We start from the raw sequence: 144,179 nt of genomic DNA, 5'->3' as shown, positions 1-144,179 counted from the left end.
TAATACCTGGGTTAAAAAGGAATAACAAAATATTTACAAGTGACTGTATTGAAGATACGATATATAAAAAAAATATGATATACTCAGAGGTAAATATGTAGTAGAATAGTTAAAGAATAGTGTTTCAAGAAAAGATAACTTAACATATAAAAATCTATCCATGTAATTCACTCTAGTAGCAATAAAGGAAGACAACAATATGATCATCTCAATACATCCTAAATTTTTTAAAAATAAAATTCAATAACACTTGCTTTTTGTTAAAATTCTTAACAATCTAGAAAAAGAAATAAACTTCCATACTTTAATAATGAATATTTGGGATGGCTGGTTAGCTCAGTTGGTTAGAGCATGTTGCTACTAACACGAAGGTTGCCAGTTCGATCCCTGCATGGGCCACTTTGAGCTGTGCCCTTCTTTAAAAAAAAAAAAAAGGAAGGAAATAATGAATATTTGTGTCTGCACCTCACAGTACACCAAAAGCAGTAATAAAACATTAGAAGTATTCTCATTAAAGTCAAGAATAAGTCTCAGTATACAAGATTGTACAAGGTGTCCTAGGCAACACAGTAAGAAATAATAATAATAAATAAGAACTATAAATGTTAGAAAACAAGAAACTAAAAATCTTGATATATAAATAATATGATAATGTTCTTTGAAAATCCAAAATAAATAAGTAAACTTACTAGAGCTGGCCAAAAATTTAATACAGTAAGATTGAAAAAATAATCCTAGTTTTCCTATACACTAATAATAACCAATTAGAAAATATCTTGAATATTGTGCACAATTTCAAAAAGGAAAAAACCCACAAAACATGTAAGATATTTATTTAATAAGAAATACACAAGATTTCTGTGAAGAAAGGAGTAATGAGTGGAATTGCTCAGTAATAAGTGAAATTACTCAGTGTAGTAAAGTTGGCAATCCACCTCAAATTAATCTGTAATTCAATGCAAAGCCAAACAAACACTTAAAAGCTAATTCTAAAATGTATTTGGAAGTGAGACTAGACAGTAAAGACAAATGAAGGTAAAATGTCTTCTAAAACCTCCTAATATATCACAGCATGTTTTGAAATTAAAAGAGCTTGAAACTAAGGGAAGACAAAAAGATAAACAGTGGAATAGAATAGAGTCTAGAAAGTGAATTTAAAATATCATAAAGATTGTATTTTAAACTATTAGATACAGGAACATATTTTTATAATATTAGAGTAATTTAAACCCTGTTACGACTAAACCTAGAAGCTAAAAATCAAATGATTGATAGATTTGAGTAAATAACATTTTAAACCTTTGTATGACCCAATAAAACCATAAATAAAGTAGTGACAAGCAATAGATTGGGAGAAAATATTTGCAATCTATATAACAAAGATTATATATTGTATACAGGATATAAAAGAATTCCTAATAATTAACAAGAAAAAAATAAACCCAATGGGGTAAAAATGGGTGAAGAATACAACCAGGCAATTTTAAAAAGAGGAAACATAGATGGTTAGCTAACAAATAAAAATGTGTTTCACCTCAATAGTACTCAGAGAAATGAAAGTTAAAACAAAAATGAGATGTAATTTTTCAATCATCGGAATGGTAAATTTTTAAAAAACTGTTAAGTTCCACTTTTGAGGAGAATGTGAAGACAGGAGTAATCTAATATCCTTACCAGCCAGCACTTCCACTTTGAGATACCTATAGTGGACACTGTTGGCAACCTGGCCAGCATTTCCTCCCCCTAGAATCCTGATTTCTTCAGTATTGCCCCTCCCCTTCACCATCCTTATGCCTCAAGGGAAGTTCACCCACAGGGATAGGTCTGATTGAACCAGAGATTCAGCGATTGGTCAGCGATTGTTCAAAATTCTGGACAGTAAGAGGCAAGGAGAATTTTGCTAGTTTTCAGAAAAGTTCTTCCTCATTCTTAAGGAGAATATCAAGAAACCAATCTTCCTTTCTCCCACAGTTCATGAGCAAGGAAGAAAATAGCCCTGAAGCTTCTCCCACCACTAAAATTCCTCTTATATGGACTAATAATTTTCCTACCATGTGCCAGATAATAATGTTCTGGGTGCTAGGAACACACAGTGTATAAAACAGACAAAACTCACTGCTCATGAAACATTCTACTTGGGGAAATAGAAATAATATAAAATAAATACATAAAATACATACTCTGAGAAATTCCAGAGCAGAGAAAGGGGATTGGAAACGTTGCAGTACAATTTCGACAGGATAGTCAGGGGAGACCTCCATGAAAAGGGGATGTTTGCACAAATTCTTGAAGGAGGGAGGAAGAAAGCCATGTTCACATATGAGAGGAAAAGATTCCAGGGAGAGGAAAAAGTCCGTGCAAAAGTGCAGAGGCCCAAGAATGCCTGGAAAGTTCAAGGAAAAGCAAGAAGCCCTGTGGGTCTCAACCAAAGTGAGCAAGGATAGAAGAGTAGGCGATAAGGTCAGAAAGATGAGAGGGGGCCAGATGTGTGAGGCCTTGTATAACATTATAATGGCTTTGGTTTTTTGCTGTGAATGAAACGAGCAGCCATTGGAGGGTTTAGAGGGGCTGTCTTTAGTTCCATTTTATCAAGATAACCCTGGTTGCTGAGTTGGCTAGGCTACAAAGGGACAAGGGAGGAATAAGGAGAGTAAGAGTTCACTGCAATAATCCAGGGAGAATTGACTATGGCTTGAATCAAGATGGTGCAGTGGAGTTGTGGAAAATAGTTGAATACTGGATATATTTTGAAGGTAGAGCCAACAAGTTTTGCTAATGGACAAGATATGAGGTGTGAGGAAAAGAGGAAAGTCAAGAAATACTCCAAAGTTTTGAGACTAAGCAACTTCTGAGAATGGAGTTGCCCTTAACTGAGAAGAAGGAAAGCTGGTTTGGGATGGAGGTGGGTTTGGTTCAATTTTGTTATGTTTGAGATATTCATGTCTCAATGTGGAAACATCAAGTAGGTATTTGGATATTCGAGTCTGGATTTCAGGGGAAAGATTGATTAGGAGGTAAAAATTTGAGAGTTGTCAGAATTCACAGATCACTCAAAGCCATGAGATTTGTGATGAGATCACCAAGGAAGTGGAGAGAGAGAGAAGAAATTAAAGGATTTAGCTCTGGGGCACACCAATGTTAAGACTTAGGAAAGCCAGCAGGGAGGAACCGGCAAGGAGACTGAGAAAGAGCAACCAAAAAGACATGAAAAAAAATCCAGGGAAGCATATTTGTCCTGAAAGCCAAGTGAAGAAAGTATTTTAAGGAGGAGAGAGCAATCAACAGTCGAATGCTGCCAATCAGTCAGCATAACATAATAGCTAAGATAAAGGCTTTGAAGCTATTCTGCGAGATTCAAATCCAGCTCTGCCATTTATTTGCTATGTGACCTTGAAAAAGTCTCTACACCTCTGTGTCTCCTTCATCTGCAAAAGGGCATTATAATGGCTCCTATTTCAGAGCGTTATTGTGAGGCTTCAGTGTCTAAATTTGTTTAACACACTTAGAGTAGTGCCTAACGCATAGTGCCTAGTATTAATGGCAGCTATGATTATTATTTTTGTTGGACATTTTTATTATTTTTTCTTCCAGTTTTATTAAGATATCATTGACATATAGAACTGTATAAGTTTAAGGTATACAGCATAATAACTTGACTTACATATAATGTGAAATGATTATGACAGTAAGTTTAGTTAACATCCATCATGTCATTTAGATACAAAAAGCAAAAAACAAACATGTTTTTATTTTCTTGTGATGAGAATTCTTAGGATCTGTTCTCCTAACAAGTTTCAAATATACCATACCAAATATGATTATTATTACATTTAATAGTAGCAAGAAGTAGGAGGAGGAGGGAGTACAAGGAAAGAACTGAAACTTGACCGTTGGCTTTAGCAATATGAAAGTCATTTGGGACATTGACAAAAAGCAACTTGGGTAGAATGGTGAGGGCAAAAGCTTGTTTAAAGTGATGTCATGTCCAAAGGAAAATGGGAGAAGATGAACTGGAGACAGTAAGTATAGGAAATTTTTTCTTGAAAAAATAAAGGGGGCAGAGAAATAATTTTGTAGGTATAGACAGAAATTTGATATGAGAGGACTTTTTTATTATAGGAGAAATAACAGGTTTCAAATCGTGAGTATATTTATTTTAAATATACCTGAATCAGAGCTTGGCCTCCCAGAAATCAATTTGAATGCTTGCCGGTGATGGACAGAGAAGATGGAGGGAGGGCTGTGGAGCACTGTAAATGGGCTGACCTCCAGTCACCTCACATTATATGTATTCATTTATTATATATCTCTCACATACTACTAGAATGTAAGTCCATAGAACGGGCCCTGGTTTTATTCCCTGCTATCTCTCCATCACCTGGAATAGTAGCTAGTTCACTGTAGGCATTTAATAAATATTTGCTAAATGGAAGCCTATTTCCAGTGAAAATTTGAGACCCAGAAAATAATTGCTTGCCTGGCTCATTATGTCAGAGTTTGATCTAATACCTGAGTCTTTTGGTTCCCAATACAAGGAACATTCCAGAAGAAGGAAAACCTGGGTTTCAGCATTCACATCCTGTTCTTCAGAGCAGTATTAAGGAAAGTTACATCTATTTAAAAGACTAAAATGAAGCAGAAAGAAAATGGAACAACTTCCCACTTCTTCTCAAGATTATCCTAAGTCACTGCAAACATTATTTTTATTCTGTTGAAAGTTCAATTTTATTGATGATATGACTGTTAAATAATCGAAACATAGAAGTCTTGAAAAATCGATAAATGATCTAACAAAACTAGTCATTTGCTGAACAATGAAAATGAAATTTTTTAAAATTGCCACAAATCTTGACCTTCTTCCTTTTACACACACTGTTTATGTATTTTTCAAGGACTGTAAACAATTGAAAATTTGTAAATATGGTCCTTTGGGGCAAACAGTTAAATTATGTATAAATGTAGCAGGCACACTTCCACAAAGCTCACCAGTAATAGAACTTTTTATGCAATTAGAAGAGTGACCTGATTGTCTTATTCCTCAGTTTAATAAACTATATACAGCATAAGATTGGAAGATTAAGAGAAGAATTGTATTTCTCTGTAGTATCTACTCCTGGATGTTTAGTGGTATTATTAAGTAGCAATGAATCAATCTATCCATATACAAAACTCTCACTATATTTATCTACCTGTAGCTACATCTAGCTATTGATAGATATAGATATAGACGTAGACGTAGATGCAGATATAAGTGTAGGTGTAGGTACAGACAGAGCTCAAGTCATGTACAAATAGCACAGTTTTTTTACACATATATAAACAAATTGGAATTTTGCCCAATAGGTTAATTTTACTTTTATTAAATCAAATTTTAGAGCTGTTTTATAGTTCTGTAAAGCCTCATAACTAGTTAAAATTGGAGAAACATTTTTAGAATGGACAGGGACTATAAAATGAAGCTAATTCATAGAGGTCTCCAGGTAATTATAGAGAGATTACTAGACTATTTCTACAAAAATATACAAAGTATGCCTAAATCAACATAGATGGAGACATGTAATGTGCCGGTACATAGAAGTTAAAAATTGGGTATCCAGGGGCAGCTGGTCAGCTCAGTTGGTTAGAGCGCGATGCTCTTAACAACAAGGTTGCTGGTTTGATCCCCACATGGGCCACTGTGAGCTGTGCCCCCTGCAACTAGATTGAAACAACTACTTGACTTGGAACTGATGGGTCCTCAAAAAAACACACGTAAAATAAAAAGATTTTAAATTTTGAAAAATTGGTCTCCAATCATGAAACCACATGAGTTTCCCTCTTGCTACATTTCTGAAAAGCATAACATTGTGAAATAAGACAAATAGTTCACCGGAGATTTTATCATCTCATCCTTTGACCTAGTAATCTCATTTCTGGAAGATTACTCCAGGCAGATAATCAAAAAGAAGAAAAATGCTACGGTGTATGTTTGAAGATGTTCATTGCAGTATTATTTATATAATTGTAAAATTTGTGGGGGGAATTCTAAATAACCAACCACAGGGAGATGTTTAATTAAACTGGAGTCTATCTACTTAATATAATATGTAATCATTAAATACATAATATAAAATGTTCATTGTATAGAAATATGCATCAATCTGTGTGTGTTTCATTAAACAGTTCAGTCTCAATCAATTCAGCTATTGTCATGTCCACATATATATGTAACTGTGTGAATGCTACCTGAGCTTAAGGGTAGGAAAAAACAGATAAGTGGCACCTTTGATAAAATTTTGTTTTAAGAATGCATAATTCTGTCTGGTTGAGACACGTGACACATTGATAAGCAATCTCTATTCAGGCTCTCTCATTCATTGCAACTAGCCTCATGAAGCAGAGAAATTTAGTTTGTTGATTCTAGGTATTTTGCTACCCTCTTCAAGTCGCTTTATAATCCTTTTTTCAGGCAATATGAAATAACTCTATATTTCAGTGCACGTCCCTGCTATAGAAATGTGATTTTTGGCTTTGTAGCCCAAGTATGCGATCCATGTGTGAATAGGAGTCTTTGTGCAACAAGAGTAAAGTCATCAGCTTCTATGCTATGAAGAAGAAATGTTCATCTTCTAATGTGCATATATGTAAGCGACCTCTTTAAAATCAGCCCCCTTAAATGGCACCGAGCACACTTCTGTGTCTGATACATCAATGTCCACTAATTGCATGAAGAAAACTGAGATTCCAAAATCTGTAAAAGTAGATATACAAAGAAAAGTGGAAGCATCTGTTTAATATATACGACATTAGAATTTAATTTTACCTCTGTGATGCTTTTGTGTGGCTGCAGTGTTACAGCAGAGTACATAAGCATAGACGTACAGTGTCAGCAGGTGCATGCCACCAAATTACTGCTTTTAATTTGCATATTCATCTGCTAAGAAGCATGTCATTATCATATCAAAGGGATACTGAGCAACATCTAGCTTGGAGAGATGTGGCATAGTTTCAATAGGAGCAATTAATGCAAGATGAGGACTCTCTTTCTGTCATGTCTCCAGGGCTAGCTGTAATCGGGCTGATTATTGGATACCAATAAGACCAGGCCCAGTTGGCACAGAATAAGAGAAGAACTGGAAAGGGAGCCTGCTAGTCCTCTCCACTGTACACTTGATGGCAACATGATGCCCTGGTCACTTGGAAGAATACTGTTCTTATTATAGACACTGTCTATATGCATTCATCTATTTCAGTGGTGGTCATAAAATGACCAAAGTAATCCAAAGTAATCATGTATTTTCTTTTTTAAAGAATGATCTGTACTCTGGACTTTAGAGGGCATGTAAAGAAAACATAAAAGAGACATTAAAATTGTATTCATAAATATAGGTTTTAGTACTTAGTTAAATTTCATTCAAACAAACATCATCTTCCTTCAACCATTTGTTGTTCACCTACATATGTGTCAGACAGTGTCAGGTCATGAAGATGCTGGCATGGTCCCTAATCTCAATGAATTTGCAGTCGAACAGGAGAAACAGACATTTCAACCAAACAAAACGTGAATAACATTTGCTTTTTAATTGTTCATGAACTTAGGAAAGGTCACCGATGTGCAAAGCCATCTTTTGATATGACAGTTATTTGTGGTATCATCTCTTTTCAGGAAAGTCTTTAAGAACAGAATTTTTCATTTTAGTTTAGTTTTAGAAATGATTTCTTTTCTTTTCCTAATGGTGGTAGTTGGAAACAATGTTTATAACATAAAATAATATTGAATGTCAACTCTAATTGAAAAATGTTAAAGGTGGGGGATCAATAATATTGTGATAGCGTGGTTCAGTGTCAGATGGTTGCTGGTTTTATCATAGTGATCACTTCTTTCACGTAGGAAATGAATTCAGTAATGTGGTAAAAACACTGTATAGTGCTAGGTAGATACTGTTGAACAACATTATGTACCTGAAACATGTTCGCTGCATTTTACATGTTAGCTGTATTTTAATTTAAAAACTTTTTTAAAACATACAAATTTGAATGTTTGAACACTGGAGATATAGACAATTTTTTAAATCGTCCTGTTTATTTCTTCTCAGTGTTTCATTGGATGCATTGGTGTGAGTAGTGCTTATAAAAAGCAGGGCCATTAACAGATTGCTTCCTACGGTGTCTAGAATGGGATGGTACACACATAGACTTTTATTAATTTATTCAACAAATATTTTTTGAATACTCACTGTGCCAAGCACTGCTGTAAGCTGGGGGTACAGCTGTGAACAGAATGGGCCAAATGCCTGCCCTTGACTTTACATTCATGTATGTTCCTGTGTGTGACTATATGCACCAAGCACATACCTAATGGAGCTCACTGACATTCGTTCAACAAGCATTTAATAAGCACCTTATGTGTACCAGACTAGGGAAATGAAAGGGGTACTCTGTAAAGTTTACTTTGAAAACTACAAACGAGCAGTGAGTACAAAAAGGCTTCCAAATCACCAATAAACCTAGAACTAAATGGTTTATGTGAAACCAAACTTAAAAATAACAAAGTTTTTTTTTAATGGGTGTTTAATCTTCCAAGTAGTTTCAGACATCAACCAGTTAACTCAGTATATTCACCAGCCTCCTTCTTATCAATTGTTGTTAACATTTTAGGGATGAGGCACGGACCATAGTGAGCATGAGAGCCAGGCACTTTGGGTACATAGTCTTATTTAATGCTCAGAGCTATCTTCTAAGATATGTACTAATATACCCAGTTTGCTGATAAGGAATCCAATGCTCAGAGAGTTTCTGATTCCCCAGGTCACCCAGTTGGTAAGTAGCTGGGTAGGACTGGAAATCAGAGTTTTCTGCTTCCCAGTATGTGTTCTATTCACAGTTCTTTATAACTCAGCTTTCAATATCCTAGTCTGTCTATTTTGTGACAATTAACTTGAATATTAGAACTGACTTACATGATTATATAGGTACAGATAACCGCAGTATAACATGGCACTTCTATAACACGGTTTCGCTCTAACACGGTTTGAGAATTGGGGAAAACACTCATACAACATGGCATCCTAGAATATGTTTAAACTCTAACACAATTTGAAAATTAGAGAAATCCCCGAACAACATGGAGCATAATAAGAGCTTTTAACAGCAAAAACTATCTCATTTGGAATTAGGGAAATCCCTGAACAACATGGAACGTAACAACAGAGCTTTTAAGAGCAAAAGATATCTCATTTAAAATTTTTCATTCGAGCATGGATGTCGTATCAGATTTGACTGCAGAATTTTAAAATTTATTAGAATTTTAAATCCATTTTGTTCATGGAGTATTAAGTTCAGAGGATGAAGATATCTTGTCAAAAAAAAAACGCCCTCAGTTAATGGTGCTTAGTAGTGATGATGAAGAAAACATTTAATACGTATTAATATGTTATACTTTTGGTAAAATTGCTTCAATAAAAATATTTCTCTTCATTATAAAAATATAATAGTATGTTTTTTTTTTAATTTTTATACTAGTTCTTTGTTTTGTATAACATGGATTCACATAACATGGCACTTTTTTAGGAACCTAAGAACCGTTATGCAGGGGTTACCTGTAATCATTTTGAGCAAGAACAGTATTTGCCAGTACCACTCATTTACTTTATTATGGTGGGAGATATGTGTCAAATGATGTGCAAGGTGTGATAAAAAAAATATGGTGAATGTTTAAAAGGAAAAAATCTTATTACAGTAAAAGACACATTGCCATTAATCCCCCTCAAAATATACTCCCCCTTGCTTGGAACACACTTATCCCATCGTTCTTGCCACTTTCTGAAGCAGTTCTGGAAGTCCTCTTTTGTGAGTGTCTTTAGTTGCGCCGCCGTGGCTGCCTCGATGTCCTGAATCATTTAACTTTGGGAAAGAGCCAGAAGTCGCATGGTGCCAGATCAGGTGAATAAGGTGAATGAGGACACACTGTAATGTTTTTATTTGACAGAAATTGCCATGTACCAGAAGCAATATGTGACACAAAGTGTTGTAATGATGGAGGATGATTTACAGTACACTTTAAAGCACACCTTCTCTCAACCCTCGTTCACACCCAATTGACTGCACTGAACAAGTTGAAACTTGTCACACACTGTTACTAAGGTTTGAGGCACCACTTCCTGTATTGTAGATCCCTGCCTTTCTGTTGGATGGCACTTGGCAGCAGCATTCACCGTATTTTGTGATCACAATGGAAAGGCTCTGTGTCACACATCCTTTCTGGTCCGGCAATTTCTGTCAAACAAAGACATCACAGTGTGTCTTCAACCACCTTAATCACTGGATCTGGCACCATGCGACTTCTGGCTCTCCTCCAAAGTCAAAATGATCATGAAAGGTAAACATTTTGAATCAGTGCAGGACATCAAGGCCACCAGACAGCACAACCAAAGCCACTCATGAAAGAGGACTTGCAGAACTGCTTCAGAAAGTGGCAAGAACTATGGGATAAGTGTGTTCAAAGCGAGGGAGATTAATAACAACATGTCTTTTACTGTAGTAATTTTTAATTTATTCCCCTTTTTATCACACCTCGTATATTATATAAAAACTAATGGTTGAAAACATAAACAAACAAAAATATAGTCTCTTTACCTGTATGTTACTGCTCTGGTTGACTTGTTCACCAAATGGAGAGGATCTTTTATCTTTTTAATTAATCTTATGCTGAGAATTGTGGACTCACAGTTTTTGTTTTGTTTTGTTTAAATTGACTGTTTGGTAGAGTTGAAAGAGCTGTTGACCTGGAGTCAGAAGACCTGGATTTAAATCCTGGTTGTCCTTGGAAGCTATTTAGCTACTCAGAGCTTCAGTTTTCTCATCTGTAAAATGAGGAATTTAATCTATTTGCTATCTTAGGTTGCTTCCAGGTGTAGCTTTCTATGATTCCATGAGAAACAGCTAGCATCAGTCATACTTCAAACACAGCACATGAAATATTTGAATAGCCCAAACTTCCTACATACTTCTTTCCTGCCAAAAAATAAAATTGTTTATATTTTTAAATAATATATTAGGCAAAACTTCACTAAATGGTAATTATTGATTGTGTTATCTTTTTTTGAAATGATTCATTTTTTTCTTATTGATTTATTGGGGTGACATTGGTTAATAAGATATGTTTCAAGTGTACAATTCTATAATACATAATCTGTATATTGCAGTGTGTGATCATCACCCAAGGTTTAGTCTCCTTCTGTCACCATATATTTGACCCTCTTTATCCTCTTCAACTTACCCCGCACTCCTATTTCCCCTCTTGTAACCACCATACTGTTGTCTGTATCTATTTTTTGTTTGTTTGTTTTTGAGTTTTTGGTTTTTTGTTTGTTTTGCTTGTTAATTTATTGCATTCTGTTATACATCCCACGTATGAGTGAAAACATACAATTCTTGTCTTTTTCCATCTGACTTATTTTGCTTAGTGTGATATTCCCAAGATCCATCCATGTTGTCAAAAATGGTGGTATTTCACCTTTTCATATGGCTAAGTAGTATTCCACTGTATATATGTACCACATCTTCTTTATCCAATCATCCATGGAAGGATACTTGGGTTGTTTCCTTTTTTGGCTGCAATGAGCATATCTTTATGAATAAACATTTTCAAGATTTTCAAGTAGACACCTAGAAGAGAGGTTGCTGGGTCATATGGTACCTCTAGTCTTAATTTTTTTGAGGAGTCTCCTTCACACTGTTTTCCATAGTGGTTGTACCAATTTATATTTCCACCAGTAGTTTGTGAGCATTCCTTTTTCTCCACATTCTTCCCAACACTTGTTATTTTGTCTTGATAATAGTCATTCTAACAGGTGTGAGGTTGTACCTCATTATGGGTTTGACTTGAATTTCCTTTATTGCTGAAGTTGAACATCTTTTCATATATCTGTTGGCTATTAATATGTCTTCTTGGAAAAAGTGTCAGTTCAGGTCTTATGCCCATTTTTTAATTGGATTTGTTGTTGTTGAGTAGAGTAAGTCCTTTACATACTTTGGCTATAAACCCCTTATTGGAGGTGTTGTTTGCAAATATCTTCTCCCCCATTTGATTGGTTGCCTATTTGTTCTGTTGATTTCTTTTGCTATGCAGAAACTTTTCATTTTGATATAGTCCCTTTCATTATTTTTTCTTTTATTTTCCTTGCCTTGGGGGTCAAATTCATAAAATCATTCTCTAAGACCATACATTTAGTACCTATGTTTTCTTCTATGTATGTGTTTCAGGTGTTATAGTTAGTCCTTTGATCCATTTTGAGTTAATTTTGGATTATGGTGACAGCAGTCTAGTTTCATTCTTTTGCAGGTGGCTTTCCAATTTTACTAGCACCATTTATTGAAGAGGCATTCTTTTCTCCATTGTATGTTTTTGGCTCCTTTGTTAAAAATTAGTTGCCCATATACATGTGGGTTTATTTCTGGGCTTTCAATTCTGTTCCATTGGTCTGTGTGTCAGTTTTTCTGCCAATATCATACTGTTTTGATTATTGTAGTCTTGTAGTATAATTTGAAGTCAAGGAGTGTGATACCTCCAGTTTTGTCCTTTTTCCTCAGGATTGCTTTGGCTATTCTGAGTCTTTTGTGGTTCCATACAGGTGATGGTTTTTGTCCTATTTCTTTGAGAAATGCCATTGGGATTTTGATGCAGATTGCATTACATCTGCATATTGCTTTGGGCGATATGACCATTAAAACTATGTTGATTCCTCTAATCCATAAACAAGGAATGTCTTTCCATTTCTTTATGTCTTCTTCAATTTCTTTCAATAATGTCTTATAGTATTCAATGTATTTGTCTTTCACATCCTTTGTTAACTTTATTCCTAGGAATTTTATTCTTCTTGTGGCAATTGCAAATGGATTTCTTTTTCATTTCTTTTTCTGAAATTTTGTTGTTAATATATAGAAAAGCAGTGGATTTTTATGCACTGATTTTTGTATACTGTAACGTCATTGTTTTTGTTTATTGTTTCTAATAGCTTTTTGGTGGAGTCTTTAGGGGTTTCTATATAAAGCGTTTGTCATCTGCAAAAAGTGACAATTTAACTTCTTCATTCTCAATTTGGATGCCTTTTATTTCTTTCTCTTGCCTGATTGCTCTGGCTAGGATTTCCAGTACTATGTTGAATAACAGTGGTTAGAGTGGGCATAGTTGTCTTATTCCTGAGTTTAGAGGAAAAGCTTTCAGGTTGTATGTTTGTTTGTTTTGTTTTGTTTTAATTAAACTTTATTGGGGTGACAATTGTTAGCAAAGTTACATAGATTTCAGGTGTACAATTCTGTAATACATTATCTATATCTCACATTATGTGTTCACCACCCAGAATCAGTTCTCTTTCCATCACCATATATTAGACACTGTTTACCCTCTTCTAGAGCCCCGCTCCCCCTTACCCTCTGGTAACCCCTAAACTATTGTCTGTGTCTATGAGTTTTTGTTTCTTCATTTGTTTGTCTTGTTCTTTTGTTGTTTTCAGTTTTATATACCACATATCAGTGAAATCATATGGTTCTCTACTTTTACTGTCTGACTTATTTTGGTTAGCATTGTAATCTCAAGATCCATCCATGTTGTCACAAATGGTACTCTTTCGTCTTTTCTTACCACCAAATAGTATTCCATTGTGTATATATACCACAACTTCTTTATCCATTCATCTATCGAAGGACATGTTTCCATGTCTTGGCCACCGTAAATAAAACTGCAACGAACATTGGAGCACACATGTCTTTATGGATAAATGTTTTCAGATTTTTTGGGTAGATACCCAGGAGAGGGATTGCTGGGTCATATGGTAATTTTATTCTTAATTTTTTGAGGAACCTCCACACTGCCTTCCTTTTGTCCTTTTTCCTCAGGATTGCTTTGGCTATTCTGAATCTTTTGTGGTTCCATACAGGTTTGATGGTTTTTGTCCTATTTCTTTGAGAAATGCCATTGGGATTTTGATGGGGATTGCATTAAATCTGTGTATTGCTTTGGGTAATACAGCCATTTTAACTATGTTGATTCTTCCAATCCACGAGTACAGAATGTCTTTCCATTTCTTTGTGTCTTCTTCAATTTCTTTTAAAAATGTCTTATAGTTTTCAGCATATAGGTCTTTCATATCCTTGGTTAAGTTTAAAGCTTTCAGTTTTTCACCATTGAGTATGATATTTGTTGAGGGTTTGTCATATATGGCCTTTATTATGTTGAGGTATGTTTTTTCTATACCTATTTTACTGATCACAAATTGATGTTGTATCTTGTCAAATGCTTTTTCTGCATCTACTGATATTATCATATGGTATTGCATAACAAACCCCACTTGATTTTGATGTATTATCTTTTTACGGTATCATTGTATTCAATTTGCTAGTATGTTGTTTAGGAGTTTTGCATCTATATTTATCAGAGATATTGGTCTGTAATTTTTGGGGTGTGTGTTGTGCTTCCCAGGTTTTGTTATCAGGGTAATGTTAACCACATAAAATGAAATAGGAAGTATTGCCTTTTCAAATTTTTGAAGAGTTTGAGAAGGATGGGTATTAAATCTTACTTGAATGTTTGGTAGAATTCACTCGTGAAGCCATCTAACCCTGGACTTTGCTTTTGGGGAGGTTTTTGATGACTGTTTCAATTTCCTTACTGTTGATTGGTCTATTTAGCTTTTCCAGTTCTTCATGAGTCGGTCTAGGAAGGTTATATACATCTAAGAACTTGTTCTTAATCAGGCTATCAGATTTGGTGGTGTATAGCCTTTCATAGCATTCTTGTATATTCCTTTGTATTTGGTGGGGTCCATTGCAACTTCTCCTCTTTCATTTCTGATTTTGTATATTTGAGTCTTTTTTTTTTTTCCTTAGTGAGTCTAGCCAGAGGGTTGTCAATTTTATTAGTCTTTTTCAAGAACCAACTCTTTTTTGCATTAATTATTTTCTACTGTTTTCTTGTTCTCTATTTTGTTTAATTCTGCTCTAATTTTTATTATTTTCTTCCTTCTATTGACTTTGGGCATTGTTCATTCTTTTTCTAGTTCTTTAAGGTGAAATGTTAAGTTATTTATTTGATTTTTTTCTTGTATCTTGTGATAGGCCTGTATTGATATAAACTTCCTTTTTATTACAGCTTTTGCTGTATCCAAAATTTTGATATGTTGTATCATCATCATTTATCTCCGTGTATTTTTGATCTCTTCTTTTATTTCTTCTTTAACCTAGTCATTGTTTAGTAACATGTTGTTTAATCTCTGCATATTTGTGGTTTTTCCCACTTTTCTTTTGGCAGTCGGTCTCCAATTTCAAAGAATTGTGGTTGGAGAATATGCTTCGTATGATTTCAATCTTCTTAAATTTGTTGAGGCTTGTTTTGTGTCCCAACATATGGTCTATCCTTGAGAATGTTTCATGTGCACTACAGAAGAATATTCTGGTAGTCTGTGAGGAAAAACTGTGTAAATATCTATTATGTCCATTTGGTCTAATGTGTCATTTAAGGCCGATATTTCCTTATTGATTTTCTGTTTGGGTGATATAGCCAGAGCTGTCAATGGAGTATTTAGATCTCCTAATATAAGTGTGTTTTTGTCGGTTTCTCCCTTTAGTTCTGTTAGTCAGTTGCTTTATATATTTTGGTGCTCCCAGGTTGGGTGAATATATATTGGTAAGTGTTATGTCTTCTTGATGTACTGTCCCCTTATCATTATAAAATGTCCCTCTTTGTCTCTTGTTACCGTTTCTATTTTGAAATCTATTCTCTCACATATATTTATGGCAACACATGCTTTTCTCTGGATGCCATTTACTTGGCATATCATTTTCCACCCATTCAGTTTGAGTCTATGTTTGTCTTGCAGTTGAGATGTGTCTCTTGAAGGCAGCATGTAGTTGGGTTTGGTTTTCTGATTCAAACTGCTTACTATGTGCCTTTTAATTGGAGAGTTCAGTTCATTTACATTTAGGGTGATTACTGATATGTGAGGATTTCCTATAGCCATTTTATGTTTTGGTTTCTGGTAGCTCTGTGTCTCCATTGTTTCTTTTCCCTTGTGTTTCTGTCTGTTGTTTTACTTTGGTGGTATTCTATTATTTTTTTCCTTCATTTCTTCCATTTTTATGGTATACGTTTCAGGTCTAGGTGTGTGTGTGTGTGTGTGTGTGTGTGTGTGTGTGTGTGTGTTTACCATTAGGTTTATTCAAAAGAAATTTTCACATATACAGTATTCCTTTTTTTTCTCTGATTGCATCTTATCTCTTCACCTGCGCAAGTACAGTCCTTTACACCCTGCCCTTTTATGTTTTGTTGTCACAAATTGTCTCTTTTTATGCTGTGAGATCATTTCCAAATTGCAGTAGCTATTGTTTTCTTTTTTAATGTTTTTACCTTCTTTAATCTTTTTATTATATTTAAGTGTTTGATACCCTATTCTGAACAAAGGTTGCAATTTCCTGCTTCTGTCTGTTTGTCATCTTGCTCATAGTTTTGTACCTTTTTTATCTTTTTGTTTCAGGTAGAAGAGCACCCATCAATATTTTCTATAATGCAGCCCTCTAATGAGGGCTTCTACAGAAGCCCTCAGCTTCTGTATGTCTGGGAAAATTTTTATTTCTCCTTCATACCTAAAGGATAACTTCGCTAAATACATTATTCTTGGCTGGTGATTTCTCTGTTTCAATAATTTGAATATTTGATTCCATTCTGTCCTAGCTTATAGGGTTTCTGCTGAGAAAAACCAATGATAGTCTAATGGTTTTTTTTTTTCCTTTATAGGTTTACCATCTTCTTTTCCCTGGCTGCCTTGAGAATTCTTTCTTTGTTGTTAATTATTGAGAGTTTTACAATAATGTGCTTTGGAGAAGGCCTTTTGGATTGAGATAATTAGGTGGTCTGTTAGTTTCTTGTATTTGAGGATCCAGGTCTTTCCATAGTTTGGAAAGTTTTCATTTATTATTTGTTTGAATGGTACTCTATTCCCTTCTCCCGTTCTTCGCCTTTTGGTATATCCATTATTCTTTTATTGCTCTTTCTAATGGAGTCAGATGGTTCTCATAGAGTTCTTTCATTTTTTTTTTTACTCGATTTTCTTTCTCCTTCTACCTGAGTCATTTCTAGATTTCTATCTTTATGTCACTAATTCTTTCCTTTATCTGGTCTGCTTTATTTCCTAAGCTTACTTTTTCATTCTTCATCTCTTTTATTGAGTTCTTCAGCTCCAGAATTTCTGTTTGGTTCTTTTTTTAAAAGTTTCAGTCTTTTTAGTAAAGCACCCCTTTTGTTCATTGATTTTGTTTCTCAGTTTATTGAATTGCTTTTCTGATTTTCTCATATCTCGTTGAGGTTTTTTCAGAATTGCAATTTGAATTCTGTCATTTAAATAGCATATTTCCATGTGATTTAACTCTTTAAGTTTATTTTCTGGAGATTTTTTTTCATTTTCTTTCTGAATCCCCTTGTTATCTTGGTTCTTCGTTTTGCTTGATAGATTCTTTCTCTGCCTGAGCATTTGTGGGAATGAAACCTGCTTTTTCAAGAATCCTACAGTTCACGATTTATCAGGTTAAGTAGAGGTCTTTCTTTTGTTTCCCAGTAGGGGGCGCTGAAGCGCAAGTTTTTATTTTCTCTTATCTTCACGGCTGGGGCTTGTGGGATCTCTGTGGGGCAGTGTCACCTGGACTGTGGAAAACGCTCCCTATTCCACAGAAGGTGGATCTCCCTTTTACAGCCTGGTCGTTTCAGTCTTGGGGCACCATTCCTATGGATTGGAAGGGACGGGTTAAGGGTCTCTTGTGCGTTCTTGATGCCACCTTCCGGTACTCAGAAGCTGCTGCAGTGCTGCTCTGAGTTGACCCAGCTACTCCTGCTGGGCTGCACCTTGATGGGTGAGGGGTAAGTAGAGTGGAGAGTAGTGAGTTAGTGGGTTGCCATTCTGCTCTTCCTCTTCGGTTTAGCCGCAGTGAGTAAAGACCACTTAGGCTATAAAGCTTTTCTGCCCTTTCACAATGTGCAAAGTGAGGATTTTACTGCCCTGCAGGCCACGGGCATGAGGTGGGTGGATTCTCCATCTGTAGAATCCTTGTTTGATTCTGGTCAACTTTGGAGTGGTTGATTTATTTTTGCACTGTTTCTCTGTCCCTGACCCTGGGCCCCAGCCTCAATGTGCTAGCCATGCAGGCCCAATTGTTGTTCTGCCCCTCCAGTCTGGTCTGCTCAGGGGGACTGCACCACAGCCCTTCACTGCTGTCACATCCACTGGGGCTTCCATGAGCACAGGACTCTGTGGTTTCTGTCTTTGCCCTTCACCTTATGTAAACAAGGGGTATTGATACAACATAAGAATGTTTATGTTTCTAATGGAAGATAAAGAAGCTGCTTTTATTCATGTATATATGTATGTATTAGCAACAGTGAATCTAAGTAGTATTTATTGGATACAGTAAGGTAAGAAAATGTGGTGTTCTGTAAAAGAAACTAGGTTGTGTTGGTACAACTCGCATGGCCAGAAATCACTGGTTTGCCCCAAAAAGAAAAACCAAAAATGAAAAATATTAAGTAATGACTCTAACAAATTATTGAGATTAAAATTAAAGAAAGAATTATAATATCACACATTGGATTTACTATTGGTAAGGGGAGAGGAAATATGAATAGAAGAAGATAAAATCGTACCGTCAATAACATGAGAAATAGTGCACTGTGAATAAATTTTAATCACCCAAGATCTGAAGAGGAATAAATTTATTATATGCTCATATTATTCAAAGCCATGTGATGCAAAGCTAGAAATCCTTTATCCATTTAGGAAGAAATAGCTGCCAGAAAGATAAATACAATTTAAGTTTAAATTAAAACTAATCAAAAACAAGAAGAAATCTTAAAACCATCCACAACCATATGCAAAAGTATGTTTGTGTGGTAAAAGAGAATTAAGACTTTCCAGAATAAAAAATTGGTGACATATCATTTTTTTTCTGCTTTAAAAGTATGGAAATTTCTGACTTAAAATCTCCAGAGTTTTTCCTTTTCTTAAAAAAGGAAAAACAAACAATAATAGAAGGTCTGGAAGTACTGACCTGTGTTCCTGCATGACAGTTGGCAGGAACCAAGCAGTGGATATCCGCTTTAGATTGAATCTTTCCTATTTTGCCATAGTCCCCACCAGCCCTTCTCACCTCACAATCAGCCTGGTTACCTACATGATCTCCTGGGAACTTTTGCGTGTTCAATCCCTGATATGCTAAGAATTACTTGGGGCCACACCCTTTATCTTGGTAACCCTCAAAGATATCACAAGAGACAGGTAGCATAATTCACATTTTAAAGACAAGGAAACTGAAGCTCTGGGAGTTTAGATAATTTGCAGAATTGTTTTTGAAAGAATAGACTGTCATACTCTTTCTTACCTTCCTCTGTAAATAATACTTTAAGGATTAGAAAAGTTTAGACCATTCACTCTGAAACTTTGCTGCATATTAGAATCACCTAAGAAGCTTGAAAAAATGTGTTGTCCCCATCCCGGGCCATATAAAAAAAAAACCTCTTGAGGTGGCTTGGGTAATTTTTACTTATTTTCTCAGTTGAGTTTCCAGCCACAGAGGCAAACCCCTAGTTTAGGTATCAAAAGATAAGCTGATTCCCAGTTTGTTCTTACGTCTGATTTTTATTAGTTGTTTCTATGAAAACATAAACAGTCAAACAGACATTTGGCATTACAAAGAAAATAATACACTTATTTAGTGTTTTACTTTTGAATGTGCATACCATGTTGCATCACATAGGCAAAACATTAACAAGGCTTCCAAAGTGAGTTTGGTTGGACCCCATTCTACGTGGAGTTTGCATAGCCCTGTTTGTAAAGGGACTGAACCAAAGGAAATATTTGAATTCTCGTGCCTGCTTGCTATCAGTATCAAGTATCCTCACACGGCGAAGTTTCAGCTTTGCACATAGGGGGCCCAGCCAGTCCTCTATTGCACTGAGCGATTAAGTTTTGGTATAGGTCATATGGGCAAAGCTTGTATCTTTTCTGATGTCTTAGGCCTGTTATCGGTACTACATACAAAGCCCAGTTTGACCAATGAGTCAAAAAGTAGTAAAACTGGTTGTTTGAATAGTTTTTTTAAGAAATTGGACTAATTTAACCGGTCAAATTATTTCAGGTGGATTGGTTTGCATGTGTAGACTATCTACAATATTATGCTATTTTTGTAGTTTATTAAATTGTTGGAAAAATTCAATGTAATTTTTCTGTAGATCAATTCAAATATTACTAGGCCTGGAAAGAAGGAGGAAAAAAGTGGAAAATATAAGTATTTACTCATGACAAATGTGACACAATTTTTGCTTTTAAATAAACTCCATGCATTATAGATGAGTACTTGTTTTTAGAGGCTTCATTCAGTCACGAAAAATCTTGCAAATTACTTCCTTCTTTTGGAATATGTCTTTACCAGTTGGTGGACTGGAAATGATTCTACATTAAGTGGTTTCTGATTTTTTTAAAAAAGCAGCAGCATCTAAAATTAGAACATTTACTTCAGATATGACTTACTTTGATACATCATAAAATTCTCTGGAGAACAATTTTGAAGAAAAGTTTAAGATTGCGGTGTTCTCTATTTTAGTGAATAGAGCACTGGATAGTAAATTTCAGAATTTGAATATTCATCCAAAATTAGAAGCTAAAGAAGCACTGGAACTTGCCACTATTAAGGGGGCCTCATAAGGCTGCTTTCAGCTGGTCACTGGTATGTGTTACATAATCACTCAGCATCAACAGACTCAGTTAAAATCCCCTAGCTCAACTAATTTTAGCTCATAATTTTCAATGCATCTTCCTAAGTAAGAATACTGATAAGAATGTATTTTACATATAGATTACAGAGGTAGAGAATATGCCTTGCTGAAGGTGAGGTTGAAATTACATAAAGTTCGGAACTCATACAACTCAACAACAAAAGGACAAACAATCCAATTAAACAGTGCACAGAGGGCATGCACAGAAATTTCTCTGAGAAGACATACAAATGGCCAACAGATATATGAAAAAAATGCTCAACTTCACTAGCTATTAAGGAAATGCAAATCAAAACCACAATGAGATATCACCTCACCCCAGTTAGAATGGCTATCATCAACAAGACAAATAATAACAAGTGTAGGAGAGGCTGTGGAGGAAAAGGAACCCTCATACACTGTTGGTGGGAGTGCAGACTGAGGCAGCCGCTATGGAAGGCAGTGTGGAGGTTCCTCAAAAAATTAAGAATGGAATTACCATATGACCCAGCAATCCTTCTCTTGGGTATCTACCAAAAAAAAATCTGAAAACATTTATCCATAAAGATATATGTACACCAATGTTCGATGCAGCTTTATCTATGGTGGCCAAGACATGGAAACAACCTAAGTGTTCTTCGATAGATGATTGGATAAAGAAGTTGTGGTATATATACACAATGGAATACTACTTGGCAGTAAGAAAAGATAAAATAGTACTATTTGTGACGACATGGATGGATCTTGAGATTATTATACTAAGCAAAATAAATCAGACAGAAAAAGTCAGGAACCATATGACTTCACTGATATGTGGGATAGAAAACTGAAAACAAAGGAACAAGACAAACAAATAAAGAAACAAAAACTCATGGACACAGACAACAGTTTAGTGGTTATCAGAGGGTAAAGGGGGAAGAGAGATGGTAGAAGAGGGTAAAATGAGGTCAAATATATGGTGATGGAAGGAGAACTGACTCTGGGTGGTGAGCACACAATGTGACACATACATGATGTATTATAGAATTGTACACCTGAGGCCTATGTAATTTTACTAACCATTGTCACCCCAATAAATTTAATTGTTTTTAAAAAGAAATTACAAAAAGTTTAGAATGGCATACTGAGCACAGTATTGTAGCATTTATGACATAGATAGATAGATATACATATATATCAAATAGACATATACCAAATATACACATATACATACATACGTATACCAAATACCAAAGGTGCCCAAAAAAATGTACACATATGACTTGTATTCATCTTTTGTTATCGGTACATGTTGAGTATTACAATTTTAATACAGTTTTTTTTCCTTTCTTAAAATGTGTGTACATTATTTTGGCTCCCTCTGTATATATGTATAATATTTATAAATATAATGTAGATTTTTACATAAATGTCATGAGATCAAATTCTTTATGATACCATAAGTTTTAGTTAGAATCTAGTTGATTGTAAACAAGAAAAACCAATTTAATGAAAACAACAAATGGGATTTATTAGCTAACATACTATAAAATCCAGGAGGCAGACTGGATTCATTCAGTGGCAGTTGATATCATCAGTGCTCTATCTATCTTGGTTACTTTCTCAGACTGTCTTCACTGACAGCAAGATGGTGCTAAAAAGCCTCTCTCCCCCTGCACCACCACTTTCATTGTGACAGCCTAGCAACCCCTCTGGAAAGAATAGTTCTTCAACAGCTGTAACAGGAAACTCAGAGCAACACCCCAATTAGGCTGGCTTGGGTCACCTGCCTGGCCTGAACCAATCACTATGGTCTGAGGGATAGGGTCCTCTGATTGCCAAGCCTAGGTCATATACCGACTCTGTATCTGGGTGGGTGGGGTGAAGGGACCAGGGTTATTCCACCTCCCTCAGCCATGTGAAGAGGGTCCGCTCTTAGAAAAGGAAGTTCTGTTACCAAGAGAATGTGGAGAAGGGTAGTTGCTGGACAAAAAGAACATATGCTCTACTTTTATCTGGCCCTTGCCTACCAGCATAGCCTTATTTGCCCTCATTCCACATAAATGCATTAACTCTACCAGACCCAGTTACTAGAGTTTCCTGTATTTGGTGTGTTTGTTGAATGAATTGATGAGCAACGGTAACAGGAGAGGTGTCTCTATGTTATTACTGGGTAAGTGGAAAACTTGAAACCTCCTTAGTTAACTGAAAATTCCAGATAACTAGATATTTGATGTTGTTTTTAAGTGATCTTTATTATTCCACAGAGTGTTGAGTAAATCTGAAAGTGGGCTTATTAATGATGGTTTTCTGTGCTGAGTGTGCTTCTATTTATGAATTTAAATATCTGTCTCCTCTCTAAGACTGAAGGCACGAATGTCATTGTCATTGCATCCTTCCAAGTACCTACTATAATGCTGTGCACATACTATGTGCTTGGTAAAAGTTTCTGAACTGAAGTAAATAGTTGAGTCCAGTTCTTAGGGCACTTTGTGCTTTCTGAAAATAGGATGGCTATTTTCCCTCAGGCAGCTATCAAATGCTATAATTTACATGTGTGTATTTGATAAAGAAACTCTGCTCTAAGTGTAATATAAACATTCTGACCTTATAGTAGTTGTCCAGAGCAGTCTGCATAACAAAAATGGCTGCCTGGTTTCCAGATTGAAGTTGAGCACTAGAGTGTTTTAGAAAAATTAGAATCCATAGGTGATAATGCTCCTACTTATAGAGATTTGCTTGTATTATTTCCAGGCAGATTGGCTTAACTTGTTTTTTGTTTTGTTTTTTTAAATGATATTAAGATTTTTAGAAGGAAGTAAGAATACCCACAAATTAAAAGTTAATCTGTGAACTTTTTTGCTTTAATTTTAGGCAAATCTGCTATTTATGATATTATTAATAAATCACATTAGTATAAGAGTTTGTAGTCTATATATTGCTTTCACATTCATAAATTGCATAATTCATGTGAATAAAAACACTTAAGGTTTTAGCTGAAAGCAAGCATAAAGTGAACTAACAAGTACTTAATTGCCAAGAAATGTAATGCAATTTCAGATGATATTAATAGAAGTAAAGTGTCTGAACAAAGGAGGTGATAGTTTCACTGCAGTCTATACCAGTTAGAAAACATTTGGGGCATTGTGTTGAGCTCAGGGCTTCATCGAGTTTTAAGAGGGACATTGACACAACTGGAGCTTGTCCAAAGGAGAGCAACCTGAGTATGAGATCTGAGGCCAAGTCACATGAGGAACAGCTGAAAGAGCTGAAGGTAGTTGGTCTAAAAAAGCAACACTTAATTGAAAAAATAGCAACATCCTTTAAATATTAATAGGGCTATGATAAGAAGAATTAGATCTTTCTATATATCTACTTAGAGTACAGTTTTAGGTCCAAGAGCTGAAAGTTACACATTTCAGTTCAATATAAAAAAAATCCTAACCCCCAAAATGTTGTTTTCAAATGACATAATGTTTTATCTGTCACTGTAAGTGATAACTCAAAGTCTACATAATCATTTATCAGGAATATCAGCTCCATCATCTATTAGCTATGCAACTTTGGACACAGTACATTACCTCTTTGAGCCTGTTTTCTAATCATGAAAACAGATTTTCTAATCATGAAAACAGGATTGCTGTAAGGGTTACCTGAGATGATGTGAGTCAGGCTGTTAGCAGGATCTGCTCATTGGATGTGCTCAAGAAAGGGAGGCATTATTATCAGAGTAGCTGGAGAAGGACATCTCTAGACCATGCGAAAATAGTAGGGAAGGATAATAACTTCAGGGTGTAACTCCCTAAGCTCTTACAATCAAAGGTTGACAAATGTTGGTATGGAAACCTGTGTCCTCATCATGTTATACAGTGATTGATTTTTTTTAATTAAAGTTTATTGGGGTGACAATTGTTAGTAAAGTTACATAAATTTCAGGTGTGTGATTTATAGATGATGTAATACAGAATTGATTTTAGTGATTGATTTTAGTGATTCTTTTGTCTTGAGTTTTATTAGAAGCCTTAGCCATGGGAATTACAGTTTTTCTTAATAACCAAAAAGTATTTGTGGAATAACTCCCCGACTTTATGGAAGCCATGGAGTATTACTTTTAAGCCCCTGGGAAGGAGAGGTACTCCAGAAGAGGTAGAAGAGATGGAAGAGGGAGGGTAGTTGTTGCCCCAAGTGAAGAACAGTGTAGTTTGTGGCATACATTATACATAAGAAATAACTTAGGACACTCAGAATGGAATGCAGAGAACATAAATGTAATATGTAGCCCAAAGGCAACATAAATTTTTGGGAACTGATTCCATTCAAATTGCAAACATTCATTAAGCACCGTGTCAGCCTTTGAAAAATAAAAATTGAATATAGGCAATACAGAAATAACTGTGGGAAATGATCCTTGCCCTAAGGATTTTACATAGTGTAGTCTGAGATACAGAAACGTATAGAACTCATCATAAATCCAAACAAAACCATTTAAACCAAATGCTGTGGGAAAATAGAGTAGAAGCATTGATTCTGAAAGTATAGTGCAGGTTCTGGGAGTCGGGAACGTTTTGCACACATGATATTGGTACTCGTCCTACCTTTCTTTTCATGGTGAGAGAAGGACAAGCACTCAAGACCTTAGGAATAGCATTAATCAAGGTGAAGAAATGTGGAAGTGCATCCGTCTTCCAGGGATGGCAAGCTGCCTAGAGTGGCTTGAATATAGGAAGTTGTGGGGAAGGAAAAAGTGGCAGAACATGAGCCTGGAAAAGCAAGTGTGGTCAGATGTTAAGGAGTGGAAAACTAGGCTAAGGAATTGAATGAAGAAAAAAGTTATTAGGGGAGAAATTTCATGAGAACGTATTTACTATTAGGTATCTTATGCAGGGCCCCTGATGACTTCTTTGGACCAGAGGATAATGAAGCATCTCAGAAAGGTTGTTGAACTTGTGTTGAGACAATTGGTAGAGGTCTCAGACTGAGGTAAGAGAAGATATAACTTGGAGATCCTTACAGGTTCTTAAATGAGATGTGAAATAATGGAAATTGTGTTTGAAGAAGGTCAGACAAAGAGTTTTAAAGATGACACAAGGGAGAGATGAGAGGCAGAGAACTGTGCTGTGAAACAATGGGAAGGAACCTGTTGTTACACTCTGGTAGGGATATGGGTAGGAGGTGGGGGCTAGGAGGCAATATTGAGGAGTAAGGAAGGGCTGGTAAAGAAACATGTAAGGAAGGAGAAGAATAAAAGTTGCAGATAAATACACATTTCCAAAGCTCATGCTGTTTAAATATATGTTCAGAAAATGCTATGGACCAGGTTGGCTTTTTGGCTTCTGTAGTCAACCACGGTCCTGTTTTAAAAAACAAACACCCTATCTTGTTGAAAGTCTGCTTGCTTATTTCCTAGGTTGAGCTCTATCCTAGTCACAAGAACTTCTTAACCAAGAATATAGTCTCTGTACTACAGAAGGGAATTTCTGCATCATGGAACAGAAAAAGGATATCTACTGATTATGAATTTTCCCCACTTCATTTGTAAGAAGTAAAGCAACAAATAGGATTTTAATTTTTGGAGCTTTGTGAGCAAATCTACAATTTTTGCTACTTAAAAATTGGGATATTCCAGTGATGACTGTGGAACATTCTTTGTTATGTGTGTGCATGGTAAGTTCAGGTCATTTCTAAACTCAACTTTGAGAAACTCAAGGTTGAACAATCTCTCCTCAGTTCATTGTCTTAAACTGAAAACATCAAAAGTCATGAATATTTTCAATACCCTTTCTAAGAATTTATCACTCAAATTTTTCATGGATATATTCACAGATTTTGCATGAACATTTTGTCTTCAGTAGCAAGAATGGGACAATCTAAATGTCCCATAAAACAAAATTAATTAAATAAATTATGATACAGCTATATGATATACAATGCAATACTCTACAGCCTAATAAAAATGTTATATTGATAGAGTATTTAATGCCAGAATGCTCACAGTACAGTGTTAAGTGAAAAAGCACATCACAAAATAGTCTATAGTTATAATCCTATTTTTGTAAACATTAATGCACATGTGTACATATATATAATATATTCATAGAAAAGCAATAGAAGAATATTCATAAAAATGTAACAATAGTTATCTTTAGGTGGTGATTTCTATATTCTTCTTTAGCATTTCTGTATTTTCTAGAATAAACATATAGAAAATAATACTTTTTAAATAAAGGGAAAATACTTAAAAGTTATTGTTTTAATGGCAGGTCAGTAGACTTTTTTTTTTGAAGCTTAAATCATTACTGCATTAATCCCATTCCATTGGTGGCTAAGGCATTTTTAAAACAATTTAATTCATCAATTATGTAAAATTCATTATAATAGTGAGAATAGTATTGTGTGGGTCTCGAAAAGTAAAGAAAGATGATTAGTTTAATGGTAGTTGAGAAATATTTTCCCCCCCTGTAACGATGTTAGAATGATTCTTTTGGCCTTCTGGTTCAATCTGACAGTCTCAGCTATCCATTTGTTGGTTGTATAGTGTGACCCACACAAAGCGAGTTTGGAAGAAGCCAGGGGTGTCAAAGTGGTGAAAGAGGACTTTCTGCATGGCTAGTGTTCTTTCAGTACTGGTACAACTGTGACGAGAAGGGAAATGCCTTTTTACGAATCAGGAAGCTACTTGGGAGAGAAAAGAGAAAGACAGAAGGATCTCTGTTGTTAGAAGGAAAGCTTTATAACAGTATATTTTCCTGCTCGATTTGGAACAACAACATAAAAGGCTTCCCAAAGAGCTGAGCTGACATTATGCGAAGACTGAGGTATAACTTTCAAGCATCATGGGCAATGTGACAACTAGGTGAGACATGGTCAGTGTGTGGCACAGGCTCAGCAGAACCGGAACTGGTCACCCTCCCCTTACCATATGACTCAGATAAGAAGTCTGAAACCTATCCTGTGGAAGTGATGAGGGAAATGTAGGGGAAAAAAGAGAAAGACAAATCTTGAGAAACATGTGCAAGATAATGGCATAAGAAAGAAAGCACAGAAACATGTAGTTTGATGTGGTGTGAAAAGCAAACTAGAGCCGTTAATGAAAACAATTATAGTTTCTCCCACAGTCAACCTAATAAAAGATAAAATAATACAGATGAGAGGTAAGAGAGCAATGGCAATAATAATAACCATAGGAGCTACTTTTAGAGAGAGATGCTGCAGCCGGAGAAAGTGAAGTCCTTTTGCATACTATACGAGATTTAACATCCTAATGCACAACTCTGACAGTTTCCAACACTCCCTCCTCAGCATTCCTCCAGGTCTCTTCTCCCCTTCCCCCCGCCCCCATCCCCAATGCCTGTGAGAGGAAGCTCAGACTTCCTGGCCCAGCATTCAAAGTGTTCCCTGATATGACATCAACTTCCTCTACAACTACTTCCCGGGGCTTCCTCACACCTTTGCACACACTGTTTTCTCTCTCTGGAAGGTTCTTCCTCATTGTTGGATATCTACACTCAACTATGCTTCAGGATCCCGTCTCAAGTGTCATTGGTCTAAAAAGCTTTATTTGATTCTTTCCTCTGTTGCAAATAATTTTTTCAACTCTGAACTTCCTCCTTTGTACTCCTCTTAGGGCTCTTTCAATTCAATCTAACCAGAATTTATTGATCACATACTATGCATGAGGTACTCTACTGGATGCTAGAAACACAGCTACACACACACACACACACACACACACACACACACACACACACACACATTTATTCCATGCCCTCAAGAAAGTAATATGAATCGGAAATACTGAGACCATAAAATAATAATTCATTGTGAATCAGTGTGAAAAATTCAAGAAGAGAAACATGCTAAACGTACCAGTGTCCCAAAAGAACCATCAGTCCCCATCTCAGTAAATGGCCCCGGCATTCCACCAGTCGCTGGAGCTAAAAACCCTGGTGGTCGTCTTGGAGTCTTCTCATTCCCTTTGCCTCCACACCCAGTCTGTCAGCAAGCTTGTCAACTGAACTGCCAAAGCCTATCCTAAATCCATCTGCTTGTCTCCATTTCTACCACTACCACCATCTCTTGCCCTGTCAGTCTCCCTATGACTCTCTCTGCTTCTGGTCTTAGCTTCCTGTGATCCATGCTTTACAGAGGAATCATTGTTATCTTTCTAAAACATTAATTAAATCATATCCTTCTACTGCTTATAACTTACTCCAATTGTTTCTGCTACATTTAAATCGAAACTTCTCTCCACAGCCTACAAAGTCCTGTATGATCCAACCTCTGTTCCTCTCATCAGGTTCATCTTCTCCTTCTCTCAACCTCTCCATTATTTTCTACCCACACTGGTCCTATTTGTGTTCTCAGACACACCAGATTTGCTCTAATCTTCGCATCTTTGCACAACCTGTTCCTCCTGCCTGGAACAATCTTCCTCCAGATCCCCTCGTTGCTCTTCTCGTTATTTATTATTAACAAAGAAGATTGGTATCCTCCTCTGATCACTTACACATCACTGTCCCGACCATTCTACTTAAAGTAAATAACACCCAGCCCCACCCCTACTACTCTCTATGGCATCCCTGTGTTTGTGAAATTAGCTTGTTTGTTTGTTTGTTTTTTTGTTTACTGTCTCCCTCATCACAAAGCAGGAAAATATCTATTTCACTTCTGCCTATCAACAAATCTTAGCACAGTCCCTTGCATCTTGTAGGTGTACAATAAATATTTTTGAATAATATTAATCCCAGTTATCACCTGTATATTATCTACTGTGGACCAGGCACTGCTCTATACATATGTTAACTTATTTAACGTTTGCAACAATCCTGTAAGATGTTATCATACTTATTTAATCTTTGCAATAGTCCTATAAGATAGATACCGTTATCATCCCTATTTTATAGATAGAAAATAGAAGCACCAAGAGGCCAAGTAACCTGTGCAAAGTTACACAACTATTAGGTGTCAGAACTAGGATGTAAACCCAGAGTCTAACTCTGGAGCCCTGGTTCTTAATCTCTACACAATATTTCTTCTGCTGGTGAACTCAGTGTTGAATTCTGTTTATGTCGCAAAGATAATTGCTCAGAGGAGAAAATGCTACCGTGGAGTTTTCATGGACAACTAAGAATTTGTCAGGGAATAAAGGAGTGAGAGGCATAGAAACTTAGAAAGTTGGAAGAGTATATTCCAAAGCATGCATTTTGTAATAGTAATTTGTGTATATCTTCCTTTCATATTTGTGTATACCTTAAATTTCAAATAACATTTGTTATGCCCTGAGTGGTGCACATATGTTAGTTTTTAACATCTTTTTCTGGAAAGGTATTTGGACAAGAATCCAGAAAAAAACTATATTCTAAAAGCCCATTCTAGAATTTTGAATCTCTGAAACACTCTCTGAGCCTTAGTTTCCCCACCAATGAATGGGGATGGTAATCCTCCATCTTGAGGTGCTGGGAACTCTCAAGGAGATCATGGATGTGAAAGAGTGCAGCACAAAAGAAACACCATGCCCTTTCCCTCACATAGCTTAGTTTAGCTTAATAATTCTAATAGTTTTCTCACATCTTAAAGTCTCAGATTCTTCACTATTGGATTTCCTTTCTTGACTTAGCTAACTTAGTGAGGCAGTTGAATCTTTTGGGTTGTTCAGCTCAGCTTTCTTTTGATGAGTCCCAATTCTTTACTAATCCTAATACCTGTTTTGGTATACTGCTGAGATTTTGATTGGGATTGTATTAATCTGTGGATCAATTTGGAGACATCTTATCAGTAAGTCTTTCAATCCACAAACATGATATATTCTTCCACTAATTAAGGTATTTTAAAAATTCTCCCAATTATGTATGATTTATTTTGTAGAGATCCTGTACATCATTCCTACACATTTAATGATTTTTGGATGCTATTGTATATGGCATTAATTTTTAAATTTCATTTTCTGGTTGCTTTTTGCTGGTTCATAGAAATACAGTTGATTTTTATTTATTGACCTTGTATCCATTATTCTTTTGAAAATTATTTATTAGTTCCAAAGTTTATCTGTAGATTATTTTTATTTTCTACATATACAATTAGGTCACCTATAAATAATGATACTTTTATTTCTTCCTTTCTAAACATTATACCTCTTATTTTCCTTGTCTTATTGCATTTCCTAAGACCTCCAATACAATGTTGAATAGTAGTAACAAAGGACATCCATGTCTCCTTTCAAATTTCAGAAAGAATGCTTTCAGGATTTCATTATTAATTATCATACTTCTGGTAGGGTTTATATAAATGCCCCTTATTAGCTTTAGAAAGTCTCTTCCTATTTTTGGTTTGCTAAGAATTTTTAACATGGATGATTGTTGAATATCATCAAATGTTATTTCTGAACTTATTGAATTGATATGATTTTTCTTCTTATTACTTCATTAATGTGATGATTTAAAATAAATGATTTTCAAATGTTAAACCAACTTTGCATTACTGGAATAAACCCAACTTGGTCGTGGTACAGTATTACCCTTTTTAGACATTATTGGATTTGGTCTGCTAATATTTTGTTTAGCATTTTTGCATCTATGCTCCTGAGAAGAAAAAGAGGGAGAGAGAAATAGAGACAGAGACAGGGAGAGAGAGAAGAAAGGTATAAATTGCCCTATAATTTTACTTTTTGTAATATTCTTATTAAATTTTGGTATCAAGGTTATGCTGTCTTCAGGCAATGAGTTAGGTTTTCCCTCTTTTTATTTTCTCTGCAGAAGTTTGTGTAATTTGGGGTTTATTTCTTCCTTAAAAGTTTGATAGAAATGTGATATATAGATTCTGTATTACAGAATTGTGCACCTGAAACCTATGTGACTTTACGAACTATTGTTACCCTAATAAATTTTAATTAAAAAAAAACTAAGTTTGGTAGAAGCCACATGGGTCCAAAGTCTTAAACTATATATTCAGTTTCTTCAATAAATATGAGATTGTTCAGATTTTTTATTTCCTTCTTGTCAGTTGTATTTTTCTAGGACTCTGTACTTGTCCCTAAATTTGTATATTTGTTGGCATAAAATAGTTTATAATATGGTTTAATTACCACATTTACATCTGTGAGATCTGTAGTGTTCTACTGATATTATTTTTACCTTCTCTCTTTTTTTCTTACATTATGCAGATTTAATTTGCTTTTCCTTTTCTAGTTTCTTGAGATGCTTAAATATTTCATTTATAATCTTTATCCTTCTCTAATATATGTATTGTTGCTCTAAATTTCCTTTGAAGCATAACTTTAGCTGCATTCCACAAATTTTGATATGTAGTATTTTCATTATCATTCAAGTCAATATTTTATGATTTCCAGAGTAATGTTTTTTCTCTGATCCCCTTGATATATAGAAGTGTATTGTTTACTTCCTAACTTTGTGTATTTTTTAGCATTGTTTTCGTTCATCTCTAATATATTTTAACTGCAGCTATATAAAATGCTCTTAATTATTTTAATCTTTTGAAATTTCTCTTGACTTGTTTTACATCTTAGTTTATGTCAATCTGGATAAATGTCCCATGTGCACATATGAAGAAAGAGGTTTGGTAAGAAAGTGTGCAGTTTATTAAATGTGTTGTTCAAGTCTTCTACATTCACACCATTTTTTGTCTTCTTGTTCCATCTTGTTCCATTGAGAGAGATGTGTTCAAATATTCCACTATGATTGTGGATTTGTCTATATCTTCTTTTACTCCTGTCCATTTTTGCTTTATATATTTGGAGGCTATGTTACTAGGTACCCATTTGGTGGGTTGGAACTTTTATTATTATGAAATCCGTAAGTGTGGTGTCTTCTTTCTGTGTAGGATTTACCATGCTTTTAAAAAATGTTCCTTGATATCTTTTAGCAGTTTGGCAAGTTCTGAACCATCATTTCTTCAAATTTTGTCTTCCTTCTCTACTCTCTTGTCCACAAGTATATTTAATATGCCTTTTATATTCTTTCATGCTCTTTTCTGTACTTTCCATTCTTTTGTCTCTCTATGCTTGTCTGATGTTTTTTTTTCTTGAACTCTATTCTACTTCATTTCTAGAATTTTAATTTAATTTTTTATAGCTTTCCATTTTCTTTTGTAATTCTCCATTTTGCTTTTTAATTCCTCAGATATATGAAACAGTTATTTCTTAAGCTTATGTCTTATAACTCCTGTGTATTTGTTTCTAGTATTTGCTTCTGTTTTTCTTTTTCCTCTGTCATATCACATCTTCCTCTTTCCATTGTTATTATTATAGACATATTTTGAGGCTTTGGATCATAGTGTCTTCCTCTGAGAGGATTTCCTTTGGTTTCTGGTGAAAAGCTATGCTGAGGTCATTACCAATCTCAGATCTTCTTAATCCAATTAGGAAGTAAATTTATTCAAAGTTGGTTTTTAATCCTGGTAAGAGATACTCTGTTTCCAGTTTATGTTAACTCCTAGATCAAAAACCTTCTGGTTCACACACCAAAGTCTGGGTTATTACCACAGCATTGCCTCTTTGTGGGCTCTGAGAATCCCAAAAGCTTTGCACAACTTCTCAGCCTTTTTGCCACTGCCATTAGAATTGGCAAGCACCCTGAGGGGAAAGTCAAACAAATGCTAGGCTCAGCTCTCTAGCTTTCTTATTTCCCTAGACATTGGACCTACAGATTTCTACTTTCTTGAGAGCTTTTTAAAATTTTCAGCTATATTTAAAAAATATATTTTGTCTTAATAAGTTTTTTTCAACAAGAAGGTTGGTCCTAACAACCTGGATTGCCATTGCAAGAAGTGTAAATCCCCATCATCTCTTGACAACTTTTTTGTGAAAACCCCTTAACTCTTCTTCCTGTTCTACCCCTGATCCCTTCCTGTCTATTCACAATGTAGCAGTCAGAGTGACCTTTTACACATGTGTCACATCATGTCATTCTTCTGCTCAAAATCCACTAATGATTTCTTATCTCACTGAAAGAAAAAGTAAAACAAACAAACAAACAAAAAAACCTCTTGATGACATACAAGGTCCTACATCATCTGGCCCCTTTTGAGGAAACAGATTCATCAGAAGAAAACTGACAAGACAAAATAGAATTTCAACTAAAAGGCATCAATGGGGATAAAGAATGACATTACACACAATAATAAAGAAGTAATCCTTAAAAAAGATGTAACAATCATGAACTTGTATGCCTCTAGCATCAAAGCTTCAAAACATTTCAAGCAAAAAAGGTACACATTACAAGTAAAAATTGACAAATCCACCTTCTTAGAGTGATATTTTAACACATTTCTTTCAGAAATTTACAGATCAAGCAGACAAAACATTAACAATAATATAAAGATTTGATGCCAAAAATAATAAATATTTTCTAACAGATACATAGAAGAGAGGGCATACATAAAATAATGTTCAAGGGCATTGAACATTAATAAAAATTTTCCACATACAAAGTCACAAAGCAAATCTCCAAAAAAAACATAAAATAGATGTCTTACATATTTCTAACCATAATGCAATTAAGTTTGAAAGCAACAAATATATATATGTATATATATGTATATATGTATATATATATTTAAATATATATAATATATATGTGTGTGTGTGTATATATATATATATAAATATGATATACTTTTTTAAAAAATATATTGGAGAACTTTAAAATATGCTCTTAAATATTTTTACCTAAGTCATAAATCACCTGTGAGTTTTAAAATATATTGTAACCAGAATTTATGAAAATACATGGATTAGGGCCGGATCAAAAAAAAATGGCGGCGTGAGGTGAGCCTCTGTAACGCTCCCCTGGAATTTACAACGAATCGGAAAACAATAACTCCACAAAGGACTCCTTGCACAGCAGAGAGGCAAGACGAAGAGGCCGACTACTGAATTCACCTCCAGGTGGGTGAATCGCGCGAGCGGGGGAGGGGGGAGAGGAGAAGTGCGGAGACCGAGCCGCGCGGGCGCAGGACACAGACCTAGCTCAGTGATCGGAGCCCACTGCTCCCGGATCTTCCACAGCTGCAGGAGAGGGAAGGACTCGGACTGCTAGGGCTCCGCTTACGGCCCACAGGACTGAGGGGGCAGCATACAAAACCGCTGAACACAACGCTCACTCACAGCAGACCTCGGAGCAAAGACTGAGGGAAGAGGGCTGAAATCGGTGGTTTAAGCCCTCACTGCCCAGCGGAGAACGGAAGCCTTAGGCACGCAGACTAGCCGGCCCCTCCCTACCCTCCCAGAGCTCTCCCCGCCCCCACCTGCCCGGTGCTAGAAGCAATAAAGTAGCAGTGTCGGATCAAAGGACAGAATATTTGCTGCTCTGAGAACTGTGGACCGCAGACACAGATTCGCAGCTCAACTAGTTCCGGCAAAGGGGAGGGAGCTGTGGAAGCAGGACTGGCTGTGGTGGTGGTCGCCGCCATTGCTCTGGGCCACCTCTCACAACTCACCCCGCTCCTGGCCCCACCTATCTGGGCGGATCCCTGCAGGAGTAAACAGAACTGCTGAAACAAACGGGCTCTGAATCTGGTGCAGAAAGAGCTTTGGAACTCCAAAAGCTCTTTGCATACCTATCAACCTGTTGCAGAAGCCACTCCTGTAGATGTCTAGGAAGAGAAATAGTAAATCAGTGATTGCCATGAATAACCAAGGCAACAAGATAGCTCAGAATGAAAGTGAAAAGTCTCCAGAAAAGGAACTTAGAGATATGGACCTTTGTGATTTAAATGACAGAGAATTCAAGATCGCAATTCTGAAAAAACTGAACGAGATGCAAGAAAACACAGAAAGGCAGTTTAATGAACTCAGAAACACAATCAAAGAACACCATGAGCATTTTACAAAAGAGATTGAAATCTTGAAAAAGAACCAAATAGAATTTCTGGAGATTAAGAACTCAATAGAAGAAATTAACAATAAAATATCCAGCTTAGGTAGTAGAGTTGACCAGATGGAGGAAAGAATCAGTGACATCGAAGATAGAAACCTGGAATTTACACAGATGGAAGAAGAAAGAGACCTGAGACTTAAAAGAAATGAAAGAACTCTACAAGAACTTTCTGACTCCATCAGAAAGAGCAATATAAGAATAACGGGCATACCAGAAGGAGAAGAAAGAGGGAAGGGAACAGAGAATATATTCAAACAAATTGTCGATGAGAACTTCCCAAACTTGTGGACAGAACTGGATCCTCGAATCCAAGAAGCAAATAGAACACCTAATTACCTCAATCCCAACAGGCCTTCACCAAGGCACATTGTATTGAAGCTGTCTAAAATCAATGACAAAGAAAGAATCCTCAAGGCAGCCAGGGAAAAGAAGACGGTAACTTACAAAGGAAAGCCCATTAGATTATCATCAGATTTTTCAGCAGAAACTCTACAAGCTAGGAGGGAATGGAACCAAATATTCAAACTATTGAAAGAGAGAAATCATGAGCCAAGAATAATATATCCAGCAAAGATCTCTTTTAGATATGAAGGAGGAATAAAGACCTTTCCAGACATCCAGAAGCTGAGGGAATTTTCTAATACACGACCTGCACTACAAGAAATACTAAAGGAGGCTATTAGACCACCATCAACAGGGACAACTTGTGGCAACCGAAACATAAAAAGGGGGAGCGTAAAGGCCTGAACTGGAATATGGGAATAGAGAAAGTAAGCGTACTGAAGAAACTGGAATACTCTAAATATCAAACTTTCTTTTACATAAACTCAAGGGTAACCACTCAAAAAACATCCAAATCTGAAATATATACTGTAATAAAAGAAGAAACAGAGGGAAACATCATAGAATACCACCACACAGAAATAACAGACAACAACAAAAAGGCAAAGAAACAATGGAGACACAGCCTTACCAGAAAACTAAAGACAGAATGACAGGAAATCCTCACATATCAATAATCACCCTAAATGTAAATGGACTGAACTCACCAATAAAGAGACACAGAGTAGCAGATTGGATCAAAAAACTAAACCCAACCATATGCTGCCTACAAGAGACACATCTCAGCTACAAGGACAAGCATAGACTCAAAGTGAAAGGGTGGAAATTGACACTCCAAGCAAATGGTACCCAGAGAAAATCAGGTGTAGCCATAATGATTTCCGATGAAACAGACTTCAGGGTGAAAAAGATAACAAGAGACAAAGATGGACATTTCATAATGGTAAAGGGGACTATACAACAAGAAGACGTAACAGTCATCAATATTTATGCCCCCAATCAGGGAGCACCGAAATATACCAAGCAACTACTAACAGAACTAAACGGAGATATTGACCAAAACACAATTATACTAGGGGACTTAAATACATCATTGACAGCTATGGATAGATCATCCAAACAGAAGATAAATAACGAAATCGCAGCCCTAAATGACACATTAGATGAATTGGACATAATTGACATATATAGAGCACTTCATCCTAAAACACCAAACTATACATTCTTTTCTAGTGTACATGGAACATTCTCAAGGATAGACCATATATTGGGACACAAAATCAGCCTCAGCAAATTTAAGAAGATTGAAATCATACCAAGCATATTCTCTGATCACAAAGCTTTGAAATTGGATATCAACTGCAAAAAGAAAGCAGGAAAAAACACAAATACATGGAGATTAAACAACATACTTTTAAAGAACGACTGGGTCAAAGAAGAAATTAGAGGAGAGCTCAAAAGATACATAGAAACAAATGACAATGAAAATACATCCTACCAAAATTTTTGGGATGCCGCGAAAGCAGTTTTAAGAGGGAAATTTATATCATTACAGGCCTATCTCAAGAAACAAGAAAAATCCCAAATAAATAACCTCATGTTACACCTTAAAGAACTAGAAAAAGAAGAACAAGCGAAACCCAAGGTCAGCAGAAGAAAGGAAATAACAAAAATCAGAGCAGAACTAAATGAAATAGAGAACAAAAAGACAATAGAAAAAATTAATGTGACAAAAAGCTGGTTCTTTGAAAAGATTAACAAAATCGACAAACCCTTGGCTAGACTCACTAAGATAAAAAGAGAGAAGACACTAATTAACAAAATCAGAAATGAAAAAGGGGAAGTTATCATGGACACCACAGAAATACAAAGGATTATCCAAGAATACTATGAAGACTATATGCCACCAAATTTAATAACTTAGAAGAAATGGACAAGTTCTTAGAAACATATAGCCTTCCAAGGCTGAATCATGAAGAACTGGAAAATCTTAACAGGCCGATCACCAGTAACGAAATTGAATCAGTCATCAAAAACCTTCCCAAAATCAAAAGTCCTGGACCAGATGGCTTCACCAGTGAATTCTACCAAACCTTCAAAGAGGATCTAATACCAATCCTGCTCAAACTCTTCCAAAAAATTGAAGAAGAGTCAGTACTCCCTAACTCATTTTATGAGGCCAACATTACCCTGATACCAAAACCTGGTAAGGACAACACATAAAAAGAAAACTACAGACCTATATCTCTGATGAATACAGATGCTAAAATCCTAAACAAAATTCTAGCAAATTGAATACAACAATGCATTAAAAAGATTATTCATCACGACCAAGTGGGGTTCATCCCCGGGGCACAAGGATGGTTCAACATTCGCAAATCCATCAATGTGATACATCACATAAACAAAATAAAGGACAAAAATCATATGATTCTATCAATTGATGCAGAAAAAGCATTTGATAAGATACAACATCCATTTATGATTAAAACACTTACTAAAATTGGTATAGAAGGAAAATACCTCAACATAATAAAGGCCATATACGACAAGCCCTCAGCTAATCTCACAATTAATGGTGAAAAACTGAAGCCCTTTGATCTACGTTCAGGAACACGACAAGGTTGTCCCCTATCACCTCTGCTTTTCAACATAGTTGGAAGTCCTCGCCAGAGCTATCAGGCAAGAGAAAGAAATAAAAGGCATCCAAATTGGGAATGAAGAAGTTAAATTGTCACTCTTTGCAGATGACATGATGCTATATATAGAAAACCCTAAAGACTCCACCAAAAAGCTATTAGAAACAATCAATGAATACAGTAAAGTTGCTGGCTACAAAATCAACGTACAAAAGTCCATTGCTTTCCTATATACCAACAATGAAATCTCAGAAAAAGAGATAGAAAAAACAATTCCTTTTGCAATTGCAGCAAAAAGAATAAAATACCTAGGAATAAATTTAACCAAGGATGTGAAGGATTTATATGCTGAAAACTATAAGACATTTTTGAAAGAAATTGAAGAAGACACAAAGAAATGGAAAGACATTCTGTGCTCATGGATTGGAAGAATCAACATAGTTAAAATGGCCATATTACCCAAAGCCATATACAGATTTAATGCAATCCCCATTAAAATCCCAATGGCATTTTTTAAAGAAATAGAACAAAAAATCATCAGATTTGTTTGGAACCACAAAAGACCCCGAATAGCCAAAGCAATATTAAAAAAAAAGAACAATACTGGAGGTATCACACTCCCTGATTTTTCCTTGTACTACAGGGCTACAATAATCAAAACAGCTTGGTATTGGCGGAAAAACAGACACATAGACCAATGGAATAGAATTGAGAACCCAGAAATAAAACCACATAAATATGGACAGATAATTTTTGACAAAGAAGCTAAAAACATACAATGGAGGAAAGACAGCCTCTTCAATAAATGGTGCTGGCAGAATTGGATAGCTACGTGCAAAAGAATGAAACTGGACTGCTATCTATCACCATGTACCAAAATTAATTCAAAATGGATCAAAGACTTAAGCATAAGACCTGACACAATAAACTACATTGAAGAAAACATAGGTACTAAACTTATGGACCTTGGGTTCAAAGAGCATTTTATGAATTTGACTCCAAAAACAATGGAAGTAAAAACTAAAATAAACAAATGGGATTATATGAAACTGAAAAGCTTCTGCACAGCAAAAGAAACCATTGACAAAATAATGAGGCAACCAACTGAATGGGAGAAGATTTTTGCAAACAGTTCCTCTGATAAGGGGCTAATATCCAAAATATACAAGAAACTCATGAAACTCAACAACAAAAAAACAAACAACCCAATTGAAAAATGGACAGAGGACCTGAAGAGACATTTCTCCAAAGAGGATATACAAATGGCAAATAGACATATGAAAAAATGCTCAACATCGCTAATCATCAGAGAAATGCAAATGAAAACCACAATGAGATATCACCTCACCCCAGTCAGAATGGCTTTCATCAAAAAAACAAATAGTAACAAGTGTTGGAGAGGCTGTGGAGAAAAAGGAACTCTCATACACTGTTGGTGGGAATGCAGACTGGTGCAGCCGCTATGGAAGGCAGTGTGGAGGTTCCTCAAGAAATTACGAATAGAATTACCATATGACCCAGCAATCGCTCTCCTGGGTATCTACCCCAAAAATATAAAAGCATTTCTCTATAGAGACACGTGTACGCCAATGTTCATTGCAGCTTTGTTTACGGTGGCCAAGACATGGAAACAACCAAAATGTCCTTCGATAGATGAATGGATAAAGAAGTTGTGGTACATATACACAATGGAATACTATTCGGCGTTAAGGAAAGATGATATAGGAGCATTTGTGACAACATGGATGGATCTCGAGAGAATAATGCTAAGTGAAATAAGTCAGACAGAAAAAGCAGAGAACCCTATGATTTCACTGATATGTGGTATATAAACCAAAAAGAACAAGACAAACAAATGAGAAACAAAAACTCATAGACACAGACAATAATTTAGTGGTTACCAGAGGGTAAGGGGTTGGGGGGTGGGTGATGAGGGTAAAGGGGATCAAATATATGGTGATGGAAGGAGAACTGACTCTGGGTGGTGAACACACAATGGGATTTATAGACGATGTAATACAGAATTGTACACCTGAAATCTATGTAAATTTACTAACAATTGTCACCCCAATAAAATTAATTAAAAAAAAAAAAAGAAAATACATGGATTAGGAGTTTAGGAAACTAGAAAAATAATAGAGTAAATCCAATGAAAGTACAGTGAAAGACATACCAGTAATAAGAACAGTCATTAATGAAATAAAAAACAAAAACATTAATGAAAATTGACAAAACCTAAACCTGGTTCTTAGCAAAACAGATGGGGGATGGTGGGAGAGAGAAAGAGAAAGGGAGAGAGAGTATGGAGCGAGAGCGAGCAGTTGTATCGACAAATCTTTAATGAATAAATAATCCCTGTTCAATACAAAGTGTTTCAAAGAATAAAATAAGAGAAAAAGCTACCTGTCACAGTTGGGGTCCAGGCAGAACACAGAAACCATGCAATAGGAAGGTTAATATAAAGAATTAACTATTTACAGGAGATTAACTGCTAGAGAAAATTTGTTAAACTACTGGAAAGAACCAACATAGAAGGGTATGTAGGTGTGTGGGGTGGAGGAACAGGAGCCTTCCCCAAGACTAGGATTCAGATCTCATGAAAAAAGTCGTAGTCCACTGGATGGAGGACACATCTGCTGTGTTGAGTAGAGCCAGACCTGACGCTCAAATGGCAGGACTGGCTACTTCTGAGCTTGTGCGGGTGGAGTGCTCAGGGACCTTTCTGGGAAGCTTCCCCTGAGGAGTGCTACTGAACTCTGGGAAGCTAGCCAGGTTGCCTGGGAACTCAGCAGGAACCTGCCCACCGGAGCAGCTGCTGCATTTGCTGGAAGCCACCTCATATCAGGAGAAAGGGACGTCTGAAATTCACAAAAGGACCCAGTGAGCAGCACCGTAGCAAGAAGGAAGAGCACACTAGAACCCAGAAGGAAAGAGTTTGAAAACTGCTCACTGCTACATTGTATCATGAAATAACTGAAAAACTTTCAACAGCACTGGAATAGATAAATGAAATATATGTATAAAACAGTTCAATATAGAGTTAAAATAAACTGGTCCTGCATGCATCAACATAGACATATCTCAAAATATAATTTTCAGTCAAAAATTGCAGAAGTATTATACAATACTCTATAATTTATAATAACTTTAAAAATATACAAAACCGAACAAGTGCATATAATGATAGTATACGTGGGAATGTATCAAATTCAGGATATTGGTTATGTTTGGAAAAAGTGAAAAAGAATAGGGTTTGAAAAAGGCATACAGGGGAATTTCATTATTTCAGTAATATTTTAAAACTTCTTACAAGACCTTATGGGGAATGACTGAATAGAGCTGAGTAGTGTGTACCCATGTTTCTATATTACTCTTTATAATTGCCTATGTCATATTTTATAATAAAATCTTTTTTACAAGAAAGAATGGGTAGAATGTCCATTATCTACCTGCTATAGAAGACATGTTGTAAGTAGTTATGAGCATTACTGTTTCAAGGAAGTCATTCCTGTAGACGTAGTTGTGCTCTAAGTTTCCCAACCTGTGTTCTGGAGGATTCTATACATATTCAGTGAGAAGACAACATCTCCATGTTTAATTAAGTTGACTCTTGACTAGTTAACATATATATTGGCATATTCCAAAGGATAAGGGGATCATTTCTTTTAAATCTGTTTAACCCAAACTTTTCTGATCCCAGGTGTTTTTTTTTTAAGATAGTACTCATTGGTATCTTATTAAACCATATTCCATGTAACACAGATTAGGTAAGTGCTGATTTGCTCAAATAAACTGTAGGTATGACATATATAATTCAGTCAGTAAATTTATGAGAAAGAAAGAATTATGCTATTAAAGAAATCATCCCTTTGTTTAAGCTGAGTCTGATTTCTCAAATGATACACAGTTCTCCATGTTTGATCTTTCAGTCATACCTTATCAACTCATTTGTAATACATTAGTTCAAGGTTTGATTTTCAGCTGAAGAATCATTTGTAGCAGAAAACATTACAAAAGAAAAGTGGTGTGACCTATGTGTCCATTCCAGTCCCACTAATTTTCCTGATTCTACACAAGCTCAATCAGTTGTAACACCCTTTAATTATCCACTAAAATAGTGGTTTTCCAGTTCAAAGCATTCAAAACCTACCAAAGCTTATGTTTGGGGCAGTGATTGACAGTACTCTTTTGGTGGGTGGGGACTAGGGAAATGCAGCTAATTCTTCATTATTTCTTCTTATGAGTGTCTTCATAATTGAAAAGCACAAACTTAGATTTTGTAGATATCACTTGTCTAGTCAGAATGTGATTGTTAGGTGAATCAAGAAACTCACAAAAGCAATCTAAATGAAAATATACCATCAGGTCACTGGCTGGTAACATTTGGTGTAATTTACTGACCACAATGTTTGTCAGTTTTTCTATAAACACATAAATGCCAGTGTAATCTTAATTTGTAAAATTGTAAGAAAGGCTTGTCAGGGGTGACTTCAAGAGTTGAAAATTGGCACTACCTTTAAGCTTTTGAAAAGGATTATCTATTCTCCTTTAAAGTTCTGTCTTTCACATATGAAATTGACTCTTTCTGGTGTCAGAAAAATGTTCATTCTTTCCTATATTCAACAAAGGTTTTGTTTTTGTTTTTGTTTTTTTTAATGTGCCAGGTACTGAATAGCCAATGTACTTTAAGCCAATGTTGGCCAATTCAACTCTTCTATAAAAATGACCAGTGAGATTATAGAAAAAGTAGTATGTCCTTGGAATGGTGTTGTCCCTTCATTTATTGATATATATTGGGCAACTACTATGTGCCAAACATTGGGCTAGGCACTGATGATTATAACAGGTGAACAAGAAAGACAACATTTTTTAACAGTCTAGTGATGAAGACGGACATTAGTCAAGTACTTATGATAAAGTATGATTAGTGTGGCTATAGGGAAAACACAGGTTGATCATTGAGAATGGCCCTTGTTCATTTATTTAACAAATACTTTTTTTATTATCTAATATGTGCTAGGCATTGTTCTAGGAACTGGAAGTACAGCAAGAAACAAATCAAAATATTTGTTCTCACAGAGCTTCCATTCTTATGGAGTTCCAACCTAACAACATGAGTCTTTATCAGTACCATGCACCGAACCAGTATTTTCCAAAGGGTAGAACTCATACCGCTAATGAAATATGAAATTATGTAGATTGTGTGCAGACTAATACAAAAATAGTTAGCATTTATATTTATGATTGTATTTTATTCATGGCCCATGATTTTAGGCTTTCCATTTGTGGTAGTATAGATGATCTCTTCCTAATTGGATTTATTTAATTTTAAACAGCCGAGTTCAGTCAAAGAAAAGTATTTAGTAAATAAGTATAGGTCATATGTAGACTTAGAAAAAATGCATGTTACCAAAAAACAAGAAAACAAACAAAAGAAAAACACACAGTTTCACAGCTTTTACCTAAAGTAAGTTGTTGTCTAGGTGTCACCAGTGTCATTCCATTGCCCCAAATTCTCAAAATAAACTTTTCATATTTTAAAGTTTGATAGCTATATGACATAAACTTAATTCAAGAGAGAGGGAAGAAAACAGATTTAAAACAGTGTTTATGCCACTGGTCTGTGAAATGATTGAAAGTAGGGAAAGCCTTATCTTATTCATAGTTCTCAACACAGTGTCCTGCACTTGGTAGGGGCTAAACTCATGTTGGAGGAAGGAGTGGAAGAATTAATGAATGAACTGGGAAATGCTCTGCTGCACCGTTCAAGAGGCAGTGAATGCTCTGGTCTGACAGAATGTAATTAGCCACAGGGCATGAGAAGGAACCGTCTCCCCAAACCAGTCTGCAAGAACAATTTAGGGCTTTGCCCTGAAGATTCGAGATCTGTGTTTCTAACAGAAGGGACATAAAAGAAATTAACCTTTCTGTTATGTAACTACAGATCAGTTGGTACAGCTTGTCTTATATCACTGCCATAGAAGAACAGATATAATGAAAAACCCTCACCAAGTTATATACTTTTTTAAAGGACTGATTAAATTAAGACCCCATTAACTAATCTTTTACTACTACCAGGGTCTTTGTATTATGCTAACAATCCAAAGATAACTCATAGAAACTGGAAATTGTACACAGAGTTCTCTTTGAACCTACAGAAACTGAAAATTAAGGGGGGTGGAAGCAAACTTTGAAAAGTGGCATCCTGACAATTTTTGTGCAGAAGGAAAAATATAAAAATGCTAGAGTATAGTTACCTTTCATATTTTTGGTGGCTTAAGAATAAAATTTTATCTCCCTTATTTCAAAATATTAATCTCTGCTATCTTTAGCTACTGAGGAAACAATTTTCTATTTTGATACTTTGAAGAATTAAAAGGTCATTAAAGCTTTTGTCAATAAAAAAAATCTTAAGAAATAGTTTAATTTCAAAGAACTAAGGGTTCATTATGATGAACAGCCATAGTTTTATTTTTTACTGTGACAATTTAAAGAATATTTCTACAACAGGTAATCTCTCATAGTCACATCAGTCCAACCAGGATTTATTCTCTTTTCTTTTCCAAACTGTGATTGTCTCACAGTTACCAACACACAAATGAAGTTAATATCCTGATCCTGTTGATGTCATTCTTGGGTTTTCTCCTCAACTGTCATGAGAAATTTTCTCATCAGACAGGTTTGTAGATGCCCACTGCCAAGTCCTTTTGCCTCATTAGACCAATTTCATAAGCCTTTCTAAATCTATTCTGTAGAAATGGGATCCAGACATCCATGTCTGAAATTAAATTTTCCCAGCAGTTATACCTCAAACAGCGGTCATCGTTTTGCTTTCTTTTTTCTTGGCTATGGTATGAGTAGAGTAGGATAAGATGAAGATGGACTGCTCGGCTTTTAAACTCTCCATTTTCCAAAGATCATACATATATATATATAGTTTCCTCAATTTGAACAATTTTTGGGAGTAGAATTTAGTTCCTGGTCCTGCCTAAGTTCACTGTAAATAGCTTGACAAGGGGAAAAATGGCTTTCTTCCTCTTGATAATACATCTTCGCTATACACTCTGTCTAGATCCACTTACAGGTAGTCGCAATGCCAGTCCTTTGACTACCCTGGCAAATCAAAGGATCTACAGTTTCTCTGTGACAAAACAAATGATTTCTTAGTGCTAACTGACACTTCCATGATAAAAGATCCTTTAGGGAACGTGCATTTTGTAAATCAAAACTATGATAAATTCAACACACATAGCTTGCTTTCTTTCCAGTGACCAAATAAGCAAGGATTACTTATTCATTTATTTATTTGCATATTTACATTCACATTTTTGTTTGGAGACACGTCAAATAAGAGATTAGAAGGCAATTTTCACACAAAGACCCTGAAGAAGCATGATGTTATTTTGTCAAAGTTACGTCATTGTTCTTTGTAGTCTTCCTTTCATTGGCATTTAGAGAAGTAGCCACACAAGCTGCTCTGTAGTTTCCTGCGTGATACCATTTCTTCCTGTTCTCCTTATCTGTACCTGCGAGGATGCACAGCTTTCTCTTTTTTCTTTCTTGTGGGTTTGTGCAGTTTCTTGATGTTTGTGACAGGCCACGATAGGGGAAGCTTTTATCACCGTGGGGTTTGGAGGCCTCAGTAAATTGAAAATTGCAAATGAAATCCACTGGGCTTGAATTCATCAGCTATTATGTCAGATGACCTTTGGCAGCTGCTGATAAAAATGAGAGAATGTTAGCTCTGATCCAATTTTCAGCACTAACCATTCCTTTTCAAATCCATTCACAGTCAGGCAGCAGACACATGGGAAGTGAAAATGATAGGGTTTCAAGAGAACAGCATTGTGTTGCAGATTAAGATTTTCTCCCCCTATTTCTAGAGGTCGGCCTCCAAGCCCCTGTCTGGTATCTACCTATTGTCCAATCAGTTTCAATATCTGCTTCAGAGGACATGTTAGCCATCCTTACAGATAAGTGCTTACAGGAGAGAATGTTGGACTTAATAGTTTTGCTTAGGAGGCATCAAGGGTCGCAGTGTAGCAATATTGACTGGCACATGTTAGTTTAATCTGACATTCTAAGGAATGTGACACCAGATTCTTTCAGAGTTGTTGATCTCTAGGTGATTTTTGTTACCAGCTCTGGTTTTATAAAATTTATTTTTGCACAACTATTTATATTCATGAGTCAGAGATATTCTAAAATGTCTATCATAGCCAAGCAAAGGCAGCCTAAGCGTGTCTAAATAATGTACAGATGCCAAATTATGAAACTAGGAGCCAATTGACTTCTGTGTATTCTGTTTTTGCAATCCACTTAAAAGTAAATGTCATCAGTAGTATTTCAGGAGCTAGAGTATCCTGAAATAAATGAGTTCCTACAGACTGGTAGGCTCCCCAATAAATATAATAGATTTTTCTCATGCAGGGGAAATAAATTAGACTTGGTATTTTTCCACTGAGGTAGCATGAACCAGCAAAATAACACTGGATGGCTGAGTCATCAGTATGATTTCCCCACCTATGCAACACAAAAGCCTTCTGAAAATAAAGAAAACGGAAATTAATCATTTTTTCCCTCATTAGGCTGGTCAGAAAAGAAACAAAAATCTCAACTTTTTGAAAGTGGTGAGTTCATTTAGGGAACAGTCCTAAATGAATGTGAAGTCAAGAAACATCAAGTAATTGAAATCCATGTATCATTATAAAGCAATTTCCAAAAAATCTAATAAACTGAAAAGTGTTAAATCTGTACTTATCTAGGTTCTCTTGGTATGCAGACTTACATGTTTTCCCTCAACACTCTATTGGTTAACATTACATGAAAACAGGTGTTTATATGCTATAAAAGAATTACAAAAATACTTTCCATAGCATAGGAGTCGCTTTCTTTCTGATATACCAGTCCATAGCATTATGGACTATAGACACTTAAATGATTCTTCTAAATGCGAGTGATAGGGGGTAGGGAGAGAATATAGTTCTATAATCTTCCTTTATAAGAAAAACAAAGTAAATACATATGTATCTACAGGATATGTATTATCTATGTAGTATATCCTACTTTTAAAAAATAATTACTTGAAGTTGCCATCGCAGTGTGGTTTTTCCCTCTGTTTTCTTGGCACTCTTAAGTCCTTTTAAGACAAGACAATTATCTGTTGTCCAATAAGCATGTATAAATAAAATGCCTAATGATGATGTCCAAGAAAAACCACATATACATTAAAAGTCAATTATTATTGAGTAACATTTTAAAGGACTCAAACTCAAGTAGTAAGCAATAACGGGACCTAAACTGAAGAAGGAACACCTAACCAAAAGACACACGGATTCAGTATATTTGGGGCTGCCTTTGACTTCCTCAGATGATTGATTTTCTAGACTTTTTTTTCAACCGATGAAAGCACACATTTTAGACTGTCATAGATTTAGAAAGCCTTGATACATGATTTCCTGTCCATTTGGAACCCAAGGAAGTGATGACCTGGCTGGCTCTGTAAAAAAAAAAAAACACTTTGGGTGGTTTAGCTATACCACCCTTCTGACCGAGCAGCTAATAGCTCTTATCAAAAGGCTGAAGTCTGCACATCACATGTTTGCCAATGACTGTGATCACACATCGCTCAATTCATCCATTTCATGTAGCAGGACTTGTTTCTCTGAGTTATAGTTTCTTCAAACCTTTTACCTGCCTTTAGGTTTTGCAATGGATACTGCCACTACTTCTAAAGAAGCAAATGACTTAAGAATGAACATGTTCTTAGGGAACTGTAACTGTGACAACCCTAATCCCTTCAGCTTGGACCTAGTCAGTTAACAGGTCCCTGCCAGAAGAAACAGTAGCACCCACACTTGGCTGGGCCCTAGGGCCTGGCTTTCAGCCACTGTGATCTGCATGCTCAAATAGATGAAGCAATTAGATAGGCCTGTTAAGACTTATGTCTTCATTATTGATTTATAGTATGAACTCAGCATGATTATTGAACCAGACCAGCCAGTGAAACAAGTGAGTCATTGATCTTTTTATATAGGCATGTATTTCCAATTTATATTTGGGGAGGAAATACATGAATATACCTTTTTTTTTTTTTTTTTTTTTTTTTTTGTCCAAGGGCTTCAACAGAGATTTGGGTAATTTATTGTTTCCACCTCCTGACCTTTTATTCCTGTTTCTTCTATAGAACATTCTGTTACGATGGAAATGATCTACTCTATCCTGTTTGATACTAGCCACATGTGGCTATTAAGCATTGGAAAGTGACTAGTGTGACTGAGGAGCTGTATTGTTATCTTTGTTTAATTTTAATTTAGATAGCCACACGTGGTGAGTGGCTACCATTAGACAGTGTAGCAGCCTTATAGCATACTAAACTTTTCTCCTCCCTCCATCCATAGTACTTGTCAAAATTCTACGTCTTTTTCAAGACCCTGTTTAAATACTACCACATTTATAAAGCCTTTATTGATTCTCCCACCTCTCTCTGAATACATAGACTTTTGTACCTTGGATCATTTCCTGCCTTGTATTATAATTATCTGCTTTATTCTACTGCTTAAGGACAGAGGCTGTGCCGACCCAGTGACGTGCTGTCTACAGCAAGTAGGAATTAAACCAAGTTGTAGATTTTATAGAAAGAGAATATTATTTTGGTTTGTAATACATACTAATTAGAGAAGTACTGACACTTTGTCATTCTTCTTTTCCTGTTCTCTTTTTAAAATGCATTTAGGAAAAGCCCTATTATTTCCCTCTCCTGATTAATCTATTAGCATGAAGGTGGAAATGTAAAGCAAAACGATTATATTTTCTTCTTTTGAAGGTAGGAAAGTTGGGCATTACTTCTTCCTCACCTTTAGAGACAACAACACCATGTTACACACGTAGGAAAAAGTTAGTAAACACTTCTTGAGTCAATGAAAAAATGAGTAAGAACTACTCTCCAAGTTTTGAGTATCTTTTAAGTCCCCAAATCAAAGAGATATGTTTATATGGGTGTCTAATGTTAGAAAATTCCTTCTAGAATATTCACATAAGATTCTACTCAACAACAAAGTCCAAGAACTGTTCTATGCCTTGATTGTGGTAGTAATTACACAACCAATTTTGTTGTGTCAAACTCAGACTGTACACTTAAGGGGGTGAATTTTACTATATATAAATTGTTCAAAGGTGAGTAAAACTGATATGTACTTTAGTGTGTGCTTATAATTTTTTAGTAGCTGTTTAGCATTTTAGCACTAAATGAATGATGTTTATATCATTGATGTTTATATAGCATTGATGTTTATATAATATATAATATGACTTTTATTCACTTGAATGTTTCTGTGATGCCACATGGCATGTAATTGACTTTTGGGGAAGAGTGAGGTAATCCAAGACAATTGTGCTAAGACTAAAAGTTAGAAGACCTTGTTTTAAAAACCAATTCTTCCACTTACTAATTTAAAAAATGCTAATAATTACCACATTATATTATAATAGCTTACTCTTATTGAATGTATGCTATATGCCAGGCACTGTTGTCAGGACTCTGTTTAAGATAATTAACTCATTTATTCCTCCAACAACCCTATAATGTCAATATTATTATCTCTACTTTAAATATGAGGAAACTAAGGCACAGAAAAGTTAAGTATCTTGCCAAAGGTCACACAGCAATTAAAGTGGCATTTGGCCATAGTAGGTTCTCCATAATTGTTGGTACATCTGAATGTTAGCATGTTGGAGACAGGTTTAAGCAGCACGTGTTGACTTTATCATCTCAGAACTGGTAGTCTCTTTGATAAAGAAGGATAATACTGTTTTTTTCCATCTCACAGGGAAGACTGCTATGAGGGTCAAATGAGATAATGACATGAAAATGTGAATACCTTTGACTAAACGTGCTTGGTACTTGTGCTTGGTGTTTTACATTAAGGTGGATATGCCTTTTCTTTGTGTAGGAATGTCATCAACCCCAAATATGCCTCATTTGCGGACAAGAGGTCCTCCTCACTTCCATTTTCATAGTCAGTCATGATTGCTCTTGAAGAAATCCAGGGAAAGGGAACAATGACGATTTCAGTCTGCTGACACCTACTTACACAACAAAGTTCTTTGGGCTGGTTTTCCTTTGTGAAAAATCTGTGAAAGAGGGAAAGGGAGAGCAGATTGAAGGGAAGGAAATGGAGGTCAAAGGCAAAGGTAGGGGAAATTCCCCAGTGCTCACTGTGAAAAATCACAATTAATTCAGCTGAGAACCATTTCAGCATTTTCCTTTGCCCTCTACCTGCTTCAAGTCACCTCTGCTGGGTACTGTCAGACTCACAAAACATTGGCCACTGAATGGATTCCGAGTGTAAAACTTGTTAAAAGAATAATAAAATACTTCATATCAGAGCACTCTAAAATTGTTTCTCACTCCCTTAAATATATGCATAGACTATGTGGGGGTTTTATGTGGGGTTTTTTTAAGTGAGGTTAAATTGTTCTACCTAGTATTACTTTAGACATTTTATACCTATTCATTATCTATGAATAAATTACTTTAACAAGATCACATGTCCACACACTTAAGTCTGTTAGCCTATAAATACCCAAAACTATTTCCAAACAGATTTACGACTATAGATCAAACTTTACTAATCAGTACCTTCCACCACCATATTGTATTAATTTCCTTTTCATAAAAGCAATCATTCAGGTGCAGAGCGCCAGCAGCTTTAAGGAGTTCAGGTTAGGTGGAGACCTTAAAGAAATGAAACTGATTTTAAAAAAATATAAAACACTCTACTTCTTTATACTTCTTGTAAAAACAGCCTTCTGAGGATACACATTATTTTTTAAGTGGGGTAAGGAGAGAAACTGTCATAATCAGAAGGAAGTTGTTTTAGTCATTCTGACCAATGTATATTATGTATGATTCAAGTCTAAAGCCATTCGTTTTGATTGTGAATAATAATAATAAAAGTAGTAGCTTCTATTCCTTGAGTGTTTACCATGTGGAAATGTAATGCAAGGTAAATAACTGTAGTTGCTACAATCAGTAAACCCCCAATCCCAGTTCTTAATAAAAAAATATCTGATAGACATTAGTAGAGTCTGACATGGGTCAGGTGGCTCTTTGAGGCTTTCCTCTAAGTGATGATGCAAAGAAACACCTTCCTTCCATCTGCAACTTTGCCATCTCAGAGTCTCTCGCATCTAGCAGTGTGGTGGGGTAGAGAGAACTCTTAGATGCCCAGCCTACAAGTTGCACGTCATTTTTCTTTATGTTGCATTGGTGAGACCTAGTCATATGACCTTACTTAGATTCTCAGAGAGATAGGAAATATAGTTATCTTCATGCCAAGGAGAAACAAAATACATGGTGAACCTATAATGTTGTGTCCGCCACAGCCAGGCACTGTACTTTACATATATTAACTCATTTAATATTTAATAAGAACCCTGGAAGATAGATGTTATAAACCTCATTTCATAGATGAGAAGCCAGAGATGCAGAAAAATTAAGTAAGCTGCCCAAGACACACAGTTTGTGGATGATGGAACCAAGATTCAGACACAGCCTGTTTTTAATGGATTAAAATTATTTTTAAATGAACATGCAAATATACATATATATATACATATATATATATATATATATGGACAAGGAATATGAAAATGAAGAAACAAAGCTATTAATTTAGTTATGAGAAATATTCAAGCTCAAAAATAATTAAAGAAATGGACATTTAAGATGAAAAAGGCTTTACGTGTGAAATTAACAATAGCATGAGAAAATTTAATGCTATGCACAATGCTGACAAGGGCGTGGTAGAAAAAATATTGAAAGGAGTGTCACCAAAGTATTAATAGTGGTTGTTTTATGATGGTGGACTGATGGGTGATATTTCTTACTAATATATATTTAAACAATTGTTTTTTTATTTTATAAATATATATATATATGTATATATATATATATATGTATATATATATATATATGTATATATATACACATCCACACACACACACACAGAGACTCACAGAATATAACTGTTTTACAGGAAATTTCAGTTTGGGCTACAGCTGGGCAGAAAATCTATGGTTAGCCCTCACTTCAATCAAGAACTCTGCCCATACAAGAGAACATAGTAATTTAAAGAAATATGGAGGCATGCATGGTATTGAAAACTTCCACCCTGTCAAAACAAAAAATATACTTTCAACTACAAAAGAATGAGACTATTTATTTCTGTGGCTTGTGGAATCTGTCAACATTTTATGGTCATTCATGAAACTTGTATCTCTTAAATTCATTTCTATAAAGAAATACTGGTTTAAGGCATTCATACAGCTACCAGAACATTAGTGAAGAGATAATGTTATCACATAACAAAAAATAAATTATCACGTGTTACCTGCTAGTAACATCAGTCATATGGAAAGCATATGAAGACTATAAATGCAGAATAAAGTGGTATTAAAGACCAGATCCTGAGAAATTGGGCAGAGGTCTATTGGTAGGGAAGGGCAGGGCAGTGGGGTGGAATGTTTTACAATGCCAATGTTTCTAGCCATTTGGAGAAATCCATTTTCAGACATGATTTTTTTACCCCAAAGGAAGACTTTAACCACCTTCCTCCATCATGACAGCCTGTCAGTGACACTAACTCAAGGCACATATTTAAAGATAAGTCATTTTTCAAGTTTTCTATATTAGAAAGAATTTATATGAAAATCAATTAATAAATGTTTGCTCTGTTAAATAAAATTTGAGAGATTCTATTAACAGAGTTCAGAAATAATCTATAAATAGTAAAAAGTCCCCAAATAAGGAAGTGATGAAAGTCAATATAGACCAGCATAAGACCAGTAAAACCTGGAGAAAGCAAAATAAAATTTTAAAAATAGAAAAGCAATCTGTATAACCTGGGAAAAAGGAAAATCCAATTTGAGTAATATTTCCCTGATCAAAGCACAGTGTAAGGTTTTAACTTTAAAGTCAACTTCACTAGACTTAAATAATGGGTTTGCTTTGCTAACTACATATGGTCCTCAAATGTAAGCTTCCAGGTTTGCATTCATGAAAGAAACTATGAGCAACAGTTATTTTTATAACATGGCCATTTATTACAGCAGCATTTTAATATTTTAATGCAACATTTCCCAAAGTATAGTTTATATTGTATCAATTTTGGGATATAGTAATAAGATACAAATGAAGATCCTGTGCTGGGTGAAACAATTATAAAAAGATTTATTTATGACAAGACTTACCAGACCTTTTAACACTGGTACTTACTATGGATCTGCAATGGGTGGAGGAAAGAGTGAAATATAATGTTCAGCATTTCACCAGTGGACCCTTTTCTTGCCATGAAACGTATTGAGGGACAACTGTCTTTTGGATTACCCTTTGGAATCACAGATTTGGCACCATTTCCCTCCAACAGAGACCTCTAACTTTAGTTGTGCAAAGGAGGATAATGCAGTGGGTAGGGGTAGGGATTCTGGAGCCAGACATTTAAATTCTATGACTTGCTGTGGTCTCTTGGGCAAGTTACTTGACCTCCTTGCTTATTTCTTCATCTCTTGGGTGGGCATAATAGTTAGTAGCACCTAGCTAAGAGAAAGTGGTGGCGAGCATTAAATGACTGGATACATTTAAAGTACCTTGAACATTTTCTAGCATATGGGAAACTCTCAATATTAGCTCTGGGCTACGAAGATATGTAAGCAATTTCCCAAATTAATAAGTATCCTTCTTTAATCTAATTTGGGTAATGCTATACAGGACATCTATTTTGTAGGGAAGTTTTACTCCAAAACTGTCTATGACAAACTCATTTTTTCAAAGTCTAAAATTTGTGATTAAAATGAGGGAGTTGACTTTTTTCAGCTTAAAGACACGACCTTTTTTTTTATTATTAGTTTCAGATACACAAGACAAAGTAATACTTAGACGTTAACCATTTGTATCCCTCACACTGTGTCAACCCCCTCCCCCCATCCACTATCCCTCTGACATAGCACAAAGCCATTACATTTCCACTGTCTATTCCTAATGCTATACTCCGCTTCTTGTAAGTATATACATATACATATATATATACATATATATATAAAATTATAGTTGGCATTCATTATTGTTCAGCTTCAGTGTACATAGCAGTGATCAGGCATCTACATCATCCCTAAGCTGGTCTCCCAAATGGGACATGTGTCCATCGGATACCCTACAAAATCTTTACAACATTATTACATTCCCCAAATTAATTTTCAAAACCCCGAGGCCATCTTGTGGTTACTGACTGTGTTCTAATCCCCTCACCTTCCCCCTTATCCTCAACCCCCTGTCCATCTACCAACCCTCAGTTTTTCCTCTATGTCCCCAAAACTGTTTCTGATTAGTTCATTCACTTATCCTTTTCTTTAGATTCCTCATACAAATGAGATCATATGGTACTTGTCTTTCTCTGTCTGACTTATTTCACTTAACATAATGTTAACATAATGTTCTCTAGGTCCATCCATGTTGTTGCAAATGGTAAGATTTCTTTCTTCTTTATGGCTGCGTAATACTCCATTGTATAAATGTACCACAGTTTCTTAATCCAGTCATCTACAGATGGGCATTTCGGTTGTTTCCATGTCTTGGCTATTGTGTATAGTGCTTTAATAAACATAGGAGTGCATATAGATTTTTGAATTGGAGTTTTGGATTTCTCTGGATAGATGCCTAGGAGTGGAATTACTGGATCGTAAGGTAGTTCCATTTTCATATTTTTGAGATACCTCCATACTGTTTTCCATAGTGGCTGCACCAATCTGCAATACCACCAACAGTGCACTAGCGTTCTCTTTTCTCCACATCCGCGCCAGCATTTGTTGTTTGTTGATTTATTGATGATAATTTTGACTGGGGTAAGGTGGTATCTCATTGTGGTTTTTATTTGCATTTCTCTGATGGTTAGTGAGGTTGAGCATTTCTTCATATGTCTGTTTGCCTTCTGTATGTCCTTTTTAGAAAAATGTCTCCTCAAGTCCTCTGCCCATTTTTTAATTGGGTTGTTTGTTTTTTTGGAGTTGAGTTGAGTGAGTTTTTTATAGATTTGTGATATTAATCCCTTATCAGATATATCATTGGCAAATATCCTTTCCCATTGTTGTTTCTTAATTTGTTTGTCTTGTTCCTTTGTTGTATTCAGTTTTATATACCAAACATCAGTGAAATCATATGGTTCTCTACTTTTTCTGTCTGACTTATTTCCCTTAGCATTATAATCTCACACTCTATCCATGTTGTCGCAAATGGTCCTATTTCATCTTTTCTTATCACACTGGCCATTTTTAATCGACAATGATGACATCCATTACTTCATTGACGAGACTCATTGAACAGGTCCCATTTGGTTCTTAGGTCATAAAATTAAACAGAAACCTGGATAACTTTTGGACAAAGATTTCCCATAAGAAAGTTGCAAGCATTGTCCTTCCCATAAATTCAATAATGTGAAATTTTTCTTTCTGAGCAAAATGAATATGGAAATTGGTACGATTTTCTTGAGAATATTAACAATCACCATTTATTGTTTTCCTTATTTTTTTCCCCCCAAGAAGGTCTATGAAAGAAAGTTTGGTCAAGAGTTCCTTAGAACAGATTGTGATGTGGGAGATCTGGTTGTGTGGAACCTGGAAGTTGGAATAAAGGGTCCTTGGGGCCAACAAGACAGGTGCCAGATAATGGCAGCATGTGAGCTCTGCAGGAGAGAACTGGCATGATGGGGTCAGATCCAGCTACCGCTCAGGTCATTTGTTGGAGTGGCAGGGTGATAAGTAGCAAAACTCATGCTGATAATCTCTGGTTCTTTGTCTGAAATCCTTCTTATGGAATGAAATGGATTTAAACAAATGGGTAATAAATAATCCATACTTTCTGCTTAGGGGTGAACATAAATACAACTGAATCTTCAGGTGGGGGCAAGGAGACAGCCTGGGCTACAGGAAAGTGGTACAGGAAGAACTGTAGTGAGCTTATGTCTGTGAAAACATATCATCAGTCATGAAGCACTAATCAAACCTTAGTGCTCTGATTATTCATGGATGTGGAATTTAAGAGCTATTCCTCAGTGGAAGGATATGGCCATCTTGGGAGCCCTGATAGCAAAACAAAAATAAAAATAACCTCACTTATCACGCTATCACTGCAACATGGTGAAAATTAGAGGGAAAAACAAGGGTTCAAATGGTCGTGTCTTCAATGAGATACCACCTCACCCCAGTCAAAATGGCTATCATCAATAAATCAACAAACAACAAGTGCTGGCGCGGATGTGGAGAAAAGGGAACACTTGTGCACTGTTGGTGGGATTGCAGATTGGTGCAGCTACTATGGAAAACAGTATGGAGGTATCTCAAAAATATGAAAATGGAACTAACTTATGATCCAGCACTCCCACTCCTAGGTATCTATCCGTAAAAATCCAAAACTCCAATTCAAAAATCTATATGCACTCCTATGTTTATTAAAGCACTATACACAATAGCCAAGACATGGAAACAACCAAAATGCCCATCTGTAGATGACTGGATTAAGAAACTGTGGTACATTTATACAATGGAGTATTACGCAGCCATAAAGAAGAAAGAAATCTTACCATTTGCAACAACATGGATGGACCTAGAGAACATTATGTTAACATTATGTTAAGTGAAATAAGTCAGACAGAGAAAGACAAGTACCATATGATCTCATTTGTATGAGGAATCTAAAGAAAAGGATAAGTGAATGAACTAATCAGAAACAATTTTGGGGACATAGAGGAAAAACTGAGGGTTGGTAGATGGACAGGGGGTTGAGGATAAGGGGGAAGGTGAGGGGATTAGAACACAGTCAGTAACCACAAGATGGCTTCGGGGTTTTGAAAATTAATTTGGGGAATGTAATAATGTTGTAAAGATTTTGTAGGGTATCCGATGGACATGTGTCCCATTTGGGAGACCACCTCAGGAATACTGTGGATGCCTGATCATGGCACTGTACACCAGAAGCTAAGCAATAATGAATGCCAACTATAATTTTATATATATAATGTGATGGCTCGGTGTGAGTTCAGAGGGATAGTGGATGGGGGAGGGGAGCCAACAGTGTGAGGGATATAAATGATGAACATCTAAGTATTACCTTGTCTTGTACACCTGAAACTAATAAATAAATAAATAAATAAGAAACAACAACTCATAAACCTAGACAATAGTTTAGTGGTTACCAGAGGGTAACGGGGAGGGGGCTCTAGAAGAGGGTAAACAGGGTCAAATATATGGTGATGGAAGGAGAACTGACTCTGGGTGGTGACCACATAATGTGAGATATAGATGATGTATTGCAGAATTATACACCTGAAATCTATGTAACTTTACTAACAGTTGTCACCCCAATAAACTTTAATTTAAGAAAAAAAGGCCAGAGTGCCTCCCATGTCTTTGAAGCTGATGGCCAGATTATTTACAATCTAGAAAATATAGATATGCTCAGACTTGAAAAAGAGGAAAGCAGGAACCAGAAACTAATATTTGATATCAGAATGGTATATAATAATGGGTTTTGTGGGATTTTTGACTGAGTGATTTATTCAGATTTTCCCATTTTAAGAATTCCAAGATCCTAAAACACAGATTAATTTTTTGATACCTGTTTCCTCAGCTTCCCTAAATAGTATTGCCCAGTATATTTTTATTGTGATATGTAAACTTTGCAATTTCAACAATTTTTAAGTGTACAAGTTATTGGCATTAATTACATCCATAATGTTAAGCAACCATCACCACTATTTCCAAAATTTTTTTATCACCCCAAATAGAAAATCTGTACCCATTAGGCAACAACTGCGATTCTCCCCTCCTTCAGACCCTCATAACCTCTTCTACTTTGTGTCTATGAATTTGCCTATTCTCCATATTTCATATAAGCGGAATTATACAATATTTGTCCTTTTTTGTTACAGTTTATTTCACTTAAATGTTTTCAAAGTTCATCTATGTTGTAGCAGGTATCAGAACTTAGTTCCTTTTTGTGGCAGAATAATATTTCATTGTATTTCTATACTACATTTTTTTACCCATTCACATCTTAATGGCACTTGGGTTGTTTCAACCTGTTGACTGATATGAATAATACTGCAATGCAAACAAGTATCTGTTTAAATCCCTGTGTTCAATTATTTTGGGCATATACCTAGATACCTATGGGTTGATTTGCTGGGTTATATGGTGATTCCTTGTTTTGCTTTTTGAGGAACCTCCAAACTGGTTTCCATAACCACTAAAAGCACTTTACATTCCCACCATATTTTTCCACATCCTCACCAATACTTGTTATTTTGTGGGATTTTTTTTTGTATTTTATTATAGCTATCCTAATAAGTATAAAGTGCTATCTCATTATGGTTTTTACTTGCACTTTCTAATGGCTAATGATGTTGGGCATATTTTCATGTGCTCATTAATCATTTGTGTATCTCCTTTGGATAAATGTCTATTTAAATCCTCTGCCTATTTTTCAGTTGGGCTGTTTGTCTTTTTGTTGTTGAGTTGCAGGAGCTCTTCATATATTCTAGATATTAAACCCCTATTAGATATTGATTTATAAATATTTCCTCTCATTCAGTAGGTTTATTTCACTCTCTTAGTAATGTTCTTTGGTTCGCAAAATTTTTTAATTTTGATGTAATCAAATTTATCTATTTTTTTCTTTCGTTAACTCATGTATTTTGTGTCAGATCAAATAATCCATTGCTAAATCTAAGGCCATGAAGATTTGTCCTTATCTTATATTTAGGTTGTTGATCCATTGTGTGTTAATTTTTATATATGGTATTTGATAGGAATCCAACTTCATTCTTTTGCTTGTGGAAATCTAGTTGTCCAATATCATCTGTTGAAAAAACTTTTATTTCTCCATCTAATGGATTTAGCCACCTTGTCAAAAATCAATCAGCCATAAATGTTCGGGTTCATTTCTGGACTCTCAATTCTATTCTATTGGTCTGTGTATCTATCCTTATGCGAGTACCACACTGTAGCTTTATAGTAAGTTTTGAAATCAAGAAATATGAGTCATCCAACTTTCTTCTTCTTTTTTAAGATTGTTTTGGCTATTCTGGGTCCTTTATAATTCTATATGAGTTTGAGGTGTGGCTTTCCCATTTCTGGGGGGAAAAAGCTGTTAGAATTTGTATAGGACTTGTATTGAATGTGCAAATAGCTTTGACTAGTATTGACATCTTAGCGACATTCTTTCTATCCACGAACATGAGATGTCATTCCATTTATTTATATCTTCTTTAATTTTCTTCAGCAATGTTTTATAGTTTTTAGTACATAAGTTTTTTACTTCCATGGTTAAATTTATTCCTAAGTCTCTTATTACTTTAGATGCTAATATAAATAAAATTGCCTTCTTTCCTTGTTTCCCCGAAAATAAGACCTAGCTGGACCATCAGCTCTATTGCATCTTTTGGAGCAAAACTTAATATAAGACCCACTCTTATTAAGACCCAGTCTTATTTTAATATAATACCAGGTCTATATAATATAATACAATGTAATGTAATGTAATGTAACACAATATAATATAATATTATAATATAACATAATATATATAATACCAGGTCTTATATCTAATTTTTGCATTAGAGCTGATGGTCCAGCTAAGTCTTATTTTTGGGGAAACATGGTAATTTCCTTTTTGATTGCTCATTTTTGTTGTATACAAAGATACCTGATTTTTGTGATTTGGTTTCGTATTCTGCAACTTTGCCAAATTTGTTCATTAGCCCTAGCAGTGTTCTTGTGTATTCATTGGGAATTTTTATACATAGGATCATGTCATTTGTGAATAGAGGTATTTTTATTTCCTTCTTTCCAATGTAGATGCCTTGAATTTCTTTTTTTCTTTCCTTTCTTCCTTCCTTCCTTCCTTCCTTCCTTCCTTCCTTCCTTCCTTCCTTCCTCCCTCCCTCCCTCCCTCCTTCCCTCTCTCTCTTTCTCTTTCTTTCTTTCTCTTTTTTCTTGTCTAATTGCTCTGGCTATAAATAGCATAGTATTCTAAATAGCATAGTATACTAAATAGCATAGTATTCTCATCTTGTTCCTTATCTTAGGGGGAAAGATTTTAATCTTTCACTATTAAATACCCAGCTGTGGGTTTTTCCCTTAATGCCTTTTATAATATTGAGGAAATTCCCTTCCATTCCTAGTTTTCTGAGTGTTTAATCTTTCACCATTAAATATGTTAGCCGTGGGTTTTTTCCTTAATGCCCTTTATAATATTGAGGAAATTCCCTTCCATTCCTAGTTTCTTGAGTAGAAAACAACTGGGACACAAAATAACTCTTTCCCTGGTCTTTGGGTCTCTTACAGACTGAAATTACTGTCTAATAGGAACAAAATTAGATCTGACAAATGGAGGGCATCACCTGTGATTCTGGCAGGTATCTGATATACAACCTTTGCTGCTAGCCTGAGCAATTCTACTTTCTTATATCATTATTTATGCCACTTACGTCTCTGAATCCAGACTACACACTTGCCTTGGGACTGGGTCTCTTGACCCCCCAAAAACACTTTCATCTCCGATGTCAACTCTTCCCACTAGATTGACATTATCAGCAGAACCCCAACATTAGTGACTTCTTTAGACCACCCCCCAGCTGTGGCCTTCTCTCAGTCCCTCACAATCTACAAAGCCTTCAATCACTCTCAGCATTTCTTGTCAAGCCCCCCATGCATCTCCTCCCCAAGCTTTCTGGATATTGCCGATGACTTGGTTGTTATGGTCACTTCTGGCTCTCAGAGCCTGTCTCCACAGGAGTTCTCAGTATCACTTATGCATCACCACTTTTTAATTTTTTGTTCTGGGCAGATCCCAGGGTAAACCTCAACCTTCTCTGATTTCCACAAAAAAAAAAACAGTCACACAAGTACGTGTGTAGAACAAAATACACTGAATGTTTGGGGTCATGACGCAGTAGCATAACAAAGTATAACATCAGATTTCACCATTTTTAGAAAATCTCCTCAGCCATGTATGCTATTTGGAGGTTCAGCCCTCTACCAGGCTGCATGTCCTCCTCTCTTTCACTTAACTGCTCACTTTATTATAAAGAGCAGTTTGGGTCTTTTTAGTCTATTCTAAACTAGGTTGTGTTATCCCATTGCAAATCGACAGACTCATTATTGTGCTGGGTCTTACCTTCCCTTCTTCTTTCCACCAAGAAGAAAAGAATAGTATAGAGATGTTTTAAACACCTCATATAAAGTAGGCTAACTCCCTTAAAAGACGAAAAAAGCTACAGTCATTAGCCTTTTAATAAGATCTCTCTCTCTCTCTACCTCTCTCTCCCTCTCCCTCTCCCTCTCTCTCTCTCTCTCTATCTCTCTATCTCTATCTCTCTCTGTCTAATAAAGCAGTTTAAATACTTAAACACGTTTTAAGCTAAGTGATGAGCTATCATATATAATACCATAATCCCACGATCCCAAACTGTGTGCAGTGGTGCCCCAGCGTGCCATAGTGAACCCACAAGGGGGGTATTTTATATTTTTGAGGGAAACACAGACACTGAAGCCACCAGCTCCCGGTGGTTCATAGTTTCAGCATTAGATTGTTATACCTTCCTTTCAATAATTTCATATCTTTGCAAAGCTGAGTTTTCTGTGGTTGTTTTGATAAAAAGCATGACCATACTAAAGTCAGCATGGAATAGGACACAAGGCTGGTGCGAACCAGTCTGTTCCAAGGATTGCAAAGTTTTGCGCTGGCCATCAGGTGCACCTATCCCATTAATTAGTAAGTAATTGTGATTTAAGAATAAAAATACTTTTATTTCAATTTATATGTATTATATTTTTCAAAGGTTACTAAGTTGTTAAGACCTAAATACTTTTAAAGTCATTTGAATCTTGCTACTTAATAATTGAAACTATTAAGTACTTCCTTTGACCTAGGGACACTGTGAAAAAAAACGCCAAGAAAGTTTAAAGAATCATGCCATACTCTTTTATATACATGTCAGCTCTAAAAAAAAACCCTGTACTTAACATAATGAAAAGGTAACTAGATCAACTAATACAACTACCCAGGAAAATTATTGCTATAAAAAGCATTAATTAATGAGAATATTATTGTAATTAATGTTACCTCCTTTTTAATGTAAATACCTGAAAAACTTTACAAGGTGTAAAAGCTTTAAATTAGGAAAGTCTTGGAAGAAAGCCAAACACTGATTAATAAAACTGTTTAGAGACATGAGATACTCTGGTTAGTTAAATAATTCTCATTAACAGAATGTTAATGAAAAATTCTGTTTCGGCTTACACAAAAACATGTTGGCCATTCTTCTGTCATGATGGGTATAATTTACTAAATATAATTAAATTTCCTTTTTGTGATTAAGTAATTTAATAAGTGGTTAAATCACTTGCTCAGGGCTGTGACCATAGTGAGAGGCAAAACCAGCATCTGAAACCAGGCCTTCAGGCCCAAGCACTTGAGGGATCAACAAGGCTCAGTATGTTTGGAAAAAATCACATAATGTATTCCACCTTAGAGAGTCAGTGTCCACCGGCATATTAAAAACTGAGAAATCCTGCCAGAAAGAAGTTTTTATAATTCAGTTTACTCTGCATTTCCAAATTTCTTGACCGCAAAATCCTTGTTCACCTAACAGCTCTGCTGTACTAAGTGTGAGATCTGGAGTCAGATTGCCCGGTTCAAATTCCAGCTCAACTGTGTAACCATGTCACTTCTCTAATTCTCACCACCCTCATCCACAAAATGGAAATAATACAAATACCACTTCAAAGGCTTGTGAGGATTGGATGAGAAAATGCACGAAAAGCACATATTAAGAGGTCAACAAATGTAGCTAAAATCATTATTGGTAACCGTCCTCAAAGTTAGTGTTTGTAAAATGTAATTTGAAAATGCCGTGTGAGTATTCAGACTAAAGTATATACAAGTAAGTTGCTATTAAGTCTATAACATGCCACTGAAAACACAAAATTTATTGTAAAGCTTTCAGGTAGCACATGTTTGTGGGGGGGAAAAAAGATAATTTGCCATCCTGGCAAAGTTTGGATTTTTCATTCAGTGAAAAAGGACCAGGCAGTGTTGTGGCCATTGCTGGGATCTGCTGATGTCTCTCTAGATATTTGCAGGCACACAGGTGGTCCATGGAAAGCTAAAGCAAAAGCTGGTGCTCGGAGGCAGATAAAGAAAGGGCCCAGAGAGAGAAGGGAGCACTAAGGAGTGCTGCTCCTCTTACCCCAATCAATAGGAAAGGATTATCTACCTTTCCATTAATTTAACCCTTTTCTTCACTTCACAAAAAGAAAAGATGCTCTTCTTCATGGTTGCTGTTTCCAAAGAAAGATAAATCGTGTTCTCTTTATTTGCAACAGAAAGTGGAGAATTATGTAGAAAAAATACCAATTGATTTTCTTCTAAAATGTAGGGAGGTTAGGTGAAACAATACAGAGTAAATACAGCAGGCTGCATTTAGGTTGGTAAATTTGAAAATTCCTAGGGAGACATTAGACAACTAATATTGCCATTGTTCATATAATTGTATAGCTATTACTTTTCTATACAGCAAAGTATTTTACATACTATTGAAGAACTTTAATTAGATGTAGTCTAATTTCATGTAGTCAGTGACAATTTTATCACATTTATACAATGAAACACTGGAAGACTTTTTAATATTAATGTACAGTTGGGAAACAAATTATTATACTTGACTCTAATGACCAAATAAATTTTTTTGTCAAAAAAGGAATGAAATATTATGTTTCCTACAGTGTACCTTGGCCACATGCTTTTCTGTGATTAAGCTGTCTCTTCGATGCATTAGTCACACAGTTTATAGGGTTATGGCTCATCAAGAAATCTTTATGAGACACAGCATTACATAAGTAGGCTGCCTGATGTATTATTCCTTGTTGTAAAAATGTTTATCTTTCCTAAATGTGATGATGAGCATTTGATTCATTTGTTCATGTCTCTCTGAGGATGATTTATCAATGTCAATGATACTCAGAGATCTGAGAGCAATTAATGTTGCTTCAAGTTGATATGGCAGCCCCACTGAAGGTATCCAGGAAAAATATTGCTTCTTGTATGGTTAAGATCACTTACTTTGTGACTGAAACTCTAACAAGTCAACCTCAAGAGTTCATTATATTTTTGTGGGTAAGTTGGAGAAAAAATATGGCGTGCCACAAAAAAATATTTCCCCCGTTCAAATGTTACCTTTATACAAAATTAGATAGCAGAGCCAAGATAAGCCGTGTAAACCTGACCTCTTTGCTTTTCCTTTTCTTGTGTGGTATACCACGGCAGTTTAATGTTTCATTTTGACAATTCAGAAACTTACAGTACTATTTGTTCTACAAATTAAAATATACTTGAACTTTGCTACGTTTCAAATTCATCAAAATCATCACATAGTATGTCGCCCTCTGGTAATTCTGTGCTTTGATCTGGTGTATCTTAATACTTTGCTTTTGCAAAGTAGCTACTGAAAAAAAGCCAGGTCTTTCAGAAGGTTCTCTCTGGCTGCCCAGCCCTCTGATGTGAGGGGGGATAAGTAAGCAGTGAGTGGGTAAAGAAGTCTCTCCAGGTAGGAGGGGCTGGAAAGTAGGAAAAGGCGCTGGTGCCAGGTACAACCTCACTTAAGCAGAAACTGGAATTTGATGAGATTACAAGATAAGAAGATAGTGCTTATGTTTATCCCCCCTCCCCCCCCCCCGAAGTTGTTGCTATATGCAAGCTGTCATGGAAGTATATTGATAACTTTTCAATTTTCACTGAAAAAAAATATGCATGTTGCATTCTTCTGACTAGTAGATTTTTCAGCATGCACTTTGCTAGGGCTAAGAGATGTGAACAATTTCTTTCACTTTCCCAGAAAGATTTGTATACTTATTTTCTTTCTTCCCCACGCCCTCTTTTTGGTTTGTATGTTTCAGATTGCTCATGCCTTAAAAAGTCTCAAGGTATTTCTAGGTTGAGGAAAGTTGGCTCCATATAGAAATTAAAATATAACACTCTTAACTTCCAAAGCAACTGCATGTATCTGTAGACAAATACATAGAAGTCAGGCTGCTTTGGCACTTAGCAAAAATAAAGGAATAAAAACCTTCAAATAACATAAAAGTTTCCTGTGGCATTGTGTTGTTACGGCATATTAATACAGAACTCTTCAGAGTCTTAATTTACTTGAGCAGCCCCTGTAAAAATTTTTGCCAGAGAGTGGGAGAAAAGGTTGGCAGCCAGAGAACTAGCTGCCAAATGGTTCTGCACTGGCAGTGGCATCTGGATGGGAGGTTGGCCTGCCTCCGGGACTCCTGGCCAACAGCACTGTTTGTCTATACAGACGGCTGGGTATCTGTTCAAGAGTCCAATAAATGTGTGTGTGTATTTTGGTAAGCTGTTATTTCTGGGCCAAAGATTTCATTTTCGCATCTGTTGGCACCAATTCTGTATTCGGTCCCACCCCATTCCTACCCACTGCTACATTTTAGTTTTCTGATCCAAAACATTGCACATAAGTGGAAATGCACCAAGAAAAGAAAATATGTTTCTTGATGTTTCTCTTAAATCTAACAAAACATATGTAGGTATGGCTTTGACCTTATTCTAGATAGACTGTCTTCATTTCTACAAGCCATAAAAAATATGAAAATTCTAATCTCAATGCAAAAATCTTGATCTTTGCAGGATTTTGGTAGAACTTAATTGTACAACTATCAGAAGTTAGTTGATTTCTTTAATCATAAGAAACATAATGGGCCATTAAAAAATTTAAAGTCAAGTTACTCTTTCAATGTTTCCAGAGAAACAAAATTGTTTTATAATTTTATAAATGTAGTCACTGCAATATGACACCAGAAATTGCCCCATGTCCAATCAAAGTCCTGCTTTATTGTGCAGGGTTACAGCCTCTTGACCTTTTGAGATTCTGTTACCTCAAAGTCATTTGTTTGGAGGGCCTTCCCATACTAACTTAATTCCAACAACATCTATTGGATGGCGCATTTATACAAATACTCTGGGATACAAAATTAAGTAAGATATTTACCAAAAAATGTTTATAACTTTTTTTTCCATTTTGATGAAAAAAATTGGGAACATCTTTAATCTAGTAACAAGACCACCAGGAAAAAGAAAAAAAAAAGCTAAATGGAAGTTCGAAGTGCCATATGGCATATGCCACGAATGGGGGTGAAGAAATGCACCCCATTTTTATGTGTGTCTTGAAGAAACATTTCAGTTGAGATTAGTATTAATGCAGGAAGGGTCCATGGAGATCATGTAGTCTGATAGCCTTTTTCTATATTTTTGATGAGGAAACTGATGGCCAAAGAGAAGTGATCTGGTCACAGTCATATGGTAATTAGTACGAGGACACAGATCCAGTTCTCTCTCAGTGCCACTTCTCATAAGTTTAGACCAATGACATACTTAAAATGAAATTTGCAGCACATTTTTTTAAACATCATGGCATAATTTTGTAAGATAATACTAAAGAGTAAACCAAGACTAGGAAATTACTGTGTGATGATAATGAGAGGAGGAATAAAGTTACTGCCATTATAAGCAATTCTCTGACCAAAGTGGCTAGGGCAGGACTCCCAGAATAACTCAAAATCAGCCTGTAGATGTTGCAGTTAATTGTGCAAAGGGCATCTGCCTCAACTCTTCTCTCTTTCCATGGCCTATAGACATATTTATGGAGAAAGGAGGTATGTCTGGAAGCTTATTGATGACCACAATATCACCTCCATCCTCTGAGTGACCATAGTGTCATAAAAAATGGCCCAGTCAAATCCACCACTTAAATGTCACCATCACCAGTTTGGGACCCTCTGGCACAAACTGAGGTTCTATCGTCTGAAGTTGAATATTACAAGTATTTAAATAGTCATATTAAGTTGACGTTATTGTGTATATTAAATATAGTGTTGTCTGTATTAGGAACTGTAGAGAAAAGCGCCTCACCAACTTGCTAGTGAGCAAAATGAGGTTGTTTTCTGAATTAAACTAGGTAATCAACACATGATGGGTTGGAGCAATATTGAACTTGATAATCAATTACACACAGAATCAACTAAAAGAAGCCAAAGGATCCCTAGACCAGAAGGACTTCTGCATAACCTAAAAGAATAGCAGATCTGAAGGAAGAATATGTGAATTAGAAGGGAGATTGATCCACTACAAAACCAGAAAAAAAATCAAGGAGATGTGCATGGGCAGTGTCCATCCCATAACCATCCTGGGAAAGAGTGCCCTGGCCCAAGAACCCACCTATATTAATCATGCCTTTCTATTTTCTGTATTTTCTGGTGTTTTGACATCTGGGGCCCTGATGACACTGGGGAGATCAACCTAGAGATAGCAAACAACTCAAAGCGACTATGACTTTCACGTGCAAGCCAACCAATTCAGAGCCCATACCCCCAAGTCCCTCGTCTAGCTTGTATACTCTGGGCCACTATCCACCTGCCCTAATCACTCCAGGGCCAGGGACCAGACCACAAGAGACAGCCCCTAAACACCAGAGCCTGATGAAATTATTCACATTAAACCAGCTGACCCTGCCTCTCCTATTCCTTCCCTTGAAAACCACAATTAAGGCTCTTGCCCTTTTTCTCCTCACGCCCTCTGCCTCCTGACCAAACCTGGTGCCTCCCTATTTGGCCCCTTGTGCAATGTGCTGTGCCTCCTGTTTCTAGGGATCTGGGAACACAAATCTTCTTCTTGCACAACCGTCATTTCCATGTCGGTGTGTTTTACCATTCCTAATTAAAACTAATCCCAGATACCACCACTCTGGTGCCAGTGGATCAAGATAGCACATCTCTAGTAGCCTGAAGTCTTTGGACAATCTAAATACACAACTATCACCTACTGTTTCCTCTCCAATTTTATCAAATATTCTTCTGTTCTAATTTAGTATCTCAGGTGGCATGTCTATAGGGACAGAAGATTCTGGATCAGTCTGTATCACATTTCTTATTAACAGATGAATAAATTAGATTTCTAGGTTTCTACATTGATCTTGTGAGCTTGGATCATATGAGTTCATTCCTGATCAGGTCCTGATCCAGCTGACATCAGTCTTGTGAGCCTGGCTGGTGAGGGTCGTGGTCTAGAGCCTTATTTCTCAAAGTGTGGTCCTTGGACCAGTAGCATCAGTATCACCAGGTAGCCTGTTAGCAATGTACAATTGAGTCTCAGGCCCCAGTCTAGACCGACTGAATCAGAATCTGTATTTTAACAAGATCCCAGGTGATTTGTATACACATTAAAATTTGAATAACACTACTCAAAAACAGGAACAAGCAAACTTTTCTTGGAAAGAACTAAATAGTAAATGTTCTAGGTTTTGTGGGATACATGGTCTTTATTGCAACAACTCAACTGTGTTATTTTAGTGCAAAAGCAGCCATAGGCAATATGGAAACAAAGAAGCATGGGTATGTTCCAATAAAACTTCATGTATAGACACAGAAATTTGAATTTTATGTAATTTTCACATCACAAAGATTGTTTTCAACCACTTAAAAGTGTAGAAACCATTCCTAGCTTGCAATGCCTTACAAAAATAGGTGGCAGGCAAGATTATCCTACTGGCCATAGTTTGCCTACCATCCTCCAAACTGCAGCCCGTGGGCCAACTGCGGCCCGCAATCCATTTTTTATTGGCCCGCAGCTAACTCCAAAAATATATTTCGTTTTTAAATTCCACAAATATATTTTAGTTTTTAAATAAACCAGGTGAGGCAATATGTACTTCACCTCGAGTGAGTGGCCCAGCTATTTGTGTATTTTACCGCATATGGCCCTTGGTGAAAAACGTTGAAAAAAGTTTGGACACCCCTGCTCTAGACCATGGAAAATTTAATAGGATCAAGTTTTTTTTATGACGTAAGGCATTCCCTGTTGACCAACCCTAAAATCCAATTTGCTGAGTGAAACCTTTCTTTTTAAATTTCCAGGGATGGATTACGTTTTTTGTTTTGAGCAAACTTGATAAGATACAATGCAGGTTTTTTCAAATAATTAAACATTTAAATTAAGACTTTATAGGACTATAGGAATTCTAGAATCTAGAAGTTAACAGAGAAGTTAATAGAGCTACCTCCCTAATGGAACTTTATCATAATCTATGTTTTATTCAAACAGGCAATTTCCAATTTATTTCATGTGGTTGCCTGGGTTGTCTGACCATGACAAGCAATGAGGAAATGATAGACTAATAACATCTCCTATAGCCATGTACTCATAGGCAACAAGAATGATACTAAGCTTATGTAACAAAGTACAGACAGAAGCAGGCGCACAGCACCCATTAAGTAACTTTTAATCTAGGTTTATATGTGCCAAATGGCAACAACATTCTGGTCTCCTGATTCTCTGTCACCATTTGTGCAGCAGGATATCCACTTGGAAGCAAACTACGTTCACCAGTCAGTTCTGCCACCATCTAGTGAATCCATCAGCCACAAAAACTGTCTGGCCACTTGCACTGGGTTCATTTTTCCCACTGAGATAAGGCAATTGACCACGCAATTCAAATTAATGATATGAAGTGAGTGGTGAATTCAGAATATTATTCTTACTGTTTGAATTATCAGATATTTTTCTTGGATTGGATTAACTAAGAAATAAGGTATTTCACTCATGATGCTTTAAGTAGGAATTTCAGATAACTCCAAAGTTTCCATATATGGGATGGATGTCAAATTTCCAGACATCCATTGCACAATAATAGTTCCATAATCAGAATGAATTTTTACTTTTTTAAGTTAAATCTTATTTTATACTGTATTTCACCAAAAATAAGAACTACCTGGACCATCAGCTCTAATGCGTCTTTTGGAGCAAAAATTAGTATAAGACCTGGTCTTATTTTAATGCAATATAAGACTGGATATAATATGATATATGATATGATATGATATGATATGATATGATATGATATGATATGATATGATGATATGATGTGATATGATATGATATGATATGATACTGGGTATATAATATAATATAAAATAATATAATATGGAACAGGGTCCTATATTAATTTTTGCTCCAAAACATGCATTAGAGCTGATGGTCCAGCTAGGTCTTATTTTCAGGGAAACACAGTAAATTTCTAATGTTATATATTTATCCCCAGTTCTAAAGTTTGGATATATATCAGAAGCACCTAGGGAATTTTTTTAAAAAGTCTACACCCAAGTGGCTCCCCAGACCAATAGAATATCAGTTCTGACATCTCCATTAAAAAAATTCTGGTCAAGATGGCAGAGTAGGTAAATGCTGTGCTTGTGTTCTCTCACCAACACATCAAAATAACAACTAAACTATAGAACAACCATCATTGAGAATCACCTGAAGTCTAGCTGAACAGAAGTCCTGTAACTAAGGGTATACAGAAGAAGCTATGTTGAGACAGGTGAAAGGGGCAGAGATACAGAATGGCTGGTCCCACACCCACATAAGACAGGTAACCTTCAGGAGGGACCCAGCCCAGGTTTCCAGTGCCAAGAAGTCTCCATAACTTTTCTTAAAACCCAGCAGAGATTATGGTTGAGTGAGACAGAGGGCTGCTGGATTCCCAGGTATTCCTCTTAAAAACCCATGCATGTACTTACTTGCTAATAGACTCATTCACTCTGAGCTCCAGTGCTGGGGCAGCAGCTCAAAAGGTGCCAGGGACATATGGGGAGGAACTGAATTTTCTGACTTCAGGACAAGAGCAGGACAAGTTTCTGCCCAGTTCTGGCAGAAACCGTTGTTCCTCTGTTGAGCTCTCCCCTCACCCAGGGTGCAGACCCAGGTGACTGCTATATCTGAGTCTCCATTAACCTGGCTAATACTGTTCACCTTGCCCTGGTAATTCCCTAAGACCCTGCCCCACCCAACTTGTGGGCCCACTCAAGCCCCTTCCAATGGCTTTTCCTTATAAATGGCCTGTCTTGGCTCATGCTGTGGACTTTCCTAAAATCTCTCAAAGATTCACTAACCCCAAACAAGCAGAATCTGGACTCAGTGTGCCCCTTACCTCTTGCTAAGCAGCCCCAAGCCCGATACTAATGGCAGCCAGCCTCAGATCATAGCTAAGCCTTTCCCAGGCACTTCCAAGCCCAGCACAAGTGGCAACCATCTGAAGATCACTTTGTAGCTCATAGCAAGTGGCCTTAGGCAGGACACAGGCAGCAACTGACCTTGACCTGCAACAGAACCCCTCCCAGCAGGCGGCAGAATCAACATACCCAGTGGCCAGCTTCAGACCATGCCAGAGCACCACCCAACCAGCACAAAAGACACATCCAAATGATGGACTGGGTAGGCACCACAGCCCTGCTAAAGCAAATCCTGCTCCTAGGGTCAGCCCCTGCACAACAGCTCCAGCACTATAGTCACAGCCCGTCCTAAACACCAGTCAGCCTGTGTGCCAGTCCCTCTCATTGATGTAAAAACAGCAACCAAGGCTCAACTACAACAGGAGAACACACACAAACCACATGCAGGACAAATATGGAGCACCCAGCTCAGGTGACTAGGGAGACTACTCCACTGGGCCCCACAGGACACCTGCTACATAAGGCCACTCTACTAAGACTTGGAGACATAAAAGCCGTACATAATACATAGAAGCAAACACAGGAGGCAGCCAAAATGGGTAGACAAAGCAACATGTCCCAAATGAAAGAATAGAACTAAGCTGTAGAAAAAGAACTAAACAGAATGGAGATAAGCAATCTACCAGACACAGAGTTCAAAATACTGGTTGTAAGGATGCTCAATGATCTCAGTGAGAACTTCAACAAAGAAATAGGAAACATAAAAATGGAGATAGAAAACAGTAAAAAATAAGTCAGAAATGAAGAATGCAATAACTGAAATGAAGAACACAGTAAAAGGAATCAACAGTAGATTCAATGGATCAGAGGATCAAATCAGCAATTTCAAAGATAAGGTAGCAGAAAACACTCAATTAGAATAACAAAAAGAATCCAAAAAAATGAGAACAGTTTAAGGGGCCTCTGGGGCTTCATCAAGCATATCAACATTCTCATCGTAGTGTTACCAGAAGAAGCAAGAGAGCAAGGAATTGACAACCTATTTGAAGAAATAATGATGGAAAACTTCCCTAACCTGGTGAAGCAAATAGACGTACAAGCCCAGGAAGCAGAAAGTGTCCCAAACAAGATGAACCCAAACAGGCCCACACCAAGACACATCATAATTAAAATGCCAAAGGTTAAAGACAAAGAGAGAATCTTAAAAGCAGCAAGAAAAAAGCAGTTTGTTACCTACAAGGGAGTTTTCATAAGACTGTCAGCTGATTTCTCAACAGAAACTTTGCAGGCCAGAGGGATTGGCATGAATTATTCAAAATAATGAAAAATAAGGACCTACAACCAAGATTACTCTACCCAGCAAAGCTATCATTTAGAATCAAAGGACAGATAAAAATGCTTTCCATACAAGAAAAAGCTAAAGGAGTTCACCATCAAACCAGAATTATGAGAAATGTTAAAGGGACTTCTTTAAGAAGATCAAAAATGTGAATAATAAAACGGCAATAACTACATCCTTATCGATATTACTTTAAATGTAAATGGATTAAATGCTCCAATAAAAAGACTAGAGTGGCTGAAGGGAAAAGAAAACAAGACCCTTACATATGCTGCCTACAAGAAACTTACTTCACATCAAAAGACACACAGACTGAAAGTAAAGGGATGGGAAAAGGATATTTTATGAAAATGAAAACAAACAAAAACCTGGGGTAGCCATACTTATACCAGATAAAATATACTTTAAAACAAAGGCTATAACAAGAGACAAGTACCCAGTAATCACACTTCTGCGTATTTATCCGAAGAAACCCAAAACACTACTGCTAAGGAACATGGGCATCTGTATGTTCATTGCAGCGTTGTTTACAATGGCCAAGATGTGGAGGCAGCCTGGGTGTCCATCAATGGATGAATGAATAAAGACGAGGTGAGACATATATACAATGGAATGTTACTCAGCCATAAAAAAAAAAGAATAAAATCTTGCCGTCTGCAAGAACACGTATGGACCTAGAGGATATTGTGCTTAGTGGAATCAGACAGAGAAAGACAAATGTCATATGATTTAATTTTATGTGGAATCTAGAGAACAGGATAAAGGAACAAACAAAACAAACAAGCTCATAGATACTGAGAATATTTTTATGGTTGCTGGGTGGGAGATATGGGAAATGGGTGAATGGGGGAGGAGATTAAGAAGTACAAATTGGTAGTTACAAAACAGTCACAGATATAGAGAATCGCATAGAGAATATAGGCAGTAGTATTGTAGTAACTGTGTGTGATGTCAGATGGGTACTGGATTTGTCAGGGTAACCACTTCGTGAGGTATATAAATGTCTAATCACTGTGTTGTACATCTGAAACTAATATAACATTGTATCGTATGTCAACTGTAATTGAAAATAAAAAAATATTTTTTAAAAAGTTCTCCTGGGTTATTCAAATGTGTTGTAGTTGAGAACCACTGCTTTGGTGATTGAAATAAGAGTGATGTACTTTATTATTAAGCATTAATAAATTTTTCTGAAAATTTTAAAAGGCACACTTTTTTATAATTTAAAAGTGAATTAGAAACGCTATTAAAAGAAAAAAAAATAAATCATTGTGATTCTTCATGAAGACTACTTCCAGATGTTCTTAGGATCAGCGTAGACACTACTGAAGCCCAAGCCTCCTTTATTTTTGCCTTTTTATTTAGATAAATTGGCTTTCAACATTGAGTAAATATGATTCAACAGTCACATACGCCCTAATGTCCTAGAAACATGGTAGTTTTATTACTTCTTAACAGTTTCAAAAACTATAATTGCATTGTTGCCTCTCTCTGTACTTTCATCATTTTCATTCTTGTTAGATGAGTAACATCAAAATAGATATATAATAAGTGATAAAACATAAACTTGCTTTTATGTTATTTTCATTTTTGTTTTTCATGCTTTGTTTTTTACTATCTCAATTCCACTAAAATATGGGATTGTGCTAAATAAACATTACTCAGATCTGTATCTACCATCACCCAAGAAGTTTTTGAAGACATTTTTATGGAGAGTTGGGAGAACTAAACAGTCTGCCCTCTTCTAGCCTCTGCCCGGCCCCTCAGTTCCAACTTTTGTGCCTCTGAGACACATCTGAATAAATCAGAGTAGCGCCTTGGGATATCTACTACGCAGAGATATCACTCATCTTTTCTCAGTTTTCACTCTGGGATAAATGAGCATAAAGTTTTTTAAAAACAATTTTTGTTATTATTTTGGAGTGTGTGGAGGAAAAACGATAATTCATTGCTGTTAAAGCACTTCAGCATGTAAAATGGAAACTGAAGGTAATTTGACTTCAAATTTCAAACAGTTGCATTAATAATAATAATCAAATTGTTAATTGTTGAGTGCTTTCTATGCTAGGTACTGTGCTAGGGTGCTTTATCTACATTAGCTCATTTAATTTTTAAAGTAACACTATAACATAGGTTGGAAATGCTCTCATTTTACAGTGGAGAAATGGAAAAATCAGATTAAGTAACTTAGCCTAAGTCACACAGCTAGTTAGCAGAACCAGAGTTTGAATTTCAAAGCCCACAATCCTAACCATTCTACATATACACAGTCCCAAACTAGTACAGTGAAGGCAACCGGCTTCCTTTACTATGACCAAAAAAAAGACGGGCTGGGTTCCTTCCATCATTCACACTTTGCGTGCCTGTGCACAAAGCTTGACTCTTGGTTAGTAATCAGTCAGTTCAGACAGGTTAATAACCTCCTGACCAATCTGTTTGTAACTGGTCGATTCAGTGGACACAGTCAAGCTGGCAACAGTTTTGAATACTAGCTGCCTCAGGAAGATGGTCTCAGTTTGGACTTGAGACACGGGATTGAGAAGACTCAGACTGTCAATGTTTTCAGGAAAAGTATCCAAATCTGAAAAAATATATATATATTTTTTAAAATAAGTGAACCTCACCCACACTGTCTGTGCCTGTGTTTCTTGAGAATGAACATTTGTTAATCGTTATTGTACGTACATGTAAATGGATATAATGATTATATGCATGTATGTGTGTCTATGTACACACAGATTAGTAGCAGGTGAGTAGAAATTAAACCAAGTGTGAATCCTGTTATTTCTTTAGCCTTGTCTTCCACAACTGGTAGATTTAAACCCCTACAGGTCACCTTGTCCAAATACAGTTTGGGTTCTGAAATAAAATAACAGAAGAGAAACACAGTCTTTTATACCTCACTGCCAGTGTTGCCAGATAACGACAAAAAAATAGAGGGTCTCCGACAGAAATATCAATAACTTTAATGCGTGCGATTTGTTAACAGGGAAGAAAACAAGCAAACTTGCTCTCCGCTAACTGTCACTAATATTTATTCGTCCAGTGACTGTTAATCAAACCAAGTTTACAGCCCCGTACAACACCTGTCACAGGTGCTGATCATTAATCAGCTATTACAGCAGTTTATTCTGCGGCTGACAACTCGCAATTTTCCACTGATTCAGCTAGTTTGTCAGGTGGGAATTATGGCATAGCGCATGTGACAAAACACATCACCCTTCTTTTTTTTTTTTTTTTGCATTTTCAGGCTTCTCTCTCCTGCTTTCTCCCCCTTTTTAGACCAACAATATCTGGGAACTCAGAAGTAATAAGGCGGAATGCATAATTAATTACCCAGCTTGCTCTAATTAGGGATGAATAAGTTGTGTCCCTCTCATCATCACAAATGTGGTGATGGGTAATACCAGTTTATGCTGTATTAACTGCAAATATGCAATCCTTCTGAGAGCACTTTTGTTGATGAATTTGATGAATGTGACAATAATTAGCAGAGACAGATGAGAGCTAAATTACTACTGACAATGTAATGCTATCCTGCTCGAGGGCCTGGGAACGTGGCAGGATAACATGGCAGGGACCTGGGCCTCGTTTCTAATTAATAGTCTTTTTTTTTTCTTTTTTTCTTTTTTCGTTTTTTTTTTTTTTTTTTTTTTTTTTTGCCCGTAGGGGAAAAAAGGAGTAACGGTAATTGTTTTCGTCAAAGGCTGCAGGGAGTTATCAGGGTAATAAAGTTAATTAGCAGAACAAACATCCTTTCACTGCCTTACCAGTCTGAGGAAAAGAGGGCAATTCGAACTGCAGGAAGATATGACTAGATGGGGTGATATGAAAAGAAATTTTACACAGGAGGCCAACAGAGAAGAATGATTTTCTCCCTTCATTTCTTTGGCTTGATGCATGGAAAGAAATTAGACAGTCCCTTCTTTCAGCGCACAAAGTTGCTCATGTAAAGAACTTTATTGTTATGGTTTCTAGTTTGGGAAATAAAGTTAGCTTAGATCAAACTCCACTATTTACTTATTTTCCAAGTAGTGATTGGTTGTTCAATTTCATCTTTATTTAAGTGACAATTTCGTAATGTCTCAGGCATAGAAGTTCTAACATCTGCCAAACAGACCATTTAGCTGCATTTTGTTCCACAGAAATCTGTTTAGGTCTCTGAATCTTTTGGAGAAAGTAAGAAATTCTTAAATGATTTCCACCAAGTAGTATTTGTTTATTCTCCTGTGTAAATTAAAGTTAAAATGAGATTTTTTTAAAAATACAAGCTATTTTATTCTATTTTTGTTGCCTCAGAAAAGCATCTTTATTAAAATGTGGCAACATTGTTTTCATTTCCATTGCAGCATTTTACATACCCAAGTAACCAATAAAAAGGGGAACAATCTAATGGATCTCAGTAAATAATACTAGCATAGAAGCCTGCTGCCTTCCAAAATAATAGCTATAAGAATGTGTTTACAGATTTTTATTCCTTTTAGGTACATGTCAAAAAATTTTCTTATGCTTTTAAAAATCATCAGGTACCCCACAAGTTCTGTATGTATACCATGAATATAAATGTACACACATTTGTTTATTGTCAGAGATAAATAAAACAGCGTCCAACAATGATTCTGTGTTGGATTCCAAATTAAAAACATAAGGAGTCAGTAAGTGCTAAACCCTGCTTCTGGGTTTGACAGCATGGCACCAGGGTGACTTTCCAGTGTAGGATCCTACATAAATAGACTTCCTCCAAACATGAGGAAATGGCCTTAACTCCTAATATCTACATTTTAAAAGTGCTATGTTGTCCCCAAAGACAAGAGCAGTAAGAGAGTGGAGGACATAACATTGGGCTAAGAGTCAGAAAGCCTGAGTCCTTTACTGGCCCTGCTACTAACATCTACATGATCGTGAGCATTTACCCGTCTTGCCTCTGATCCTCAATTTGCTCATCTATGCAATAGGGTACCTTCCTTACCAAATTTATGGTGTTGCTGTTGATATAAAAGAAATCATTTTTGTACTTTGGAAACTCTGAGATAATCTATGAATATACAGTTAGTATTATTACAGTATAGAATAAAATAATGAGAAATAGTCTTGAGAAAATACATCTCCTTTCTATAGCCCTCCCACGTGTGATTAGTCAGAAACCAGAGTTAAAAGACTTGACCAGAAGTTTAAGAGGGACTGAAATCTATCTTTACTTTGTGATTTTGCTGCTGAATTTATTAGAGAAATTATCATTGTAAAAATACCCCCAAATTCATTTGGTTAACGCTACCTACCTTTTCAAGATTTTCTTAATCTCTTGTTAGACGAGCCTATTAAAATCAAGACTAGAAGAAAACTAAACTAATCATTAGTCAATATAGCAAGATCTGTTAGGCTTGTCAAGTGAACTTTCATTTGAAAATACCCAAGTTTCTCACAGACAGGCAGACATACACATATACCCCAAATTGAGATTGATATACTTTGCCATGTATCTTTAAGTTTTTACCATACAACCAAACTATGTTGAAAAGAAAAGTCTGGAGGTGAAAGCAGCATTGGAGACTATTTTCAACAAATTGGAACAGTTCTTATTTAGCTACTATGAGGTAATAAATTATAAGATCACTGAGAGAGAGAGAGAGAGAGAGGAGATGAGACACTATGAAAGGTCACAAAAAGCAAATGTGAAATTGTTTTTTCATTTAGGAAATGGGAGCAAGTAACAGAGATTGTTTGTTTGTTTCTTTTGGCACCGACACTGAATTTACTGAATATTCTGGTCTTTTCCCTCTAGCCACCACCTCCTTCGTTAGACCACAAGGTATGTCTTTTTGGAAATGTAATGGAATCCAATCAATTTAACTTCATTGATTTCCAAGGACTTTTGAAAATTATAAAACTTGCTATGGAATTCTGACATGCCAGAAGCCACTAGAAAAAGAAGTTTGATATTCAGAACCTCATCAAGAGGTTCTCCTCATCTTTGGATAGAGATCAAAATGATACTTTCAAGTAAGTAATAATTTCCAATACTAGCCTATTGGGTGAGCTAAAAATGCTTAGTTAAAAATTATGTTAGAGATTCATTAGTCAGATACTGTAGGCACTGGCTGCATATACTTTTGTTATTATTATGAATATTCAAGAAACTTAATTCATTCTTTCCCTCTTTACTCTGAATCCCTTGGCCATTGTTTTTGAGAGTATTTTGACAAATTCTCAGTTCTTGAGGATCAGTTCTGGGATAGTTTTGTTTCTTATAGGAGTGCAGAAGAGTGTTAGGTGATTAAATAATTACAAAGGACTAAACATAAACCATAGTTTATTTTTTCAGATTTTTAAAAATTTTATTAAATTTGTTGAGGTGACATTGGTTAATAAAATTATATAGGTTTCAAGTGTACAATTCTATATAATACATCATCTGTATATTACATTGTGTGTTCACCACCCAAAGTTACATCTGTCACCATATATTTGATCCCCTTTACTTTTGTCTACCTCCCCCCTACCTGCCTTTCTCTCTGGTATCCACCATACTGTTGTCTGTGTCTCTTAGTTTTTGTTTGTTTGTCTTGTTTGTTCATTTGTTGCTTTCAGTTTTACATCCCACATATGTGTAAAACCATATGGTTCTCAACTTTTTCTATCTGACTTACTTGGCTTAGCATGATATTCTCAAGATCCATCCTTGTTGTCGCAATGGCACTATTTTATCTTTTCTTATTGTTAGTAGTATTCCATTCTATATATGTAGCACATCTTCTTTATCCAATCATATATAAAAGGACACTTCAGTTGTTTCCATGTCTTGGCCACCGTGAATAATGCTGCAGTGATCATAGGGGTACATATATATATTTATGAATAAATGTTTCCAAAATTTTCAGGTAGATTCCTAGAAGAGGGATTCTGGGTCATATGGTACCTCTATTCTTAATTTTTTGAGGACCCTCCATACTGTTTTCCATAGTGTCTGTACCAATTTAAATTCTGATCAGCAGTGTATGAGGGTTTCTTTTTCAGATTTTGAATCACAAAATTATTTAAATATCTGTAATCGAAGTGCTATATTACTGTGTAATGAAATTTCAATACTGTTTAATGACATTAGGAAACTGCATGCAAAAAAATATTTGTACACAAGGTGGTGATGTTAGCAACCAACTACAGTACTTTTATTCTGCTAAAAACCACAATAAATAACAACAGATTATTTTCCCTGAGTGATCTCCAAAAGGTATGTTCAGGTGTTCTTATAATGATCATGTATAAGGGCACAGAGAACATAAAAAGCCTGTCATCACATGTCATTAAAGTAGCAGGGAAAGAAGAGAAAAAAGACAAATCAGACACACACACACACACACACACAAAGAGAGTTAAAAATTTCTAAAGAATAAAATTATATATACATGTAGTAAGGATTCAAATGTTCAGCTTTTAATACCTTAGTTTCTATTGACACCTATTTGGATATTTCAGTCCAAAGGGTAAATCCTAAATGTAAAATTGTTTCTGTAGCTCCAATAAAATATTCCCACTTACCAGAAAGATTTCTTCTGCAAGCCTTTGCCTCACAACCCTCCCCTGCCTTTACACACAGGTTTTCTTATCCCAGTCCTGACTACAGTGTTGATCCACAGAGAGCAATGTCTTTCCCTCCACTCATGTTTCTTGCATAGAAATTCAAGTTTTTGGATTTATATTAGCATCATTCAAAATAATTAAGAAGTGAAGCTGATAATAATGTCACAAACCTTTCTCATGAAATACTGAACTTGTTAGTCTTATCACCAATACTAAAATAAAAATTAACTAATATATGCCAACACAAACCAGTTCGTATGTTTTGTACATTGGTACATTAATAATGACCTCTAAGATACAAGTAATTCATTTTATTATTTAGCCCCCCAAATCCAATTATTTATTACAGTAAAGTATATTTATTCTCAGATACTTTTTTTTAAAGTAAATGCTGGCATCAGCAGGAGCACAGAACTTGTTGGTTACAAGGTTATAAGCTGTGTGCCGTGAATCAAGGTAGGCAGATGTGTTTTCAATTTTAAGATTCTTTTCCCAAGATGAAAAGAGCAGCAATTGTTATTTGCAAGCTAGAAAGCAAAATATCTGTTCTTGGATTATCTTAGGATGAGTCAGAAACTTAAACCCAAAGAAAAGTAATAAATAATGACAACAGATGTTTGTAAACCTGTGCTCCCCTGTTCAATGTTTCTACGTGTTGGTTTTCCTTGATGTGCTGTCAGCCGCCTCTCACCTGGGAGTAGTGATATCTTATCAAAGCCCAAACAGTTCCTCTTCACAACAGACAGATAATAGTGCCTTTCAATTTATCATACTGAAAGTCTAAAAGAACCATGGGAACGATTGGTCAGGTGACAGCTTGATGGACAGTTTGACAGCCCTTAAAGCATCATGGGAAATGGTTGTCACCTGATTTTCAGAGTGACCAGGGAGATAACCTTCAGAATGACGAGGAAAACAAAAATCTGAATATTTGTATAAGATCCAGTGGCAGCATCAATGTTCACTTAAGTGATAATAGGTATGAATTTAGATGACTCCAAATGTTATTACCAAACCTGAGAGGTTTCTCCAAGTCTAGAAGTGCCCCTCATCTCTTTCTATCCCTTTTACATTATTATTCAAATGTCATCGAAAAATATATACATAATATAGGGCTTTTGATTTTTAAAAGATGATATAAAACATGTTAAGTAGTTAACCACATGCTCAATATATTAGCTGACCATTAATAGTCTCCAGCTTTGAAATCTGCTTTCCTTTTGACAAACTCCTCTACACTTTTTCCTAAATATAGTTTGCACATTATAGTTCTAATTAGAAAGGCTGTCCTAAAGAATCATTTTACACTCTGGACTAATTCAGCCTAATGAAGATCAGCGTAGTCTTGGTGTGAGAAACAAAAGAAGCGAAATCAATTTGAAGATCTTTGGCACAAAAAATGTTTGAATCTGTATTCATTCATTCATACTCGTACAGCCACCAAACATGAATTGAGCACTTTCTACACACAAGGGTCTCTACTGGACATATACAGATGAGAAAGATAAAACTCCAGCTTGTAACTCACTTACAGTTGGGGAATGAGGATAGAGTTTTAGAATAATAAGATGTAGCCAAACATCCAGAGATCAGCCCAGATCCACTGCCTTCCAGTTGGTGATGTTTACACACGGTTGTTTACAAAGTTGCTTTTTGCATATTTTCTCTTGTATGTCGTTTATGCAGTTTAAAATAGCTTTATGGTCTGATCGGAAGAAATTCTGCCTGCCTGAAAATTGGGATTCCGAAGGGGAAAAAAAATAAGCACTCAGTGTTTATGGATTTATTGAGTGCCTCCCAAATTTAAAGAATAATTCCAGAAACAGTATGGTGGTAAAAGAGACTTGAGATGTCATTGCCATAGTTGAGGGGGGCTTTAGATATCACAAACCTTCACTCCCTTAGATAGTTTTCCTGCTTTCTTTTTCAAAACAGACACTCAATAATTTTTTATTTTCAAATACTATCTCACATACAGGAAAGTTATAAGAATAGTACAAAGGACTCCTTTTCACTCATCATCCAAAATGTACCAATTGTTAAGGTTTTACCACTTTTGTTTTTTATCAATCCTATTCTCTCTTTCACATCTTCCCTCTCTCCTTCCTCCCTCTCTTATTTAGCTCTGTATATAATATTATATTTTTACATTTTTAAATAATTTTAATAGAACAAAATGAGCTTAGATTTATGTCTGATTTATTTCAATACTCCTTCACAAAACCCAGTAACTGCCTTGTATATCATATATATTACATACATATTATATATAATATTCAACCTAAGCCTTCTTGGATCTTTTGGATTTGTGTTTATACATAAATATAAAATGTACACTATTATTTGTGTAAAACGTAATATTTTACAAAATATGAATCTTCCCCCAACTATATATGATCAATAACTGATTTAGTAAAATAAAGAAGTAATACAATAAAATAAAGAAATTGCAGCAGAAATGTCAAGTGACTTTCCAAAGGAAGTTAAAGATAAAAGCTTCAGGTGCTGCTGGCTCTTTGTCTTTCTCTGAGACAAATAGACCAACTATAGATGCTGGACAAAAAGCAAGGATTTAAACAAAAACTGTCTTCCTGAAAAACACTCTGGCATCGTTGTTGAAACTGGTACCATTCGGCGGCTTGACACTTTTGGGATAACACTCCACTTTCACAAATTTTGATGCGTTGGACTCACATTCCAACATGATTTTCCAAATCTAGTTGTGCCAAAGCAAGACAAGCCAGACAAATTGTGAGAGCCTCCTTAGTGTTTTCCAAGGAACTGAAAAAAGCCAGTAAATAATTTAAATGACTATGAATAACAAAATGTTCTCCATGTAATTCTTCACAAGAAGACACATTATTTGGGGGGGGGGAATGAAGCTGAAGTTTGCAAATGCAAAACAAAATGCTTTTGAGTGCCATATGCAAATTCAAATAGAGACTGATAAAAACACGTTTTGCTTATTTCAAATTGGGAGGGGAAGATGTGGGAGGTGATTTATAATAACTGATACATGGATAAGGTCCAAATGCTGCAGAGCCACTGAATTCTGAATCATTTCTGAATCAGAGCTGTAGTTAAAATACTTTTACTTTTTTTGTTGAAATAAAGTCATGCAGTATCAGGTCCTAACAGCTCCCAAATGTAGTCCCTAACTCACCTGATATGAATTAAGTTTTATTGTTAACAACTAATATAGTCCTTTAAGTCAACTAAATAAGCTACATATAAAGCCAGAACCAAAGTCTTATAACATATTTCATAGTAATGCCTCAATTTGTGGTCTGGAATAATAGAATTAATACTTGTGTTGGATTTTCAGTCAAACTACAATTTTCACAGACAGAAATTTTCAGACTAAAAGTTCCACAAAAAAGAAAAAAAGTTCCACAAAAAAGAAAAAAAGATCTATATTCGTTGTCGTAAAACCTTTTTAAAAGTATGACATGCACTTTCCCATTGTAAATTTCAACATATAAAATCAGCTTGAATGTTATGCAGCATTTTTAAGAGCACAAAACTCTTCAGTCGTTGGCTAATGTGAGTTATGTGAATCATGGACTTTTTAAATACCATGTGTACTTAAGCTTATAAAATTGGTGATCTTTTACCTCAAAACATGTAAGGGCCACTGTTTGGACTCTTCTGCTGAGGTACAACAGGGTCTCTGGTGTGAAACCCAAAGAAACCTTGATTCCTATGACCCAAATTAGAGAAGTAAAGTTATTTCCGTGATCTATTTCTTCTTCCAAGGTAAAGGATGCTTCCAGTGTGGGAAATTCTAGATTCATTTTCCCTTATTTTTCTGACTATGTTTCTGTAGATTTGGTAGATCTTGTTATTCAAAACACAGAGAATTTTCCTTTCGATGTCTTATTTTATAGAGACTTTTTTGTTGTTATTTATTTATTTTTAATGATAAGAAAAATTTAGGTTGCACACTTACAAAATAGTTTAAGGTTTAAAAATCTCTTAAGTTCACCCTATTTGTTTTGTACCTTTCCAGTAAGCTGGAGGCTTGTCAGAGAAGTGAGTCAATGAGTATGTTGATGGTTTGTTTTTTAAAAAAAGGTATTTAGAAAAGCTGCCTAATTTTCTTTATTTTTTTTTTAAATTTATTGGGGTGACAATTGTTAGTAAAATTACATAGATTTCAGATGTACAACTCTGTATTACATTATCTATAAATCCCATTGTATGTTCACCACCCAAAGTCAGTTCTCCTTCCATCACCTTATATTTGATCCCGCTTACCCTCATCTCCCACCCCCCACCCCCTTTACTCTCTGGTAACCACTAAACTATTGTCTGTGACTATGAGTTTTTGTTTCTCATTTGTTTGTCTTGTTCTTTTGTTGTTTTTGATTTATATACCACATATCAGTGAAATCATAGGGTTCTCTGCATTATACTCTCAAGATCCATCCATGTTGTCACAAATGTTCCTATATCATCTTTTCTTACAGCCGAATAGTATTACATTGTGTATGTATAACTACAACTTCTTTATCCATTCATCTATTGAAGGACATTTTGGTTGTTTCCATGTCTTGGCCACAGAAAACAAAGCTGCAATGAACATTGGAGCACACGTGTCTTTATGTATAAATGTTTTCAGATTTTTTGGGTAGATACCCAGGAGAGCGATTGCTGGGTCATATGGTAATTCTATTCGTAATTTTTTGAGGAACCTCCACACTGCCTTCCATAACAGCTGCCCCAGTCTGCATTCCCACCAACAGTGTATGCACAGTCTCTCCAACACTTGTTACTATTTGTCTTGTTGATGATAGCCATTCTGACTGGAGTGAGGTGATATCTGATTGTGGTTTTTATGTGTGTTTCTCTGATGATTAGTGATGTTGAGCATTTTTTCATATATCTATTTGCCATTTGTATGTCCTCTTTGGAGAAATGTCTCTTCAGGTCCTCTGCCCAATTTTCAATTGGGTTGTTTGTTTTTTTTGTTGTTGAGTTTCATGAGTTCCTTGTATATTTTGGATATTAGCCCCTTATCAGAGGCACTGTTTGCAAAAATCTCCCATTCAGTTGGTTGCCTCTTTATTTTGTCGATGGTTTCTTTTGATGTGCAGAAGCTTTTAAGTTTCATATAGTCCCATTTGTTTATTTTAGCTTTTACTTCCATTGCCTTTGGAGTCAAATTCAAAAAATGCTCTTTGAACCCAAGGTCCATAAGTTTAGTACCTATGTTTTCTTCTATGCAGTTCACTGTGTCAGGTCTTATGCTTAAGTTTTTGATCCATTTTGAATTAATTTTGGTACATGGTGACAGATAACAGTCCAGTTTCATTCTTTTGCACGTGGCTGTGCAATTATCCCAGTACCATTTATTGAAGAGGCTGTCTTTCCTCCATTGTATGTTTTTAGCTTCTTTGTCAAAAATTATCTGTCCATATTGATGTGGTTTTATTTCTGGGTTCTCAATTCTATTCCATTGGTCTATGTGTCTGTTTTTCTGCCAATACCAAGCTGTTTTGATTATTGTAGCCCTGTAGTACAAGCAAAAATCAGGGAGTGTGATACCTCCAGTATTGTTCTTTTTTTTTTCAATATTGCTTTGGCTATTCGGGGTCTTTTGTGGTTCCAAACAAATCTGATGATTTTTTGTTCTATTTCTTTAAAAAATGCCATTGGGATTTTGATGGGAATTGCATTAAATCTGTATATGGCTTTGGGTAATATGGCCATTTTAATTATGTTGATTCTTCCAATCCATGAGCGCGGAATGTCTTTCCATTTTTTTGTGTCTTCTTCAATTTCTTTCAAAAATGTCTTATAGTTTTCAGCATATAAATCCTTCACATCCTTGGTTAAGTTTATTCCTAGGTATTTTATTCTTTTTGCTGCAATTGCAAAAGGAATTGTTTTTTCTATCTCTTTTTCTGAGATTTCATTGTTGGTATATAAGAAAGCAATGGACTTTTGTACGTTGATTTTGTAGCCAGCAACTTTACTGTATTCATTGATTGTTTCTAATAGCTTTTTGGTGGAGTCTTTAGAGTTTTCTATATATAGCATCATGTCATCTGCAAAGAGTGACAATTTAACTTCTTCATTCCCAATTTGGATGCCTTTTATTTCTTTCTCTTGCCTTTTATTTCTAGCTCTGGTAAGGACTTCCAACACTATGTTGAAAAGCAGAGGTGATAGGGGACAACCTTGTCGTGTTCCTGAACGTAGGTAGAGCAAAGGGCTTCAGCTTTTCACCATTAATTATGAGATTGGCTGAGGGTTTGTCGTATATGGCCTTTATTATGTTGAGGTATTTTCCTTCTATACCAATTTTAGTAAGTGTTTTAATCATAAATGGATGTTGTATCTTATCAAATGCTTTTTCTGCATCAATTGATAGAATCATATGATTTTTGTCCTTTATTTTGTTAATGTGATGTATCACATTGATGGATTTGCGGATGTTGAACCATCCTTGTGCCCCGGGGATGAACCCCACTTGGTCGTGATGAATAATCTTCTTCATGCATTGTTGTATTCGATTTGCTAGAATTTTGTTTAGGATTTTTGCATCTGTATTCATCAGAGATATTGGTCTGTAGTTTTCTTTTTATGTGTTGTCCTTACCAGGTTTTGGTATCAGGGTAAAGTTGGCCTCATAAAATGAGTTAGGGAGTACTGACTCTTCTTCAATTTTTTAGAAGAGTTTGAGCAGGATTGGTATTAGATCCTGTTTGAAGGTTGGTAGAATTCAGTAGTGAAGCCATCTGGTCCCAGACTTTTCCTTTTGGGAAGGTTTTGGATGACTGATTCAATTTCGTTACTGGTGATCAGTCTGTTTAGATTTTCCAGTTCTTCATGATTCAGCCTTGGAAGGCTATATGTTTCTAAGAACTTGTCCATTTTTTCTAGTTTATTGAATTTGGTGGCATATAGTCTTTCATAGTATTCTTGGATGATCCTTTGTATTTCTGTGGTGTCAGTGATAACTTCCCCTTTTTCATTTCTGATTTTGTTAGTGTCTTCTCTCTTTTTATCTTGGTGAGTCTAGCCAAGGGTTTGTCGATTTTGTTAATCTTTTCAAAGAACCAGCTCTTTGTCACGTTAATTTTTTCTATTGTCTTTTTGTTCTCTATTTCATTTAGTTCTGCTCTGATTTTTGTTATTTCCTTTCTTCTGCTGACCTTGGGTTTCACTTATTCTTCTTTTTCTAGTTCTTTAAGTTGTAACATGAGGTTATTTATTTGGGATTTTTCTTGTTTCTTGAGATAGGCCTGTAATGATATAAATTTCCCTCTTAGAACTGCTTTCGCTGCATCCCAAAGATTTTGGTAGGATGTATTTTCATTGTCATTTGTTTCTATGTAGTTTTTGATCTCTCCTTTAATTTCTTCTTAGACCCAGTCGTTCTTTAAAAGTATGTTGTTTAATCTCCATGTATGTGTTTTTTCCTGCTTTCTTTTTGCAGTTGATATCCAATTTCAAAGCCTTGTGATCAGAGAATATGCTTGGTATGATTTCAATCTTCTTAAATTTGCTGAGACTGATTTTATGTCCCAATATATGGTCTATCCTTGAGAATGTTCCATGTGCACTAGGAAAGAATGTATAGTCTGATGTTTTAGGATGAAGTGCTCTCTATGTGTCAATTATGTCCATTTCATCTAATGTGTCATTTAGGGCTGCAATTTCATTATTTATTTTCTGTTTGAATGATCTATCCATAGCTGTCATTGACTGATTTTCTAAATGCTAGAAAGTAACCACTGAAGAATTGTACCTAAAGTTACCCTGTTGTTTTAGCTTTTACAACTTCTTTACAGCTGAAAATGTTTGATTTTTTGTTTTTTCAATAAAAATGTAAAAATGCAGGAATTGAGGGGGATATGATAGCATACCTCACTAATACTGTGTTAAACATTTAGTATTGAATTATTTAGTTGTATATTTACATTTATAAGACTGTTTTCAATGTAGATAGGAAATTGATGTTAGCTTTCTGTGAACTGCTTCTCAGAGTTCTGATTTGTAATTATTCAGAGATGTATGATAAATTTTCTGAACTTGATCACATATGCTGAATAATCTGAAGGACTATAAAAATGGCACCTCACGTGGTTCAATGTTCACTTTTACCTAGTTCATTCTCATAAATTCTTTTTTTGAAGAATGTAAGAAGAAAACACATGAAATTAGGTTCAAACTTATTCTTAGAATGCAAGTGGTGTTAGTACCTACATTAGTACATTTATTTTTCTGGGCTGTAACTATATGGAATGAAGAAAACCTGAAGTGGAAAGTGAAATTGTTGCTCAAATAAGTGATTACTTTGTCTACATTTTATCAAATTAACAGTTTGACTTCTTTCACTGCGTATGCATAATTGGCAGTTGTGTTGGAATTTTATAGATGCAGCCACAGTGTTTTAACAGTTGAGGAACAATGCTTCCCGTAACTTGTTCTATAGGGCACTTTAAACCCACCATTTTCTTTCTAGCTTTATAGTTAATAGGGAACAAATGAACATCATTACTTCCCACCCTGGTAATGTTCCTTATCTATTATATTGGAAATTTTCTCTCTTAGTAAAAAAAGGCTTACTTCTTTATTTCTTTCTGTCAGCATCTTAGGGAAGTTACTTACAGTTCTATGAGACTCAGTTTTTTCTTCTATAAAATGGAAATAATTATCCCTACCTCTTAGGGTTGTTATGAAGATTAGAGATTACTACAAGTAACTGCATAGTACCTCCTATGACACAGTCTGCTCCCAGTAAGAGCTAATTCCCTTCTCTTTGATTAGTATTGCAATTCTTATTAATTGACTTCTGTCAAAAGACAGGCTATTCAAAGACAATTCAAGAAAAATTTTGCAAAAGGCTTGAAAAAGCACTTCACAAAAGAAAATTTAAAAACGACCAATAAACATATTAAAAGAGGTTCAGCATCATTAATAATCAGGAAGTATAATTTAAAACATTAAGGAGATATCATTTCATACCCACTAAATGGCTAAAATAAAAACATTTGACGATTCCCAAATTGTGAGTTGGTAAGGGTGTAGAGCAACTAGTGCTATTATGAAAATAGTTTAAATTTCTGTTCGTGTTAAATTCTGTTTAAAATGATTTGATTTACGCGATAAATTTTTAGAAAATATTTGTTCATTCATGCACTTATCCAACAATTATGTGTTTAGAATTCATGATAGGTAAAACAGAGTTCTTCCCTTAAAGGAGCACGCAGTTTGCAAACTTAAGCCTTGACGAGTTAGCCACCGTATAGCAAGTGTGATTTACCATAGTTTTTTGATTCCCAAACACATGAATTATCTTACTACTAATTTCAAAATAAATCTGACAACTGATTGTTCTTCTCAAAAAATAAAGAAAAAAGAGGTTATTCAGTTTTAAATTAACCTCTTTCCCTCAATTACACTGAAGCATAAACCAGTGTGTCAGCAGATACAAATCTTTCTTCTGGATTGATTCAATAAAAAGGATTCAGCACAAAAATAATTCTAAATCATGACTGAAAACTGACAATGCTCAGAAAACACAGTCCTTCCCAAAGACGGGGGGAAAAATCCTTTGCCTACCTTACTGAAAGCCAATTCTCCATAAATATTATCCCCTACAATTTCATGAAGCAATAGTAGAATATTTGAATTATGTTGTCCAGCACATTTATATAGCTATCTTAAAACCTCAAAAGATATTCAAAGTATTATTCACATTTTGTTACTATGAAGTCAAGGAGGGAGCTATCCTCAAAACAATAATAATGTAACAAATACTTATTCAGTGACAGTCATTGTGCTCAAGTTCTTAACATGGGTTATCTTATTTATCACAACGCTACTGAGGTAGGTATTATTATTATTATTATTATTGTTATTATATAATTGTTATTATTGGTCATAGAGAGAATAAACAGCCTGGTCAAGGTTATATATAGTCCATAAGTTTTGGGGTTAAAATTCCAAATGATTTACACAAAACTCATTAAGCTCATTTGTACATGAGCTTTTAAAAAAAGAAAGCAGTCCTTTTATTCTTAAGAAAAAATATGATATAATTATTTCTTTAGTTTCTGTCTATTAAGCAATAATAAAATCCAATCCTAAATATTCACAACATTCATTTAGACTTTGGTTGTCAATTATGTCAGAAACACTTTACATTCTTATAATATTATTTAAGACCCCAAAGAGCTTTTATTTATGTCAGTTATACCTATCAGTATTTATTATATTAGAAATTAAAAGTGAGAAACGTAGATATTTAACAATTTATTTAAAAATAAAAATAAAGAACCCATTATATGTGAATAAAACTAATATACTTTTTGAAAAATAACTAGTTATTTCATGAAAAAAGTGGCATTACTTTACATTTTTTCAAATCCTGTAATATCTGACTTAATAGAAGACAGCTGAATGCTCACATAGCTGCTTCTACACTCAATCCATTGTGACTTTAAAGTATATCAAAAAAATCTGGCCTCTTGCAAAGTATAGTCGGAAAAGGAGAGTGTGTTTCAATAGACTTTCAGATAATTATGGATATTATTCTTTTGTACATTGTTATATTACAATCCATTGTTCATTTGAAACTTTGAATGGATCTTTTACCTTGCAGGGTTTGGAAATATCACATTAGTCTTTTGGAAAATATCAGTTCACTTCAAATGTCCAGCACATTTATATAGATATCTTAAAACCTCCAAAGATATACAAGGTGTCATTCACACCTAAATGTTGACACATTTCATTATTCAATATTTAAAAATCAAACCATATTGATTAATATTATCACTGATCTCATCAGAAAGTCAGCTTGCAACTCAAACAATCATAATAGTGATTTTCTGGAGACAACCTTCTTGCTTCATTCAGTACACAGCAGAAATGCTCTACATAGTTCCCATTTTGTAACACAGAATGTTACAAAAAGACAAGTACTCAAAGGGACAAGATTTAATAAAATTTATAACTTTTACTGTTTAATCAAGAAAATTCTTAAGTGAAACTGGCTGTTTTTTTTAATTGTAAGTGTGTAGAGGTGAAGAATATAGTAATATAGTTTAGTGCCACTGCCTTAAGTCACCATCAGTTTAAATACCATTGTTTGTGCACAATCAGTGCAAAATGCCAACACAGTGAAAAAGGAAATTAACATCTTTGTATTATCATTAAAATTGTTTTGACTTCATTGACCCTTTGAAAGGGTCTCAGGAACCCCAGGGGTCTGCAGACTACACTTTTAGAACTATTGATTTAAAGTTATACTCTCCTTCTACCAATCAAATATTCCCTAGGTGATTCTGGAAGAGGAATTAAAATGGGATAGAGAAGTTTCACGCAAAAAAAAAAATCTTTAATTTCTTTGATTCTTGGTTCTCCTTGTTATACTATATAAGTTAAACAAAATTAGGCCTTTCACATGCTATAAAACTCTAAATTCATTTCTTTTTAATTGCTTTTCTGGATTATTGTGGTCACATGTCTATGCCTATAAGTTATTACACTGTTTTGAAAGGTTTTTTGAGCAATTTAGTAGGAGGAAGAGAGAGTAAACATGTAATAAGATTTACCCAGTCTGTAAATTAGTTACTGTGTATAAACTGCTCAGCAGGTAAAGCCATTCAGGTCAATAGGGTATCTTTTACTAATCAACCTCTACATTAATTTACTAATTTCTCTGTACCTCCCAAAGTGAGAACTCTATTCAGATGTATTATTTGTGTTTCCTAATTTGAATAAATTGTGAATATATTATGATGTAATTGAAGATTCACAGATTGTGCATATTAGATCTTTTCCATAATGATTCAAGAGTGAAATAATATATGCTGTTTAGAAGTCAATTGTCGTGGGTAAATGATAGGAGCTGGCCCTAAATTGAACCTGAGGTGAATTCCTTTAGTCAGGGCCATTGTAAACTATTTAATTCTGAAAATAGATTTTAAATCGTATCCCAACTAATCTTTTATGAATAAAGGTTAAAGACTTACTCCAGTGATTGTATAAATCCCTAATGTCTAACACATTGCATGTTTATTTCACTCTATTGTCCAAATCAGTTCATATAGGTGCTTACATGAGAAGGGTTAATGCTTATATATAAGATACCTTGTGATCTGTAAACGCTTTGTGTTAGAGTCATTTTAGGTTTTGAATATGTCGCTAGTTTATTATTTTCTTCCTTTTTTTGGTTGCAGTCTGATAGTAAAACACAGTAGAGACCTTTTGCCAAATTTTCTTACTTTGTATCACATTTTAAGTAACTATTTTGAGTTCTGTTTTTGAGTAAAAATAGAACTAAAATATTTATCATAGGACTGGTAGAGGTGGGAATAGAGTGAAGTGGGTGTGTTCTCCTTGAGCTTTCAAGTGTCACCTGCCATTTTCTCTACTTAGGCAGCGCTAATCAGGGACCCACATCTAGGCTTCAGATTTTCCTCTTTCCTGGTATGCCCACACCCCAAACCCTTCTATCTTCCTCTTTAAATACTACTCATTCTTCAAGGTTCTTTTTTAAAAAGCCTAGTGACTGTAGGGATACCATACTTCTTCCTCTTGAATATTTACAGTCTACGGGTATTTCTTATATTCCTTCAGCATTTTCTCTAGCTTGTTACTACCATAGTGCTCAGTTTTTAATAGGCACCCAAGGAAAATTGTTATGACCAAATATAAACTGTCAGAAAAAAATGAATGAAAGTTAGTTCATTAGAAGAATTTTTTTTTCCAAATGATTTAACATGTATTATGATTTTGGAAAATCACCACAAATTTAGCGATGGACACAATGAAAAATTCCAAAAAACCAATTTCCCTAAAGAACTTACACATTTATTTATCCTCTAAGCACTGAATAATTTTGAGCATTGGGTTCTTGCAAAACAAAGAGTAAAATGTTCGCATAAGCCTGGACAATATTTCTAGTAAAAAGGAAAATAAACAATGTTGTCTGCCTTGTTTTCTCATAAGACCATGTATTTAAAAGAATAAAGCAAGTCTGACAGGTTTGGAGAAGAAAGAGAGATTGAAACTCAGCCCAGTCCAGGTCTGTGGGCTTGAGATTCACAATGGAGTTGGGACTCATACCTGGAACAAGAACTAAAAGGATCTGTTTCTGTTGAAATATGAACCTGAATAAGGCTACCATAATAGCCTCACGTTCTTAGCTGTGTGATTAGATTTTTAACAGAAATAGGAGCTAAAATATTGGAAGACAGTTTCCATTATTTAGATGTATTATAAACTTAGAAAGGCCAAAACCAAAAAATTTAATATAGAAAAACCAAAAAATGTAATATAGAAAATGAATTGGAAACCTAGAAAACAGAAGTTTTAAAGGAGTCATATTTGCCAAAGAAACAAAAATATACTTTTAAATCTCTGAGTAATTTTATGAAAATCTTCACAGGAAAACTACATATCTTATATGAAGAAAAAGAAGATATATTGTTAAAAGATATATTAAAAGACTCTAATAAATGTATAGCTATAGCGTATTCATGATTAAGAAAACTAAGCACTATGAAGAGACTAACTTTTGCCAAATAATTTATACATGTAATGTTATTATAAATTGGGGTGTGGGATCCTAAAATGAACCGGAGGACTAAACAAGCAAAATGCAAAGAAACTTTGAAAAAGAAATGTGTTAGAGGTAAGGTACCCTATTATTTTTTAAAACTTATTTAAGCTACAATAATAAAAAAGATAGTGCTGAATGATAATTAAACATTAGAATAGAATAATTCAGATATTATATGTATAAGATATATTTACGTATACACACACATATGCATGAAGATTTAATTTTCTACTCCATTTAGTTTCTACTATATATAAAACAATTTAATATAATATGTGAAAAATAATGTATAACATAACTAGTTAATGAAGAAGGAAAGGATTATTCAACAAATAAGAGTGGAAAAATAGCTAAGGATTTCAAAAATTGCCAATTAAGATGGCCGCTTAATACCACATGCACAAATAAAACGTATATACTGTGACAAGAGCTAAAAGGAAAAAGCTATTATGGGAACTCCAAAATTTTGTAATGGGAAGATTCTAAATATTATTCACCTATTCAAAGATTATCCATTGGATTTTAAATCCCAACTGTTTTTGCAGTGTATGCATTTTTGTCTCCCTCACAACGCACTAAGCTTTCAACATTGTAAGTGTGCAGTGTACTTTTTTATAAGTAGTTGATAAATGTATTCTTTCACTTATTCAAATAGTATTAATTAAAAATATTTGCCACATTCACTTTTTAAGGTATACTTTTTTCCCTCTGAAAATAGTACATTTTGATCCATCTTTTTATATGTAACACATATAAGTTGTATCTGTTTTACTTGAACTGTATTTTCCTATAAAAATAAAAGCAATAACAACAACTAAAAACTAAAAACAACCTCATGCCTTTAGCTTTTGGATCATACCTTGTTTTTTATGAATGGAACAGTTGGGTAAATCAGGCTTTCTGATAATAGAAACCTGAAGAGTAGAGACTCAATGACTTTCTTCATGCCATAATTCAAATACACTAGTTTGAACTTCATTTTCCCAGCACGATGACTTTGGTCATGGATAATTTGTAATCAAAGTCTCCATACTGGAATTGGTCTCATTTCAGGTTGAAAGTAAGATTCATGTGAGAACAGCAAGATTATGGTCAAAATAATCTTTCAGAAGTCAAGAGATAACCTGATCTCAAGAGAAAAATACTGTCTAGTGATCACATGTTCTAAAATAAGGGTCTTGCTCCTAATCTCACTTTTCTATGATGGAAACTGTAAAAATATGATAAAATAGAAGCTATTACTTGAGTTCAGGGAAAATTGAAGGTATTTTATTTAAATGTTGCTCTTTCCCCCAGTGTGCTATTTGTTGTTGATTTTTTAACATGATATAATTTCATGGTATTTTGATATAATTTTTGTACCTAAAAGAAATCTTAATGTAATTTGTATTATTGACCTGAAAGTTCACAGGCAATATTAGCAAATAGTGAGAAATATCTGAGTAAAATTTTATTATTTATGACAAAGATGTCTCTATCATTTCTGGACATGTTAGTCAATTGTGCTAAAAATGCACTCTTCAGTGCTTTAGAGATTGTGTTTATTTCTTCATGTCAGTCTCCTGTCCTTTTAGAAACCTTACATCTGTATCACTGATATTTTTCTGTTCGAGTAAGGATTACATTTTTTTCTTCCTTCTTCTAGAGGATTGCCTAATTCTCTTCCAGTTTCACAAACCTGTGACTCCTTAGTAAAGTTGAATCTGATATAATTTCTTATAGATGCTCATGTACTACTTTGAATTTCCAGACACATTTTATGAAAAAAGAGTTGGTGATATGTACTATCATCTTGTAGCAAGCACTTGCTGTCATGTAGTCTATTTTGCTGAATATTTTAGGGTCTGTAGTGCTCTATTAAAAGCTGGTGATTTTTTGATAGATTGAGAAACAGACTGAGTAATACAGACAGTTTGATGGATAGGTGGATGGATGGATGGATGGATGGATGAATGGATGGATGGTCAGGGAAATGGATATATATTGTTTGGTCTCTTCCTGATGAGGTCAAAGCCTTAAATTAGTTTCCTTCCTAAGTCTTTGTGTCACAGACATCATTTGTTTAGTTGAGTGCTTCCACAGAAGCCTGTCCAATACTACTGTTGTTTTATGAATGGCCTGCTGAGATCCTCTGAAACCATGCCAGAGTTTCAGTCAACTTAGATTATCACCCATGAAGATCCTTCCAAACTTTGGTTATTAGTATTACTGCTGAATTTTACATTTCTTCCCCCTCAGAGTAGTGTTGAACTAATCAAGTAAGATAATATAACTCTTTGTTCTTTTTTCTGAAATGAGCTAAAGAACATTTTCCCATATTGTATTTTGAAAATTATGTAAGGAATAAATAGGTCTTTTAAAACAAATATTGATGGTTTGTTAAACAAAATGAAAATTGCTTTATTTTAAAAAGTAATTCATCTTGTGTAATCAAAAGAATGAACAAGGAATGATTTATAGAAATAGACTTATTTTTCTGTGCAAAAATTTCATAAACATTTAAGTCTTTTTAAAACAAAAATCTAAAATCAAGAGGTAGCACTACAAGTGATTAACAGCCCTTTGTTATTTATGCCCCCACTAAATTAAACACATCATTTTACCTCTACTTCCTCTCTGCAAACTGGGAATAAATGTAGCCATTTGGCATTAAGGTCTTTCAAAGTTGGCATTAGTGATCATTCTAAACTATTCCCAGAACAAATGAGGTTACACAAGCTAATAAAACATTCCTTGACTTTATATCGGTTATGACTTATCTTTCTCAGAGATGGACATCAAATAATCTTGGATTAAGGATGTTTAGGATGACATTAGATGCTGAAAGACAATATGAGAATAAAGAGATGGCCATTTTCACAGTAATATAGGATCTATGCCTAAAAATAATTTCTAAGTCTTGGCCATCCACATGGGCAATATATCCAGTGCTTCAACATCTCCAGGGCACAAGTCTCCGTGGTGTGCTTTTTCATTGGGGAAATGTAATATACATGCAAAACACATTCATCCACTAATAATTTTAATAGATAGAGAGCATCACAGAAGGCTGAAAACATAATGAGAATACTTTGGCCATCAAGAGGTTGAGAAACCAGAATTTATCACAATACAAGATAGTTTATAATACCAATGCCATTCAATAAAGGCCTTTCCTGAATATAAACTGGAACTGACATGTTAGAAAGACATGTCAATGTTCATTCTACCTACCCAGAAGTATCTAGGTACCATGAATACAATAGCAGCAACTGGACACCTCAATTTAATAAAGTTGTGTGATGGAATCTTTGAAGTCTCCTGGCATAGCTCAAAGCAGTGAGAAAGAATGGACCTAACATTTGATGACCAGCTACAATAAACAGGCACTATGAAGACTACTTTGACAATGTGAATCCACTGAATGTTTAAAATACTCCTCACAAAGTAGACTGTCTATTCCCATTTCACAAGTGGGAAAGAAACTGAGTCTCAGAGAGGCTAAGTGACTTTCTTAAGTTGATAGAGCCAAGACATATAGAGGACTTGTTCTTTTGGTTATGTTTGATGCATTCTAGGCGCTGTAGAGGACTACAGAGACGTACAAAATACTTTCCCTTTCATTAAATTATTTGCAAGTTGCTGAGGTGTATATAGACATACATACAAATGTAATAACACTGGGATAAAAAGAATGAGAAACACAAAATTTAAAAGAGTGGTTATTCTTTTCTGAGGAAAGAGAGGAATTCGGGAAGGACACTCCACTTCTTAAGTAGAAAGGAGGGTACGTAGGTTCTTGTTTTATTCACATACATATATATATATATATATATATATATATATATATATATACATGTATATATACACATAAATACATATATTCATACACACACATATATGCGTATATATCCATATACATGTATATATATTACATTTATGTGTACAAAACAATATAATATATATTTTTTGTTTTCTTTGTATAAAATAAGGGACTTCATGTTTTAAAAACATTGTTACAAATAGCTAACCTGTATGTGGTTTATAGCTACAGTACCTACTAGTGGAAAAGTCCAAAATATAATTTATATATCAATTCGATGTTATGTGATTTGGAAGAAAATACTTTTTATGTCCATATATAATCAATGGGCTCAGTGTCAGCATAAGCAATTTGATAACTGCTGAAACTAAGAAATGCTTAGAGGCAATTAAGCACTTTATCCTCAAACCACTTTCGGGGTACTACCTATTTGTGACAACTGTTAATACCATTAGATAAAAATATGAGAAGATGGCGAATAATGTGATATAATAACTTCCTCCTTCATAATTCAAGATATTCACCAGCCACACTGTAAATCCCTATGTTCCCCATAGCAGGTATCACAAGCCTTAAACATAGTAGACACACACCTGAGGGCTTAATTTAAAGTGACTAACATTAATGCATACTTACCAGTAAGCTAATTTTCATATATTGTTTTTTATCTTCACATCCACCCTGAAAGGCAGGGGAACTTTTTCTATTTTCAATGTACAGAAACTGTGGCCCAGAGAGATTCAATATTTTACTTAAGGTCACAGGCGTAGTACGCAGCAGAAACAGTACTTGAACCCTGGACTGTCCCACCTTACAACCATCTAATGGCAAGTAACACTAATCCTCAAAACCACCTTGTGCGGTGTGTTCTATTATCATCCTAAACTTACAGATAGGGAAACTGAGGCATGTGGAGATTGTCACATGTTCATAGTCACACACTTCACTTGGACTCGGGGAGACTTAAGTGAGAGGGAGATTGGACCAGATCTCATGTCCTCAGACCTGGGTTTGTGACAACCACTGAGATAGAAGAGAATGACTCTATCTCACCAGACCTATCCAAGGCAGACCAAGACAGAGGCCTCACTGAAAGGCAAACCCTACTCTCAGGATTTGAGTGGCCTGAGACTGGCAAAAACACCCTTTTCCTTTGGCCTCTTAAGATCCTCTTATGAGTGTACAGACTCTCCCATGTAGCCAGAAGACCAAAATCCACAGCAATATACACTTAACACTTGGGTCCAGTGCCCCCTTAAAGTGTGGGGAGACCAAAATGCCCCAAAAATTATCTCTATTCCTCCTCTCCTACTCATAACCAGGATGCTAACATCCAAGTTTATTGTTAAAAGAATCCTTAACAGAAATATTGCTGTATATGTTTTCACTAGAGAGAAGAATGTCAGGGAAATTTGTCATGATAAGTGTTTACCATAAGTTTGACATGCGTTATTGTTAGATCATTCTGCTCTCCCTCCATAATTTTTCTATGCAATTTATTTATGTGCATATTTAAATAGCGTGCCACTTAATTGAAATTATAGTGTGTTCAAGCCAGATTTGACACTGACAGGCAGTTGCTGTGAAGGAATACTTAGGACTATGAATGGGTCATTTTCCAAATAGTACAGATGAAAACATATTATTCAGCAGAATATTTCAGGAAATCAAAGAGCTGATATTACCAATACAAGTTGTGCTAGGCAGGCTTCTGTCTTGCTCACCTTTGTAGCCCACAACCCCAGAACCACATATGACATAACAGATGTGTGCCACTACTGTCTTCTCATGCAGACTCTGCCTACAATCCAAGGGCCTTGGAAATCACTTTTAAAAAATTATTCAATCTTCAGAATACTTCTTTTAAAACGTAGGCATTTGTATTGTATACCAAAAAAAAAAAAAACCCCTCAGTATTTGATTCTGTTTTCTGTAGTTTTCATCCAGATACCCATTATTAGAAAAAGTACAGCCTGTAGCAAAGTACACAAATCCAGACTATGACAGATAGAAGATTCTTGATAAGGCAACAGCCCAAACAAGTTCAAGGAAACAACAGAAACAATAAATATTAATAGCTTCAGATTTTATTTTTGATTTTAGAAAGGCTAAAATTTTATAAAGAGCAACAGATGATTTATCTTCCTTTTTTTTTCCCTTGTGTCTCCTATTCTACGTGTCTACTCTAGATCTCAGGCATATCACTTAACCACTCTGTGCCTCCATTTCTTCATCTATAAAATAGGATACTACTAATGATACCCTTCTCTTTGGGTTGTTGGGTGGATAAAACAGTTTAAAGGCACATCAGATACTTGGCATGTGATAAGTGCTATATTTTAGCTAACATTGTTATTTATAATTGTTCTATTAGTATTCCATGATTATTATACATCATACCTTATTTTACAGTAGCTTTTAAAAAAATAAAATCACAACATGGATATATCTTGAGATTATAATGCTAAGTGAGATAATTCAGACAGAGAAAGTTGAGAACCATATGATTTCACTCACATGTGGGATAAAAAAATGAATGCTAAAACAAATGAACAAGACAAACAAACAAAAACTTATAGACACAGACAACAGTTTAGTGGTTACCAGAGGGTAAGTGGGGGAGGTAGAAGGGGGCAAAAGGGGTCAAATATATGGCGATGGAAGGAGAACTGACTCTGGGTGGTGAACACACAATGCAATACATGTATACAGGTGCTGTATTATAAAATTTTACATTTGAAACCTATACAACTTTATTAATGAATGTCACTCCAATAAATTTAAAAATTAAAAATATAAAGCTATTCTTTTTAAGGTGAAAAGTAAATTCACAAAACATTTGGAGTACCTCTATGAATATAAAAAATATAAATGTCTAACTATTACATTGTTTTGTACACCTGAAACTAATAAAAAATTTCTAAAAAATAAAAAAATAAATTATGAACATAATGAAATGAGAATTAGTATATAACCAAAGGTCATGTTGGTGATAATAGTCATAAAAATTATAAAATGGAACCACTATTGAAATGTCTTTTATTTTTCTGCAGACTAGATTATGACTTCCTAATGTATTTTGCAAAGAAACTTCAACCCTATATCAAATGTACCTATAATCCAAAGAACTTTGCTACAAAGACTATCTGACCACTGTGATCTTGGTCTGTTTAATATTATACTTTCCCCTGTAGCCTTTGTTTGTCAATTAGAAATCAAATAAATAGCTAAGTAATTAATCAGTATATTGGAACTATTAAGTAGCTAAGTAATTAATCAGTATAATGCAAAAAGGGAAAGGAACTAACATTGGTTGAATACTTTCTAAGTGCCGAAAACATTACTATGTGCTTTATATGTGGTTGTTATTTGATTTAATTCCCATAACTGTGCCCTGGGTAGATAATATCCCTATTTTACAAAGGAGAACATTGTTTTTCAGAGATTTCTTTATCTGATATGATTAATCAGTTAAGAAGAGGAAGATCAGAGTCTAGAACCCAGAGAGTATTATTCTCTGTGTACTAGACACTATTATGTTTATTTAGAGCAACTACTTTCGACTGACTACTCTTTTATAGTACATGATAACACATTTCCCTAAATTATCTGAGACTCATCTTCAGAATGACTTCATGACCGATGGGAAATGCTAACAAATTTTCTTATTTTCTGCTTCTAATTAAAAGAATATTTCTGTTTAATTTGAGGGAATCCTGCCAACATTTCTACAGAAAAAGGGTTCCTAGGTAGCAGCTATAGAAAAATCTCCATAAACATTTCATTTGATATTCCCATGTTTTACATTAGTGCAAGTTTTTTGCACACCCGGGGGATGTGAAATGTGGTTTAAGAAATGCAATGAGCTGCCAGTCAATACTCTGCAGGGGGGTTTATGAAATGGAGTCCTACAAATGTTGTTTGTTTCTTTTCTGCCCAAACTGCTTGCATTATTTGAACCAAATCGGGGGGGTGGATGCAGGGGTACAGGAAGCTAATGCAGAGCTCTGCACCCCCATGGATGCGGAATGAACACTTGTAGCCTGAATGACAGACTATGTATTGCAAAAATCTAAAACTTTTTTGTTTTGAGATACTGGTTTTATGTGGCTCCTGTGGTTTTTTTGATCAAGTACTCCAATTATCATCATCATCCTTCTTAAGTGAAAGCCAGACTTGGCTCTTTGAACAGTTCTTCTCCCTGTCTCCAGGAAAGAGGCTGCATATGAGCTACCGGGTTCTTTATTCTGCTTGCGTTTACCTTCCAAGACAGAAGAAGAAGGGTTGGTTAGTGTCAGGAGGTGGAAGGAGCTGGACTGATTGGAGAAGCATCATAGTTTCAGGGGAAAACTTGACCTGTTAAGGGCCTGAGTTTTAGTAGCAGCTCTTCTGCTTTCTAATTGTGTGACTTGGGCAAGATTATGCTTCTTCTCAAAGACTCCACTTTCTCATCTCTGATATGGGGGAAATAATGTCCTGAGGATTAAATGAGATGGTATTTCTAAAACAACTGGTACACAGAAAGCATAGCTTTCTAAATAGAAGCGATCATTGTTTTCATTATTGATGAGGCAGCAACACAAAATAGCACCATGTCCTGAATTGATGTCTGAGAGAGGTTACATCATTAGTGGCCACTTAACCAAAGACCTTTTTTTTAATTTTAACTTTAAATGTCATAAACCAACTCAGTAGTGCTCCCTTTCCACTTAGTGGCTACACATATAGTTTGAATGGAAATTAACACCCTCTTCTGTATTTCTTCTTCCACTGCAATATTCCCCAGGAGTCTATACAGTACAGGGCCTCTGATTACCTCACTAATTGCTTAAATCCTGTTGTCTAAGTATGAGGTTGTAAAATCTTCACCTACTTTTAGATATAAGGAACAATATGCAATGTAAGTATGTGGTCAAAAGACTCTATCTTCACCAGAAGTTTTATTCTGTATGACTAGGGCTCCAGTTGGACCCACGTAGGATTATTATTATTCTCCAAAGCACTGTAGCATCTGGAATTAATGTTGAAGCTCTCCATTTTCAAAAGCTGGGCAACATAAATACTCTTTTCAAATTCCTCTTGAGCCATCCTATGTCATTATTTTTGATATAGTGGCAGGTGTTTTAATCTGCAGAGAGCAAAACTCATCTTGAACTGTGGAATGTGTGTGCTTCTTTCGAGTTGTAGAGCATGTTTCCTCCTTAGAGGCAGAATGTGTTTTTCTATTGACTTGTTATAGTAGTAAAAAAAAAATGTGTGGGTTTGTGTGTATGTGTGTCTACTATTTACCAGACCAGTTAAAATTTAAGTTTTGTTGTCATGAATTAAAACACCACATGATGTAACAGAAGTAAGTAAATTAAATTTTCAGTAGACTCTATGAGGCAATAAGACAGAGAAAAAGAGGATCTCCAACACTTCAAGTATGAAAATAAAATTTCTGTCTTTCATCCCAATATTTTATTTCAGAGAGTCCCAAACTTCTATATAGTTGTCTCTAACTAGATCAGTTTTCCAAAGTGATAAATGAGATATTAGTGATATGTAGTGGTATAAATTTATTTTAATATTGATTTAAGTATGCTTTCCAAAATTTAGACTATTAAATTATAATGTAAAGTTTCCTCTTTAAATAAAATTACTTATGTAAAAAGAGGCAATTAAAATAAAAGTATTAAGAAATTAGTATTACAGGAGTTAATGTGGAAATGTCAAAAATTATAGCGGTATAACTAAAATTGAGGAAATAACTGATTTAAGTGACTAATTGAAAATGTATTACCACATGTTAACCTTGTGTGATACAGGAATTACTTGTTGGATGCTTTCACAATATTTGAGTCGTATGTACCTGATGACTTAAAGAAACCAAGTTGTGTCATCCTGTAATCAGTCTTGCCTGACTGGATTAGCAGAAGAATGTAGTATGCACTTTTCCCTCCATCACTCCTTACTCTGAAATAAATCCCAGGTGGACCAAAGATCTAAGGGGAAAAAAAATTATTTTGTAGGAGAGGTCTTTCAAAGCATGACATAAATTGCAGAACACCAACAAAAACCTATCAATTTGACCATTAAATTTTTTAAAAATTTCTGCATAGTAAGATATGTAAGTAAATAATAAATAAATAAAATCAAAAGGCAAAATTGAAAAATTATTTGCAGCACTTTTGACAAAAAAAAAAGCTAATTTCCATAACATTAAAAGTCCCTACTGTGTTTCATTGAAAATAACACCTCACCGGACAATCCGCTCTAATGTGTCTTTTGGAGCAAAAATTAATATAAGACCCGGTCTTATTTTACTGTAATATAAGACGGGATCTTATATAATAATAATATAATATAATATAATACAGGGTCTTATATTAATTTTTGCTCCAAAAGACACATTAGAGCTGATTATCCTGCTAAGTCTTATTTTCGGGGAAACACGGTACATCATGCTAAAATACAAGACAACTAAAAGATAACGGAAAAAAAGTTATGAGTACCGGTCACAGACTAGGAAACGTAAAAGGCATTTAAGCATATAGAAATGTGCTTAAACTTTCTCATAATACAAGAAACACAAATTAAAATCAGGCATTTCTTTTTTACCTGCTTGGCTTAAATAAAAAGTTTGATAAATATATTAATAAATACATTGCGTATTGATATGCTCAAGATCGAGAGTAGATAATATGGAATAAGATATATGAAAGAAAAGAGGAAAGGAAAATAATCTATTGTTCATAAATAAAATTTTAGCTCTTCTCAATTCAAAAATAAAATCTGAGGCCATTTGGTGTTTTTGTTGGCTCCTTGACCTTGTTTTGCCTATTGCTCTATCAAGAATCTTCTATCTGTAATAGTCTGAATTTGTTTCCTGTTGCCATGGGCTGTATATTTTAAATACAAATATCTGGATGAAAAATACAGAAGACTGAGTCAAATACTGGGGTATATTATGTAACCAATACAAATACCTAGATTTTTTAAAAGAATTTAAAGGACCGAGTAATTTTTTTAAGTGATTTCCAGGGCTGTCGGATTGGCAGGCAGAGCCTTTTTACAAGCAGATGAGGAAGCTGATGTAAGTAAGTCAGTCTGCGTTATGTAAGTAAGTCTGCGTTAAAGGCTCAATCCCAATGCCTCATGCCAGTGCAGGCATGGCTGGAGCCAGTGAGCAAGAGAGAGAGTGGTAGGAAACAAATTCTAAGATATAACCAGAAGCCAGATCTTTTAGGCCTGTGTAGACTAGGTAAAATATTCTGGACTCTCTTCTAAGTGTCTCTCTACTAAAATCCTCCAACTACCAGAGGATTTTATTTTTTAAGTGTCATTTTTCATGTGAACTGAGCTACATTTTTAACTTAGAGAATTGTATTATAGCGATTTTCTGACTATCTATGGTGTTTTATTCTTTCTAGCAAAGAGTATTTTACTTTTTATAGCACTTATTGTCTTAATTTTTACATTATGAAAGTAGTGTATGCTTTGCTCACTCTAGAAAATTTAGAAAATACAGAAAAATATAAAAAAGGAAATAAATACATCTGTAAATCTAACCCAGAGTTCGGCAAATTATGGCCAGCAGACTAACTGCCTGTTTTTCATAAATCAATTTTATTGGAACGCAGCCACACCCATTTGTTTACTATTATCCATGGCAGCTGTCCATACCACAACAGGAGGCTTTAGTGGTTCTGACAGAAACTATATGGCCTGCAAAACCTAAAATGTTGCTACCTGGCCCTTTAGAGAAAGGGCTGAGTCCTGTTCTAATCCTCTGAAATAATGTTAATTTATTTGTACACTTTTCAAAGGTATATTCTACATATTTTTAAAGAGTCAAGATCATTCTATAAATGCAATTACATATATTGCTGAGTTCATTTACCTCTATACCATCAGCATTTTTGCATGTAAATAATATTCGTTATGAAATAGCTAGAAGCCAACATTTTTAATGCTTGTAAATGCTTCCCCTATTTCTGACATTTAGATTTTCCAAATTTTCATTTATAAATAATGCTGTGGTGAATGTCTTTGTTTATCATTGTTTACATTTTCATTTCCTTGGGCTAGACCTTAAGATGAAATTATGAAATCAAAAGATATCAACATTTTTAAGACTCCTGATAAGTATACTGAGGTTTTAAATCACTGTTCCCCAAAACTCTGGACCTCTGCAAAGTTGTATACTATCGTTTGGGTCAACTTCATAAATGTGAATAAAGATAATTCTAAAAATCACTAATCTTTATTTTGCATAGAGTATTGTTCTAAGTGATTCACATATATTAACTTATTTAGTACATACAGCAATCCTTTTGGATAGGTTCTATTATCCCTATTTTAGAGGTGAAGAAAGGATGAGAACCTGGACATTGTGACCCCACAGTTCTTGTGTTTAACCAATATACTAAACTGCTTGAGTATTCCTGTATCTTGTTCCTTCTTCTTTTCAGTCTCTCCTGTAATATTCTACTACGATCAAGTATTATGTCCTGTGTTAAGTTTATAGGAAATATGTTTTGACTCTGAAGGTCAAAAAGTTGGAAACCCATTTATTTCAAGGGGCACATCCTGTTGGCAGTAGAGTGATTAATTCACATTGGATATTTCTCCTACCATTTTCTCGGGCTTTCCTGGTGTGTGTTTCTTCATTTTTCTCATCTCTCAGTACTTTGTCTTGTTGATATTTATCTCCAAAGTTTAAAGTTTATATATCATGCTGCTACTGAAAAAAATAATTTGGTGTTATTTCTAATTATTACTACTGCCGTGAACACGGAGGCAGGCAGAAGCAGCTTCCAGAAGCTGAAGGAAAATTTTATCTCCTATGTTTAAAAAAGATAAATGCAGACACAACTTTTGTTTGATGTTATAATTACTTCTCTCTGGTTTCTAGCTAGCTACTTTTTACAACAAATTTACACCATTTTGTGAGGTTTTGTGAAACCTCAAGGAAAATGTTCAAGAGATCCTCCAATTATTTTTGCAATGGGTTAGCCCCACCTCTTGCTAATTGTTTTAATTAGCTAACCTAAGAGAATTAATTAAAAATCGGCATCATACTTCCAAAATTACATACCACTGACTACTGAACATAAAATCTTAATCAAAACATTGAAAAAGCTTGAATCCAACTTGTTTTAATTGTATAATATGCTTGCTCAAGGGAGAAAATAATGAAAACAATCAGATGAGTAAAAGGAAGATGCCTTTTTCAGGGAGTCTACAGGACCTTTTAATGGATGCTTCAAAAAATAATGATAATGATGTTGCCAGGTTCTTTTCCATTCAACCAAGATACAGAGTTTGTTTCCATTGGAGGTGTCCACTCTGATGAGAGGAAAGCAAATCCGTTACACCAGCTTTGTATGGAGATGAAACGTGAATGTGGCCTCAAGGGCCTCAACTAGGGTTCCAGCAGAGTAAGGAAAGGGAAAGAAAGAGAAGCAGGTGGTCTGGCTGGTCTAAGTGCCAGTCACTGAGTCAGGAGCTCTCCAAGAGGCTATCTTGTGTGTTTTTTTCTGAGAACAACCAGGCCAAAATTTGTCATTATTAACCTCATTTTACAAATAGTGAAATCAAATTAAAGGGATTAAGTAACCTGTCTAAAGCCATCCGTCCAGAATGCACATGGCAGGACCCATTTTTCTTCTCCATCTGCTCTCTCTCCCTTGGTGGTGCTTGTACTATGTTAAACAATCTGGATCATGTCACCCCTTCAAGGACCAATCTGAATTCCATCCCTGCTATGGCCACTGCAAGGAGGATGGCAGTCATGTGAGATGGCTCCTAAATAGGTGTAGGTCAAGAATAACAACAAAACAGTGGTAACAACAATGGCTCATTGAAATTTAGAGCTTATTGTATCCCAAGCTAAGTGTTTCCAATAAATTATCTCATTTATTTCCCCTAACAACTGAAAGAGGCAGCTACTATTATTATTAACTCTTTTATACATGAGGAAACTAAGTCATCAAGAGTTTAATCTTGGAGTTATAAAGTTAGTAAGGGGAAGAGTAGTCATTCAAACCTAGGTCTAATTCTAGCACTCAGACTTTTAATCATATTTCTTGGAAAACACACACACACATGCACACATACACACAGTAACACTCAGCCTGACCATGGTCAACTATGAGTGACGTTAAGTATTCAGCTTCTTAAAGTACAAGAAAGACTATAAGATGGGGCAGGGGAAGGGAGATGTAATAGAGATTAAGACCAATCAGGTATAATAAGGCCAAATGTTTAACTTTTTAAAGATTCCCACTTATTTTGTTTTATATACATTAAGTCCTTGTTTCTATTTCATCACTAACACTTCATCTGCCTTTATAAGCATTACCAAATTAGACTTTTTCAACTGATGAAAAATTATCAAAAAGATATGAAAGCTGGCATAATTATTTTATAGTTGAGAATAGCTAAGTGTGGATTATTATTCATTTGCAATATTCATATCAACACCTTATTGGGTGAGGGCCAGAAAATTTCAGTTACAAAAAAGTGAATTACAAAACTCAGACTATATTATCCAGTGCACCTAGTAGACAGTTAACAATTGTTTAAAATGTTTGACTCTGAACTATCTTTGATTTAAAGATGAGACCTTAATAAACTGGTGGTCTGCATAGAATAAACTAAAACTTTTTTGAAAAAAAATAGCATTTTCTTAAGGGCTAATGCTTGTCTATGCAAGTTACATGATTCCTCAAACATATTTTCAGTAACAGCTTTTATAAAACAATCACTAGTCCTGCTATTTTCCCTACTATTGCTTTTATATAAGCAGTACAAATACATGTTTACACATTCTTCCCACCTGATTTGATTTTACAACACTAATGTAAGCACTTTTCCCTGTTATGTATGTGGTATGTATTTCATTTGTAATGTATCTCTCCTATTGCTTGCAAAGACATGCAAAGTAGAGGGATTGGCAATATCTATACTTGGGCCCATTTGGTTTGGAGTTTTCTTGCAGTATCAACGTTCACGCTTATTCTTCTAGCATCACAAATTCATATTTTTGGATTTTCCTCTGGGTATGTTATAAGACAATGGTATCAACTGTCTTCTCTAACATTCTATCAGTATGCTTAGTATACTTTTCTCCTCTGCCATGGGCATCACTATCATGTATGATGCAGTAATAGACTTTAATCAGTGATACAAATGCATTTTCATCATCATATTTATCATTTAATTTTGGAGTCCTTGAAATCCCTCTCAGAAACCCTGGATTCCAGAACATAGTATGAAAACCATAGCTATAGAAAATGAATATTCATTAAAGGTGAGAGACATAGACAGATCTGCATTTTAGAAAGACAACTCTGGTCATGAAATAGAGGATGGGTTAAAGAGTGAATATATTAGAAGCCAAGAGATCTGCTAGAAGGTTATTGTGAGAGATAACAGAGGGTTAAACTTTGGAAAATGAGTTAGAAAAGATGCAATTTTAAGAAGTAAAGTTTAAAAAATTGGACAATTATTAGTTAGTATAATTGATGAATAAGAAGCAATCATGGATGGCTTCTTGCTTTGGAGCCGCCATAATTAATGGTGGAGCTGGTGAATACAGCATGCTGAAGACAGAGGTGCATGCTTACAGTAGTTCACAGTGATGCAGATAAAGAACTTGATTCTAAACATAGAAAAGCTGAGGTACAAAATGTCCAGTAGACAGTAAAATACAGATCTAGAACTCAAGAAAAAGTTTAGGGCTGGCTTTGAATTTGATAACCAAATTGATAAAGCCATGAGAGTGATAGCCAAGGAGAAAGTGAAGACTGAAAAGAGAAGAGGGTTGAGGGCAAACTCTAGGAACCATAACCTGTTACAGAGCATGTAGAAAAAGAGCCACTGAAGAAAAACAGGAAAACTATGGCAAGTAGGAGATAGTTAACATCATAGGAGTATGCAAAATAGAGACTTGAAAGTAAGAAGAGGCCAGTGCTAGACCACAGAGAAATGTATTTTCTCTCATTCCAGTTTTTTCCTGTTCTAAATCCTGGTGTACCTTTACCTTCTGCCATGCCTTCTCAAAAAAAAAAAAAAAAAAAAAGAAAAAAAAAAAGAAAGAAAACAAGCTAAAGCCTCATGAAATGATTTTACTCCTACTTCACAAAGGAGATTGATGCCATCAGGCATGACCTATTTCATGCTCCATCATCTTTATCTTCACAAACCATTCTCCCACATGAATCCTTCCATTTTTCCTTTTTTTTTTCCACTCCTAAGTCAACTCTGAGTCCTTTTACTTCTTTTCTACTCTTGACTTTATTCTCATGATAGCTTCTTTTCCCCACTGCTTCAATAAATAAATAAGGTCTCCTGAGTTCTCCTTCCTTTAGTTCTTAGGATATGTATACTTCTCCTGTCCTTACACTGGCCTTCTTGAGCCTGCTGCTCCCAATCACTGCCCTCCTTCCTTCTTTTCCAGCCAGAGTCTCAAAAGATATCATTTATACCCACTACATCTCATTTCTTTCCTCCCATTCTCTTCTGAATCTCCGCAGTCTGTCTTTTCTTCCACCCCAATATTAAATTCCTCAAGCAGAGGTTATCAATGACTTCCTTCTAGCCAACTCCTACATCTTTTTCTGCAATCCACCCAATCAATGTCAGGCCTCATTTGAAATTGCTGATTCATCAGCCTGTCTTTGAGTTTCTATGCCACTTTTTCAGGTTATGCTTTTTCAGGTTCTCTTCCTTTCTCTCTGCCAGTTGTCTCTCTCCTTTGCCAGTGTTTCTTCCTCCTCCTAACCCAAACTGTGGGTATTCCCTGAGTTGCTGCCCTGGGGGTTATTTGCTCATTCTACATGCCACATCCTTTCAGACAATTCGTCTACTCTGCTGGTTTAAGCTGCCATTTCTATTACCATATCTCTCAAGTCTACATCTCCTTCCTGACAGAATGGCTACCTCTGTACTTCCATCTCTATTAAACCATCCATAAATTAAAACAACCCCTCCTTCACAAGTGGCCACGATTGGCCTTGAGAGCCAAGCAAGTATGAGGCCATTGCCATGGAGTGATTACTCTAAGGCTGAAGGTCTCCAACAGGTTAGAATAGCAGTTCTCAAATTGTAGCATGCTGCAGAATTTGATTGGAGAGCTTCTTAAAACACGTTTCTGGACTCCACCTCCAGAGTTTCCTGATTTGGTAAATCTGAGGTAGGCCCAAGAATTTATGTTTTTAACAAGTTTCTAAGTGATGCTAATGCTGCTGGTCCAGGGCAATACTATAAGAACTGCTGGCTGAAAACAATGGTTCTTAAACTCAGCTGCACATCAGAATCACGAGGATAGCTTTTCTTTTTAATTACTGCTACTCAGGACCCACTACATACCTATTAAATCAGGATATCTGCCATGGGGATCTCTATGAAATTATGGTTAAGATCCACCTACTTAAAAGTAGAGAGAAGGATTTCCCCCCACCCCAAAAAAAGCAGCAGCTTTGGTCAGGGTTTTTAAATCTCCAATCCCATGGTTTCTTCAAGGGTCTGTAAATTCCATGAAGTAATATGAAAAAAGGTTGTGGGGAGGTAGCCTATAGCCATCAACACATTCTCCAAAGGGTTCATGACTCTTTCCCAAATTAAAAATCACTAAGGTAGCTGATTCTCAGGCATAGCCTGGGCAATCTCTTAGATCTCATGCATGCCACCATCATATGTGTTTGAAAATTCCTTCTGTTCACACATTGAGGCTTCTATGGAAAGTATCTGCTTCACTTACATAGGTTGGAGGCCTAGAATCTTAATCCTTACATATTCACTTAGGTTAATAAGCATTTTTTTTTTCAAAGTGCTCATATGAAAGAAGAATTCAACATCTATCCATCATTCACATGTTTGCAAGAATCATATCAACTAGGTTGGTTTTAATTCCTACATGCGCTAAAGTAATAGCGATTTAGAATAGGCAGGGTGAGAAGTATGAAGAACACTGAAGATCTAAGTAGGGTTCACAGAGAAATTTTTTTAAATTAGCACGCTGGGAATCTAAAAGATTAAGGAAGGCATCTGGAACAGTAGGGTGTGTGTGAAGAAAGAGAAATTAGAATATACTAAAAAACAATTTTAAACAGTGATTTTCCAGACTAGTTGTGTGATAAAGAAATAGATAGAAAACTCTTCCTTTTTCCTTTTCCTCCACCACATTTATCACATACAGACTCCTCAGGATAGATAACTGAGGAATAGACCATTTGCACCGTAAGAGTCAGGTTTGAACAACGTTAAGGCATAGAGGCAGAGAGGACTGGGCCCCAGTCGTAGCTCTGCCATTTACTGACCATGGAACTTTGAGAGATTAATTTAACCTCTTGTAAAATGGTAATCGTAATTCTTACTTCACAAGGTAACCTTGAGAACTACATTTATGTAAAGTACTTATTACAGAACTTTGAACTAACAAATGTTCAATAAATGGCTATGTTACCACAACTTAGCTAGGTTATGGACCAAATAGGCAATTTCTAGACTGATTTAAAAATGCAAATATGTTTTTATTGGAAATTTCCATGTTCCAAACAATTGGCTTTGATTTAGTCTTCATTTACACAAACATTTAAATACGTACTTTAAAAATTCAATTTACTTTTTAAAGGAACTGCTGATCATTTCACTGCCAATCCTTTTTACTTACTTAACTCTTCAGCTACCATCTTAATCTCACAAACAATATAAGCTCCACCCTGAATTGAGAGTTCATTAGGAACAAGAACTGTGTTTTATTGAAGAATCATTTATTGAGCATCTATATGCCCAAAACTGGACATGAAAATATACATACAATATAGTTCCTTTTTTCATGGGGCATAAATTCTACCTGGGGAAAATGATATGCAAATATAATTCAAGATAGTGTATATTATAATAAAGATGTGGACCAAGAACCATGGAGCACAGCGAAAGAAGAGATTCATTTTATCTGAATTGACAAGGAAATCTTAATAAAGAGGTAACATTCGAAGTGGGCTAAACATGCATGAAAGTTAATAAAAAATGTGAAGGACTTCAGCAATGGAGAGATGCACAGAACTGCGACTACAGGCAAAGATTCCTAAGCGGACTAAGGTTTCTTTGGACCTCGAATACAGAAGATGAAGATAAAAGGTGAAACAGCTTGCTGTGCAGCTAGGCATGTATGTAATAGTAAGATATACTATTAACAAATAGTAAGCCGGTTGACAGGAAATAAGATTAAAGAGGTGCCACCTTGGAACTAGACTCTGCAGCGCCCTTGGCACTAAGCAAGGAAGTTGCCGGGACTGGGGAGTTTCAAGGACTTTTGCAATAAGCAAAAGAGAGGGATTATACGTCCTAAAACCAAGGCACTCTATGTAACACGGTCAAAGCAGAGCTGGGGGAGGTTCTTCCAGCAGTGATGCTGTGGGTAAAGATGAAAGACCAGATCATCTTGAAAGCAGTTTCATTAATGTGGGTATGACCTGCTGTAGGTCTATGCTAGTACGTCTTTGGAGAGCAACTATAAAGATTCAAAAATGACATTATGTGAATGTCATCTGGGATATTTGAACAGTAATATCACTGACAAATATAGCAAAGGTAACATGGAAGAGAATGAATTGTTTCTTAAGTGAACAAAATTTATTTAGTGCCATCTCTATGCCAAGTATCATGTGACGGTATATAATGCTATCATACATGTATATTTATACAATAGGCATATTGTTTCACTCAATAGCTGTGTCCTCCTGTATATCTTATTTCCTCAAATAAATTATCCACTTTTGCTGGGCAGGATCTCATCTCGTATTTCTTGTATTATTATAGAGCCTACCACCATAAAGAACATGTCAGCATTTAATAAAATCTTATTGTCTGGTCAAATAACTGAGGCCAGAATTATCAGGAAACTAGCCCAAGTCTTAGATGGAGCTGGCAGTGAATAAGAATGGAATCCACTTTCCTTTATTGCTATGTAACTTCCTAATATCGATAGAGTGGGAAAAGTTCCAAACACAGCCATGTCATTCTAGACAATAAAACCATGGTTCACTCTATCTTGTGATAGTCAGTAGAACAAATTTATTGATCAGAGGAAATAGTGAGAAATCATGTTTTCTGCCTATTTGGGTGTGTTTTCCTCTTTAAAAATGTGGTCTTAAAAGGGAGGGGATGGAAGGCAGGAATGAGAGGGCAGATTAGTCCAATCATTCATAGCAATATATTTACTTCACCAGAAAAAAAATGACTTTAATTGCACAGAGATAGAAAAATATGTTTGAATATCCTTCCTGGACAAGATTTGGGCCTTTCATGTGAGAATAAAATACACTTTTACAGTAACTTTAGATTTGGGGGTAGAATTTAAAGCTCTTGCCCATCAACATATCATAATGGATGAATGTGACACTGGCATAATAGCATTTGTTTGAGCACTTTTAGAAAGAGCAGGGGAGTGGTTGCAGTGCAGTAGGAAGTTTAAAATTTTAAGGATGTTTGCAATGACAAACAACACCTACTCAAGATAAGTTGGCAAATCCGTGTTCAGAATCTATGTTGTCATTCTAATGTTCAGGAACAGCTAAGGAAGGAAAGAGAATCTCAAGGTCACTGGGAATAGTCTTCGGAGTATTCGTTTAGGGCTTATCTGTACTCACATGACTAATTTCTTTCCAAGTGCAAAGAAAGGCCACTTGCTTGAGACAGGCCCAGTGCCATCCTTTATTCAAGTTCCTTTATATTCCTCTTTTTAAAGAAGCTGTCAAGTTCTTTTTTTGCAGCTGACAGAAAAGGCCAAATCTGTGGTACAGGAAAGGAGGCGCAAAAAGAAACTTTTTTGTGTTGATGTTTTACTAAGTGAGCTAAGGAGAATTTTAGAATCATGTAATTTACTCTGGAGGCATTTACTGTACATAGCTATAGTGATGGTAATTTCTTTCATTGTTGAAGTGAAAAGATAACCATCAATCAGTTGTCAATTGGTCAATTGCAGAAGTGATGAAAAGAAACTAGTAGGAACAATCCCTTCTGTGGCTACCTAGACCGTTTGTAGGCTTAAGAAAAGTATGGGAACTGGATTGTGTTTTAAAAAGGGATTGGACCAGATTTTTAAAAAGGTTAATAGACGTAACTTCCTTGTAAAGAATGGCTTTGCAGTTATACATCATAAGGAAATGCATTTGTAAAAATGAAAAATTAAAAAGACATGGGATTAATTAACAACTTTTTTATTATTGTTAAACTAGATATCAGGTAAGTAAGCCCCGAAACCTTGAATTTCAGTGAGTTCTTTTTTTTTTTTTAATTTATTTATTGGGGTGACAATTGTTAATGAAATTACATAATTTCAGATGTACAATTCTGTATTACATCAACTATAAATCCCATTGTGTGTTCACCACCCAGAGTCAGTTCTCCTTCCATCACCATATATTTGATCCCCCTTACCCTCATCTCCCTCCCTCAGTGAGTTCTTAATGGAGGAAATATATATATATATATATATATATATATATATATATATATATATATTCTAATATATATATTCTAATATATATATATTCTAATATATATATTCTAATATATATATTCTAATATATATATTCTAATATATATATATATATATATCTTACTATTAACTCAGCACATGCATTTTAAAACGAATTAATGAAAATTACTTTGTACTTATGCCTTAGCCTTAGTACTGGGCACTTTGAAATAAATAACTTTCAAAATATTTATCACAAGAAATTGGAAGTCCCAGTTAATTGTGAACACTATTAAGCAAACACCTACAAATAATTTAATTTTTTTAAGGTTAAGATAAATTTAAAAATCATTAACTTGCATAGAAGGCAAATGGCACTTTGGGATTTAGTGTTATAAGCAAGATTTCATTTTAATTTATCCTATTTTCCTAAGAAGAGCAGTGTTATTGATTTATTCTGAGAGCTCCCCCCACACACAGTGATTTTTTTTTTCCTGTGGTAGGTAATAAAAAGGATTACAGGCCCCCAGAAGGATGAGATATCATCAGTTTGTAATCCAGCCCATGGTTTCCTAGATACCGTATTGTCTATTCTGTTCCGCTATGTGAAAAATGTTGAATATCAACAATGGGTTTCAGTGCTGTATTGTTGAGTTTTGTATGAACTAATCTAGCTTCACTAAGAAAAAAAAAAAAGAGAGAAAGAAAAGAAAGAAAGAAGAAAAAAAGGGGGGAAAAAAAGAACCACAGCTTTGGACAAAAGTCTATAGCTAGTGCATTTGAAACTCCCCTTGCACAAGAGCTGACTGTAGCTGAGGGAAGACAGTTTACTCATTTGCTCTCTCCTTTCATGCGGTCAGCTGGCCCTCTTCTCAGGTGTAGCTCACCTATTATCATTTCACCTGTTTTGATTCTCTGATGAGGAAAGTCCCAGGACTTATCAGCTGGGATAGGCCTCATTTACAAGACAGCTCTGTTCAGTGTTTGGAAGGTAAGCTATTTGCACAACTTCTCTGCTCTAGTGTGCTGGCCTAGCTCTAGAACTTTACAGCATACCACTTATTTTTAACTTTCACTTTTTCTTCTCTCTTCCTCTTTTGGAGAAAGAAAACCTGACAGGTTTCTCCGGAAAAGTGGCCATCCATGGAATGGATGAAAGGTTCCCTTTCTATTCCAGTAAGTAATTGACTTGTAACTAAAAATTGAACTGGCTGCTATGTCAATTGCAATGTGAGCTGCTGCTGACACAGGTGTTGCTTACTCTTTAGCCTGGAAAGAAAAGGGGCTTAACCTATGATTAAATTTCAAGTCAGTTGCCCTCAACAGGATAGTACATAATTCTCCCTTGCCTATGGAATGGCCTGAGTTCTTATTTTGACCCTGGTTCTGGCACCTGCTTTTTTAATGTTTGGTGTAGCTAAAGCTAGAGTTGCTCTTTTGGTTAGAAATAAAGTGGGTGGAGAACAGTTCTAAGTAAATAACAAATGTTTAGCCGACTAAGTCTTTTATCCAGTGCTCAATGTGTTCTATTTTTTAATGCATAAACTCTTAAGTTCGTGTAAATTATTATTTAAACTTTTATTTTTAAAGGTATGGATTCATGGACAACCATTTTATTGCTAGGGATACACAGCAAATACAAATCAATGAATTACAAACAAGCAAAGAATGTGAGAATTAGGATGCTTAGGGCTTTCAAATTCTTAATTTTGATGATGGAACCTGTCATAGGCTTTCTAAATATGCCTTGCACTTTAGTGATTATTTTAGCCCTAGGAGTGAAATGGCAGCTTTGTTTTTCCTAGTTTCTGTAAATCAAACAAAAGACTGTTTAACTTTAGCAAAATGGCACTATTTGAGTTTTGGAGACAAACCCATATCTACTTCCCAAAAGCAAAATAAAAATCAGTGACATCTAAAATTACCATTTATACCTGAAGCTATTCTCCATTCATTTTATGTAAAATGGTTGCACGTTCAGAATTGGTCTGTAAGGTGAGAGCAGCGTGGACTGTTTTTTTTTTACTTCCTCACTTTCTTTTTAACCTGAGAATCAGAGTAGGTGCTGATGATGCTTGCTTAACCCTGCGTTTGGTGCCAGGCTGTGACCGGCTCTCTGTGAAACCATTGCTGACCCTCTGCTTGCAGTGGTGAGCCTGAATTTTTCCCCTTCCTTGCCCATCACTGTCAGTCAATTATGGGATTGAACTGAACCAGAAAATCTGGTACAGTCTGGTAATTAGTACAAAGGGTTTCCAGTCTAGTGTAAAGACGGAGATGCAAGAGCCCCAGCAGTCACAGAAATCGTTTTGATTGGCCATGGACGTTGCCTTTTAGTGCTGCTTAGTGACTTTCTAAAGATATTGCTTCCTACCCTATAGGTCTTCTCCTGCGAGTACATTACGGACCTTTTGTAAAGTCGTGTGTGTGTGTGTGTGTGTGTGTGTGTGTGTGTGTGTGTGTGTGTTTCTTTTTTTAGATCCAACTTCTCCCATTTTTAGTCTGTCATTTTTGCCTATCAAACAGACACGTTTTGACTTGCCCAACAAAGAACCAAGTTATCAACACTCACAGAAACTGACATTTTTAATTCAGGCTTCATTATGTCTTTGAATTATGACAGTGAAGTACAAAGACATTTTAAGAGTTTTTTCATTATTTTTTTAAATCCAGCATTGGGATGTTTATCTTTCTTTAGTATTCATATTTCCTTTTCTACCTTTATTCTCAGTAATATATAATTAGCATTATCAAAACCATCAGCTATTATCCTTTATGACTTTTGACCTTTATTTTTTAAATATGTCTCAAGCTAGCATTCTCTAAAATAAGTAAAAACTCTATGAGAGATTTTAATGGAATATTTTAAGGTTATAAAAAACAATGAAATAATTAGATACAGAGAAAAAAACTGATGGTTGCTAGCAGGGAGGGAGATTGGGGGAATGGGTGAGAAAGGTGAAGGGATTAAGTACAAATTGGTAGTTACAAAATAGTCACAGGGATGTAAAATATAGTATGGGACATATAGTCAATAATATTGTAAAAACTATGTATAGTGTCAGATAGGTACTAGACTTATGGGGACATCAGTACATTAATTATATAAATGTCTAATAACTATACTATACACCTGAAACTGATATAAAATAATATTGAATGCCAACTATAATTTAAAAATCATAGTCACAATGTAAAATACAGTACAGGGGTTTTAGTCAATGGTATTATAATAGGTATGCACCTATTATAGATTTGTTGGGGTTATCACTTTGTGAGGTGTGTAAATGTCTAATCACTATGTTGTTTTGTACACTTGAAACTAATTATAAAAAATTAAATTTGAAAACACAGCATCTCTGCAGCACAATAAATCGAAGTGTAATAAAACGAGGTTTGCCTATATAAAGGTTTCACTTCTTTTTTATAAATAAAGGAGATTAGTTTTGTTGACTAATAAAATGTAGTTGCACACCAAAAACAAAAAAACAAAAACAATGAAATAATTTAAAATGTGAATCTCTTTTGAATATCCACAGTACATGACTAGGTAAATAATGAATTACACGATAAACTATAATAACAAAATAAATTTCAGAAAAAAGAATATTTTGTAAATCAAGATTGCATTTTATGGTAACTGCAATTTTATAGCCTATTTTTGATTACACATTTTTAACTGCTACTTTGGAGTTCTTGGTTTATTTTCAATGCTATTTTTGGATAAATTACATTTTTTTGCAAAAGCAAACATCCTCTTTGATTATAGATCACAGTCATTCATTAGTCACACATTAGATACAATGAAAGCATTTGGTAGCTTGTCACTGCCCCCAAAAGATAGATATATGTATAGTTAAGGGGACATTTAATTCTGACACCCTGTACAAAACTGCGAAAGCAACAGTGCCCAAAATAACAGAAGCAAAATAAAGCGCAAGGACTTTCATTTTCAAGAATGCTATTTTTAGAACAATTTACATTATGATTTTAGTTGTGATGCATGTATGTTGTGAATTTTCTAAAGGGTTCTTTATTTACCCACATCTCAATGTAGCTTTAAATATCTGTTTTATCCTATGTACAATCTTAACAAAAGTAGTTATGTTACCTTGTCTGCTACTGATTTTTACATGTCTGACTTTGCTATTAAATTTCAAGAAGGTTATTATTGCTTTTGTAACTCTGTCATGAGTAATGCATTTTCCCAGTAAACATGTCATAATTGTAAAGGCTGCCCAAGAAGCACTGTTTCTGTTGTAATAGTTTGGCATTCATTTCTCTATTGTTTTTTAACCATAATATAGTGTAATGCTTTGAAAAGAATACACATTTTTATGTAATTAACACTTTTTGTTTTTAACAAAACTCTTCTAAGACGGTCTTAGAAAATCATATAAATGGGCAAAGCTTCAGTGACCATATTTGCACTGAATTTTAATTCACCATCAAGTCTATATCTTGAAACGTATCCATAAAATAACTCAGGAAAGAGTACATTCTGATGTTATTTTTCTTGTTTTATTTTTTAATCTAAAATATATGTTGAAATTCAAAAGGTGCTTGGCACAGGAGGTACGGCAGTGTTCTGTGTTCTGTAATAGCTAAATGCAGTGTGGATCTGTATAAAATTACAGGGGTTCACAGGCTTTAATATGGACACAAACATTCTTTTCTACCTCAGTCTTACTCCTACTGGCAAGAGTAAGACTTGGAAAGAATCCTAAAGATCAGCCTCATAATTTTCAAATTCTGTACCCTTGAGCTCTTAGGTTCTTTGAGGATACTCAGGGCCGTAAGGGAAAGGAGGCCAAGTGGCCTCTTAGCTCCTTGAGACCAGAGCATCTCCGCTTTCATCTGCTGTGTCTATTAGAGTTCCATGTAAGATGGAAATCCCATGCTAAAGGGAAAAAAATTTAAAAAAAAATTACTAACTGAGGCCATCTTTTCAATAAGGGAAGCAGGGTTTACTTCAGTTAGCAGACTGAGTCAGTGACAATATCAATTTTGTAATCCAATCTCGTCTCCTAGTCCGAAACTCTCTCTACTAAACTACAATAAACTTTGCCTACATAATCATGGATCTTTTTGTGTAATCATCCTAAGCTATTTTATTAAAAACACACCCTCAGAGATCCATAGCCCTATGTTGAAAATCAAGATACTTACTAAGGATACAGCACGTAAGTGGCAAATGCAATCCAGTAACATGTTGTTGACCAAAATCAGGCCCTTTATTTGGCAACACCATTAAGTGTGGGAAAATCATTACAGCCATTAGGTAAAATATTATTGATTCACCTCTTCTTTAGAAAAGTAATACTTTGGGAGAATTTTTAAAATTTTTAATTGTAGTAAAGCATACATAAAACTTATCCATCTTAACTGTTGTTAAGTGTAAAGTTCAGTAGTGTTAATTATATTCATGTTGTGTTTGGGGGTGTTTTTCATAGTGGAAAAAATTAATTAGGACTCCAATCCAAAAGAGAGAATTAAAGAAAACACAGCTGAATTAAGATGCTATTTTTCCTTAAAATATGTCTTATGGAATACTATTCCTATATAGACTGAACCAGGTAAAAGAGTGAAATGGTGAAGTAATTTTTTGAAATGTAGCATGCTATGTCACCCGCTAGGAAATTCACAATGAAAATTTGTTTTTGAAAAAACTGTGGGAAACTGTACTGCAAAGAGCTCTTTGAGCTTTGTGTAATATAGAGTATCCCAAACTATTTTTCTACAGACTTGCTCTACATGTTTTGGAAAAAAGAAGTCTCTTTTTATTCTTTAGGGATAATGTTTTGTTGAACACATTTTGGGAAAGTCTCCTCTAACAGAACTTTTGAAGATTTAAAAAAAAAAGAAAAGACCTGTAAGGTAATATTTATGTTAACTGGCTCTGTATTTACCAATCCTTTATCCTCATCTTATAGATAGGATATTAATGGACATCCCATTCATTCAACCACTGAACAAATATTTAGGCACAGTGCCAAATGCTGGGAATACAGTCATGAGTAAATCAATCAGTGCCCCTGACCTTACAGAGCTTTCAATCCTAGTGTTTAAAAAAGAAAATACAGTGAGTATATGCAATATTAGCTGTTTCTGGCACTCATAGCTTATCAGGCTATGTTTGTTTTGTTTTCCTTAATTCTAAAATGAGAGAAGAGAGAAAAAAAGCAAAAAAAAAAAAAAAAAAAAGCAGAACACCATGCAGAAGTTTACAATCTGCTCTTTGAATAGAGATATCCCATATTTTCCTGAGATCTACTTATGCCTCAGCAATTACACCTATCATAAAATTTTCTACTAATCCAAAGATGGACTTCTATTGTTTAAAAAAAGGAATATGAAGGAGGGAAAGAAGGAAGGAAGGAAGGAAAGAAGGAAGGAAGGAAGGAAGGAAGGAAGGAAGGAAGGAAGGAAGGAAGGAAGGAAAGATGGAAGGAAGGAATTAAAAAAACAACGTTTCCTGATCTCTCCTCCTATTGTAACTCCTTAGCTATTGATGTCATCTTCTATATAAGAAGATTCCTTTCAAGTGTCAACTAAAGACCTTCTTTGGTCAATAGTCTGCATGTCATTATTGTCTATCTAAGAATTCAAAGAGTACCTATCAGTCAGATTAAACTCTTGGTGGTAACCATGGGTTCTACCTCTGTCAGGAAATATTTTCTCTAACTCTCCAACCTTCTCTCCCAGGTTCTGACCTTTATCCTGGGGAATCTGTGTCTTCATGTGAGCAGAAAGTGTCTCCTAAGCAAAGGAAAAGAAAGGCCGAGGGGTGTAGACAGTGCGTGGGTCTCCAGAACTGTCCCATCCCTAGAATTCCTACACAAAAACATTAGACATGTCCCTGCCAAAAGATGCCCTTGAAAGTTTCAAGAAGAGCTTGCCTTCTTATTGGACAGTTCCCTCAGACCTCATATCCCATTTTCTTGTATGGAAGTGAGTGCCTTAATGGGGGTAACTCCTGTATATACCACTTGAAAATAAATGGTTTACTGACCTTTGGTAACAGAGATATGAGCGGAAGGAAAGATTGTAAAATTTAAAAGAAAAAGAGGCTTATAACTAAGAGAAAAAAGAAGGAAGAATTTATGCCAACTACGGTTTCTTAACTGCATTTGCTGTCATTGATGTGTCATAGGTGATTCTGTAAATCAGTTCTGAGCTCAATCCTCGGTGATACTGCGAATTTGTTTTGCAATTTCCCTCCTGAGCCTCCCAGCATTTCCTTCCTTGGGAATAATGTGAGATAAGATCATCGTCAGAATACTACGAGGAAGGACTTAGAAAAGAATTTGGGATTTTCAGTTAAAATTAAGAACTGTGTTTGTTTTCTTCTAGTTAGCTGGGAATCAATTTTCTAATTCTTCTCCTCTCTGTCACTTGCCTTTTGATAATATGCTAGGCCTTATAGCACTTGTCCCTTTCTATTCCTTTTAATTAACTTTTTAAATCAATTATGATTACTTGCATGGATTCTGTTCTCTCTTCTCATCAAATTTGTTGGGCTTATTTTTTATTTTCACACCACTACCCACTGCTGTGAATTAACAATAACAAAAAATCTGCACTCTTCCCTTCCACCTCTTGAACTGGAAAAACAGCTAGCTAATAAGAGGCTAAATGAGCCTTAGAGTATAGAGAAGCTAGAATCCTTAAATTATTTAAATTGAAAAATGGCTGGTTTTACAATCAGAAAAACTCAAGTGGACCATAAGCCCTACTTGATTGTCCCCCCTTATCTGGATGATCTTGTAATGACAGCTGGAGTTATCTGCCATCAGCATCACTGTCCACAAAAGCTTCTCTGCTCTCTGCTCAACTCTTTAGCAGCCCTGGGAAGCTGGAGCTATTTCAGGAGAGTGGGCCCTATAGGATTGGAAACTTTATTAAAATGCAAAGCTGTCTCTAGTGACATAAAAGCTCAGTAAAAAAAAAAAAAAAAAAAAAAAAAAAAAAAAAAAAAAAAAAAAAGAGGGATCTGAGATCACAGAGCCAGAAATTATCTGTAGGATGAAAAACTGAGATTTCATATACTGCCACCAATAGGTTAGGGTCGATGTAAAATAAAAAGTCATGTGAAATAAACAGCAGTGTAAAATGAAGAGCAAGAGATGGAGGGAAAGGAAAATATAATGGAAAATATAATGTTTCAACATGAGAAGTGAAACAGATACCATGTGTCAGATTAGCCCTTACAGAATTGTTTCTCAGGGAGCAGCCCTGTGGAATGTATTGTGGGATGTCAGGATACTTGTCTGTTTTAAAACGTTAGGGAAGTACCCCCAAAACATTTCTGACTTTCTTCTGGTAAGTAACTCATCATACATGAATTTTCTGAAACTCTTTGTTACTAACAGAACTAGTAGTAATAAGGTGGGAGTCCATCACACTTTGACTTAAAGTCTGCAAATGGCCCTCCACTTCACTTGCCATATGACCATGAGGAATCATCCTCAAAATACTATATTGTAAGTGCATTTACCCAATTTGATCCTTTGTACTAAAAAATAACACAATAAGATCTTAAATGTGTTTGACACTATCTACTAATTTGAAGAACTCCACATATATTAATCACTAATAAGTTGAAATGTTGAAATAAAAAACTAAAGCATTGAACAATTAAGTAATTTGTTATAAACAAGAAAAATTAAAAACAGGATCCAAAAGATTTCAATTTGAGTGTGCTAAGTTCTTCATACATCTCTTTATTTTGCATTCAGAATTCCTTACTATAAAAAAATAACTCAAAGCACAAAAAGTCATAAAGAATATTCCAAATAACTCAGTACTCATAAAAACCAAAGTAGTGTATTCACTTCTGTATTTCACTTCTTTGAAAAACTTTCTTAGGAGAGATATGTTAAAAATATCATCACCACCATATAACTACCAACAGCCTTTGATTGAATGCTTACCATATTTCTCCCCAGCCCTTCTCCTTTCTCCAAGCCTCATCTTTAAGCCTCATTTTCCCTTCTACTCAGGAACCTTGAAAAGGAAAAAACAAAGTATTGGTCTAAGTTGGCCTAACTGGTAATTTCTCTTTTTATGCAACTGCAATTTCAGTTAACAAATGAAAAAGCTAGATGAAGTACCCCATCCCTTCAACTTTTGCAGAAGACATTAAAATTACTGGTCAAATCAATTACTCCAAATATCAGGAGAACCCCCCCCAAAATATGTAATATTTTTGTCCTTATTTTTCCTAAAAATATTGCGCTTACACTTGACATGTTAAACTGTTACACTGATTTTTTGTGATGAGAAAAGATTGGCAGAATTATTTCAGAAATGTTTTTTTTCCATTTTTAGTTTAGAGATGGCTTAAGGTGTGATCTTGTAAACAAGCTTCCTTTTCCAATGGAGGAAAACAAGGTCCTCTCTCTCCCCCAAAAAGAAACTGGGCACCAGGACACAGAGAGTCCCCTTTGTCCAATTCTCTCCTCCATGCCTATTAGTATGCACTGCTGCAAACTTGAGGCCCAGTGAGGAACTTCTTTGACTTGGGAGGTTGGTTTTTGCAAAACCCAACCTTTGTTCCACAGGGACACTCATATCAAATGACAGTACCTCATAGTAACGATAACTCCACCATATTCTCTCCTTCAAGACAGTGTATCCAAGTGCAAGTGCAGTGAAAGCAATGCTATTACAGGGAAAACCTTGAGTTTGCTGAAATCCATTCTTATGTTCTCTACATATGTTCTCTACAAACCCCAGAACTTTATTACTATTTCACATATCTTGTAACGTATCTTAGTAACAGCTGATCACAACACACCACAATCTCATGACCCTGGGGTTGAAAAATATTCATTTGGTGAAATTGTCAGCCAAACTGGGAGAGCTAATAAATGATAAGAGTTCTGGAGCTAACCTGAGTTCCAGGAGGGCACTCTCCCTCTGAACCAACATTGGCTCATAGGAATCTTTCAGCAAATGACGAGACCACATCATACTGCTCTCCTCCCTTCAGCCTGGTGCCCCTCACTCCAGGTTGGTTCAACAGACTCCAATGTATGGGGCAGGGCAGGACACAGTGTGTTTACATTAAACTAGGATTTCAAAACGATTAAGATACCAAAATATTGGTAACAGCATGAAATTAATGTTATTCACCATGACTACATTTCTGTCTTTTTATTAATTATATTATTGGCATGTATTAACTTGGACTTTACATGGAAACCAAAACTATTTTTAAAATTTTCAGTGTTCAAAATACAATTTTGATTCTCTGGAGAGCATTTAGGAAGGCCAATACTGAGACTATATCCCAGACAAGTTAAATCAGAACCTCTGAGAAGAGAACCCAGGTATCAGTGGGTTTTAAAGCTCCACTTTAAAGGTGATTCCAATATGTAAGCAAGTTTGAGAAGCGCTGGTCTAAGAGAGGAAAAGCTTGGGAAAGGGAGATCAGTGCAGCGAGATATTAAGAAATTGTGGTCATGCAATTATAATTGGGGTTAGAGTTGTCAACCTGATATTCTGAGGGCTTCAATTACCCTGGAGATGGATCTAAGTCATCCTCAGACAGCAGTCACTTCCTGTTCCATCTGTGCATCTGTCTGTGGAGCCTTATAGCCCTGTGAGCCAAGGGAGGACAGAAAGGAAATGGAGACCTCTATGGCTGCAGAATGCTGTCAAATTGATTCAGTAAAGCCTTTCTCTACTTTTCTCTCTCTAGAGGCAGGTAGAAGTAGAGTCCTAGGCCTACTACAAATTTCCTGAGACTAGACAGATTCAAACCAGAGCTTAAAAAAAATCATACGGAATGTCTGTTGTGGGCAAGGTGCTAACTTAGTCCTTACTACAACCCTATGAGACAGCTGTTAGATGTGCTTCCATTTCACAGATCGATACACTCTGAAACAGCAGCATGAGAAGGGTGCCCAGGGCCACACAGCTCATGTGTGCCTGAGTCTGGACTTCTCATTCTAAGACAGATGGAAAACTGACCAAGGGTCACCCAGCTATTCATGGACAGCTGTCTGTGTCAAAAGAATCTTCCATTCTTTAAGTAGAGAATCAAATTAGTATGCTAATTGTGTTCTTTGCTAGTATGTGTAAGCAAGCATTATACTCACAGACATAGAAAAGAATCTTAGCATTCAGACACCAGTAGGGTATTTGTCCTCTTTTGAAACATCATCGCTAGTTCTCATGACCAATTGAAGTCTACTGGAGTTTCTTTGATTAAAAAACTATATATGTTTTTTGGAATAACTGAGAAAGCATAGGCATCTAAGCTCAAACTTACATGGAACCTTTGAAAATGGTATATGACTCCTTCTTGTAACATTTCTGAAAGTGGAATCCTGAATTCATGGTGGTAGAAAGGAAAAAGAGAAAAAAATCCATCTTGTATGTTCTCCTGATGAAATCCTAGAGTGTGATAGTGAAACTGGGATTTGGCATCCACCCCAAACAGCTGGAGCCATATGTTTCCTATTTTGTAAACTTTTTCTTAACCAGAAATGGCTAGCTACCTAAACACAGCCCAAAGTAGGACCAGCCCTCAACCAATTTGAAGAAAGCAGTTTATCGTTTATTTACTCATCAGGCATTGCTTTGTGTTGATTACGTATTAGGAGCTGTTGCTCTAGCTAGTTCATTCTTAGCCCTTTCCCAACCTATGAGCACTCCGTGTCCCTCTCTCTCTCACACTTCCAACAGCCTGTCCCTGTCCTTCTACCTCCGGGCCAAACCCTGTTCTCAGATCCTTCATTCATGTGAAGGTCAAGGTGGTTGATAACAGCTAAAAAGAGTTATGATTTCCAGGGTGATGTGCATTTTTAACAGGGATCAAATCTTTTCGGCTAAACGGGCAGTGCTCTGGTGATGTGATTACAGGCGGTGCTTCTCTGGAGGCTGATGAAGGCTGCTCCAATCTGGCCACTGCAGTGGCACCCACTGCTCTCCTGAGGTCACGTCCATGACTTTTCATGTTTGTATCCCAGTGCTTGGCACAGTGACCAGCATAAGTGGCACTCAATAATGAAGGAAGCTCTGGTCTGAGGAACACAAGTTGCAACAATAAAGATGCCCTGACATAGATGAATGGTAAGATGCTGCATTAGTTTTGAGCCAAAATGCTATGGGGAGAGGCCAGGTAAAGCCGTAAGAGGAGATAAACTAGTCCCATCGTTTGAACTTCCCAAGAAGCCAAGTGTCCATTTTGAGAGACTTCTGGGAGTTCCAGTCAGCTCTCGGAGCTACAGGTCTGGTTTCTCAGCAGCAATCTTACACTTTAATTTGCTGCATTTGAGTTGTACTGAAGTCTGGATAAAGACTAAATGAATTATTTAAAAAGTATTTATTGAGTACCTACTATGAACCAGGAATGCTGCTAGGCCTTGTGGAGATGGTATAAGACCCAGTTCCTGCCCTCATGAAGCTAACATTCTACTTAAAGAGTCTGATGTGAAATCATTAATTATGTAATTCGGTATTTAATCGGAGTCATATTAAGTTCTGCAAAGGAAAATTGCAGGGTACTGAAAAATCTTATGTCAGAGAGACATGACCCTATACAAGTCAGTCAAAGCTTCTCAGAAAAAAATAAGTCATTTCAGCTCAGTCCTGAAGGATGAGTAGGAGTTAGCCAAGAAGAGAATTTGTAAAAGGAGTGGACATTTCTAATGAACACTTTTTAACATGTGATACACTAGTCTTAATCCTGAGAATGGGCTTGATTCCTTTTCTTGACGTTGTTCATATAGAAAATATTTTGAGGTCCTTACGACAAGCTGCCTATTCAAGGCTCTGAGTTCAGACAAAAGAAAACATTGCCATAGAGAAATAAATCATTTCCACAGATGCCGACAGCTTCCTGAGGTACATACAAGTGCCTGTGGTCTCATCCACGGCTGCTTCTCTGTGCTCTCGCCTAGGTCATTAGCATGAACACCCATTTGACATCCCCCATCTGTACACTCTAGGCCAGCAGCTTTCAAATTCTGAAATGTCTACAGACCAGACTTTCTGTATGGCTCTGTCCAGACACCTTGAGGGGAAAAAAAGGACTTAGGAAAAAGAAAATGAGTCAAGAAACTGAAAACTTCAAAGAGAGCCTGGTCTGTGTAAGGGATACTTGAACCATCCCCACCCAACCTTCTTTTAATATGGAGCCAGTATTTTGTAAGTTTGCAAAATGGCATTCCCAACCACATCATGCTATTTTATACATCATGATATTTTATATTACCTTCCCTTGGCCCCGTTCTTCAGCTAATTAAATTCTTGCTCCTAAAAACTCAGTTCTGACATCTTATCCTCTTACCCGACTGGCCCAATCTAATTTAGATATCCTTCCTTTGTGCTCTCATAGCATGCTATACTTTTATACCTTATCACAGCTATGTTATAATCACTGATTTACTTATCTGACTCATCTATTTCTTGAAGTAGTAAGTTCCGTAAGGGCAAGACTCATGTTTTAATCATTTTTATATCCTTGGTCCCTAGCTGAGTACTTAAAAAACACACTGCATGAATTAATGTCCGTGCATGGTAGTTACTTTTTCTTTCTTAGCCTCTGGAGAGACGTGGAAACTTGGATTTTTGGGTATCTAGTAAACAAGGCTGGTTTTGTATGTGAGAAACTTTTGACTCCTGCTAGCCTGATATGCTTCCCCACTTATAGATAATTTTGTTATATTTTTGTTAACCATGTTGTTGCTCTATAGTCTTCCTTTGGAAATATCCTAAGAACTAAATAGACCAGTATACATGGTCCCAACTGACCAATACGTCAGTCAAGGAAAAGGTTGGTTTTGACGTTCAGCACTGAATAAGATGCAACCATAGCCAATGCATTTTAAATAATGTGCATGTTTCACATTAGGAATGGCATCATTTCTAAGGTAGAAGCAAGGAAAGAATAAACTATGCCTGGCGGGATATTTTTCAAGTATTTAAATATTTACTTACTGAAAAAAGAAAAGGATACATTAATAAAGGAATAATTGGATGCATGTATAAATATAGTACAGTCCACAGGAATCATCAAGCCGTAAGTTAAAATAAGGGACTTATCACTGGCAGAAATGACAAAGCTATCAAACACAAAAAATAAAAGCTATTGGAAGATCATTTTCCAACCAAACAGGGTACAACTATCATTCAAACAGTGGGAAAAAAGCATGTGCTGTTAAAAAGTACTAACCCAAAGGAGGCAAAAGTTTGCCATATGAGGAGACTACATTGTAAACTCTAGAGAAATCCCCACACCACCCAGTCTTTCTCCTCACACTACTCCCCTTACACACACACACACACACACACACACACACACACACACAAACACACCACCCTCAGATACATACATCACACTTATCTTGTCTACTGGCTTTCCTGAAATAACCTTGATTTGAAAAACGGGAAGTTCGAGACAATAGTACAAGAAAGTTCCTTCCAACTGAATCTCTTCTCCTTCCTTCTCTGCCTATTTTTCTTTGAAGATAGGCATAATCACCGCGTCTTCTATAAAAACCTTTTTGATCCACTGTAGCCCGCAACTAGCTGCCCCTGTCCTCTGCACTGTCACTTCAGCTTACCACACTTGGCCTCTTTGCACTATTTCACTATCTTTTATTACAGTTGCCTACGTCTGTCCTTCCTCTAGAAAAGCTTTCAAAGAGGGGTTGTGTCTTATTTGTCTTTATATTCCATTCTCCCTCTCTACTTTCTCCATTCCAAACCCAAAACCTGGCAAAAAACCTGGAACCCAAAACCTGGAACTCAGAAAATGTTGGCTAGGTGGAAGGGAAGAAGGAAAAAGAAGGAGGTTTTATTTCTGAAGAAAAGACCATTTGTTTTTTTTCTTCAAAAATGTTTTATCTTTCTAAAATAAGGGAGCAGCCTTTTTCCCCTAGGTATTAGGGTGTGTGCCCTTGAACACCTCACTTTGGCAAAGGGCCCAAATTCCATCTCTAACCAGCTCAGGCATTTTCAGTTTCTTTGTGGTTCATTCATGCTTTTCCCCTTCATGGACACATTAACATTTCATGGTGAGTGGGTCCCTGTTCAGCTGGCGGCCCCTCTCAGCCCCACACCTCTAAGCTGTCCTCACTTCACTAGCTCCCAATTGCCTGCCTCTTGGGGAGCTCTGTCATCATCACCATATAGCTAGAGGAGTGTCTGTTTGCTGTTGCCATACCTAAGTTTTGATAATTAACAACATGAAGCAAATTCAGAGAAGGAGAGACATCTGCTAAGGCAATCTTCTCTTGCACGTGCTCTTTTCTAAAGCACCCTGTTTAAGAAAATGAGAGAAATACAGGTAAGGAAAGAACTGGACAGATCTAATATCTGCTTAATTTAATATCTGGTCAAAATCTCTAATTTTTTCCCCTCAAATACCTGTGCTTCTCTTACTTCCATGCCCTCTGCAATAGTGACTCCCAGTGACTTTCCTGTTTGATCTTGTTTTGTAAGTCAGCAATTTGTAACTTAAACTCAAAAAGAGCAAAAACCCATGAGCAAATTAGTAATTAAAAACTAGCATCAGTTCATAGCATTGTACACCAGAAGCTAAACATTAATGAATGCCAACTATAATTTTATATATATAATGTGATGGTTCAGTGTGACGTCGGAGGGATAGTGGATGGGGGGAGGGGGGTTCACAGTATGAGGGATATAAATGATGAACGTCTAAGTATTACCTTGTCTTGTACACCTGAAACTAATAAATAAATTAATTAATTTAAAAAAAAAAACTAGCATCAGTGAAGCACGGCATACAGGGATTTCTGTTCATTGTCTTCCAAAGGGGAATCACACACACACACACACACACACACACACACACACACACACACGCACGCACATACTTTGTTACAAGGTTAGCATTTCAGGATTTACTTTTGTGCCTTAGGGCCTTAGTAGGTGCTCAGTAACTCCCTGCTGACATACTGATGAGTTTTAGTAGCTCCCCGTTATTTCCAAAAGGACAGCATTTTCTAGACTTTTCTGATCAACAAATGAAACGTGCGTTTTTTTTAAAGCTGTGGAAATAGAATAATTCCTATTGCGAGGTTATGTATTACCAGCCAGGCCCTCGTCTTGCTCTCCGGGGCTCTGATAATCACCTATTTCAGAAGCCATTAGCCTTCTGTGTGTTGTAAAGCACTCTTCACTATAACGTGTCTGTGCCTTTGTGTTCCAGGGGGCGGAATGGTGTGTACTGAAGGAACAGACCTCTGTTGACCAAGTAAGAAAGTCTTTGATGCACAAATAGTACATTAGACTGCTTTTATTTGATAGTGTTGAAATTAAACAGCGTGTAGAATCCCTGCCCAGCTATAGGAACATATAAAACCTTTGAGAATATGTACATTAATTCAAATGCTTAACATTACAGAAACCCAAACGTGTAAGAAAAACACACATCGAAAGAATGTAACAGTCAAGGCTTAGGCACTTACAGGAGGACAGCAGGAGCTGGATTTAACTTATTGATTTTAGAACCACTGTTTAAAAAAAAAATGAGGCAAAATATTGCTTTTACTGTTTTCAGATAATAATGACTGTTGTTGCCAATTATAAAATTTAATTAGCTATATAAATGCCAGAGGAACAAATAGTGTGCTATTGTCTTGATATCTTTCCAGAAATTAGTCTTTTAAAATAAATTTGCCATATTAATCATCTAAAAATATTTTTGATCACTGAATTAATAGTTTGCAGCCTGTTTTCAGGTCCTCATTGCCATAGGTGATTGCTTCTTAATTACTACACGGGCTCTTTCTATTCACTCATATTAATTCATGTTTTCTGGCACAGTCCCAAAAGGCAGCCTTGCCCTATATCTTCTAATTACTTCTATAATTGAATTTGCCCACTTTTTCTAACCTATTTTTTAAACTGACTGTGTTTGTTCATGGTTTATTGTGTCTTTTTTGTGTCAGTTCTCTGCAAGCAGAATGTACATTGATTCTTTCCTCGTTTCTCATTAATTTTCAAGAGCTTTGCTGCATGTCTGTTTTTTCAGTCTGTCAGACCTATTGCTAGACCAAAAAAAAAAAAAAAAAAGACTCTTATTATTAAAGGTTAGGTAAAATAGACTGAAGTTAATTAATTCATTAGTAACTCTGAGCCAATTACTGAAGCCTTCTCTTATTTATATACTTGTTAACAAGACAGAAATGAGAAAGGCCAATTACAGGCACATGTCCTTCAGAAGTTCAGCAAGCCCAGAGCTTATGCATTTACTGACACCCTTCCATAAAAAAATTCCAGTTTATGTATCAGATGTTTGAAATTGCATTTTAAAATTATTGCCTACCACTCTATTCTATCTATTAATAAATTTTAAAGGGTTCTTCCCCATCCAGATATCTTTAATATGTCTACTATTACTAAATTCTTCTCAAATTATCTCAAGGAGTACTGCTTAGCCTTAGAGTAATTACAAATATAGAAGAAATTTGACCTACTTTCTGATTTTTATTATTCTCTTTTTTCTAAGCTTTTAAGTTTTTAATTCTTGAACTGAGATAATTGATTAACAGATCTCATATTCTAGCACTCTTTAAAATATGTTCTACTTGATTTTTCTTGAATGTGCCAAAACCTTACAACATGTGGAAAAGCAGTGTTTTCCAGATTTTTCCTGGTGACCAACTTAAAAAAAATTGACTGCTTCATCCATATAAACTACCTGCACAGAACATACTCTATCCATTACTTCCCCTCCCTGCCTCAGAAATATTTTGTTAATTTAATAGGGGTTAGGAGGGAAGGGAGCCAGTGATTGATTAGTTTTGCGTACATCTATATTCTCTTCATATGGTGGTGTCAGCATGGGACCAACAAATGAACAGAGTCAATTGACTTTAATGTCTCAATAAGTTGACTGGTTGTTTGAATTAAAACTAATATGAGTTATGTTTTTTTCTTTATTTTTTTTAACTTTTTTAATATCATGTGGACATGATTTTCCATAGTTAAATGATGCCAAAATAAGATCAGGCTTACTGCTGCCTAACTTTTTAGTTTTTCCTCAGTCCCAAATGTATTAAAATTTAACCAATTATTTTACAGCATAATAATGATAATCACAACATTATAAAATGAGAAAGAATCTCAGCAGGTGATTAGTCCTGGTCCTTGATTCTTGGAAGTCCAAAGGAAAAAAGTTTAAAATGTGTAGTGTACCTTATTCAGGAAGCCTTTCTTAATACTTCTTTTCATACCCTCTTCTTTTTTTTTTAAACCCTCTTATTTAGAACTATTTTTTGGAACTTTTCAGTTTATATCCTGCATTATAATAACTTGTATATTTTTCTCTGCTGAATTATTACCTAATTGAGGAAATAACTGTATTTTATATACTCTAGCCCCAGCATTTAGTGCAATGTCTTGCAAATAGTAGGCCCTCAATAAATATATGTCAAAAGAATTAAGGATGAGAAGTCCATAATCTCTTTTTAATGTGTTCAGTGTCTAACCTCCATCACTGTCTAGATTAACTAAAGAATTTCATACTTGAAATCAATGTATCTTAATTTTCTGTGATAACTGCAATAAATTGCTAACAAATATTCCTTATTAATTCATTACATACATTTCTCTGCTGCAAGATTGAAAATCTTTACTGATTTTTCCTAGGATGAGCTGTTTTTCATTCCTTTGATTATATATGATTTTTTTTAAGCCTTTACCAAGCTCAAGTTTGTTACTTGGGCCAAGACCACACAAGCCCTTGTAACTGTTCCCAATTCCATGTGCAGTGCCGTCTCTGTGTTTTCAGAAACACCTATGTGAAACAGAAATTAGATTTATTGGACTGCTTTACTCCTTAGAGCTTTTACCCATCAGTTCTTCATGCCCCCGCTTCAATGAAGCCGGTTTTCCTTTGGCTGACTTTTGTATATTGTCCCTGTCTTTCTGTTTCCCTTTCTCTCTCTCTCCCTCTCCCTCTCCCTCTCCCTCTCCCTCTCCATCTCTATCTCCATCTCTATCTCTATATCTCTCTAGCCTTCCTTCTTTCTCTCCCTCATTCTTCTCCCCTTCTTTCCCCTTCCCCTTCCTTCCTCCTTTCCTTCCTTCCTTCCTTTTTCCTTTTTCTTTGTTTTTTGAAATAAGGTATTTTATAGCTATGTCTCCTAATGTTAGGTTGGTGCAAAAGTAATTATGGTTTAAAATGTTAATAATTGCAAAAAACCGCAATTGCTCTTGCACCAACCTAATAATAGCACTACATAGGTTTATAATGATTTCCCAGTGTACAACCTCTTCACAGATACCATCTCTTTCATCTCATTTCATTCTCACAGACTAAGTATTATGCAGATGAGAAAACTGAAATTCAGAGAGCTTAAGTGACTTGCGTAAGGCCACAAAGCTAGTTACACTTTCAATTTTTAAATTCTTGATTTGTTTGCCTGTGGGAACAAAATCCAGAAGGCTCCCTTTTCTTAGTTGATTCTTACCTTTTGTGTGAAGAAACTACCTAATGTATTCCCCAAACAGCTAGATAGGTCATTATAAGAAGGAAAATGTAGCCTCGTACTTTCATGTGCATATACCATCCTGTGAAATACAGATTCTGATTCATAGGTCCAAATTTCTAATGAGCTCTCAGGTTACCTGGGTGGGATGGGGTGGGTGGGAAACTTCCGGCCCATAGACCTCACTTGGAGTTGTGAGGTCCAGTGGACAGAGTGAGGCTTTGGCGTTAGAGGCACTTGATTTAAGTCCTGGCTCTTCTGGTTTACTAAGTATGACCTTGGTCAAGCTACTTAGCCCCCGGGAGCCTCAGTTTCTTCAACCTTAAAATGGAGGTAATAATACGTATCTTACTCACTGAAAGCCAAGAATTGACTTTTAATGAGTTGGCCTGCTTCCTCTCCACGACTGCCTGACTAATCTTCCTAAGGTCTCCCTCCAGGCAGAAACTTTGCAGTGAGCCTCACTGCCTGGTGAATGACATACAAACTCCTCCCCTTGAACCTCAAACCTTCATTGTTACAGCCAAAGTCAGCTTTCTAGCTTGTTCTCTCCCTATTGCCTACTCATACCTTACATGTAGCTAACACATCAGATTTCATATTTCCTCTTCTTGGTTCACCTTTGTCCCACCCCACCCTTATCATATCTATAGAACTCTATCCTTCCTTTAAGTCCCTTCTTCCATCCATGGTCTTCCTGGAAGCATTTCTCCTGATCTCCATCCCACTGCCACTCCCATCTCCTACTAGATATGTCTCTCTAGCATCTGAATTCTCATAACACTGTTTATATCTTTGGTTGCTTTCTTTTCTAGTTTATTGTGTGTTCTGGTTATTTCTGTAACTGTCTCATCTCCATGAGGATGGGGGTCAGGTGTCACTTGGATATCACAGTGGTAAGAATATAGCTTTGGGGTGCACAGACAGGGATATGTACCTCCGCTCACCATGTGCCGGGACAAGCCTAACCTGTCTGATGAGCTCCAGCTTTCTCATCTTTAAAACTAGGTTCCAATAATATCCAACTTACAGAATTACTGGGAAGTATTGTATATAAAATACCTCACAAGTATCTAGCATGTAATAAGAGTTCATGTCAGTGAAACTGAATAGATTAGAAGTGACCATGCAATCCCAACTCAACTCAGACATTCATTCTAGTGTGCGAACGTCTGGACCCAAGCCCGGGTTTCCGATTTGTGTGACCATTTTAACATTTTCTTTTCTGGCTATGTTTATTATGTCAATGTCGAGTCTGAGAATATTCCGTATTTGCCCTTCTGCGAATCTAACTACACTTGTTGATCTAGCTCCAATGAGTATAAAGTGATAATGGAAAAGTAACAAAGTATGGTTTAAAAAAAAGGGCATGTGGCTTAAAGATAACATCGGGTTTGAATGCAAACTGCCAATCCCCCAGTTTTTCTAACCTTTCCAAACTATGACAATCTCAGAAGTAGTATTTGGGTTTTTTCACTTTCTTCTTTATGGTTGTATTTTTTGGATTTTTTTTTTTTTTAAGTAAAGAGCATATTATTTGTATAGCCCAGAAACAGTAATAATATTATCAGGGTGACAGCAATGACTTTCAATGCCCTAAATCTCCATTTTTGTAAATTAATTTCAGAAATTTAACTTGACTGTTCAGTGCCCTTGTGGACTTAAATGTTTTGCTTATTTCAGTAATTGCTAAGGAACATTCCATTTCTCTTTTAATTATTAGCAATTAATTTACAAAATAACTAAACAAATCAATAAACTGTATCATCATTCAATTTAACATTGTGGGGGTGGGGGCAAGTTAAATGTTGGCGGTGTAACCAAAGTTGACTCTGCCTGGACACAGTACAAGAGATGGATCTAAGTTGCATCTAAACTTAGGGCTGTCAAAGCCAAAATCACGGCTATACTCAGTGTGTTGTTTTGTTGTGGGTAGAGGGATTTCAAAAGAAAAATAGAAAATAGGGCAAACCTTGTTTTAATCAGGGAGTATGTGGAAAGCAAATTAAATGCCTATGTTACAACTTATTCTTTCAGACTACCAATAACGTTTTCCCATAGCCTCAAGAGACAGTTCTAAAACAATGGCTCATAGTGCTTTTAGAACAGGAAATGAAGTTGTGTACTGGGCATGTATGGTCCTATGTATGAGGAAAGCAGTGTGTAAAACTGCTCTTGCCTCCTGGAAGAAAAGAAAAAAAACAACTGGGATTCTGAGTCAAGTATGTATGCATTTTCTGTTTTTCTGTGTTGTGGGTCTTTATTGCTAAAAATATTTTTATGAAATTGCTCTCTGCATCTTAAGCTTTATGTAGTCATTTGCTATTCTCAAATCTCAAACCATGATATAGTTATGAAACCTCTTGAATTATTAAAAGCAGAGAAATTGCATTTTGTTTGTGCCAGCCAATGTCTTCAGAAATAAGGATTTTACTTTTTATTAAAAAAATATATATTCTTTTTCATTATAAGCTAGACTATGGAAGGATACCAGGACATTGTCAGCTTGAAAGCAGTAATGTTGAAGCTGTCTAGATATATGTAAATGAACTTGAGATTGGGTTCTTTTCATGGCCTGTTTGGCCAATGTAAAGCATCTTATTGGGTGGTCAAATCTTGAAAAGTCACCTTAAGATTTAAGCTACCAGTCTGCAGCATACTGATGATCAATGTAACAACAACAGAAGAAAGGTGTTTAGTTTTACTTCACGCAGCATAAGCACAGATTGAGACACGCTCTATCAAATAAATGGTTACTAGCACAGGCTTCAAGTCCGACTAACCTGAACGTGAGCCCTGGTCTACCACTTGGCTAACCACATAATGCTCAGAAACTTAACCTCATGAAATCTGTTTCCTCATCTGTAGTATGGGGACTATAACATATTTTATCAGAGTTAAGATGCTCATTCTTTCACATTTTAACATCTCTAATATCAGAATGCATCTTATAACTGATGGCGTGTCTTGGTTTGATTAGCAGCATCTTTTTCTGTCTTACTGGTACATAAACCAATTATGTAGTTTACAAACTATGACATTGGATATTCAGTTAAATAATTAATATATACTTTATAATGTTGTTTTGAGATATACATAAAATAATGATGTAAAACCTTGTGCCCTAGAAGCTGGCCGACAAAAGACTCTCAGTAAATAATACCCATTAATGTTGTACAATATGACTTTTGTAAACGCTGGCATTTCCCTCTCTTTTTAGTCATAATTTATGTTTGCCAAAACTAAAAGTTAATTTCTTTGCAAAATCCTTGTTGTTGGAACAGCCTATTGAATTGTTTATCAAATTTTCTCTAATTTCTCTGGCACCAAGATATTGACCCTAAGGGTTTAAAACTGAAGTATGGTCAAAGTAAAGGTTTGTGAAAGTGCACACTGATTTGTCAGATTAAGTTGTCTGCAGACAAAAAGAGGAGCACGCTTCAATGGTGCCTAGCCCTCACCAGCACTATAGAAGAGTTTCTAAGAGATAGCAGCATGTATGGAGTGGTTAAAGAGCATAGATTCTGGAGCAGGACTGGCTGGGTCCAAGTCTTGCCTCTTCTCCTTATAAGCTGTGGAACCTTGAGTTACTTATCGTCTCTGTGGCCTCCATTTCCCCCCGGAGTTGTGAAAGTTAAATGAGCAATATCCATAGTCATTGCTTTATAAGGCTGCTGTTACTATTGAAAATACATCCTTCTTTTGTTTAAGTTCCTTAAGAAAGGTCTGAGTTTTCTGACACTAAAAGGGGAATATTACCATCAATTTATTTTTCAAGCAGGTGATTGTTGTAATTCTGTTAGAGGCTTAGACTATATAAAACATATAACCTACAAATAGTATCTTTGAGATATGTGTGGTCATGTGACCTAGCTGATAAAATTAGCCTATCTAGCAGTAAACACGTGACAGAAAACAAAGTATCAGATAAGTCTGAGGTTGCTTCCAACAGCTGCTGGCATGTCTGTATATTTTCTTGTTATGGCTTAAAATTCAGTATAATATACGTCAGCCTGTATCCCCAAGAATGGGTCATTATAACTAGAAATTTTAAAATGGCCTCCTTCTAACATTTGTTCACTTTAACCCATATTATTCTAATTTTTTTTTTAAGTTGTGAACATAATTATTTTGCCTAGAACAACTCTGGCTATCAAGCATGTATCTCTAAGCATTGAGATTGGTGTGGCTTTTAACTTATTGGTCACACCTTTTAAATATAAGTAATCAACTCTGAAATGAAATAAAGCTTACCAATCGTTAACCATTATTTTTTGAGTCGTAATTATGTGGCAATTTACTTGAATAGTTGTAATCAGTATTATTTTTTCATAACCAAAGCACATTTTTAGCTTTTCTCTTTTCTCTTTTTCACATTTTGTTCACTATTTAATATCTGTCATCAATGTCAGTATCAAGAGACTATATAGCACAGTGTGTTGGTACATTGGTGTCCCAACAACAGGGCTCCAAAACCCACTCTGTTACTCAACTAACACACAAATCTCCAGAAATATTCTTGCTCATGTCATAAGTCTACTATAGGCTGGGTGGCCTTTCTTTATCCTGTAGTCCTACCATCTAATGCATGCTTTCCAAGGTCATCCTGGCAGGGAAAGCAGAACCTGGAGGGACTCTTTTGGGAGTCAGTACTGGAACTGACTCCATTCAGTGCCATTAGCTAAAGCACAGTCATACGGCTGTAACCAAGTTATGAGAGAGACTGAGAAGTGTCATCTTCCTTCTTGCCCAGGTAGAGAAAACAGTGTGATGAATACATAGCATTTTCTCTGCCATAACTCCTTACTAGCAAGTATAACTTTGAGCAAGTTACTTAACTTCTCAGAGCCTCAATTCTCTTATTTGCAACATGGCAATAATAATACCTATCTCACAGAGCTTCTGTATGAAGTGAGGAAAGGAATGGAAAGCACTTAGCACATAGTAAGTACTTTATAAAATTGTGATGTTTTATTATTAATAATCAGTAGTTTCTCCCTAAAGCACATACCTACCTAGGACTAGGGCACCTGAGTTCTCTAGTCCACACCAGTCTAGCTGTCTGCTGATCCCTTAGCTGCTGCCCAGCCTGTCAGGGATGCAGGGCTCAAGGCAGCCAAGATTTTGGGCTATGGGACGGATATCAGAATGAGCATCATACTGCAGGGGCTGAGATAAGGGGAAACCAAAGCCAGGGCAGAGCATTGAGAATGGGCTCTAGGTTCTCCAGTAGTCTTGGAGGGGAGGATTTTGAGGGGATGAATTAAAGAGGTGGAGAACAGAGGGGAGAACTAGTTGCATGAACTTGTGCTTAAAGTTGAACCCCAAGTCCCAAGATAGCAGCTGCAAGAAAGAGGAAAAATGAACACATATTGAGTGCTTACAATGTAGCAGGCATCTTGCTAGGGCTTTCACACAAGTGACCGACCTCATTTAATTCTCACAAGAATCCTTAGGTAAGAATCATTAACCCCAGTTTCCAGTATCGTTAAAGTAACTCACCCAGGCTTACATAGCTAATAAGTGTCACAGTTAGGATTGGGTCTTCAAAGTCCTGGTGCAGTGCTCTTTGTACTACACCAGCACTTTACCTCTCCTAGTGATGCTGGATTGTGCTGAGGACCAGTAGATCTCAGAGAACAGACAGGAAGTTTATCGTCCTCAGTGGAGCAGGAAGTAGATCCATTTGCCTCCTCAAACAGTCCCTCCTAACCCCACTTCCCTCATGACCACAACAGCTTAACTCAGGCTCAATCTACAGTACAATGTATTTTCAGTGGACCCCTCTCAAACACACAAATATACCCCTGTATGTTTGCTAATGTTTGAAATTGATTTTGCTGAAAGAGGCAATGAGTGTATGGATGGCTTTCTATTAATACATGTGTGAGATCATTTCCTTTTGTTGGTGGGGCAACACATGGAAGATAGAATGATTTTACTGAGTAGACCAACAATTTAGCTGGAGAAAGCTGATCAAACCAAAGCCATAGCTCTTTGATTTCATAATATGACAGCCTCTACACCAAAAACAAAGGTCCAAAAGAAGTTTTGAGTCCTATAGTCATGCAGGACTGGAATATAGTGGGAACTAGCCCCATAGTAGAGCCTCCTGAAATGAACCCTGAGTATAGTGCCATAAAGTGCCCTCCGGGTATCCAAATGCAGCCCGAAAATGAAGGGCTTGGTACTTTTCAGGAACTGTTAAAACAGAACTGTATCTGCAGCAGCAGAACTGAAATGCACATAAGATTAGTTTTTTCTAATCTGTCAAAATAAATTTACTTGGAATTGTGAACAGCATAAACTGTAAATTCCAGTCTCTGCTTCTGTTTCTAACACATGAGGATTCTACCTACTAGTTTGGACAAGTATAAGAAATAATTCATGACCCAACATGCCTCTCATCCTTTCAATATGTCTGGGACTCTTGTCATTTCTATGAAATGGTGTCTTCCTTACCATTTTCCTGGATACTACTTAGAACAGGGATTTCATAATCCACATGATACTCAGAGACAATACAGTGGAGTGGTTAATGGTTAAAGGTCTGAGCTCTGGAGCCAGAGTACCTTTGTTTGAACCCAGGCTTCATCATTTACAAGCTGTCTAACTTTGGGCAAGTTACTTCTGTGTGCCTCAGTTTCCTCATCTGTCATATTCAGAGGTTAATAGTGCTACCTCACGAATTTGTTTCAAGCATTAAATAATTTAATATATGTAAAGCACTTAAAAAAGGGACTGACATATAGTAAGAGGCCAGTTCTCTAGCAAGGATCTTAGGAATGAGGGAAAGGGGCTGAGGAAGAGAAGGGACAAGCTTTAACTAGTGTCACCATGCAGTGGGACGGAGAAGAACTACCACAGAACAGCTGAAATTTGTTTCACTAGGCCATGCCTCAACAGGTGAGAAACAAAGACCAGTGCTTCTCCAATTTTAATGTGCTTGTGAATCACCTGGAGATCTTGTTAAAATGCGATTCTTCTTTATGAGGTCCAAGGTGCAGCTTGAGAGCCTGCATTTCTAACAGGCTTCCCTGAGATGCTGGTCTGCAGGCCTCCCTTTGAGGAACAAGGTTCTTGCAAACACCTCGTTCCCAAATGCCAAATAGGCTCTTTCTGTAAGATTACAAGCACTCTAGGGATCTTTCCTTTTACCTAGCCTCTCTTGTCATTTTTGTCACGTGTAATGGTCAAGAAAATTCTTGAAAATAAGTAGGTTTCGGAGGAAAAAGGCATAGATATTCTATCTTATGAATTACATAAGTAGTTTAATCCTTAAGTGTTTGACGATTTGTCCCCTTAGAACTCAAACTGGCTTCTCCTTTCTGCTCATTAATTGTAAACTAAAGGATTAAGATGTTTTCTGAGGTAGGCAAAATGGCTCCATGTACTTTCTACATAGGGACAGGATCAGCAAAACCAAGCATCCTCTTTCCAAATGATGACCACCTCTGCCAAGCACCCAGTCCTTTCATTTTAACTTCATGCACATTTCAAGGGAAATGCATGCTGCATGTTTGTGTTCCACTGACACATAAATCATTGATATTTCTCATGAAAATATTTTTGAGTTTTAAGAAGCTTCAAACTACCAGGCAGAGTTTTGCTAAGACCAAAGTTGGGCCTTAGCAAACAGCTGGGTTGAACTGCATTCAGACTGAAAAAGTCTAAATCCAGTCAAATGACCATTTTTGACCTGGTGATTTCACACATTCAGGCTAAGTTAATTTTTAGTCCTTTAGTCAATTTCTTCACTATCTTCTATAGCTACTTCCTCAGGATATGCAGAGACTGTGTGTGTGTGTGTGTGTGTGTGTGTGTGTGTGTGTGTGTGTGTGTGTTTTAAAACATACCCACAAGCAAAATCAACCAAGATTAAACCAGAGCCTTACAGCAAGAGTTGGCAAACTTTTTTCTGTAAATAGCTATTAGTATTATAGTCTTTGTGGGTTATATGGTGTATTAGTGTGCTAGAACAGCTATAACAAAGGACCACCATAGAAATTTATTGTCTCTGTTCTAGACAATAGAAAGGTGAGAAGTCTGATATCAAGGTGTCAGCAGGGCTGGTTCCTTCTGAGCTTCAAGGATCCGCCCCATGCCTCTCTCCTGGCTGCTGGTGTTTTGCTGGGAGTCTCTGCATTCCTTGGCTGCATCACCCAATCTCTGCATTCATCTTCACACAGCTTTCTCCCTGTGTGTATGTCTGTGTCCAAATGTCCCCTATTTATAAGGACACCAGTCATATGGGATCAGGGACCCACCCTACTCTAGTATAACTTCCTCCTGACTTACCTAATTACATATGCACTGACCCTATTCTCCAAATAAGGTCACATCCTGAGGTACTGGGGGTTAGGACTTCAACATATGGATGGGGGGGTAAGGTGGAGGTGAGGACACAATTCAACCTATAGCATACAATATCTGTCCCATCTACTCAACTTTGTCCTTGTAGTGCAAAAGCAGTGATAGAAAATACATATGCAAATGGGTGTGACTTTGTTACAATAAAGCTGTATTTAGAAAAAAAAAACAAGTGGAAGGCCTGCCAGCAGTAGTTTACAGATCCCAGTCTAAGATTATCTCTGATCCTTTCCAAATATGAAAGGAAACAGGAGGAGATTTGGCACTTGGCAAAAAAGAGAAGAAAAAACTTTGCAAGTTTGGGGAATACCTACTTTATAATTTGTATTCCAGTCACAGTGTTTTACATTTAGCCTTAATGTAATTTATGCTTACATTCAGATATAATCTGGGTTAGTATACACAATTTAAATTAAGCAAATTGACACAAAGTTTTTAATGGTCACTGTAATTATCATCCTACCCTTTCTCTTTGGGCTGTTCCTATCTTCTAAAGTGACAGAGAAATAGACTTTTCCATTTAACATTATGCTGCATGCTTTGATTTTAGTATGAATGTGTCCAAAACATTAATAATCAATGATGATTTTTAATCCCTTTGGAAATGTATGTATATTTATCCTCATGAATATACATGTATATATTCTTTTCAATATAATTAATATTTCTAGAGTGCCTACAGGCACTATATTAGGTTGTGTATAATGACTCCTAGATAAGACACAAACTTTGCCTCCAGGGATTTACTGTCTTGGAACATACATACAAAGAAAGTAGCTGATATAGTAACATATACCTAAAGTCATCCAA

This window comes from Rhinolophus hipposideros (assembly GCF_964194185.1).
Source record: "Rhinolophus hipposideros genome assembly, chromosome: 2".
NCBI classification, from domain to species: domain Eukaryota; kingdom Metazoa; phylum Chordata; class Mammalia; order Chiroptera; family Rhinolophidae; genus Rhinolophus; species Rhinolophus hipposideros.
This window is presented reverse-complemented; position numbering follows the sequence as displayed.